General features: G+C 36.4%; 6 protein-coding genes and 1 non-coding gene across 10 annotated transcripts; 6 read left to right on the forward strand and 1 right to left on the reverse strand.

Moving 5' to 3' along the window:
* The first annotated feature begins 20,936 nt into the window (after window positions 1-20,936).
* On the forward strand, window positions 20,937-25,007 carry LOC101253529 (probable serine/threonine-protein kinase WNK9). Of its 2 annotated transcripts, XM_004247310.5 has the most exons (7): window positions 20,937-21,493; window positions 21,620-21,657; window positions 21,809-22,036; window positions 22,419-22,639; window positions 22,878-23,035; window positions 23,126-23,561; window positions 23,648-25,007. In XM_004247310.5, exons 1-7 carry the CDS (start codon window positions 21,419-21,421, stop codon window positions 24,685-24,687), a joined length of 2,196 nt encoding a protein of 731 aa, XP_004247358.1. In that variant the 5' UTR covers window positions 20,937-21,418; the 3' UTR covers window positions 24,688-25,007. The 2 variants fall into 2 exon arrangements, with proteins under 2 accessions (XP_004247358.1, XP_010326545.1); XM_010328243.4 differs by lacking the exon at window positions 21,620-21,657 and having other exon boundaries at window positions 21,211-21,493.
* Window positions 25,008-29,346: 4,339 nt separating this feature from the next.
* Window positions 29,347-42,466, forward strand: LOC101253531 (uncharacterized). Of its 2 annotated transcripts, none has more exons than XM_004247476.5 (9): window positions 29,347-29,690; window positions 29,813-32,069; window positions 33,571-33,700; window positions 33,782-33,870; window positions 35,616-35,854; window positions 37,894-37,980; window positions 38,463-38,562; window positions 39,343-39,535; window positions 39,654-42,466. In XM_004247476.5, the coding sequence occupies exons 2-9, from the start codon at window positions 29,922-29,924 to the stop codon at window positions 40,760-40,762; spliced, it is 4,095 nt and encodes a 1,364-aa protein (XP_004247524.2). In that variant the 5' UTR covers window positions 29,347-29,690; window positions 29,813-29,921; the 3' UTR covers window positions 40,763-42,466. The 2 variants fall into 2 exon arrangements, with proteins under 2 accessions (XP_004247524.2, XP_010326544.2); XM_010328242.4 differs by having other exon boundaries at window positions 29,533-29,649.
* On the forward strand, window positions 36,052-36,140 carry LOC112942245 (small nucleolar RNA R16). Its single transcript, XR_003248331.1, has one exon. It is a non-coding gene; the product is annotated as a small nucleolar RNA R16 (small nucleolar RNA).
* On the forward strand, window positions 42,011-48,648 carry LOC101253226 (imidazoleglycerol-phosphate dehydratase 1, chloroplastic). Of its 2 annotated transcripts, none has more exons than XM_004247309.5 (10): window positions 42,011-42,158; window positions 42,956-43,204; window positions 43,517-43,638; window positions 44,580-44,684; window positions 44,918-45,010; window positions 45,684-45,758; window positions 47,373-47,435; window positions 47,586-47,695; window positions 48,109-48,176; window positions 48,282-48,648. In XM_004247309.5, exons 1-9 carry the CDS (start codon window positions 42,011-42,013, stop codon window positions 48,134-48,136), a joined length of 993 nt encoding a protein of 330 aa, XP_004247357.3. In that variant the 3' UTR covers window positions 48,137-48,176; window positions 48,282-48,648. The 2 variants fall into 2 exon arrangements, with proteins under 2 accessions (XP_004247357.3, XP_010326543.3); XM_010328241.4 differs by having other exon boundaries at window positions 48,285-48,648.
* A 649-nt stretch (window positions 48,649-49,297) lies between these two features.
* LOC101252922 (photosystem II D1 precursor processing protein PSB27-H2, chloroplastic) lies at window positions 49,298-52,739 on the reverse strand. Its single transcript, XM_004247308.5, has 4 exons — window positions 52,524-52,739; window positions 52,120-52,236; window positions 50,657-51,063; window positions 49,298-49,667 (listed from the first exon to the last, which is right to left on the reverse strand). Exons 2-4 carry the CDS (start codon window positions 52,196-52,198, stop codon window positions 49,530-49,532), a joined length of 624 nt encoding a protein of 207 aa, XP_004247356.1. The 5' UTR covers window positions 52,199-52,236; window positions 52,524-52,739; the 3' UTR covers window positions 49,298-49,529.
* A 1,922-nt stretch (window positions 52,740-54,661) lies between these two features.
* On the forward strand, window positions 54,662-63,233 carry LOC101252627 (uncharacterized). Its single transcript, XM_004247307.5, has 3 exons — window positions 54,662-55,749; window positions 59,665-59,972; window positions 62,640-63,233. Exons 1-3 carry the CDS (start codon window positions 54,875-54,877, stop codon window positions 62,993-62,995), a joined length of 1,539 nt encoding a protein of 512 aa, XP_004247355.2. The 5' UTR covers window positions 54,662-54,874; the 3' UTR covers window positions 62,996-63,233.
* Window positions 63,234-73,654: 10,421 nt separating this feature from the next.
* On the forward strand, window positions 73,655-77,427 carry LOC101252327 (FRIGIDA-like protein 4a). The gene is made up of 3 exons (XM_004247306.5): window positions 73,655-74,798; window positions 76,032-76,207; window positions 76,724-77,427. Exons 1-3 carry the CDS (start codon window positions 73,895-73,897, stop codon window positions 77,186-77,188), a joined length of 1,545 nt encoding a protein of 514 aa, XP_004247354.2. The 5' UTR covers window positions 73,655-73,894; the 3' UTR covers window positions 77,189-77,427.
* The last annotated feature ends 24,537 nt before the right edge of the window (window positions 77,428-101,964 follow it).

A 101,964-nucleotide genomic window follows, 5' to 3' on the forward strand; every position in this document is an offset into this window, starting at 1 on the left:
TACTTTTATTGAATTTATAAATATAATCACTTTTAATAATTTTCATCTCTTTTTTTTATTTTTTTGACTTTTTTCGAGAAGCATGATAAAATTAGAATAAAATTTATCTCATAAAGTATTCTATTGATTTTTTACGGTTATACAATGTGAAGATATTCTACAAATCAATCATAGAAAATTTATATCAGTCATAGCAACAATTTTAACATTTTGAGATAGTTTACCAATACAGGCTATGTTTTAAACATCACCACTGAAAGTGGCTATCTGATGTCAATATACATGAAGAGACTACCTTTGTGAAGGCCCAATGAAGCAAAGATGGGGAAGGCCCAAAAGTGAAATTTGGTTTTTCTTTCTTTTCAATTTTAATTTGTTTCGACTTTTATACAACAACGTAGTTATTATAATTTCACGAATGATTTTAGAGAGGATGATGTTTCATGTTTCTTTGTCCCTACCTTGTTAGTTTTTAGGATAAAAAAAAATAATTTAACTGACTCAAGTAGAGGATATCCAAAATAGTTTTTTTTTTTTTTAAATAACGATATTAAGAAATTATCTAGGAAATAATGGGAAAAAATTAATAGTAACGACAAATACTACGATAAGATTACTAAGAAAAGAAAATATCATGAACTAATTTATTCACTTTAGCCGTTTTCAGTTAATTAGATGGAATATTTAATTTATTAATTTAATACTAATTTAACCTATATACTCTAATCGTAGTAATATTAGTAAAGTTAATGGTTGAAAATTAGTTAATTACAAAAAAGATTAAAACAAATTTTATCTTGATCTTGTAAACGCAAAAATAATTTGGGATAACCTTTACAATATGGTGGACAACAAATATGAAAATTGGGACGAAAATAATACTTGTTAATTTACAAATTAAAATAAATTTGTAAAGTTTCAAAAAAAAATAAATGATATATTAGTAAAATTATTATTTATTCACAATTTTTTGAAGATAAACAGAAAAGTAGACTATTAATATGAGACGGGAATATGGTCTTGCCATGTGATTAATCAAGTTTAAAGTCACCAATATTACAATAAACAATTAAACACATAATGATGTCGTACGGATGAACACTAAGTACGGATTTGACCTTAATTAGCATATATATACATAAATATAAAACACTTTGATAAGTTCTAGATAAACACACCATGTCATGATTAAGTATAACATATGTCACGGATCCATGTTTCTAAACACACTTTTATTGTTAATATTATAACATATATGAAAGTGTTTGATTTGAGATCATGATAATTTTTTTAAAATAATTCTTTTTAAAATTTTGTGTCAAGTTAAAATAAAACAAATAAATTAAATAAAAAAAAAAAAGTTTTAAACTTTATCTAAATAGCAATTATTTTGAGATTCTTTCGATTTGATTTGTTGTGTTAATTAAAATTAACATACATTACATAATTCATCAAAAGAACTCGTTTGCTTATAAAAATATCCTCCAGTCTTAATAGTTTAAGGAGGTATTTCAGGTATATTTTTGTCATTTTCATTAGTAGCTTCAAGTTCGAATATAAGACATATGTTAGTTCATAAAATGATTAATTAATGAACATATTATAATTTTTTTCACCTAGTTAATCACGTTCACAAGTCAAGATCATATGCTTCGAATAGACTCAATTGATGAGTCATAAAATTGATGGGATATATAGTACTATTTTATGGTATAGTTTTAGGTAGACATTATGTTGAAACTATTACAACTACCTTTTAACAACACTCATTTAAATGATATCGCATTCGGATAATATTATTAAAAAAGATTACCTAATGTAATTGATATGCTTCATAATTCTATTTTATTATAGGGAATACTTTTTAAATAAAAAAATTAGAGAGATAATAATAGAGCGGATGATGAGATGATAGGGATGCGGAGATAATTAACATCACTTATTTTTTTATCTTTCGTCATAAAAGTCATTTTTCGTTGAAATTTCTTTTTCAATAGTTTGATCGATCATCTTGACTATTTTTATGTAAAAACATGGGGCCATGTTCGTTACATTTGCTCCATATCTACATGCCAAACCCCATGTGTAATGCTTCTATAAATAAAATACATTTTTTTAGTCGAAAGGTAATAATTTTGTCTTCAAGTACTTATGAGTACCTAGTAGGCTAGTACTTATGCTTATGGTGGAAAATTAATAATTTATAGCGTACCTAAAATTAGGTATAATATTTATTGAAGGATTTTGTGAGGTTCGTTTTAATTATGATGAATTAGGGTTGCCCATTTAGTCTACTAATTTATAGGCATGATGATATTGGTGTTATGAAACCGACTATATTTTATAAAATATCTCAGTTGATACGATATTATTTTAATTTGACAAGTGAAACACAATTTTTATGGTTATCGAGGGGATACAAATTAAAAATCAATAAGTTTGAGGGGCAAAAAATAAAAATTAGTACTCCAAAATAAAGATATCAGTGTGAATGAGCCAATTAAAAAACGTTCAGGAATTGTTATAGGATTCACACAAAAAATAAATTAGAATGACTGATTTTAACTGAAACAAAAAACTCTTACCTTATGCATAGCTAAAGTCGTTATGTGATTTAGGGGTTTGGTCTATCTTAAGCATTAAAAACTATTTCTTTCCACGACTTTTAAATATATTTTAACACAATTAAAATCACAGAATTAACAATAATTTATATTTGCTAGATTAACCTATTTATCGATTAATAAAAAATTGTAATATCTAACCTAATAAATCTATTTATTGGTATCACCATGAATCATAATTGTATAAAATTTCACCCACCCCTAAAATTATGACAACATATACTTAAATATTATGTCACTTCACATCTTAAAAGGCAAAAAAATCACAAACTTCTTTTTTGGTTAAATAATTGTAAAAACAAACTTGGTGGTATATGGGGTTCAATGTATCCTACCTCCCAAACCACCACACAATATGAGATAGGAATTAAAATGAAAACATTTATAATCACTAACAAAAAGTATCACTTCCAATTTGTTTTCTAGTTTCTATTATTCATTTATTTTTATTTTTTTAATATATGTATGGTGATTTGTTTGATTAATAGTTATTTTTGTATCAACAATAAATTTGTTGTGTCCTTTGCAAAAAAGTACTTGTCCGTATTGAAATGCACTACTTTTTTTAAAAAAAAAAAATAATTTAAATAAGTACTTGAAATATGGTAGACCATTCTGTTGATTTTTTTAGACATTTGCAACCCCACATACTTTTCTTTGAATTTTACAGTCAAAGACAAGTACTTGAAACTGTTTTTCAGGAAAACAATTTGTAGTAAAACGTATGAAAATGTCAATGATTCATTTGTGCAAAATTCATGATATTTCTTTTCTAATTGAGAAAAAGAATACGTAAAAAAAATTTGAGTTGGAAATCTAAATAAGCCAAAAAAAATATTAAAAGTAACGAAAATAAGTCACTATTTAGAAAGTAACTAAAGTAGGCTTAGTGAAAGAAAAAATTACACTTTATCCAATATTCCAAACGTTTTCCGTTAGTCCATAATGAGTATATTTTAATATAGAACGGAACTATTTCTTACACTTTGTAAAATGTAAGTTTTTTCTTACACTTTATAAAGTGGAATTTTTTCTTACACTTTATAAAGTGGAAGAAAAACTTACATTTTACAAAGAGGAATATTTTCATGTTTTGCTCTCCTTATGATGCTTTTGTAGTGTTTGTCATACAATTATATTGATTTGACATATCATAAAAAATAAAAAAAATTATTACACTATGCATTTTTATTTTTTTTAATTTTGAAAGTCCATCCAAGCTCTATTTAAGGACATTCAACATGTTTAATCTTTTATTATTCTTCATTTCAATCACAAAATAATGTCTTCTTAATCAAAAGTTAGAGTTTCAATTTATTTGGATGACAAAATTATATATGATGAAAATACTGTTTATTATAATCGACCTTTCAAACACAATGCTAAATATTTAAGGGAAAATACCCAAGTACCCCCTCAACCTATGCCCGAAATCCCAGAGACACACTTATACTATATTAAGGTCCTATTACCCCCTGAACTTATTTTATATGTAATTTTCTACCCCTTTTTAGCCTACGTGGCACTAGTTCGAAAAAAATTCAACCATCGTTGGGCCCACAAGATAGTGCCACGTAAGCTAAAAAGGGGTAAAAAATTATTAATAAAATAAGTTCAGGGGGGGTAATAGTACCTTAGTATATGTCACGACCCAAATTTTGCAAGTCGTGATGGCACCTATGTTCCCAACCAATAGGTTAGCCAACCCAACATATTAACCCAACTAAACCAACAATGAGTAAAAAAGACCAACGCTTAGCAAGAATCTCCAACATTGAGTTCCTTATAAGTACGAAATGCGGAAGATAAAATATATCACCCCAAGAATTTGTGTCTTAAATACAAGAGCTTCTAAAATTCGAAGCAAGTCTGAAACTAAATGACAAATCTAACATGAGGGATATCCTGTTTGAATACTAATAACAGAATACATAAAAGATAGAGGGATGTGTGGGCCACGGAACAGCCAAGCAGCTCACCACAACTCCAAGAACTTCAAGCCGGACTCAATTTGCTCCACGAGATGTGCTCCTACTCGGAATCGAATCTGCACCACAAAGAGTGCAACAAGCGTAGTATGAGTACGAAACCACGTGTACCCAGTATGTCTCATTGACCGACAACGAGAAGTAGTGACGGGAGTTATAATAGGAAAATAAATTCTTAGATTGTACAAGTATATATATATATTACACTTACTATTTAAGTTTCATCACTAAAGGAAATCAACATTTAATATTTTTCAAACACCAAACGAAACATATAGTCATCAAGAATGAATGATGGGATGAAATGCAATGCAATATGGTGCCATGTAATGATATGTCTCAGAATACCCAGTACTCACTCAACCGTATATATATGATACTCCTCGGAAATACATCGAGAGTTCATGACCCATGGGGGACTCGCGAGGTCCATATACCGACACGGACGATCTCCACGTGTCTGTGCGGACGATCTCAACGCACTATCATAATATCAAATAATTTTCGCACGGACGGTCTCCACGTGCCCAAGTTACAATCTTAACATCTCACCATCCCCAGCACGGACGATCTCCACGTGCCCAACTTATACTCAGTCTCATGTCTATACATGTGCACAATAATATTTCAATAGAGGGGATGATGATGCGTCTCAATCAATCAATATGAACATAATACATAACCACCTCAATTATCACAACTATACGGGTGAAATAAATAAAACACAACCACACATGGAATTCAAGTCAATAATATATCAACTAATGCCCATATGCTTTGGCATTCTCAAATTTCAATCCACATTCTATAATAGAAATTTTCCCTTTATATAACACCGGTACTCGTACCAATGCCCGTCACACCATTGATACGAGACCACCATCTTTCCCCCTTACCCCTTTTGTCTATTTTCATTTTTAATCTTTAATTAGGAAAATGTCCTTCAACAAGTCTAAAAGTCTTAACATACCTCAAGTGCCGAACTCGTGCCACGAATCCTCAAAGTAGTTCCTTCCCTTTTTGCAAAATTTCTGAACGTTCACGATCTACCAATGATGCAATATTCGTAAGTAAGCGAGTTGTATCAAATCATTATATGTCTATCATAAACCCTAAAACTCACTCATATTTCCAATCTAGCTCCAAACCTTGATAAAATTTGTATCCCAAATTTATCATATTTGCTAAATTTCAAGTCAAGAATTTAACTTTAATCCCTCCAACAAGGTTGAATCATATAATATACACCTAATAATTAATTACCCATCTCAATCTATTAAAAACTAGTATCTTAATTTTGTAAATGGATACCATAAGAACCCATTCCCACCCATCGATAAATAAAATATTGGAATGTGACCATTCTTTCCTTAAACCATTCTGCAACCTGCCATTTTTTTTTTTAATATATTACCACCATTGCCAATCATTGGCATATGATTGCCTAATGATTGGCATCCAACCATAATCCCTCATTATCCTAATAACTATAGGAACAAAACGTCCCTCATCAGCCAATTTTTTTTTTCTTCATTAATGCCCCCCGTCAATATGACCCCCAAAAGTTTCCCAGATTTTCATAATTTTCGACAATTTTACTGTCAATTTTTACAAGGATCAATGGTCCAAATATCCAAAAAATTTTCATAATTCCCACTCGTCTATGTCGGCACTGTACCCATGAAACCATTAATTCAACATTCCCCACTAATAATATAATAGCAATACTCATATACGAAGCAATTTCATGTGTACCCACATGAATGAAAAATTTATTAAGATTTTCTTACCTCTAGGAGTCGACTTTCGCTATGACACCGCCACCAAACTTTGCACGCTGATTTCTTGTTTCTTTTTTTTTTTTTTCTAAAACAGAGTATATTAACCGTGAAACCCCACTAACCTATTATCTACATTACTTATTTTAAATTCTTCACTAAAATTTTTTTTTATCAACTAAATATTCTTAGTTTCAAATAGTTTAAAAATACCCCTTTAAATTTTCAAAAGGAGTCAAACTAGTCCTAGTTCTCAAAACGACCTAGCAGGTCGTTACATCACCTACCACTTAAACAAACGTTCGTCCTCGAACGGGAAAAGAAGAGAGCTAACCTGAACGCTAAAAAAGATGAGGATATTTACTCCTCATGTCTGACTCTGTCTCCCATGTAGCCTCCTCCACTGGACGATGCTTCCACTGAACCTTTACTGAAGAAATCTCCTTGGACCTTAGCTTTCGAATTTTCCTATCCAAAATGGTGATCGGCTCTTCCTCAAAAGTCAAATTCTGATCAAGTAACACTGAATCCCATTGAATCACATGATCACCACCCTGATGATACTTCTTAAGCATTGAAATATGAAATACAGGATGGACACCTGACAACCCAGGTGGCAAAGCCAACTGATATGCCACCTCACCAATACGCTCCACAACCTCGAAAGGACCAATGTACCTTGGACTCAACTTGCCCTTCTTTCCAAATCTCATTACACCCTTCATGGGTGAAACCTTAAGTAAAACCCTCTCTCCAACCATAAACTCCAAATCACGAACCTTCCTATCTGCGTAACTCTTTTGCCTGCTCTGAGCCATGAGAAGTCTATCTTGGATCAACTTGACCTTGTCCAAGGACTCACTCAACAAATCTGTACCCCATTGTCTAACCTCAAATGCATCAAACCAGCCAATTAGAGATCGACATCTCCTGCCATACAGAGCCTCAAATGGTGCCATCTCAATGCTCGAGTGATAACTATTATTGTAAGCAAACTCCGCTAGAGTCAAGAACTGGTCCCACTGACCACCAAAGTCAATCACACATGCCCGCAACATATCCTCAAGAACTTGAATAGTTCGCTCAGATTGACCATCAGTCTGAGGGTGAAAGGCTGTACTAAGGTCCACTCGAGTGCCCAACTCTTTCTGCATAGACCGCCAGAAATGAGATGTAAATTGGGTGCCACGATCTGAAATAATAGATATAGGAACCCCATGCAAACGAACTATCTCTCGAATATAGATCTTGGCTAACTTCTCTGAGTTATAGGTAGTCTGAACTGGTACAAAGTGTGCAGACTTAGTCAGTCGATCCACGATGACCCATATAGCATCAAACTTACCCAAGGTACGTGGCAACCCTACCACAAAGTCCATAGCAATGCGCTCCCACTTCCACTCAGGTATGGGCATCCTCTGAGTCATACCTCCAGGCTTTTGGTGTTCATACTTCACTTGCTGACAATTCAAACATCGAGATACAAAATCTACTATGTCCCTCTTCATACGACACCACCAATAGTGTTGCTTCAAGTCACGATACATCTTAGTAGCCCCAGGATGAATAGAGTACCTCGAACTATGAGCCTCCTCCATGATCAATCTAGTCAAATCACCTGTACGAGGAACACATGTACGACCCTTAATCCTCAAAACTCCCTCACTATCAAGAATTGCAGCCTTGGCTTCTCCTTTTAAAACCTTGTCCCTAATCTTACATAAATCACCATCATCAAACTGTTGAGCCCGAATCTGCTCCAACAAGGATGACCTAGTCTCCATATAAGCCAACACCTTACCAGATTCTGAAATATCAAGTCTCACAAAGCTATTGGCCAGGGATTGGACATCCCTAGCTAAAGGACACTCGCCAACCTGTAGCATGGCTAGACTACCCATACTTACTGCCTTCCGACTCAAGGCATCTGCTACAACATTTTCTTTGCCTGGGTGATAAAGAATAGTCATATCGTAGTCTTTGAGCAACTCTAACCATCTCCTCTGCCTCAAATTGAGATCCCTCTGATTGAATATATACTGGAGACTACGACGATCCGTGAACACCTCACAATGCACACCATAAAGATAATGCCTCCAAATCTTTAATGCAAACACAACAGACGCCAACTCTAAATCATGAATAGGGTAGTTCTTCTCATGAACCTTTAACTGCCTCGAAGCATAAGCTATCACCCTTCCCTTCTGCATCAACACACAACCAAGACCAATCCGAGAAGCATCACAATATACAACAAAACCCTCTCCCTCCACAGGTAGGGTCAAAATTGGAGCAGTAGTCAATAAAGTCTTGAGCTTTTGGAAACTAACCTCACATTCGTCAGACCACTGAAAAGTCACCTCCTTTTGTGTCAATCTAGTTAATGGAGATGCAATGGATGAGAAACCCTCAACAAACCGTCGATAATAACCTGCAAGGCCCAAGAAACTCCGAATCTCAGTAACTGAAGTAGGTCTGACCCAATCTCTAACCGCCTCGATCTTCTTAGGATCCACCATGATACCCTCCTTGGACACTACATGTCCCAAGAATGCTACCGAACTAAGCCAAAACTCACACTTTGAAAACTTTGCATAAAGTTTCTTCTCCTTTAGAATCCCAAGAACAATCCTCAAATGATGCTCGTGTTCCTCCTTAGTGCGTGAGTGTATCAATATATCATCTATGAAGACAATAACAAAGGAATCTAAATATGGTCTGAACACTCCATTCATCAAGTCCATAAAAGCTGCTGGGGCATTAGTCAATCCGAAAGACATCACCAAAAACTCGTAATGACCATAACGTGTTCGAAAAGCCGTCTTAGGTATATCCTCCGCCCTAACCTTCAGCTGATGATAGCCAGATCTCAAGTCAATTTTGGAGAAAACTGAAGCACCCTGCAACTGATCAAATAAATCATCAATACGAGGTATCGGATACTTGTTTCTGATGGTTACCTTGTTCAACTGCCGATAGTCAATACACATACGCATAGATCCATCCTTCTTCTTCACAAATAACACTGGAGCACCCCAAGGAGATACACTTGGTCTAATAAAACCTTTGCTCAACAAATCCTGCAACTGCTCCTTCAACTCTTTCAATTCAGCTGGTGCCATACGATAAAGAGGAATAGAAATAGGTCGAGTGCCTGGCTCCACATCGATACAAAAATCAATATCACGATCTGGTGGAAGACCTGGAAAATCGGTCGGGAATACCTCTGAAAATTCACTCACCACTGGAATAGACTCAAGCATAGGAGTCTCAATACTAGTATCTCGAATATGGGCCAAGTAAGCCAAACATCCTCTCTGTACCAACTGACGAGCCTTAAGGAATGATATCACACCCTTAGAAGGATGACTAAGAGTACCTCTCCATTCTACTATAGGAATTCCAGGCATAGCTAAAGTGATGGTCTTGGCATGACAATTTAAAATTGTGTGGTAAGAAGATAACCAATCAATACCAAGAATCACATCAAAATCTATCATTTCTAAGACCTTTAGATCTGCATGAGTGTCATACCCCATCAAAGTAACAGTACATAAACGATACACTTGATCTACAACTACAGAATCCCCGACAGGAGTAGAAACACGTATCGACAAATCAAGAGACTCACACAATATATCTAGACTAGGAGCAAAATATGTGGACACATAAGAATAAGTAGAGCCTGGATCAAATAATACAGTAGCTGGTCGATGACAAACCGGAATAATACCTGTGATAACAGCATCTGAGGCTTCAGCCTCTGGCCTACCTGGAAAAGCATAACAGTGAGAACGACTTCCATCAGTTTGTGGACCTCCACGACCACCACCTCGACCAGAAGGAGAACCACCTCTACCTGAATGAGAACCACCTCTACCATTCTGTGCACCACCCCTAGCTGGAGGTTGTGCAGCCTTGGAAGTCGAAACCTGAGAACCCTGATGTAAGCCACCACGTCTGGTCCTAGGGCAGTCTCTCACAAAGTGTCCCATATCACCACACTCAAAGCAACCCCTACGAGACGTCGGCTTATGAGAGGAACCGGAATGACCAAAATGCCCTCCACGAACTACAGGTCTAGAAGATGAACCCTGCGAAGTATGTACCGAGCTCGAAGAGTTATGCCCAGTGTAACCAGCCTCAGACGCTGGTATGGCAGCATGAATGGGTCTGCTGGACTGAGGGTGATAACCTCTGCCCAAGTAACCCCGACTCCTAGACGGAGCACCACCATAATCACCTGAATAACGAGTCCTCTTGCCCTCTCGCTGCTCAAATCCCTCACGTCGAATCATCTCCAACTCCTTAGCAGCATCTACCACTTTCTAGAATGGAACACCAGAAGCAGCAACCTGAGAAACTCCTAGACGAATTGGAATAATCAGCCCCTTAACAAACCTCCTCACTCTCTCAGCCTTTGTGGGAAGTATCATCGAAGCATGCCTAGCCAAGGCATGAAATTTACCCTCATACTCTGCAACTGACATACCATTTTGCTGCAAACCTTCAAACTCGGCCCTCTTGTGCTCCCTCTCACTGCGTGGAACAAATTTGGATAGAAATACCTGAGTAAACTCAGTCCAGGATAGTGGATGAGATCCAGCTGGACTACTACTAATATAATCCCTCCACCACTCTTAGCAGAGCCAGTCATCTGAAACGCTGTGTAGTCAACTCCATGAGACTCCACTAATCCAAGATTATGCAACCTCTCATGACAACTAACTATAAACTCATATGCATCCTCAGCTAAGTCACCAGTATAAGTAGGAGGATTCATTAGTCTGAACCTCCCAAACATCTTTTGCTCATCAATAGTCATAGAAGGCCTGTTCACCAAATGTGATGTCATATCTGGGAACTCCATACTATCCAAACGAGGAGCTACAACAGCAGCTGGCTGAGTCCTAGGAGTCTGAGAATCTGGAGCAACTATCGGATCTGGAGTTTGACCTCCAACACGGGTCTGTGAGCCATCAGAAGTGACAGGCAAAGCTCTTGCCTGGGCCATCCCCTCTAGGATTCCTAACATACGAGCCAGGGTATCTTGAAGCACTGGGGGAACAATAGTACTGGTTGGAGCCTGAGCTGGCCCATCCCCCTCGACACGATCTTGGACATCCCCATGAAGAACATCTACATCAGGAGGTACGGTCCTATCATGACCCTGGGTAGCTATTGGTACTTGACCACCCGCAGGTGCTGCAATACGGCCCCTACCCCGACCTCGAGCTCGTCCCCTACCTCTACCTCGGATAGGGTTCACAGAAGCAGGCGCAGGATTAGGATCCTGACCACCACTTGCCGACGTACGATTCCTCGCCATCTGAGAGAGAATGAGATATCAAGATTAGAATTTCTACAAGGTCAAGTGTGCACGATAAGGAATAAAAGAACAGAATATTTCCTAAATGTCCTATAGCCTCTCGAAGATAGGTATGGACGTCTTCATACCGATCCGCAAGACTCTACTAGACATTGCTCTTGTACTCTTGAGACTGATGAACCTAGAGCTCTGATACCAAATTTGTCACGACCCAAATTTTGCAAGTCGTGATGGCACCTATGTTCCCAACCAATAGGTAAGCCAACCCAACATATTAACCCAACTAAACCAACAATGAGTAAAAAAGACCAACGCTTAGCAAGAATCTCCAACATTGAGTTCCTTATAAGTACGAAATGCGGAAGATAAAATATATCACCCCAAGAATTTGTGTCTTAAATACAAGAGCTTCTAAAATTCGAAGCAAGTCTGAAACTAAATGACAAATCTAACATGAGGGATATCCTGTTTGAATACTAATAACAGAATACATAAAAGATAGAGGGATGTGTGGGCCACGGAACAGCCAAGCAGCTCACCACAACTCCAAGAACTTCAAGCCGGACTCAATTTGCTCCACGAGATGTGCTCCTACTCGGAATCGAATCTGCACCACAAAGAGTGCAACAAGCGTAGTATGAGTACGAAACCACGTGTACCCAGTATGTCTCATTGACCGACAACGAGAAGTAGTGACGGGAGTTATAATAGGAAAATAAATTCTTAGATTGTACAAGTATATATATATATTACACTTACTATTTAAGTTTCATCACTAAAGGAAATCAACATTTAATATTTTTCAAACACCAAACGAAACATATAGTCATCAAGAATGAATGATGGGATGAAATGCAATGCAATATGGTGCCATGTAATGATATGTCTCAGAATACCCAGTACTCACTCAACCGTATATATATGATACTCCTCGGAAATACATCGAGAGTTCATGACCCATGGGGGACTCGCGAGGTCCATATACCGACACGGACGATCTCCACGTGTCTGTGCGGACGATCTCAACGCACTATCATAATATCAAATAATTTTCGCACGGACGGTCTCCACGTGCCCAAGTTACAATCTTAACATCTCACCATCCCCAGCACGGACGATCTCCACGTGCCCAACTTATACTCAGTCTCATGTCTATACATGTGCACAATAATATTTCAATAGAGGGGATGATGATGCGTCTCAATCAATCAATATGAACATAATACATAACCACCTCAATTATCACAACTATACGGGTGAAATAAATAAAACACAACCACACATGGAATTCAAGTCAATAATATATCAACTAATGCCCATATGCTTTGGCATTCTCAAATTTCAATCCACATTCTATAATAGAAATTTTCCCTTTATATAACACCGGTACTCGTACCAATGCCCGTCACACCATTGATACGAGACCACCATCTTTCCCCCTTACCCCTTTTGTCTATTTTCATTTTTAATCTTTAATTAGGAAAATGTCCTTCAACAAGTCTAAAAGTCTTAACATACCTCAAGTGCCGAACTCGTGCCACGAATCCTCAAAGTAGTTCCTTCCCTTTTTGCAAAATTTCTGAACGTTCACGATCTACCAATGATGCAATATTCGTAAGTAAGCGAGTTGTATCAAATCATTATATGTCTATCATAAACCCTAAAACTCACTCATATTTTCAATCTAGCTCCAAACCTTGATAAAATTTGTATCCCAAATTTATCATATTTGCTAAATTTCAAGTCAAGAATTTAACTTTAATCCCTCCAACAAGGTTGAATCATATAATATACACCTAATAATTAATTACCCATCTCAATCTATTAAAAACTAGTATCTTAATTTTGTAAATGGATACCATAAGAACCCATTCCCATCCATCGATAAATAAAATATTGGAATGTGACCATTCTTTCCTTAAACCATTCTGCAACCTGCCATTTTTTTTTTTAATATATTACCACCATTGCCAATCATTGGCATATGATTGCCTAATGATTGGCATCCAACCATAATCCCTCATTATCCTAATAACTATAGGAACAAAACGTCCCTCATCAGCCAATTTTTTTTTTCTTCATTAATGCCCCCCGTCAATATGACCCCCAAAAGTTTCTCAGATTTTCATAATTTTCGACAATTTTACTGTCAATTTTTACAAGGATCAACGGTCCAAATCTCCAAAAAATTTTCATAATTCCCACTCGTCTATGTCGGCACTGTACCCATGAAACCATTAATTCAACATTCCCCACCTAATAATATAATAGCAATACTCATATACGAAGCAATTTCATGTGTACCCACATGAATGAAAAATTTATTAAGATTTTCTTACCTCTAGGAGTCGACTTTCGCTATGACACCGCCACCAAACTTTGCACGCTGATTTCTTGTTTCTTCTTTTTTTTTTCTAAACCAGAGTATATTAACCGTGAAACCCCACTAACCTATTATCTACATTACTTATTTTAAATTCTTCACTAAATTTTTTTTTATCAACTAAATATTCTTAGTTTCGAATAGTTTAAAAATACCCCTTTAAATTTTCAAAAGGAGTCAAACTAGTCCTAGTTCTCAAAACGACCTAGCAGGTCGTTACAGTATAGTATAAGTGTGTCTCTGAGATTTCGAGCATAGGTTGAGGGGGTACTTGGACATTATCCCAATATTTAATTAATATCCGATATTATATATTTCTTTCACCAATTTATAGAAGAATGGGGTATAAATAGTATTATTATGATTATAGTAGGAAAATACCTACTTTATTTTTATCACAAGAACAAGTAAATTTTGGAGAGTGAATTATCTATAATGATGAATCGTTGACCGACTTTCTAAGGGTTTCAGATGATTACATAGATCAAATCAAGTTAATAATACTTGAAATCTAAGTTAGAAAGGAGCCTAAAACTAGCCAACAATGTTCTCCTTTATCGGTCGATGTTCATCCCCAATTAGAAAATCATAATAGCATTGATGGATTTTCGATAACTCAATCTACTGATTTTTCTAACATAGCTCATTAACAAAATATTCTTACCGTTCGATATGATTTTGATTTAAACGAAACTATCAGTGAAAGTGACTGGTAATGCTCAATAATTATATTTCGATTGTTATTTGTTCATTTTGAATTATTTATTAATTATATAATTTTTTTAATTATTATTAATATTATTATTATTATTATTATTTTGTAATGGTTTATTTCAGCAAGGTAGGAATATTGTTGTAAGTTAAAGACAAGATAATCATTTTAATCAGTCCTCATAGTTTGAAATGACGAAAAATGTTGAGACATTCTCAAATTTTCATGTCTCGCCTATTTTTTATGCAAATGATTATCAGTATGTCCATACACTTGATTTTTTATTTAAGTAAGTTAATTGCATGTGATGAATATTTACATTTTTTTGCATATATAGAAAAAATATCTCAATTATATGACAAACACAACAAAAACTTCATAAAGAGAGCAAAATAAAATATTCTTTTTTGTAAAGTGTAAGTTTTTCTTTCACTTTATAAAGTGTAAGAAAAAGTTTCACTTTATAAAGTGTAAGAAAACATTCACTTTATAAAATATAAAAAATAGTTTCATTACATATGAAAATATAAACGTTACGAGACTAATGGAAAACGTTTGAAATATTGGATAAAATGGAATTTTTTCTTCCACTAAGCCTATTTTAGTTACTTTCTAAATTAGTGACTTATTTTGGTCACTTTTATTTTTTTGTGGCTTATTTAGGTTTCCAACTCATAAGAATTTAACTTCTATATATTGTTCGTTAAAAAAAAAAGCTGAGACCGTGTAGTTTATATGTATGACTTCAAAGTTTTCTTAAAAAAAAGTTGGAAGTTTTTGTGATAAAAAGGTGCTGTTCAAACTTAAAAGTTCTATATAGTGGTGATAATTAGATTGACATTATAGTACGCGATTTAGTGTTGATCGGTCAATAATTTTCATACACAGAAGATTCATGTTGCAGAGATGAGTATGTTGAGGTGGATGTGTGGTCATACTAGATTATAAATGAGGATATCAGGGGTAATATGGATTGTGGTGGATAAGATGAGGAAAGCAAGACTGAGATGGTTTGGACATGTGAAGAGGAGATGCATTGACGCACTACTTAGAAGGTGCGACGATAGATTAGTTATAGAAAATACGAGGAGAGACAGAGGTATAGGTCGAAGAAGTATAAATAGGGAAAGGTGATAAGATAGGATATGACACAACCGAGGATATGACCCTCGATAGGAGAATATGAAGGATACATATTAAAGTAGAAGGCTAGTAGAAAGTATAGTGTTGTCTTGCTCACCAAAATTTAAATGAACGAAAAGAAATCACTTCTTAAATTTCGTCACAATATATTAAATAAAAAAACTTACAACAGAAATTGTAATTATCTTGTTGCTGCCTAATGTTCACTTATATTTTCTAATTTAAGTGACACAACCCTTGGCCTAATTATCTGTTCATAAATACTTACTTTACCAATACGGAAATGATTATCCAACAAACTTTAACCACTAGCTAAATCATGAGCCTCTTAATATATAGAACACAAATTTGATTTTTATTTCTTTTGAAATATTTATAAAATTGAAAGCAACTAGAAGAAAAATCTATCACCACACACAAAAAAAAAAAAAATAGGTAGGGTGAGCTAGCCTACAAGTTGAGCTAACTAATGGTGCTTGAAACGTAATAAGATGTTATATTTGGTAATATTCCCATGGTTTTATTTATATGTACGCATTACAATACTTTAGCAAAGAATCACGACAACGCGTGTTTGATGGCGGGATGAGAAATAAGTTATTTATATATTAATTTTTATGTAATTTACATGAAGTTTGGTAGGTAAATAGAAAATAAATTATTCATGTAAAAGATTAATATATGTATAAGTGTTAAATTGGGTCTTAGACCTAACTCACACCCCAAAATTTAACTTAAAGGGTGGAGAATTATTCAAGTCCTTATAAGAATTTCACCCATCTCATTAACCATCAATATGAAACCTTTTTTTTGCTTTCACACTCCACCTCACGCCCAGTGCATCACATCGATACGTGAGCAATTTTGGGTAATTTTGAGTTTTGACCCACTTCACGACCAGTTCTTATATAACATCTGGTGCGAGGACAATTTCGGGCAATATTTGATTTTTTAGGCCCTAACATTGGGTAAGGTAGATCCTGATATCATGTTAAATTAGGACTTAGGACTAACTTAAACCCGAAAAGATAGCTCAAAGGGAGAAAGATTATCCAAACCCTTATTAGGAGTCTACGCATCTCATTACCACCAATATGAGACTATTTTTTATTCAGTAATAAGTTATAAGGGAATCTATATATTATATATACATGGAAGATAGAATGTAGAACAATTAATGCATATATAATTTGTTATTCATAACTAATACCTGCATAAAATAATACTATATATCGAGAGAGATTTTCTCATAACTAATTCCTACATTACCCATACAACTATACTTATATAACTATAAAGTACTTTTAATTTTTAAAAAAGTTTAAATAAACTGTCCCCAAAAATATTCCTCCCGAATATATTTGTTGTTAGGCCTTTGTCCATCATTGTTAACAAGGTCAACCTCCCGTCAACAAGCCGTCTAGGACAATTTATAAAAAGTATATATGACCAAGTCTGGTATTTTTCCAAATAACCAAAAAGAAAGAAAATAAATATAATACATAATAATAGGAAATAAAATTTAAAAAAATACTATACAAAATAAAAATTTACACCTCGTAACTTAATATATACAGTATTATATAACATTATAACGAATGTTAAAATCATTATAAAATATTACTTGTGTGAAGCTTATTTTATAAATCTTCATCTGAAAAATCATATTTTTCGATATATTAATCAATTAAATCTGGAAAAATTGAAAAATATTTTTCTCTATACCAAATACGTCCTTAGTTGTCCTTTTTTTTGCTCTTTACTTCTCCTTTGGGTTCCCCTTGTGGTAGGTAAAAGGAAATTTAGCAATCAAACAGTATGTGATCTGTGGGGTTACAAACTTATATTAAAGTCAGCTAGCATTATCACTATTTGAAAGAATTTATTACATGGTTGGTGTAGCTATATATTTTACATGATTTTTCTTATTATATAATAAAAAAACAAAAAAACTTTACCCTTTGACTACATTTTAGTTTGCTTTTCTCTTTGAACACACAACCACATATTAGAAGCTTCTAATTGATTTGGTATAATATAATATAAGCTATAAAATTTTACAAACGGTTCATAATATTAGTGGACACCCATTCCTATATAATAGACCTAAAGACTTTGAAGAGAAAATTAGATTATAATTAAGTAGAAATTTCTCCAGTCGTAATTATAGATTCTTTTATATTTAGTTTTTGGAAATAGAGAAAATCTAAATATAAGTATCGCTTTCAGAAATAAACTTTATTATATGCTAATTTAAATTTTGCGAGAAATAAAATTTACAAAAAATATCTGAATCGAATAGGAAAGCAATAAAATCTTTTCTAGTTGCAGCTAAAATTGATTCTTTTTATTGGTGTTATAGAGGTTTTAACCAAACTAAGACATTATATAAAGCAATTCACCAAAATAATATATTTTTCTAAAATTTTACAAAACTAGTATAAACGTATTCCATAGTAACGTTTTATGATATATTTTATTTTTTAAAAGTTGATGGTGTTAGATTGATATACGTTACTCACAGTATCGTTTTAGGAGTAAAACGTTACTGAAAATAACGTTTTAAAAGTAAAACGTTACTTACAATAACGTATATCAACCTAATGCTGTTAGTTTTTTAAAAATAAAATATACTCTAAAAGGTTTCCGTGAAATACGTTATACTAGTTTTGTAAAAAATTTTAAAAAAAGAATTACTTTGATATATTATTTTATATAATGACTTAGTTTAGTTAAAAATTCTATTTATAGTGTGCAAAAGGGACAATGACTAAATTTGTCCTCAGTTAATGTTACTCCGAAAAAAAAAACCTTTATATATCTACTAACGATAAAAGTTTTTCGTTGCATAAAACTTTTTTACAAGAAAAATAATTAAAATTTACTTTTGAATTATGTGATATTAAATAATATGCACGATAGAAGGTGAATCAATTGTCCTTGGAAACTTGTACCATAATGTAACTTTGAAATATTTTGTTGAAAATATATGAAACTCTTGGTTATAAATCATACTTTTAATATGATCATATTATAATATATTAAAATATTACAGTTCATATCTTTTAAATATTGGATAAAACAACTAGTTATCCAGTTGGAGAAAAAAAAAATACTTATGTGACTCACAAGTGACTGAGGAGTCAATACTCCAGAACTATGTTATCCAATCAAGAAATATCCATCACATATTATCTTAACTTTATTCTATATTTCTATAAAACTACATTTGTATTACTTCCAATATATATAAAATAAATATAAATAAATTACTAGCTACTAGTACTGAGCATATACATCTTTTTCGTCACGTTAAATATTCATATTGAAATTCGAGTATTACATATTTCATTTTTAAAGTGATATTTTCAACTTTTTTTTTTTCATTTTAATCGCTCGAGTTTTAATAATTCATCACAAAAATAGCACATATCACTTATTTTAAACAAATAATTTTTTTTTAAAAAAATCCTTCTTAAATCAAGTATCAAGACAAGAAAACTTATATAAAATGAAACGAAAATATATATAATAAAATATAAATAAACTACTAGCTACTAGTACACTGAGTATATACATCTTTTCCATCACATTGAATATTCATATTGAAATTCGAGTATTATATAATTCATTTTTAAAGTGATATTTTCAACTTTTTTTTATTTTAATCGCTCGAATTTTAATAATTCATCACAAAAATAGCACATATCACTTATTTTAAACAATTAATCATGTATCAAGACAAGAAAACTTATATAAAATGAAATGAAATTATATATATATATATATATATATATATATATATATATATATATATATATATATATATATATATATATATATAAAATATGTGTTTGGTCCCTGTACAAGGCTACAAGCTGTTGCAAAATTGTCAGTGGCTCAGTGCCTGTAGGTGCAAATGGGCCAATTGACATTGGCCATATCTACACAGATCCATTTCATTTTATGTGATTAGGGTTTATTTAAGTAGATTTTTTTTTTGATAAAGGTAAAATGTTGGCTCTTTAGCACAAGGTGCGAATTGATATTTTTATTTCAGTTATATAAAAATATTAATAATACTTGAATAAGTTATAAGGAAATATAATATTAATTTTATGTAGCAATAATTTATCTTCAAATCAGCTATCAAACGTGATATTATTTGTGCAAGATTTTATACCTGCATAACTAATATCATTTCCAGCTAATGAACGATCATGTGGTGATAAGCATCATCTTATAATAAAGGGTCGTTGGATAACTAGTTAAAATTACACAAATATTAGTTATATTGGTATTGACTTTATACTTCATTTTCGCATAAGATAATATATCAGTGTTCTCATAAACTTATACATATACTTTCTTGTTTCAAATTAATTGAATTGTTGAGGTGTTCGCATCCTTTAAGAAAAGACATAAATTAGAGATAATTTTTTATTTTTATACTTACTAATTACTATCAAATTTATCATTAAAATAACTAAACATTGGTTAATAATTAATTCCATTACTAACTAATGAGGGGTAAAATTGAAAGAAAATTCTAAAAGTAGTCTTGAAAACTGAAAACTAAGTTAATTAAAAAAATATCTCAACAATTCAATTAATCTGTACGTGAATTACTAAATTATAAATAAAAATTATATTAATTTTATACGTTAATAACTCACTTCATAACTAGCTAGCTAACATTATTTAATTTATGCATATCTAATATTATCGAAATAAATTATATGGTTTATTAACCGCGAAATGACTTCTTATAAGCATATACAATATTAAACTAAAAAATATTTTAATATATTTAACATATACTTAATTTAACTTTAATATAGAATCAAAACAAAAACAAATAAATTAAATACCATGTACGGAGAACAGCGTAGGGGACAACGTGGGGTGTGTTTTTTTCTGGAATTTACAGCTCGTGATGAGATAGAAATATAAAAGCAGGCCAAAAATAAAGGTATTTTGTCATGATATGTCTGTTTAATTTTCTTTTCGATCAATATGGTTGTGGTACATTAATGAGAGTGTTTCACCTTTAATTAATTAGAGATTTTGGATTTATGAAAAAAATAGCATCACCCCTGAATGAGCTCTATCATATATAATTCAAATTTAATCATTCTCTAATATAGACTTCGAACACACCAAGCGAGAAAAAAAAAATCTTTTGGTGGGGGAGTTTTGTTCATAGCCTTGAGAAATCTTTGCCATGTTGGCTGTCTATGAGTTGTTTAAACTAAATTAAATAATTTTTTAAAAACCCCTTTTTTCTATTCAATGGACTAACCAAGGCAAAAAAAAAGATAAAGTTTTTCACAAACAACATAGTCCCCAGATTTTCTTCTATTAATCTTCTTTGAGTACCAAATCATTTTGCTTTTGTTTTGATTGTGTTTTCTCATAGAAAAAAAGAAAAAAAGATAGATTTTTTTTAATTTAACAAGGAATGGATGGTGTTATTGACTTTGAATCAGATGATTCTGAGTTTGTTGAAGTTGATCCTACTGGAAGATATGGAAGGGTATGGTTGTTGTTTATATTCCAATTGTAATTTCTTGGGAATTGAGCCAATTTTTCTTGGTTTATTCCTAATTTTTTCCTCATCATTTTGAGTTATTTTATTTGTTTTTTGTTTTGTTGAGTTCAGTACAATGAAATTCTTGGTAAAGGGGCCTCAAAGACAGTGTATGTGCCTATCTTTCTTAGTTTGTTTATTGTAAAGATTGAATCTTTTTCCATTTTTGGCATATGGGTATTTGAAGAAACAGGCATTGCATTTACCTAATGTTTTAAGTTTCATTTTTTTTTATCATTTTTGGGTTGATTTTGGATGCAGATATAAGGCTTTTGATGAGTATGAAGGGATTGAAGTAGCATGGAATCAGGTGAAGCTTTATGACTTTATGCAAAGTCCTGAAGATCTTGAGAGGCTGTATTGTGAAATTCATCTGCTTAAGACATTGAAGCATAAAAATATCATGAAGTTTTATACTTCTTGGGTTGATGTTGCTAATAGGAACATCAACTTTGTTACTGAGATGTTCACTTCTGGAACTCTTAGACAGTAAGTACAAATGAAGATCCTTTATCTTGTTCTTCTGTTTAGTTTTTCTAGTGTAGCCAAGTAATGTGTTTCGTTCATAATTGATCATGGTGTATGTCTGTTTTGATGTCTTGTTGTTGTCCGTTCATATTAGTAGTCGTAGTATTGCTCTTTTAGTTTCATGTCCTTTGATTTTGTTATTACCTATTGTTTGCTTCTGTTATTTCTTTTTGGGACTGCTTTGGATTACTTTTCCTTGAGCCAAGGGTCTTATCGGAAACAGCCTCTCTACCTCTGAGGTAGGGGTAAGGTCTGCCTACACTCTACCCTTACTTGACCACATTTTGTGGGACTACACGGAGTATGTTGTTGTGATGTGGAACTATATGTGAATCTTGGACAGGTATAGGCTAAAACATAAGAAGGTTAATATTCGAGCTGTAAAGCGTTGGTGTAGACAGATCCTGAAAGGGCTACATTACCTGCATAGCCATGATCCTCCAGTTATACATAGAGACCTCAAGTGTGATAACATTTTCATCAACGGGAACCAGGGTGAAGTCAAAATTGGTGATCTTGGCCTTGCAGCTATCCTCCGCAAATCCCATGCTGCACGTTGTGTAGGTAATTCTAATGCTATCATTGTTGATGAAAATCTTGAATAACAATTGGAACTGATCATGTGATAGAAATTAGAAATCTGTTGATGCTTATTCATACTATGGTAATTCTGATACTATCATGTTACACGAAAAACTTGATGAATAATTGAAATTAATGATGTGATTCGAGATATCTTAGTAGTGCAAATTCCATACACTATCCAGCTTAAATTCTTCTGAAAAATTGTTTGCCCGACCAGGAACGCCAGAGTTCATGGCTCCAGAGGTGTATGCGGAGGAGTACAATGAATTAGTTGACATTTATTCATTTGGAATGTGTATTTTAGAAATGGTGACCTTTGAATATCCATATAGCGAGTGCACTCATCCTGCTCAGATCTACAAAAAAGTGACATCTGTAAGAACCAAACATCTTGAAACTTGCCTTAGATTTTGCTCTTTAATGCATATACGTCAAGGTATCAACATAATTTTTTTGGTTCTGTAGGGGAAAAAGCCAGATTCCCTTTACAAAGTCACAGATCCTGAGGTTCGTCGATTTGTTGAGAAATGCTTGGCAACAGTATCTCACAGACTATCTGCGAGGGAGCTTCTCGATGACCCTTTTCTCCAAGTTGATGATTACGTGTCAGACTCAGAGACACCAAATTATTTGCAAGACTCTAATGAATTTGACGTTACCTTAGGGCATCGACCCTCGAGCATATGTGATAACAACTCTCTAGTAAATGGTTGTCTTGGTTATCTTGGATATGAACCAGAGGATGATTCGTACTACCATCAACTTGAGTATGAGGCAAATGAAATTGATTTATTCACAGATAACGAAGAGGATGATATGGAAAATGCTGATATCAGCATCAAGGGAAGGAGGAGAGAAGACGATGGCATCTTTTTACGACTCAGGATAGCAGATAAAGAAGGTTTTGCTTTATTATTGCTTCATATATATCAAGTAGTGTTCAGTAGTCTTGCTGTTAACTAAATTGCTGTGCATTTACATTCACAGGCCGTATCCGCAACATTTATTTTCCTTTTGACATTGAGAATGACACAGCACTAACTGTCGCTACTGAAATGGTGGCCGAGTTGGATATTACAGAACAAGATGTTACCAAGATAGCAGACATGATAGATGGTGAGATTGCTTCCTTAGTGCCTGAGTGGAAGAAGGGGTTTGGGAGCGAGGAAAGTCGTGACTACATGAACCGTGGCTGCTGTCACAAATGTGCTTCTAGTGGTTCTCTTGTGAACTACGTATCATCCAATATTCCAGCACCGGCTAGGAACTTGCAAGTGCTACATTGTACCAAGCATGGATGTGGTGCTATGCATGGCCGTTTTGAGGAGATAACATACCATTTTGATGGCTCTGAACAATGTCTCACTGACCGTGCTCCTGACGGCTCATTGGAATCTGATGGTTTACACTTTACTGATATATGGGCACAAGTTGACAAAACAAAATCACGCCCACGAGGCTCTGGTGACAATCAATCTGATGCTAAAGACAAAACGGTAGATGAATCCACCTATGGTGGTGAGGAGGAAGCTACAAGTGTCGACAAGGATGATAAGTCTCATCCAAGACTACAAGACTCCCCCTCTTCAAATTCTTCAGGAGCTAGAACTCCAGTAGAAGATCATGAGAATGAGATACGACGAGAGTTAAGGTGGCTTAAGGCCAAGTACCAAATGCAACTAAGGGGGCTTAAAGATCAGCAATTAGGAGTTGTCCCAAAATATTCAACTCAAAGGTCCAGCAACAAAATCCCAAGAAATGATAAGGTATCGTCGGATTCAACACCATCAGTAGAACGGGATCAGCTTCTACTACAATCATTTACATCAGGCAAGCACTTTTCCTCAGACTTCCCCATAGAAATCGATAACGGAAGTTCTATTTCTAAGGTTAGAAGATATCCACTTGCATATGGTTCTTGCAGCCCAGAGCACATGGCGACTGCACAGAGTTTCTATACAGGGTCATTGCTTCCCCACTCACTTCACCGGGCTAGTTCTCTTCCTGTTGACGCCATAGATTTCTAAAACTCGCCCCTTTTACATCACTCACTCAATCAGACATTCATCCAGAACCTCAAAGCAACACTGATTGGCAGTTCATCTGCATGATTCATGTACTTTCCACACAGAGTTTTTTCGACTTGTAGACTCTTAGCTCCAAGAGTATATTACCTTCTTTTGGAACGATTGAATGTAAATAACCTTGGTAGAGAAATCCTGATCTCACCAAATCAACTTTTTTGCAGTAATCTCAAACAAAGATTATATGCAACAATCATGTATTGATAAGTAAATATACTATTAGATATTATAATAAAACATTTATTTGAGTGCTTCACCATGAATCATAAACTTGTTTGACATGAACAGTTTTCTCTTCCATCTGTTATATTGTTCCAAATTGGTTCAGGGGATGGTCAATCGTCTCCGTCTATGGTATTGTGCAATCTTTCATCTCGGGTTGAGTTAAGCTCAATGTCCATTTTTCTTCTCACATTATAAGACCTTGTTAAACCTCTACATATGCGAGTAAAGAGCTTTCTACCAAAGATGATTATATTTTCAGGGCTCGAATCTGAGACATCTAATTATGACTACAAGGGTGCTTACCGCCTTATATGTTCCTCAAAAAAACTACTCCTAAAGGTCAAGTTAAAAAGCAATCTTCTTTGTGTCATTTCTTGGAGTTTCAACTCATATACATAATGTGAAAAAAGTACATCTTTTTTTCTAAGATGCCACTTGAACTAGGTTATGTAAAAAGTGACATAAAATAGCATACGCGTACACATTCTTTTGCTATATGTTTCCTTTTTTCCCTACTCAAGTTCTTGATTTCGACCTTCCTATATTTTGGTTAAATCAAATTGTTACATGTGCCAACTAACACTTACCTGCCAGATTAAAAATATCAATGTGGTTTTCTTGAAAAGATAAAACATGTCAATGAAAATTGTCCAAGGGTGTGCTTGGTAATGTTTTCCGATTTTTCTATGTTATGTTGGTCAAAAATTTTGAAAACGTTTTCTCCAGAAAAATAAGCTCCTGAAAAATGAGGAATACAAATATATTCTACAAATGATACTCAACATTGGTTGTATGTGTTGTATCCACCTTCCACCACAACTCATCTTCACCCCACTTCCTAGTTCCTTGCCCGAACGTCAGAGGCGGAGTCAAAATTTTCAGTAAGGGGGTTCAAAATCTGTAGAAATAGACACATGAGGTAGCTGAAGGAGGTTCGACATCTATTATATATACATATAAAATTATTTTAACCATATATAAATAATATAATTTTTCACCGAAGGGGGTTTCATACAAGGTGACTCTGCCCCTGCCTACCGCTACCTTCACCTCTCATAGTGTCTTTCTAGAATATAAACAAATACTTTTAGGATAAATTTTTTTTGGAAAATAGTACATAGTTGGGTCATAAAACCTAAAATAATTACATGTTCATATCTAAATTCAGGGCAATTCAAGAAATATCATCCTCTCAAAGCCCCCAAAGCCCATATCAATTAAGCAAAATTAGTTAAGGTACATAATGTAATTATTTAATGGGATATGAATGTAAGAGGTATACGTTTGTAGTTATTTTGTTTTTGTAGGGGTCCCATATTTTTTTTTTGCTTAAATATCTAACACAAAAAATAAGTAAAAATATTCACTTATTTTCCTAAAAGTTATTTTTTAAGAAAATATTTTCCTTCCGTCCAACACACCTTAAGTCTTATATAAAATATTTGGAAAGTCTTCATTAACATGAATTTTAAAATATCAATTATTTTAATTTATAATATTTCTTATTTGAGTTTTTAATAGAATATGTTACTTAATGTGTTCAAGAGTTCAACCATTTTTTTAATGTGTCTCCTAAATATTTTAAATTGATATTTTTTGTGATTTTTAGTAATTTTCAGGTCATTTTCAAATAATATATATTACTTTTTTAATCTCATTTTACGAGGAACAATAGAATTTAGAGAGACAACTAAATTTTTGTTAGTAAATAAAGATTGACATTCACATTGGATGTACTAATTGAAGTCAGTAATTGTATCAATTACTACTCCGTCACAATATTCAAAATCTACACGAAAAATACTATGAATTGTAATTTTTTCATATCAATATAATTAAAAAAATACATCATAACATGTTAATTAAAGTTGAATTAAAAAAGAAAACCACAACAAATAAAAGTGAACGGAAGAAATATACGATAAAAGGATTGAATTAAAAATAAAAATTGAAAAGTGACATTGGCTGGGTTTGATCTTGGGACCTTTTTGCATGAAATGTCATGCTGCAACCAGCTGGGCAAAGCAAGCAAGACAACCTTAAGCTGCTGTTGTAGCCTCTTATTATATATAAGAATGTATAACTCAAACTAATCCTATTGGATTATATTGAAATAGTAAACATGAACTTGTATCAGTCGAATAAGATTCTTGAAAGTGAAAAAAATGTGAATGAGCTTTGTTAAAAGTCTAAAGAAATGAAGAGACATCTTATTCTTTTTCTTTTATTATTTATTACTCTCTCCGTTCACTTTTATTTGTCATATTGCGTTTTTCGAAAGTCAATTTGACTAATTCTTAAAGTTAAATTAGATCACCTAATCTGATATTTTAAACAAAAAAAATTAGATCTTCAAAAACTATATGAAAAGTACTATAAGTTGTAATTTTTTGCATATCACTATGATGAAAAAATACATCTTAAAATGTCAGTCAAAGTTCTTATAGTTTGACCTTGAAAATAGAAATCATGACAAACAATAGTGGACGGAGGAAATAGATGTATAAAAGTTAAACGACAGAATAGTCAGAAATCTTTGCATACAAAATATGTACAAAGTATATATATAGTATGTATATGTTGTGTATACTTTAATCATATTACAAGTTATTTGGTAGCTGTATAAGAAATAAGTTATTCATGAATTAATTCACGTCTAACTTATATAATATTTAGTAGGTAGACAAAAAATAAATTATTCATATATAAAATTATACGACGTTCAATTGATGATTTAATACTCCCTTTATAACTAATATTTGCATAAAATAACAGACTCGTACGCACAACTAAATTTTAAAAAATTATGCAACATTTCTTTTTTCTTTTTTGTCAGTTATCTGAAAATGTTGATGATAAAATTGAAGTGAAAAATTAATAATTGTATTAGTTAAGGCCTCATTTGGTTTGACATTGTTACAACTTACAAACTTACAAGTGTTTGATTAAAAATTTTTTCTTGTCCCTTTCTCATAGATGCTTAAAGAGATATTGGTTTTCTTAAGTTTAAATTAATAATACTCGTCTTTTTTATTAAATCAATAACAAAAAAAAGTTATAAAAATAATTTCTCCAACGAAATAAAGGTAAAATACCACCAGAGGATAGATATAGTGAATGTGTTGTTACTCTCATAATTAGAGTTTCGAGTTCAAATTTTGGATATAATAAAAAAAAATTGACACATCATTAATTTAAAATCACAAGATTCAAAATTTTCTTTTACTTTCTCAAATTTCATATCAAGTCACTTAATTCAAAACAAAATGAATTCTAACTTTATTAAAACTAGTTACGTGTAAAAATTGTGAACTGTTACTAAATATTGTGATTTATATTCCTTTATTTCTAATCAAAAGTTTCAAATTTAAATTTTTAATATAAAATCATATTTTAATAAAAGAAATACTTAAATACTAAAATAAACATAAATTCATATTAATCAAATTTAAAAATATGTATTTTATATATATAAAAAAAAGTCACAGCTAAAAAAAAAATTAAATTTGTGTGATAGTGAAATTCAGAAGAAAAAAGAGTTAACTGATAAACAACGGTATGCTCAACTGACACATCTAGAAACCTTTGGATTCTACTGCTCCTCTTTTTTACCCCTTTTTACTACCTGCAATTGCTGCCTCAAAAATTCTATTTAACTGAAAAATCAAATTAAATTTGGATTAAAAAAATTATATTTCTATATGAACTTAAACAAACAAATTCTAATTATACATAATTAAATAAATATTAAATAATAAATTCTAAATCACTTTACATTCTTATTCCAACGCTAACTAAAAACTTAATTTTCTTTTTGGTATTATTATTTCCGTCTATTTTTAATTGTTATATTTTTCTTAGAATTATAAAAATTTTGACTAACATTTTACGATATATTTTTTCTATCATATTGATATGCGAAAAATTACAATTTGTAATTATTTTATATGTTTTTGTTTAAAATATCAAGTTAATGTAATTTAACTTAATTTTAAAAATTAGTCAACATGACAAATAAAATTGAATGGAAAAAGTAAATTGTAGACAATCCGCTTTATGATAATTTGTGTTTTTTAAAAGATAAAAAAAATATAACACACTTTTTAATAAAGAAGATTTCTTATCAAGAATAATTTAAACTCGAAAAAACTTTACCACTCAACCACAATCTTGGGTGATGAGGAGAACTATTTTCTTCATCTCATATTAATTTTATTCTTTTTTACAAACTTCTTAAGAAATCATAAATAAAATAATTATTTTTCTGATGTACACTTAATCATAAATAAAATTACTTGTGGAAACCTAACAGGAGACTAAATAAATATTAGTGAATGAAAATAAGAATATTAACATATTAATTGAACTCTTTTATTTATTTGTTCAAGAAACAGAATGTATCAGTTCAGAACTACTTATGCATCAATATCAGAATTTTAAGATTCTAAAATTATTTTAATCTATATCTAAGTATAAAATAATTTTTTTTAAAAAACAAAATATTGTATATAGTAAAACAAATATTATTATTATTATTATTATTATTATGATAAAAAAATAAATGGGCTCTGTTCATATATATACAGAGTTATTGCCCAGAACCAATACAATTGCTCTCTATCCTTCTTCTGCGATTCGCTTGCTTCGCCGGAGAATTACGTCACTGATCGGATCAACAAGGTAATTCTGCCGTCGATTCAGTTCCCAAACTTCCCGGTTAGGTAAAGATCGCCGTCGCCCGTCGATTCTTTTCATGCAAATCAAATTTACTCACTGAACACCAACGAAATTTCCCTAATTTTTGTTTTTAATTGAAAGAGTTGTGTTTTTTTTTCTGTTTCAGATCTGTAAATGTTAGATAACTGAACGAAGAATTTGGATTTCTGTAAGTTTGTTTGAGAACTTTTGGGGTGAATTTTCAATATTTTTTCTTTATGAATTAAGGTTTGAGTATGGAGGGTAGTGTGAGATCAGGGGGTGTAGTGAAGAAGAAAAGTTCATCTGGGTGTTTGATAATTAAGAAGAAAGATGATAGAATAGGTATGGGTGGAGGAGGGGGTGTGGGTACTTCAAGGGGTTCACAGAAGGTGAAAAAGAGGCCTAGAATGGTTGAGAGTGCTTCGGAGTCGAGTGAAGAGTCATTGGAGCCAATTAGGAGAAAGGGTGGAGAGAAATTTCACAATGGGTCAGTTGGCAGTGCAAAAAGTGGCGTGGAAAGTAGAGATTTTGGTAGGAATGAGAATATTGAAAGTGAGAGTAAGAGAAGTAAGTTAGATTTGTTTGATTTCGACGAATACGATGAATTCAATGAGGCGATGAAGTGGAATGCTGCAAGAACTGGGAGTTCTAGTAGGAATATGATGATTGAGAAGAGTAAGCACTCTAATATTGATAGTTCTAAGGAAAGGAGTGATTCTGATGATGACGATGAAGCACATATGCCAATTTCATTGCTTAGGTTGAAGAGTAGGGAATTGTCTCAAGAACCTATAAGATTTCAAGGGAAAAATGGAGTCTTGAAGGTAATGGTGAATAAGAAGAAGAAGATAGACTTATCATCACACAAGGATTATGATGTCGAAAGTAGGAAAGGTTCCAGTTCTGACGATGTTGTCAAGAAGGATTTGCTACGTCGAGCTTCTTTGCACTCGGATTCTAAACGCCCTGAAAAACGACCATTGTCCATTAAAACAGAGCAGGCTGAGTTGAAATCACAAAAATCTTTCTTGGCAAAAGGCATTAAGTCTATAGACTCTGAAAACGATGGAACTGATACATCACTTAATTTGGCACCACCTAGCTCAAAGACGAGGAGGATTAAGGAAGAAAGCAGGTCTGTAGCAGTTGAAGATGTTACCCCTGCTAAGAACAAAGAAGGAAAATTGAAACGTCGTGGGAGTATGGAGAAGCAGCAGCTTCAGCCTGCTTGCTCAAAGGCTAGGGTGATTAAGGAAGAAAACAGGTCCATAGCAGCTGAAAATATTACCCCTGCCAAAAGCAAAGAAGGAAAATTGAAACGAGGTGCGAGTACTGAGAAGCAGCAACTGCGTGAGAGGATCAGAGGAATGCTTATTGAAGCTGGATGGACCATTGACTATAGACCAAGAAGGAACAGAGATTACTTGGATGCAGTGTATATTAATCCTAGTGGAACAGCATACTGGTCAATAATTAAGGCTTATGATGCACTGCAAAAACAGACAGAGGAAGATCCAGGAAAAAGAAAACTTGATGGTGGCTCAACTTCGTTTGCTCCATTAGCTGATGATTTAATCAATAAGCTAACCAGGAAAACACGGAAGAAGATCGAGAAAGAAATGAAAAAGAAAAGAAAAGATGATGCCAAGAACAGAGATTACATGAAGTCTACTATGCAAGAGTCTTCCGAGGACACAGATGATGATCAGCATGAGGAAAGGCTAAGTAGCTATGTAAAGAAGAAAGGTAAGTTTCTGAAATGCAAGTCGCATGCAACAGATCAGGAGACTGATGGTGATACAAGTGACGATTCTTCAAAGGGAGGAAGATCTAGGCAAGAGGTGTCCGGAAAATCATCTATTGGAGCTGCTTCCAGTGAAATACAGGGAAGAAAAAGTAGGATAATTGGGAGATGTACATTGTTGGTTCGCAGGTCTGATAAGGAGCAAGATTCTGAAAGCGATGGCTATGTTCCTTATACTGGAAAGAGAACCTTATTGGCCTGGATGATCGACTCTGGGACAGCGAAGTTAAGTCAGAAGGTTCAATATATGAATCGTAGGAGGACCAGAGTAAAGCTAGAAGGTTGGATAACACGAGATGGCATCCATTGTGGTTGCTGTAGTAAAATTCTTCCAGTTTCAAAATTTGAGCTGCATGCAGGAAGTACATTGCGTCAACCGTATCAAAACATAATCTTGGAGTCTGGTGTTTCTTTGCTGGAGTGCTTGGTAGATGCATGGAATCGGCAAGGAGAATCTGATCGGGAAGATTTCCACACTGTGAATGCAGACAGTGATGACCCTGATGATGATACTTGTGGTAGATGTGGTGATGGTGGGGACCTTATCTGTTGTGATGGTTGCCCTTCGACTTTTCATCAAAGCTGTCTGGGTGTACAAGTATGTAGAATATGTTTTTTTTTGTGTTTCCCCTCTTAATTAGTACTGTGCCTTCCTGCATTGTTTTTTTTTTTTTGTGGTGGTAAGTATGAACTTTATGTCATCTTTTCTTTTTGTCTATACTTGGTTATAGGGTAGTTTCCTCACATTTTAAATGTATGAATTTCTTGTTTTCCTTTGTGCAAGAATGTTAAAGTGTCCTTTGTCCTAGGAAATTCCTTAGACTTTTAAAACTACTGAGGATATGGAAGACAAACAATAAAGAACAGAGCTTGGTTGTGGGGAAAGGCCGAAATGATAGAGATTGATACTAACATTTCCATTTGAGAAACCACCATAGTCCTATGATAAAATAGAAATATAGAAAGAACCAGGTTACAGAAATGGAGGAAGCAATGTCTTTTCAGATCATCTTGCAAAGCTATATAACTGATCTACAAGATATGTAGTTCCAATGATTGGTTTCACTTTTATCACATCCATGTGATATTTACAATAACTGAACCAAACAAACTGGTTAAAAATGGAAGGAAAAAGTACAATCCTGTTGAGTTGCTAAAAGAAAAGAGAAGACGATGACTCTGCTCCAAGTTCAAAAAGAAAAAGACACTTGTAAGAACTTAAGTTATGATGAAATTCTTAAGCACCCAAGTGTATAGCATAGTGGTCAATGAAGCAGGCGGAGAACCATGAGGTCTCAGGCTAAAAGCACTAGGTGATTTCTTCCCTTCTAAGTCTTGATGGTTTGAGTTATTATCGGTACCTATGCTTGTGGGAGGCAACAGGTACTTGGTGGATCAGACAAGCTGCGTACAAGTTGGCCAGGACACTCCTGTAATTGAAAAAGTTCCTTTACTTATTAGCGAAAATGTTTATGGCTGTCTTGTAGCTCTTTGTGAGCAGATCAGTGTACTTTAGTACTTTATTTGCATCTGTTCCTTGTTTCTAGGAACAGTTATTCCCTTTTGAGCTCCATCTGCTGCTTGATTATCTGAAATTGTTGAGTGCACATGCCCCTAAATCTCGTGCATAAATGCAACCATTAAGGAGCCATGTGACAGAAGTCAATCAACCACAGTATGCAATCTAGCCCATTTTATGTCCTTGATCTTGCTTCAACATCTGTCAACAGACAACGTTATAGCATAACTGTTCAGTGAAACCGAGCTGTAAAACATTCCAAAATAACTTTGTCCTCTTCCCTTCCATCTGCAAGACTGTTTTACTTTGTTGTTTATATCGTTAATAGAATGGAAAGAAAGATAAGTCCATAAATATCACCAAAACTGATTTTGTAATATGGAAATGAACATTGATTAGGATATTTATTCCTTAGAACATCATACGCTACCTAGGCATCTCCAATAGATGCAACATATGCAGACTGGGATTTTGAAATTCTCTTACTTTATAATATTATTTATGTGCTTATTCGAATTCAGCCTAGAAGATGACATCTAGTCTCTCTAAGCATCAGGCTCACATGTTATTTTTTTTGCAGATGCTTCCTCCAGGTGATTGGCTCTGTCCAAATTGCACATGCAAATTTTGTAACACCGGCAGTACTATCACAGAGGAAGGTGGGGGAGCTGTAGATGAGCTTCTCTGGTGCAGCCTCTGTGAGAAAAAATGTAACGCTGTTTTGCTTTTAGGGGTTTAGTTGCTTTACATCTTCTATAATTGAGCTGAATTATTGACCTTCCATTTTGCAGATCATAAATCATGCAGTCTTGATATGAATGCTATATCCTCTAGTTCTAATAATCCATCTGTATCGTTTTGCGGGCAGAAATGCCAAGAGGTATTTCTATTGTTCTGTTTGTGAGTTCTCTGTCTGATATATAGCATATTAAGAATCACTAAAAAATTATCAACCTTCATTGTTCACTATTTTTCAATTGTTGTCCTGTTGCAAATTCTAATGGAGTTAACTGTCATTTACCTTCATAATAAACAAATAACATTTGTCATAAAGTCCATCCATGTGTTGAAAAATGCAGTGAAAGCTTTAGAACCTTCAGAATTGAGTTGTTCATTGTCATTAGCTCTGTGTATTAGCAATACTTTGTTTGGTACACTTCTTATGCGCATAATAATCAGAAGAAATGACTCAATTGGAAAGTTCCCTCACCCCTCTTTTTTTTTTTGGCATAATACATAAATGTGCCCTTTAATTTGGCTTCAAATCACATTTATGCCCTTCAACTTTGGATGTGCACAAATAGACACTTAAACTTGTATAAAGTTGAACAAATAGACACACATGTCCTACATGTCATCCTACATGTCTTTTTTTGTCGTGTCCTACGTGTATTGTACTATGTAGGACTTATGTGTTTATTTATTTAAAAGTTGGATAGTAAAAGTGTCTGTTTGTGCATTACGAAAGTTGGAGGTCAAAGTTAAAATTTGAAACCAAATTTAGGGTTCAATATATGTATTATGCCTTTTTTTTAAAGTAAAAGACTGGAGATGGATTCTTCTTTTTCTTTTTGTTCACCTGCATATATTTGAGCACCTTCTTGGTGCCTGCTATTTTAATACAGTTGCCTTTTTTTGGATTTGTATCACCAAGAAAGTGCAGAGATGCACAAAAATCAGAGAATAGTTGCTCTTTTTTTAACAATTAAGGAGTTAATGAAAGTCCATGAGAAGATCAACATCAGTTACATTGACCATTTTATGCCAAGAGTTGACTGTCTAGAATTTAAAAGATCTATGGTTGCATGCCATCCTAATGTTCCATAGAGTGCATGCAGGAACTATTCTATAAAGTATTTCAAGGACTTCTTTAACATTTTCCCTTGCCAGCTTTCCAATAAACCTTCCACTGTATTTCGTGTAGCCCGCCGCATCGATAGAAGGTTCAAGAACAAGCTCCAAATCTGCTAATGAGAACTGCAGTAAAAAACAGATGTAATGCCTCATACCAAGTATTACATGGTTAGCATCTGTTGCACAAACCACCATGAACATGGGGCTAAATCCTCTCTTTGTAGCTTGTAGTCTTGAACTTGGACCTGGAAGATAAATTTCTAAAAGTTATGGTAGCGATCTGTACAATCAACGTCGATCAGGAACCTGAATTTGCCATATGGAACTTAGAAATGGAGTAGAAAGGAAAATGCATTTGGTTTTAGAGGCTTGAATTGAGAAGGCCAAACAGTTTAATACTGTGGGGAGGCGTGAATGAGATGGACGAATTTAGACCCCCTTCTCCTTGTTTCCTATCCTTGATTGCTTACTGGTTGCTCAAGAGCCTTAACTGGAGTTTATTTTCTCTCAGAAAGTTACCATTATGCAAATGCATGATCTTCAAAATTACCAGTTTGGTAGCAAATTCAGTTGGATTTCTGTTATTTTATTGAGAAACATGCAGTAAACGGTGAATATTGTGTGTCCTTGAATAATTTTTTCTGAGAGTCTGATACTGTTTTCAAGCTCGAAAGTAGTGAAACTATTTATTGATCTGAGATAGTCTGTGTCACCATCACTCACAGGATATGTTAGAATAGTTTGACTCATATCTCTTCTCTATTTTTGCAGCTGTATGATCATCTGCAGAAGATTCTTGGTGTCAAACATGAGATTGAAGCTGGATTCTCATGGTCCCTAATTCAACGAACGGATTTAGACTCTGATCATTCTCATCATGCCTTTTCTCAACGGGTGGAGTGCAATTCTAAACTAGCTGTTGCACTGACTGTTATGGATGAATGTTTTTTGCCAATTGTGGATAGGAAAAGTGGCATCAATATTATTCATAATGTTCTTTATAACTGCGGGTAATAATCTCTTTACCTTCTATATGCCCTGTTTTACTTTTGTAAATGTTATGATAAATACTTGAAGACCCGTTATTTTGATTAACTTCATTAAGCTGGCTGAATAACTTAATATCAGCATTTACTAATAATGTAAAATGTCAGATCTACTGATTTAGTTCAGATCTACTGAATTTGAATTGTTTTTAAAGGTTTTGGGAGGCAAGTGATGTTTAAACAAAATCTTATACTACACACTGAAATTTGATGAAGAAAATTAACTCTCAATTAATTTTCTGATGCCTCCTAATTATTGAACAAATGATGTTCAAAAAAAAAAATGTAAAATGTCATAGAAATACAAATTTGAAGTTGGCTGTAGTGTCATATAGGATAAGAAATGATCACATCACATATAGGATGCAAGTAATGCATGGAAGATGAAGCACGAGGAGATCACTTGAGATAAAATAGATACATATATCCTCTAGATGCAGAGGTTCATAGGTGCGAAAAATTAAGGTAATGGAATGTGGCAAAAGGGAATGGATTCACTATCAAAGAAAAAATTTTCAGGATCAGTACAAATTTAGCTAACAAAAAACACACTGGGAAATACCAGCTAATTGAAAGTAAGGTTTAGTTGTTGATACACTTACTCAAGATACGTCTGGTGCTTGTGAGGAGGACTTCTATTCTTATCAAAGACTTGTATGTCCATTTAACAGTAAGTTTTTGATGTTAGAATGTATAGTTTTAGAAAATTACTTATTTTAAAAGACCAAATACTTAGTATTAGAATGAAGATCAAGTTTGAGCATGAAATAGAGGATTTGAATTATTTGTTATGAGTGTTTTATCAATTTTTTAAAATTTCATTGAATTAAAATCAGAATATACATAGGGAGTGGTCATAGATGTGCTGTGGAAAGTGCATTGTTGCCCATTGAGGATAGTTTGGTAAATATGAATTTTTAGTAAATAAATAATGTCCTGTAAAAGTTAAAAACAACTTGTACTTCTGCTTCTGAGAAGAAGCTACCTTCATCAAACTTCATCCTCACGTGAGTCACGACAAAAGAAATTTCTGCTACTACTCGAAAGCACTTTTTTTTCAAGAAGCTTGACCAAACATCATAATCTCCCAGATAAGCTTTTGAAAAAAAACACTTCTAATATACCAGAATACAAAAGGCTATTATTACTTAAACTGGTCTAATTTATTTCCAATGGTGAAGCAGAACATTAAGTTTGAGAGGGGAGGGAGTACAATGTTTATTATTTTACATCTTTTGTCCTCACGTCAAAAAACATTTCTGCAACTACTCAAAAGCACTTCTTTCCAGAAGCTTGAGCAAACATCATAAACCTCCCAGTTAAGCATTTAAGAAAGAAAAAGAAAACACTTTTCATATCCCAGAAGATAATAGGCTATTACACTGGTCTGACTGAGAGGGGAGGGAGTACAATGCTTCTTATTTTTCATCTTTTGTATTGGGCTGATGCTCATAATCTGTAAACATAGAAAATTACTGAATATGCTTTTTTCTGTTGCCACTTTATCTTCCTCGTAGACTCTGCCTTGAAATGCAGAGATTATCTAATCACAAGTAGATTATGCCCACGCCTTTTCTCTGTCATCAAAGAAATCCCAAATGGCACTGTGATGTTAAAAGCCATATTCATGGGAATGTGTCACTTCCTTCATTGTGATTCTTTATGATATAGTTGCCTGTTAGAACAAATGTTTTCTTTTAATTTTGCAGATTGGGTTTTTGAATCACCACTGAGGGCAATATATTGATTTTGTTGGGTCAACCCTTATCTCTTGTTTGGAAATCAAAAGCAGAATTGTCAATGTAGCCATGCGATTTTTATTTTGATGTCTAAGAACAATATTTCCCTATTTTTTCTTTATGGTTTTGCTGGATATGCTTGTGTGTCTTTAGATTCGTCTTTTACCCGGTTGTTGTGTTCTGAGTTCTTTCCATCTTCCCTTTTCTCTGAATTTGGTTGTATTTTTCAGCGGTTATCTGATGATGTTTTTCTTTCCTATGAAGCTCAAACTTTACTCGGTTGAATTTTCATGGCTTCTATACGGCAATCTTGGAAAGGGGTGATGAAATAATATCTGCTGCATCCATAAGGTATACTGGATTGCTCAAGTTGTTTCCATTTGAATATTCAAGTTTATTTTTCATATAATGATAGAGTTGGTGCATGAGTTTAGATATGTTGTACATTTGAACTGTCTTAGAACTGGCGATTCTGTTCCTTGCATTGGGATTTATGATCTTTAACGAAATGTAATCATGCTTATCAATTAGTGTTAGAATTTATTGCAATAGTGGATCATCCTTTTTGCCAGAATTTAGCTGAATGTATCTCAATGTCAGCTACTGCTTCAAATTACTCTCAGAAGCAATATTTTTTTTTTAATTTTCATGTAAAGGGACTTTATTTTTTTAGGAGAATCCATGTAAAGGAACCTCTCTACTCATCACTCTCTCAAATTAAATTTTTCTGTTAGATAATTTCTTGTTTAACTTTTTTCTTATTAGTTGTCTTTTGCTCATGTTTGTTCCGTCATGCCTTACCAATCAATAAACATGTTTTGGATGTAATTTAGGATCCATGGAACTCAACTAGCGGAAATGCCATACATTGGGACCAGGAATATATATAGGCGCCAAGGGATGTGCCGCCGCTTGCTGTCTGCTATTGAGACGGTATTAGAATAATTATTGCTTCCTCACTTTGTTCATCTAATTGTTTTGAAGATGGTTGTGTACATAAGAGATCATTAAGATATGTCACATACTTTCACTTGCATTTATTGCTATGCAATTATAAAATGAGCTGTTGAGAGTCATCATTTTGTTTACGCCAAAGGATTTATTGGAGCAAAGGACATGCTAATTTCTTTTCTGTTGCAGTTCTGGTCTTCAGAAGTAGCGAACAGATAATTTAATTTAGCACTTTATTAAAGTGACAGCTACAACTGCAGTCACTTGATGTGTATGTAAGAAACATGAAAAAGCAAATAGTTGTGTGGAAATTTATGATGCGTCAGGAAATGTTGTAATATCTGATGCTCTAGAAAAAAAAAGCAATACTATCTATTTGGTGAATTAATATTTGAATATATAAGAATGTCTTAAGTTCCCAAGAGGCTAAGTAGCATAGGACAGCTGTATTCTTACCGAAAGAAAATGGTGACTGTGAAAGAAAGGACGGGAACCTGGCTTCATCCATTTTGAAATTCTTTTCACTCCTGTTGCCTTTTCATCTCCCATTAACGGGGATATATATATACGTTCTAGTATGTAGGACATCTTAAAACTTGAATAGTATAAGTGATTTTCCGGGGTGGTTAATAAATGCATGTCATACCTTTTCCAGCTATCCCATGCATCTGCTTTCGTTGCATGTTGATTATGTTCTTCGTATTTTGGTCGTCAATATTGGACTGCAGACCAACAGTTAAATTTGTGGTCTCATCTTTTCAGGTCCTCTCCACACTAAAAGTTCAGAAGTTGATTATTCCTGCTATATCTGAGCATATGCATACTTGGACCGTAGTTTTTGGATTTAATTCACTTGAGGATTCATCAAGGCTAGAGATGAAGTCCATCAATATGTTGGTGTTTCCTGGGACAGATATGCTACAAAAGAGGTTACAAAATGGAGAGACCCTAGAGGGTAATATAATAATTAAATTTCTGCTTTTACTTTTTGCTTGCCTTTTTAGAAATTCTTTTGGTATCTTTTAATCTTTGCTGTCCATGTTTGTGATTTGAACTTCTGGATTTTTCTGTAGCTGGTACAAATGCTGGTGATTCGAAACATAGTGTTCCTTGGTTGCCTGCTTTGATTGAAAAAGTTGATAAGGACTCCGACTCCCCTACTAAGTGCGATGGGAACTTGCATGATCAGGCCTGCATAGAAAAAGTTGATGACGGTGTTGGTGCTTCTGATTCTCCATCTACACCTGTCGATTTAAGTGATAGTGCTTTGGTTAGAACAGAAAGTGCTGATTGTGGATCAGATATTCAAATCTCCACTAAGGAGGCTACATCTGTCCAATGCAATGTGGAGAAGAAGCTGCCTGAATCGAGCACAAAATCAATGCCCTCCTCTCCTTCCGGTGCAAGTTTAGGAAACGCTGATTCAGGAGATGTTTCATCGGGTCCTTCCACAGAAGTTGATGACCAATCATCTGAGCCAGTCCATCAAAAATTGTGCATTTCATTGGATGAAGCTTCTGCCAGAAACATTGAGGTAGAGAAACAGAATGAGGAGCTTTTAGATAATATCTCCATTGATGCCAATGGGAAAGGTTTATCGGCAGATACCAAAGCTAGTTGTTTTAAAGAACCTGCTGCACCAAGTGCAGAAGAAGAAGACGAGACAAAAATTTCAGTATGTGACTCTGCAACTTGTGAGAGTACAAAGCCTTCCATAGATGTCCTCTCAGACTCTACTCAACCAAGTACACCTGGCATGCAGAATGGGCGAAATGTGGCTTTAAAGCAAACTTCTGATATTAAACGTCTTGATGACGGAGATGTTTCCTTGGAGGAGGGTAATTTGGATTCCTCTTCAATTGGTGATGGAGTTAATGACAATAATGGTGCTGAAGTTTCTTCTTCTAAACCTGCAATTGATTCCTCGGTTGAAACTTTTTTGAATGCTGCCCCAGAAAATAACACTGACTGTCAACTTTCTCTCTGTCCTGGATCTCAAGCATGTGGCTTGAACCCTTCTGATGGCTGTTCTGGAGCAAAAGTTTCTGTTGATGAGAGGATAGTTCACTCTGATCCTGGTCAGGCAGAAACTCATGAAGTAACTGTAGCGGGCAGTTGCAGTGGAACTGTTGATTCTTCTGCTGATGTTTCTGCAGAACTTGCTGATGAAGAAAAGAGTTAGACTCTGGTCTAGGCCTATTGATGCTAATCACACTGACTATGCTACTTAAACATCACGGTAATTAACGTAAGCTCGATGTAGAATTTTACACCAAGTCCTCTATGAAGTTGTTTCCTCACTGGAACTAGTTTTGGGTAATCAAGGTCATCTGACGTTCCTGAAGCTGTTTGTGTTTTGTCAATCAAACCAATTTTGATTCTTCAGTGGGTTATGTTGTGAAGGGAAAGAGGAAACAGTTATTCAGGAAGGCAATTATAAAAGAATTGGTCTAGAAGTTGTGCAATTTCTCTGCTGTCATCTAGGTGGAGGGTTTCAGAAATATATAGCAGCTTTTGATTGGATACTCTGAAACCAATGTCCTAAACCATCTGTGGAAATTGAGACACTCGGAGCCCTTCAGGAGCTGATGTTTCCATTGTCTCTATCGACCTATCAGCATAGTGGAGTGTCTGTCTTATAGTAGTTTGGTGGTACAATCACTAGCCTATTAGTAGTATCATTATCAAAAGGGTATGTGAATTGTACCTCATGGATAAGACAGCAAATTTTGTGAACCTAATGGACTCCATTGGTGAGAGACACTCACGAAGATTTTGAATGTACATATGTAGTTTTGTGTAGATCTAATATTCTATTTTACCAAGGTCCTCAGGGATCCTTGTAATTCATCAATTGAAATGATAATATCACCAAATATCCAAGTTTCTGGTTAAACTTCTTCATGATGAGATTGAGATCCCTCGTAGTTGCTTCTTATTAAGACTCTGCCTGATCTTGCTAGCAACACAGATTCTTGTTAGGTACATATTTTTTTTACATATTGGATGGTTTTTAAGATCCTGTTGTTACTTACACTATTTGCAGTGTTGAATTCAGCAGATTTATCCAGATTTTGTATTTCGTTCGTTTGTTATCTATCTATTATCGATATATCAGACTTATGGTAGATATCTAGATTCTTTGAATCTGGAAAATGGAAATTTATATATGTTGTCACAACAACTGACCTAATAATTGTTAGATGGAATCTGTCCCAAATTCTTGTCTGGTAAGGTTGGATGTGGATGAAGTTTGACATCTTCTATGCACACGGATACATGCACTTTTGACTTCCTTGCTATATTCTTTACTGGTTACTCAGAAATTAGTCACAAACACAGGACGTGCAAAGCATGTCTACTTTGTTCTCATGCTTATAAATGGCCATATCTATCTTAGTAGAGTTATAAACTGCAAATTGATCATATCATGGCATACAAGAGATGTGGGATGGATTCATACACAGGTTTAATACCTTATATCCATGGTGTAGTTAAGAGAAGGAAGTATCTCCAAGGATTTCAAAGGCTCAAGACAGGGAAAATCCTCTCTACTTCTGACGAAGAACGGAGACATAGTAAGTTGATTCTTTCGAAGAACAGGAAAAAACCAAGTGTTATGCCAGGTTGTGGATTGTGGAAATGGTAGTAGATCTTGAAAACAAGAAGTACAACCAGTGATGTATGTTTTTTAGTCAGAATTTGTATAGTATTATTTCTTTTTCTGAATCTACTTTGGATCTCTAAAATGTGTCTACACAACTTGTCAACTTAGTAACAAAAGTTGTTTGTTGCTAGTTTCATCATAATTGAAGGAAATCTCTCTTGTATATTCTTCGTGGGTCATATAAATGAACACCTGAATAATCGAAATTTAACTTTTTAATTCCGTGTAATATTTTAACGAAATTGATTTAACCAACATCTCAAAAGACTTCAAATCATGACTCTGAACAGTAGAACTCAATTTTATTATCAATGAAGATATTTAGAAATGGTCAAAATAATTAAATAGGAGGATCGCTATAATTATAACCTTCGAAAAAATTTATTAAAATAAGTGTCATTATATATTTATATATATATAGCATCAAATTTTTTGCTCTTGTAATGAATGATCTTGAGAGCTAATGTATGAAGTTGATAAAAAACAAAATTAGATGATTTTTTTTTTTGTCTAAAACTTTGCTGAATGAGTGGAATGTGTAATCGATTTAAAAAAAAAAAGTAGTGAATCAAAGTAAAAATCATATAAAAGATTATTAGTTTATCAAAATTATTTGTAAATACTTTATTTTTTAAAAATAAATATAGTAATTTACTTTTAATAAGTGACATAATTATGAGCTAACGATGTTCTTTGGTCAAAACGGAGCTCACAATCCTCTCTCACATATGGAGCTATCACTTTCTCATCGTCTCTTCAACTCTTCTTCATCACTACCTTCGCTATTCAATTCAAGAATTAAGCTTTCACAAACCCATCTCTTCTCCTTAAACAATCATCACCAAAAGTTGCAATTTTTCACTGGTTTACACCACAAACTAGCTGCTTCAATGGAACCTCAAACAACGATTCCTCATGCTTTCGATAATGGGTCTTCCATAACTTCCTCTGAAACAGGTAAATCCATTTTCTCAACTCAATAATGGGTATTCTAAAATTGGGTGGCTTTTTACACTTTTTTTTAATCAAATGGGTTTCTTTATAATGAATTCATACATCCGATACAGGGTAGTTGGGATTGAGGTACGGTTATTGATGTATTTTATTGGGTTTCTTTATTTTGGAATTGGGTTTATGTTATTTTTAAAAACTTGAAATGGGTTTTGATAGAATTGTAAAGAAATGTGTTGAAAAGAGTTTATGTAGCTGATTTTAACTAGTTAGGGATTGAGATAAAGTTGGTTTATGTATTTTTTGGGTTTTGGATAGGTCGAATTGGGGAAGTGAAGAGGACTACGAAAGAGACGAATGTGCATGTGAGGATAAACTTGGATGGAACTGGTGTTGCGGAGAATAATTCTGGGATTCCATTTCTTGATCACATGTTGGATGTAAGTGATTTTTTTCTGATGAAAAGAGACTTTATTTTCACTTTTCAGTTGATTGATATATAACTCGTAAATAGCCTCTCTACCTCCACATGGTAAGGGTAATGTGTGCGTACACACACCATCCTCCCCCAAGACCTCAGTTGTGGGATTACACTGGTATGTTGTTGCCGTTGTCGACAAATGAAAACAGAAATGCTTCATGGTGGGATACGTCATTTAACTTGGTGTTAGGCTCAAGTGTCTCCATCCTTCTGCAGAATAAAATATACGAACTTGACTTGGGGGAAAGAATCAAGTTCAGACTTGAGGGTGTGATGCAGATTTTGAATATAATGTCCCATATCTAACCGTCTAAGCTTTTAGAGGGTAAAACATGCTAAATTTCTTGATCCTGTATCCTGGTGTGTTGTACTCAAACATATCTGGGATAAAGGTTAAATAACCTGTGAAATAAAGAATTGTTGGACTGCTACTGTTTTTCCTTTTCTTTTTGGTAAAAATATGAACTTTGTTGAAATCTTGTTCCCCTGTTCTAGAGGCAATAGAAATAGTAATCATAGAGATTTACCTCAAAGGAAAAAAAAGGTTCATTTATCCCTTTTGTTTCAAGAGTGCTTATTCAGGAATACCATTAAGAAATAAGAGAACTACAGAATAATAGGAGAAGGATTGCATATGTATGTGTGATCTTATCCTTCTTTTTCTGGAAGAAAAAAGCTGACATAATTCCATAGTTAAAGATTCTATCTTTGTTCTCTCTTTCAGTTACATGTTAATTTTCTACTTTCTTATGTATATATTTTATGAAGGTTACAACCTATTTTACATTGCTGGATGTTGAGGAGTAGCTATTTGATTTGTACTTCTCAACTCAGTTGCTGACTACATCTGAATTACTTCTGGTATTGTGCTAGTACTGAAACTTGTTTATGCTTTGTTAGCAACTCGCTTCACATGGGTTGTTCGACGTGCATGTAAAAGCTACTGGCGACATTCACATCGATGATCACCACACAAATGAAGATGTCGCACTTGCCATTGGAACTGTGAGTTCTTAGGAGCTTAAAACCAGTAATTCAGAATCCTTGTGGTCTTTCAGTGTGTTGGTCGCTTTACTCATTTTATATGTACAAGTGGGTGCAACATCAATTTTGACGGAGATGCTCTTCTACTTACTTGAGTCACTCTGCATTATGTGCTGCATTCCTTATTTCTATCTCTTGAGACCCTTGACTTCTATATTTTGGTGACTTCTACTTTTATTTTTTTGGCTATCCAGGCATTGTTGCAAGCACTTGGAGATAGAAAGGGAATCAATCGCTTTGGTGACTTCTCAGCTCCATTGGATGAAGCTCTGGTTCATGTATCACTGGTAAGGATAACTTTTTGGGAACGTGAAATTGTTTCAGCTCAGTCACTTATTTTTTCAGATATTCTATGTCTAAAGGGTATTGCCTTGTCAGCCTTCTGCAAAGTTACAACTTTAAATAAGATTATATCTCAAGTCACCACTATGGCAGAATTTCTACATACCTCCATAAAGGAAGATCTCTAAATTCTTCTTCCTTTCACTTTGAACATAGCCTCATAAAATCTTCTGCATTCAATGATTAGACAAGATGAATATTTTCTCTGGTATGAGAACAAATATTTCTTTGGTTTTAGATATTCATCTTTTTATGCGAACTGCTGGATGCTAAAAAAAAAGTTTGAAACAGTCCCATGGTGTTATGGTTCTTCAGTCCCATGGTGTTATGGTTCTTGTAGAGGGAAAAAAATTACAGGACTTTGAATTTAGACAAAAGTTGAATACTCTGTGGTGTTTTAGCTGTCTTATGGTGTAAAGAGGAAATTCTTGTTTGTGTAAATTGTTGGATACAATTTTGGGGATACAAAGGCATAGCTTATTGTTTTATTTTGTTGCAGTCACACCAACCTAGTGAGATATTAGAAAAATGTCATGATTTATCAAATACAATCATATTGACCTATCTATGATCATAATCTGCACTTATAATGACTATTTGGTAATCTTATTGTGGTAGGATTTATCAGGAAGGCCACATTTGAACTTTGATGTACAAATACCTACTCAGAGAGTTGGAACATATGACACTCAGGTTTGTCTAATATTCTCATTCGACTACGAACACACTCAGTATCTCTAAGTTCCTTCTTCATTTGACTTCTATTCAGAATTAGCATCTGTCTCTTATAAGGTAGATGGAAGATTTTCAATATCCCCAGTATTATATAGGTTGTCTCCATGGCTATCATCTGTTTGAATTTGGTTAATCCAATTTTAGTTGTTGAAGATAAAAGAAGTTTCTGATTGTCTAATTTAACAATGTATAATTTGATAGGTAATCAATCCCTGTAATTTTTTTGAATTTTTTTTCTTGAAATTGATAACTTGGATTCCTCAGCATTAAGGGTATGTTGATCACCTCAAGAAAATGATTTTAGAGGGAGAAACTAATTACAAAACTCCTAAAAAGTCCACTATCTGTACATCCTCTTCTACACATTGTTCTTTACACCAAAAACACAAAGAAGTAATTCAGTTACAATTATTCTTTTGCGTGGAACTGGATCTGTCTCATAGATCCTATCATTTCTCTCCTTCCATATGTTTCACCAAACACAAGCTGGTACTGTTTTGACTCTTGCTTCCACCTCGTCTGATCCAGCAGCTCAGTATATCTGCAGTATGTTCTGGCATTGTCCATTCCTCCCTCGCCAAACAGATGAAAAGAGCCTGCTTCTGGTGGTACCTTATAATGTAGGAACAGATGGCTATTAGTTTCTTCTGCCTCGATACAAAGAGGGCATCTGGATGTTATCTGAATTTTCCTCCTCTTAACAGCTTCAAGAGTAAGACGCTTTCTTTACCACCAGCCGTGAAAAGCATTTCACCTTTGATGGTGCCATGCTTTTCCAAATAGTTTTCCAAGAACCCTTAAAACTTCCTGCCAGTTCATATAGTCTTGTACACTGTTAACTGAAAATTGCCTATCTTAATTTTGCCTCAATCTAATGGTATCAGGATCAGTAGTTATCCCAGTAAAAGTTCCCACCCTTTCCACTTCCTAATCATACAGTAATCCCCTGAAAACTATATTCCATCTTTAATTGTAGTATACTAGTATCTGATTGGTGCATGCATATAAAGAACAGATCAGGGAAGGTTTCCTTCAAAGTTCGTTTCCAAGTCCAATTTTCCTTCCAGAAGAGTGTCTTTCTACCATTGGGCATGGCCCATATAGTAACTTATAACTCTCCTCAGGTATGTCCAAAAGGACTTGATAGTATCCAGACCCCTACTCCAAAGATGTTTGTGACCTCATTAGTACACCATTATCCATTCTGTCCATACTTCTGTTGGATCAAATTCTTCCAAAGAATATGATTCTCCATAATCACTTCATAAGTGAACTGTTATTATGTAGTTTCAAGTTTCTAATCCCCATTCCTCCTTGCTCTCTACTCTATTGTAATCTGTCCCATTTCACCAGGTTAAAGCCTTTGGTCTCTTTAAAACGTGTGCCAACATCAGGTGTACATGCTAAATACTTTTACACCTAATTGTTATTACAGTTGAGAAAAGAAAGAAACTTTGTGATCTCCTGGTGACAAAATATTTATTGTTTAATTTTAAGTTACGTCTTAGTTTTCACTCATGTCTATAGCTACTCTTTGGGTCCTGCTGATTTGAATCACATTCTTATGTTTAGCTGGTGGAACACTTCTTTCAGTCCTTGGTCAACACGTCTGGAATGACGCTCCATATTCGACAGGTAAATGCTTGTATGACTTTTTTAGGGAGTTGTTGAGACAGTGGAAAGGGTGGGGTTTCATTTTTTTTCAGTCAGTTACCTATTTTTCCCCTTCTTTACTCTGGCTTTATGTGCTTACATACTGAGATGTTTAAGTTTGTCTGGTTACAGCTCGCTGGAAAAAATTCTCATCACATCATTGAAGCAACTTTCAAGGCGTTTGCTAGAGCTCTTCGGCAAGCAACTGAATATGACTTGCGTCGTGGTGGAAGTGTCCCCAGGTTTGGTTATTTTTCCTCCCCTTCATGTTTTTAACACAGCTTATAATGTGTCTGAATTATGGAGGTTATTGTTTAGGGGTGCCCAAGTTTGGTCTTCCCTGTAAGTTTGTAGAACTACTTGTCTAACAAAACCATCGGGCTTGAATCGTGTAAATGTCTTCTTCTCTTCTTCATGTTACCATTCTTTATCGCATACATAGACTTGTCAGAAAATCCTTTTGTTACAACAACACACCAGCAGTTTCTCCATCACCCCTAACAGGGTTTTATATTCAAACATGAACCCAGTAAACATACATGTCAGAACAGATGCACAATTTGACAGGAACTAACGTGTGTGTGCAAGAACGGAAATTTTTTTTCCTTTTTTTTTTCTTCCTGAAACTCTATTTTCCTCCTTTTTGTTGGTGCAGCTCAAAAGGGGTTTTGTCTCGATCTTGAAATACCTATTACCGCAAAGATTCAGATTCTTTGAGCAAAGGTCAGTACTTTAGTTTGAGATATATAAATGAATTTCTTTATGGCTAATCCTTCCGAAACTATCAGTGGGGAATGATATCTGCTTATTGCTATTTGTCCCTTGCAGTAGTTAACCACACTGCTGTTCTACAAGGTATATCATAATTATTGGAAGCTCTGTAGTAGAAGAAGGTGGATTGAAATGCATCAAACGCTTCTCTGGCTCTTTCAAGAAATTATTTTGATATCAACGAATGCTACTAGATGAATGGAATTGCGGGCAGCTACTTATAGTATTTTAGCTTTTATATTTGAGATATTGGAGGCTTTACTGGTGAAGAAGGGCATTTGGTTTTTGATTTGGTTGTAAACCTTTTTAAAAAAGCAATGGTCATTTCCATGTTTTATGACCTATGTTCTTTAAGTTGCCTATTACAAGGATGGTATTTAAGGAGGATATATGAAATAAAATGAAGTTTCTCTCTCTCCCTAAATGAAGCCTTTGCAATTCCTCTGGGCTCTAGCAATCTGTTTCAGCAAAAAATGAGATGCAACTTGAAGCTATGCTAAGTCCAATCGATTTTTTATGTAGAACTTCATATGTTCTGTATTTTCATAATTTCAATTTTTGGTTTTCATACTGAGTTTTTCTTAGTGGATGCTGTTAATGGGGTGTGGATTGTGTTGTCTTGACTCTTGGATGCTTTAGTGTGATTCTGACTTAGTAGAACAGGGACTTCAAGGAGTACAATAACATAACATTGTGAAATCCCAAGGGTCACTTCATGGTGGAGTACCTATGCGGCTAGGTGTAACAGTAAGGGTTGTCAACCGTGTAATCAAGAAGTCAAGGTTTAAGTAGCGCAAGATAAGACTGTATATAATATCGCACTTAAATGACAGCTCTACGTTGGGGTGACCGATTTGATTACTTCAGCTATCACTGGCTGGAAACTTAGCGGTCGTTCAGTTGCACAACTAGAAGGCAAGCTGATCTCGCCACCAACAAACCTTTAACTTTGACAGTGAAAAGCTCTGTCTGCCTATCTCACACATCCAGTCCCAGAGCAATTTGAATTTCTTTCTTCATTTTCCTTTCATGCATCTTCACACAAATAGGTCTTGTGACAGGGGCTAATGAACTAAACAATGCAACAAAAGATAGTTTGACAAAATGTTACGTTTATCAATTAGACTATACCTAATTGAGCATACTGTAACAGAAGATAATATACTGCAATGGCGTCTTTTGTTATCTGTATCAAGAACCATAATACAATTTTTTTTTTTGGCTCTTTTTTACTACTGTTGCGTCCGAGCCAACTTGTGTGTACCTCGACTATTCCACCATGTACCACTGACCTTCCACCCCATGTTACAATGCTTCTTCTGCTTTATTCAGATCATCTAAGATCTCTGACTTTACCTCTTCTGGAAGTGCAGCAGATGGGCCTGCCTTTGAATAAAAACTGGCCAGAGATCTAATAGCTTTCTCTAGCAGAACATATGACTCCTGCAAGTTGAGCATGATGTCAAAACAATGACCAGATGAAACAAACTCAGGAAGACATGGATGTGCTTAACTGTCAAATATTTCTGCTTCCACTACAGGAGAACAAAAAACTAAACTATAAGTCTTGTTTTGCATGCTAGTGTAGATTGATGCATAAATGCATGTCAATAATTATATATTGGCCAGGTACAAGCACAATCATGACAGGATTCGACGGAGCCCCTTCTAACTGTTTGCCGGCAACCTTGCTAGAAGGGGGCAAGTGTTCTTCAGTTTGACTGGAAGGGATTTATACTATTGATCAGGTTATATCACAAGACCTCTAAAATCTCTTTCTGACAGTTGATTTGCACAAACTATAATGCCATTACAAGCAATGAGTTAGTGATGAAAGAAAGCAGTAATTGCTGCAGAGGTGCATCAGCAAGCTTACTTCTTCTGTCTTCTTTTCTGCAATCTGTGCTCTAGAAGTGCAAAACTCAAATGCATAATTGAACTGGCAGAGTCTACTTATTGTACAACTTGAATTTTTTATGGTTTCTAAAACATATGACTCTAAAATGAGGAAACGGCACAGCTATTCTATCCCTCCTATCCAAATAAGTCCGAGAACCATTTAATAAACAACAAAATTCAAAAATTGTATCGGTGGATGTTTGAGAAGAAATAACTTCATTTATACTGACAGTAGGCAACTAGGCAAGGTAACTGCATATAGGGCCTGAGCAGCTAAGAGGCGCTCGAGAAAGCTGAAATGATCTTTAATACGTCATCTAGTTATAACAACCACCTGAGAAGTGAGAAGTCGAGGTTCTATCAAATTGAAATTTGAAGTCAGTATGCATGGCAGTGTCCTTCTTAGCCAATTATGTTTCTAATTTTCTACACATATTTTAAAACAATGAATCCACCGCATTGTGCAAGTACTGAACTTTTCAATGAGCTACAGTGCAATAACATCCACTTTTTGTTTGTTAGAATAGGATTACCTCATTGACTACTGATTTTTGTCCTCTCCATCCACCCAAGTATTCCCTGATGGATTCCTTTGCTGCATCAGCTGTTCGTCTAAACTTAGACATGTCGTTTGGGTCTTCCTTTAGTGATTCACGCAATGTCTTCACCACCTCTCTTACAGAGTTCAAATAAGCCTTTGGTAAGACTTTTCCTGACTTTGTTGTCTCATTTGGATCAAACAAGGACTTAATAGCCCCAACCACACTTTCATCCTTGTCTTGAATCTCTTGATCCTCTGCCCAAGCTGGTAGCACCTTTAAGCTGCAGCTGTATGTTAAAAGTGAAACCAAAGGACTGGCAAAACCTACTGCAAGAAGCTGGCGACGAGTTCCTTCTTCTTTAGATGATAATATACCAGAACTCCGTGATTGTAGTTTATCTGTCATGTTAAAAAGAATCAAAATCAGGAAAAGAGAAATCTCCGGAATCAGGAACAATTCAATCACTACACTGTGTGGATAATGCAGTACTCATGAGAGGTCTATATATGTCAAACACAAGAAAAAGAAAGAAAATATATCAGACTGGACACTGAAACAGCCTTGTGACAAGTAAACCTAAAAATGAAGCCGCGACACGCTTATCTTTTCCATTGGATACATTAGAATAAGGAAGGAGGACAGATCCCCTGGTTAGCTCTTCCTTTTAACTTTCAAGCTGTAGGCAATAACACACTTAATATTTTTGAACAGTCTGGTCACTTCATAAAGCATTTTCTCACAACATTTGTATCATGATGATCTATATAAAGCTTCTCAGCATGTTCACATAACAGAAATCCTGGTAATCGCATCATAGTTATCTTCCTTGATCCTTCATTTTCCTATTATATATCTCTCCAAGTCAAGATGTTTCTCCAGTGCCTCACTCGCAAAACATAGTAATTTGTCCGTCCAGGTAAGAAACCTATGTCCAGCCAGTGCCTCACTCGCAAACAATCATAGTAATTTGTCCGTCGAGGTAAGAAACCTATGTCCAGCCAATTGTAGGTTAACAACAACTGAACTGTTGCAGTCCACGAAAATATGTGTCTACAACAACACAACTATTTCTATGGCTATATGAATCTTCACTATCCATGTAGCGTGATGTAAGTCCATCTCTATTCGTATTATAAATACTTAGTCTCTTTAGCACAAGAAGAAGAAAATGTTGTGCATCTTGATGCTAAATTATAATCCCTCCTATTCAATTTGTTTGTCTGGTTTTAACTTAGCTTTGAGTTTAAGAAAGTAAAGAACGACTTTTAAATCCTGTAGTCATAAACTAAAGAGATATATAATGTATCAAAATGTCATTTGATCCTGTGATCTTAAGCATGTCTACGTGTAAAAATTGGAATTAAAGAGTTGTAAAAAGGAAAATACATTCTTTTCGAAACAGACTAAAAAGAGAGAACTGGAACTTAAATACATCAAACATGAAAAAATCTTACATTCATCAGTCCCTTGAATCTTCTGACTAGAGCAAGAAATGGCAAATGGAGATACATTCATTGGAATGAAGAAAGGCATCCTAACTCAAAAGCTACCCCATACACATCAGAAGAAACCTTCACCAAAATAAGAATCATTAACTAAATTATCTCATCAATAAGAAAAAACATAACTAATTAATCCAAACTGATTTTAACCACACTGCCCCTTTCAGTTCATGTGCTCAAACATAATCCACATATATGAATTAGACAACCAAAAATCAAGAATGTATAAATGACACTTTCAAAGTATAATTCTTTGGGTAAACATAGAAAAGAGGAATTGGGGTAGACCCAAAAGTCATAAAGGAGCTTTCTTTGGGTAAATTAGTTCCAAGAAAGCAAAAATATAGAATACCCACCAAAGAATAGACACACAGAACACTCAAGAAGCTGAAAGACTTCAACTTTGGTGGAGATAATTAAAGCTGGAGATGAAAATTGACAGAGAACAAGAGTGGCAGAAGCAATAGCTCTTAGCTAAATGTATGAGATAGCTTTCTGTTTGGTTCACACTTCACAGCTTACTATATGCAATGCACCTTCCTATTACTTTTCAGTTGCACTTTGGTACCTTCAATAGTTTCTGTTACATATTTTGAGGAAAAAAGATAAATATATTCCAAAGATCGTAAATGTTATGCATATATTATCTGTCATATTTTTGAGATATTTGTATTTTTGTCGTTCAAAATTTAAAGTATATATGTCCTTCATTTTAACGGAATATTAAATAGGGATACGTAGCACAATTTTATTCGTTGATTCGATATTTAATAAATGTTTTGTGGTGGATATAATTATGACATATGTATATCTGTTAGTATAAAAAATATTTATGTTCTAATTTTTGGACGGCAGGGGCATCAATGTCCCAAAAATATAACGGAGGATATCTGCATAACATTTATGATAGTTTAGGAATATATTTGTCCTTTTTCCCTTTTTTTTCGTTTGATGTTCGGTATATGAATAACAACTTGATTAGTTTTAATTTGAGCATTACAAGACTCACTTTTGAATAGTACTTCCAATAGAATATTCTTTCACACTTTGAATTCGAATCTGAAAATACTAATTAAGGGTGAAAGAATCCCAATCATTTTACAATGATTGATATTACATATTTTCTTTCGTTATTTTTCCATGTAAAGGTATAATTTCATAAGAATTTGAGTCGTGGATTGTCGTCTTGTCCCACACAAGTTATGTATAAATAAGTTTGTGAATTTTAATTCGAAATTAAACTTATATTTTTATCGACATTAATTTTTGTAGAAAATAAGACATATTTGTGAGTTTTAAATTAAACTTTTGACTCTAACAACATAATCTGTGTAGAAACTAGGAAGTATTACTGTTCTGATAAGGCTTAATTTATGTTATATTATGATATAAAGATATATATAATCTTTATTGTTTTTCATCTTATGGTATTTTTTTACCATTTTCCTGTTACTTATTGTATTTAACGAAATAAGCTTAGGAAGCATAATTAGTTATGACAAGGCATAACTTATATTATATTGTGATACAAAAATATATATATACATACGTATACATTGCAATCTTTATTATTTTTTGTTTTGATGGTATTTTTCACTATTTTCTTGTAACTTATTAAATATGCAAAAAATAAAAACAATGAATTAAGGAGTAAAAATTAACCACCAACCCGAAATAAAAATATTTGTATGAATGACCTAGGAAATTATGTAAGTGTTTGATCCTAGTATTTTTGAAATTCAAGTTAAAAGTTTTGATTTTAATTTTTCTTTTTAAATGTTATTTGACTCATAAATTTATATATGGTAAAAATAAATTCATCATCTAATTTTTTTTTTTAAAAAAAGAAGAAGAAATATGAATAGATTGTTTGTATAATGTGAAAGCCTTATTAAAGAATGACTAATTGCTATTGTTTTTTTAGTTTTTTGGATCAATGAGTTAATTGTGAAATTACTTGTATTTCAATGTTTATAATAGCATAAATATTTATTTATAAAACAACATGAAATATGTGATTTATTGATGTGAAGTCTTAAAATATTTTGATGTCAAATTTAGGTTACTTGTATTTCAAAGTGAAATCTGAATTTGACAGGTGAATGAGTCAAAAGTTGACACGAATCAGATATGAATAGCGAAATCAACAATGGAGAGATTGGTGAAAAGCGATTTTCATTTAGGAAAAGTTCAATGTGCTATCATGAATAATCGAGTGTCGTGACTAGAGCCCATCTAGCTCCTAGGACGCGGTGCCATGTGCAAGTCACAAATCAAACTACAGTTAATTTGAACAATCACTGTTACACAAGATTCTAAAATAATCACCGACTGTTTTCAGCAATAGCTACAAATAAAGAATACATGAATTTCATTTAATTTTATATACAAGTTCAAACAATTGAAAGTTCTACAATAATGATCAAACTCATCGAAGCTCGAGATAAATCTTCTTTGTATCTAAGTTTAACTCACTCAAACATATTTTTTTATCGAACTTTTACGAGTCATCTCATTATAATTTCATTATCTAATCAATTTAATTCACAAATATAAATTTGACACTATTGGACAAATACTCTTCATATATATTACCTTCTTCCGCTTTACTGGAATCCTCTTTTCTCCTTCTACATATAACTGATAATCTCTCTCAACTCTTCCAAATACTAAGCACTCAGTCGCCGCATCAGAAAACTCAAAGAGGATGGCAGGAGGTAACCCTCCAAAACCCTCCTCCAACAAGCCAGCTCCCTCTGCTTCACACCGGAAATCCCGATGGGAATCCACCACCGGAAAAAAACCTTCTTCCGATCCCAAAACCTCAGTAGCCGGTGCCGGCGCTGCATCCGGATCCGGTGACCCCAAATCGAAGCCCTCTCCAAAACCCACAAACCCAATTCAGCCTACGACTCCAAATCCGAAACCCATTAGCAAACCGTCACCAAAACCCGACCCGAATGCTCACTTTGGCTTGCCCCCTTTCCCTTTTCGTGACCCACCTCCACCCCCTTTATATGGGTTTCACATGCTTGAACGTAGGACCATAGTTCTAGCTGATGGTTCAGTAAGGTCTTACTTTGCATTACCCCATGATTATCAGGATTTTCCAGCTTTTCCCCGGCCGGACTTTCGTGGTCCGCCGGGGTTAGGATTTGAGAGGCAGTTTCCGGATGATGGGTTTATGAGGAATAGGAATCCGGATCATTGGAATCCGTTAGGGGTAGAAGGGGGACGTGTTGGTGATGGTGCAATAAAGAGGAAGTTTGGTGACGAGGGAAAGGATGGGCTTGATAGGTTAAGGCAACAAGTGTTGGAACATGGAAATGCTGGTCCGGTTCCGCCCGGGTCAAGTAGTTCGTATATGGGTAGAGGAGAAGAAATGAATAGGCCACCAAAATATATGAGAAGTGGAGGTTTTGAAGGGAGGGCGAGTAGGACTAAGCACAATGAGGTGGATCAAAGTGCATTAAAGAAGTCTTTTTTGCCTATGGTGAAGTTAATTTTTGACACTGCTAATGTCAAAAGGAGTTATTTGGCTGATGGAAAGCAGGGGCGTTTGCAGTGTCTTGCTTGCAACAGGTGTGGGATTATACTAGGATTATTTGTGTTTCTAATGTTTTAGATTGTTGATGTGCTGATTGAATGCTTGTTTTGGTTCAGTTTTGATTTAGATCGTCTTTGGATAAGTAGTAAAATGACCTTTTACTTTTCTTCAGTAGATGCTACTTTCATGCACATACTAAAAGTATCGACTAGAAAAGTTAAATTCTATGCTTTTGGGGTGCTTCATGTGTATTTCAGGATTGGGTTTTGAGACCATTTCTGTTAAACTTGAACTATTGTAGCAGAAGATATCGTAGGTAGGGATTATAAGGGCCTTTGGCAGCTAGATAAGGAACTAGCTAGCTCCAAGTTAATTGGAGAAAGTGTTTGATTCTTAGAGAACTGATATAATTAACTTTTAGTTGTTAGAGATGCTGACTTAAGCTGCTGCCATGATCATGTTTTATTTGAAACATGTGGCAAATAATGGTTGAGCTTATGTCTTGATTTGTCAGCAAATAGCTAGGTAGCTTCAATTTAGAAAATGAGAGACTGCTTTGCGTAGTAAATTTATCTTTGTTATGTAACTCGTTACCCACAGCACTTTGAGGTCTGCATGAAGTTTCCCTCGGGCAGAGGTTGGATTGCTTGTTTTCTGGTCTGCTCTTATTTTAGATTATTTTTTATAAGCTGTTCAAGTTTAGTTGTCTTTGCCCTTGAATGTTGGAAAATGTGCTGAACTCTCTCTCTTCTTACTCGCTCACACTTTCTCTCTTCAGTCTTCATCTCCTTGAAGGCGTAATTGCAATATCACTGAAAATAGATGTGTGGTCGTATGCTATTCTTAAAAGGTCATTTGTTTTAACTCTAGTAATGTTGTTTTACAATTAAATTTGGATTGAGATGTTGTTGGTCCGTGATTCATATGTGTTGGTATCATTGTCTCTTGTTTTTGAGATGGCATTCTTAAAGCCATGTCATTTGCTAGATAAGCTACCTTTATTACTAATCGTATCTAATTCTCGAGCTAACAATAGTGTATCTCGTTCCATTGTAAGTTTTCCCCATGACAACCTATGTTACTAACTCCCATATTTATTTTCTTGATCTAATTTTATTGGTGTGCTGTGAGTAGACTATATACTTTATATTTCATGTAAGATTTGTCCTTGTTCTATTTGCACTTCTAATGCTGTATTTCTTCAAAATGTTCTATGCTTGGTATGCAAATTAAGTGTTGGAATTAATCAGATCAAATGTGGGACTAGGTTGACTTGGAACTTTGTAGGGGTTGTTTTTAGTAAAGAATTCTGTAGGTTTTAGTATAGAGTATTCTGCTGCTACATTTATTTTGCTGCTAATGACTGCTTCAATTCTCATTTAAGATTGTAACTGATATCAATATAGCATTGTATCAGGGAGCAATCCGAATATAGGGTATAGGGATGTTATACTACACATAATGCAACAAGTAGTCTCTATATCTCATGTTTAGTTCATAGGATCCAAGTGCATGGGTCGAAGTGGGAATCTGTTCTAATGCATAAGAACAATAGTTATTAAGTGAAAAAAAGAAACCCAAAAGAAGACTCATATAACAAGTAGAGGTGGGGGTAGTTGGTGGTGCAGGTGACATAGCTCAGAAGAAGTTAAAGGATGTTTGAGTGTACATGAAATGTTGGTTGTATATCTTATTTTATTTCTGACTTGACAGAGATGAACAATAATATCAGTAACAACAACAATGTTTTCTCAACACTCAACTTATGTTCTGAAAATGTAAGTAAAATGAAGCATTGTAAGGAGACCCACCCCATTGGTTATGAGCATCTGTTGAGGCCTCATTTATGTATTGTTTTTATCTTCTACCATTGTCCCAGTTTTCGTATTTTACTTAATCCTATCATTGCTTTTAAAAAGTATAATACTAGTGTTCTAGACCAGTCACGGATATACAGAGCAAGGGAGCCATTATCCATATATGCGTTTGGGGGAGAGAGAGAGAAGGGAAGGGAGAGCCTTTTCTATATGCTTTTATTTACTTGCATATTTGATAGACAGTTATAGCTTAGTTGCTGTCTGTGTAATGTAATTCATTAGCTTCTCGTGATTAACTTCTAGCCATACAGAGTTTATTGTGTTGATTCTTTGTTCTTCTTGGTGAGGCATTTGAACCTCGGAAGCTACTCCTCCTTCATTGATTGGTTACTTGAGCTATTGCTCTTCCCTGCTCATCCTTTGTGATGATCACCATGAAACTTTTATAGAATTTTTCAGATGAGCTATATTTCTGTCCATGAATTAGATGCTTGATAACATTAGTTTGTGATGAGTTGAGTGGGCCTTTTCATTTCCCAACGGTAGAACATGAAGCAAAGATTCGAGCAGCTGCATGCTTAAATGCTCGACTAGTGGTACTCTATACACAACAATACAACTGTATCTGACTTAAAGTTTTTCTTTCTTGTGTTTTAGATGTATGTAGATTGATGAACATGATTTGAATATTTAACGTATGGGGATTTAGTCATATGTGATGCAATTATCGACTAAATGATTTGAAGGCAGTCAACCTTGGTAGAATCCCACCAATGGGTTCATATTATCTAGGCATAACTCTTTCGGAGTTTTCTGCCCTTTGAGTAGTTCTCTTTTATAGATCACTAGGCCATAGGAAGCTTTTATCTGTACCTTGTTCTGAACTTTGTCAAGAATTCGAATCTTATCTCATTTTGTACTAAAAAGGGTCCTGTTGGTGGAGGAGTAGCTTCTACTTTCACAATGCTGTATTATCAATATGTGGCTGAACTGGTGGAACAGCATTGTTTTTTTTTTCTTGGATAAAGCTGGTTGAACCAGGTTGTTGCATTCCATGGGAGATGAAAATGGTATGTGATGTGTGGATAATCAGAGCAGTTTTTAGTACATTTACCACTTTTTAGTGTGGCCTCGCTTCTGAGTTTTAACAGGTCAATGCGTGCTAAATCAGGGATCTCTTGTTTATGAATTCTTGTTGTGTGATTGCTGAACATTCCCATTATCTTGGTTGTGGTTGTTGGCTTGTTGCAGCACGAGAATGGCCCCGCTTTTTCCATATGGTGGTCCACCTCGAAGGGAAGTAACACTAGATATTTGAGAGCAAAAAAAGAATCTGTTGGGTAGTCAAATAGAAATGTATTTCTACACTTCCATTTTAGTGCAGTTTGGCCTTATTTGGTGATGTTGAAGCCATGATTGAATCTCTGAGCACTTTACACAACTTGTACTGATTCTAATTGCACATTCTCCGGTGTTTACTGGTGATCAATACATCCAGCCTTTTACTTTAAAAAAATATAGTATGACAAAAAGGCTGCTTGTAGGAAACTAGCGAAGGAGGAAAATTAAGTATGTCCTGTTTAATTTCTTCAGCTGTAGTTTTCTCCCATTCTTGTTATGGCACAGCAAAAGTAGTTATGTGCACGGTCTGTATGCTGTTCTATGCTTTACTTTGTACTTGTTACTCATTTGATTGTAATGTTGTTCATAGTAAGTTTGCAATAGGTGTTAAGTTTATGATGGTAGTTTGTACGACATGTTCTTTTATCCTACTGCTCTGTGGAGAAAATCTCAATGCTTACATTCAATTGAGACTTGTTTGACTTCCCTTTGCAACCTCTAAAGAGATTTCTTTCCCTTCAGAGTAGGTGTAAAGACAATTTGTTGGCTGATGGCAATTTACATCTCATTTTTGGGTGAATTTTAGCTGTGATGTGCTGCATCTGCAAACAATCGAAAACACAAAAGTAGTATCATTGCACCTCGTGGAGTTCCACACCTTGAAATAATACTACCCGAATTTCCTTTTATTGCTCAATGCTTTTGCTTTTGTTTAGACTTAAGTTTATCTTAACTTGGAATTTGAGGAATAACTCTGAAGTACTTCGTAACTTTGACATGAAAACCACACAGGACTTCAAAAGATTTTCCTGATATGCACTCTCTCATTATGCACGCCTACAACCCGGATAGTGCTGATTCACTTGTGGACCATTTGGCCTTCCACAAAGCATTATGTGTTCTGATGGGATGGAACTATTTGACACCTCCTGATCACTCAAAGTCATATCAGATGTTATCTGCTGATGAAGCAACTGCAAACCGAGATGATCTAGTTTTGTGGCCGCCTTTGGTTATAATCCATAACACTATCACAGGAAAACGCGATGATGGGCGCATGGAGGGTTTGGGAAACAAGGCAATGGATAGTTACCTTAAAGGTAAGACATCCATCTCTGTTTCTTTTCATTTCCATCGTTTCATCAAGGGGAGTTTCCACTGCGCTATCCTTTTGCAGACGTATAACAGCCATAGCTACTTTCCACATCTAAAATCTCCACCCAATATCTGTGTTCCTTTTTTTAGGACGAGTACTTGCGTAATTTGTCTGTCCATTTGATGGATTTACAATGCCGTTTTTGCTGATGGTCTGTGTTTCGGCATTGTCAGTGGTCTCACTTAATCACCGCCGTCTTGCACACTAGCAGTTTCTGATTATTTTTTTAGTCTACTTGCAAGTGTGCTCTTCGATAGTGTTCTGTGAGAGTTGCCTCTTAGGCCACGAATCATTGGATCTGAGGCAGTTTAGAATCTTAAATATGTTGATCACATCTTGCAGTGGACTCTGAAAGCAAACTTGGTGGTTTGTAGAATTATGTTAATAGATTTTAGACTTGAATTTGTATATTTTTTATTAATTAGATGATTTGTCAAGGAAATTGACATGAAAGGCCTCACAGAGGGAGGGAGGGAACATCCTATCATGTTTAGGGTGTTAAGTCACATCCGAATTGATATTAGGGATAATACTTTTAATGGCATTGCAGTTTTATTTTATGAAAAAGCGCTCTTCAGGTTGTCTTTCTGCGGTAAAAGTTCAAATGTAAATGGAATAGACTCCCTTGTACGTTTCCTTAGTTCTGTACATTTACGGAGGGAGACTGAGTTTTTGCATTGTAAATATTCCAGCACCTTCGTGGTACGCTTCAGACGAAATGAATCATCTTACTTCTCAAAACATTCTTTAGTTGCTACTGTCTGGAAGGATAACACAAATCGACTTCTTTCAGAAAAGCCCCTTGGCTCTTCTTAAAATTTTCTCAATATTAGTTCTGTTACCTTTGAGAAAAAATGAATTTGGCGGATTGCATGCCAATTGTAATGCTAACAAGAATCAGAAGCAGCGAAAAGCATTGTTTATAGGCTTATATGCTCTTGCATTCTCATGCCTAAGAATATATTTCTTCAGTCATGTCACCACTATACATTTCGGAGAATAATATGGATTGCATGGGATTCAGTGTAACCTGCCATTTGTGTTGCTAACTTGTATTTAGAGCATTAATTGCACTCTCTTGGACTAATTCTATTTTTCATGCATTTTGCGTAACCAGTATACTCTTTTCTTCATGTTTCACAATGTCCAAAAGCTAAATCTTTGCTGATAGTCGGTGTAATGTGACTTCAGGCATGGTTCTACTTTCATTGAGATGTTTGACAATTACTATAATTGACATCTTCCCAGAAATAGAAGCTGTGCAATTCTTTGTGAGGAACTCAGTGATATGATTGTATTTTTAGTTGTCTGTTTGTACATGGTCAACATGTATGAGATTGCAACTTGAGTTTGTCCTCTCTTCTAGAGCTTGGACCTCAGCTTTCTTCCAACATCTCTACTGTTGAAATGCGTTTGGTTTGGTTTCAATAAACCTTTTTCCAGTAGGGGTAGTTTCCTTTCCTGGTCCATGCTTAACTTTGTTGTGGATACAGGGAGAGGTAGTCTTCTATAATCTGTACATCTCTACTGTTGAAATACATTTGGTTTGGTTTCAATAAACCTTTTTCCAGCAGGGTAGTTTCCTTTCCTGGTCCATGCTTAACTTTGTTGTGGATACAGGGAGAGATAGTTTGGTGTTCCTTTTCTAGTCTGCTTAAACCGGGTTTCACTGATGTTTTCTTTTGAGGTTTTTAAAGAGTCTTGGTGGTTTTGCCTTCAAATTCATCAAGAACAATTAGGTATTGAGGATCTGTGTATCTTGTTTCTATTGAGGAATCTTTGTTCATAGAACTGGTGCAGTGCCTATTTCTTTGACTTCCATATAAAATGATCAACTTGAGTTTGAATCCATTTTCTGAAGATGCTTTGACACATCAGTTTGTTCTTTTGGTGTTTACCATTTCTCTGCTAGCTTAAGAATTTTGGTGTTCTAGGAGTTGCATTATTATTGTTGTTGTTGTTACACTGTAATTTTCCGACAAAGGGGTGTTGGTCTACACCCCTCAAGTATTTGTGGCTCCGCCACTGATTGTTGCTATTATTATTATTACCACCACCATACTGGTCACTATGCGTTGCCAACCATGGGTTATTCTATGGGAGGATTAATGCCATGAATGCCTTTGCCAGTGGTTTCATTATCAGTCCTCCTTCCTTGTCCTATCATTTTTCACCTTTTCTGAAACAAAAAGCTGAGAGGACAACGTCAGATTAAAACTTCCTATTAATATTTGTAATCATTGGTGTCTTGTGTGTGGAACTTGATCGTTAGCTAGTGTTTGTTCTTTTTTTGGTAATAGGAATATCTTTTATATAAACAAGGGGTAGACTATTTGAGCGGTGGTATGGCCGCTTAAGCAGCTATTATGCATAGGAGTTTTCCTTAAACACCTTGAGTTAGTGCTTGTTCTATAATGGTTGTTGATTTTAGGACTATATCTTTCTTGAGACCTCCTATGCTTCAATTTCCTATTTTACTTTAGATAGTGTATTGCCCAATTTATTTATGTGGAACTGGTTACAAGGCACCAGTGTCATCCTTTCTTCAGGCTTGTTTTTTAGCTCTATGTTCTTGACGTTTCTTTACTGCAATTGCCAATTTTTCTTTCAGGTATTGGATTTCACGGTGGCAAGGCAAAGGCCTTGTATAGCAGAGACGGTCATCTAGGTGTTACCCTGGTTAAGTTTGCAAGTGACCAATCAGGTTTGACGGAAGCCATGCGGTTAGCTGAATATTTTGAGAAAGATAATCATGGGAGAAATGGTTGGGCTCGACTGCAGCCCTTGACTCTAGGCAAGGATGATGAGAACAATCCTGACCTTTGCAAGTATGATCATCGGACTGGAGAGAAGAAGAGGGTCTTCTATGGTTACCTGGGCACTGTTAACGACTTAGAGAAGGTTGATTTCGACTTCCGAAAGAAGATAACCATCGCTAGCCGATCGGATTACAAGCCATCTGGTTAGAACCAGGTCAATAGATTTGTGTTTGAGATATGCTTAAGTTGAGAGTATTACTCAATTCTCTATTCTAGATATTGTCGTTTCGTGTTACTTGTGTTGCCCTTAGGAATCCGAGAGTTGGGGCTCTCTGGTACAACGGTAGGACTAAGATATTAATGCCATGCATGTCTCTTCCCTTCTCTTGTAGTGAAACATCTCTGGCACAAGATTAGTGGTTTTGAAGTCCAATGGACTTGCTGTTTGTTCTCGTCCTTCCTCTATTTGAGGCTGGGTGTACCAATGATCATGGTTCATAAATTTGTCTCAAGGTTTAATTTAGGGTTCCCCTGCAGGTATTAGTACAAAACTATGCCTCAAAACTTTGACCTGAAAACGAGGAATTCGTTATTGCAGGTTAATATCTTAAGCACTACTAGTCTCACTAGATTGCAATCAGAAGCATAAAGTTCTGGTGCAAGTTTAGCTAAAGCAGTATTATCTTGCTCTGCTTTAAGATTGTTTTATTTTACTGGTAAATTTGAGATAAAATCATTTTCTTTAAAGGATCGCCCATCGATACAACACCAACATTATTCGATGCAAGTTCTATAATTCAAGCAATAGCTCTTGTTCATGATACATGTGGTCATGAATTATTAGTTTCTTGAATTAAATTTAAGACCTTTTTAATTGTTGTAGTTTGTGCTGATTGAAATTTTTGTAAAATATAATGTTACTAAGATTTGATGTCACTTTGAAGTTGTTATTTTTGTCCTTGGATTTTGTCTCTCGAGAGAGGAATATTTTTCAGTCAAAAGTAGGACTCAAGTGCCTTATCTCTCTCCAAACTTTTAGTGGTCAAGAAGGAATCAATTCTCTGTTGGTGTTTTTTGGCAGTGTTATTTTTATTTTATTTTTAGAAAAGCTTTTTTTATTTTTACAAAATCCCGTTTAGTGTTTCTCAATCAATAGTAGCACATACATTGATAGTAGTATATGTTAAGTTTGATTGAATTTCATATTAGAATTGATCTTTAATTTTGTTTTCTTTTGGATTATACTTATTAGCTAAAAGATACCTTAAAAAAAAAAAAAAAAAAAACAACGAAAGATACCTCATCTATGTTGCTACGCAAGACTCACTCTTTTGGGAAAGGAGAAACAAACTACCTAATCATACAAACATTATTTGTTCATTTTTCATATGGTTTGAAATAATGATATCTTATCTCTTTAATTAATAATTTGTATTAGATTTCAAGTTACATATATTTAGATATCAATTTTTTGATATTAGATAGATTAAAATAGGGAGAGAGGCGAGTTAGGTCAAGGAATTGAGCAAGATTTGTTTATGCATTCATGATACATGTGAATCAAATTAGACACGTGATTTGAGATATTAAATACACGAGCGAGATGGAAAAAAAGCAAGTGAGATTTGTGTATGTATTTTGGACACATGAGAATTTATTTGAATATTGTGTATTTTGAATAAATTACGTCTAATTTTGATTTTATGTATACATGTACCTAGACGTACTTAGACGTAATAAAATATAATAAAATTTATAATATTGCACTCTAAATAATTAGATTCTTAATTTAATTACTCTTTATGTAACACCGCGAACTTATAAGCTATACATAAAATGTCAATACCACATAACCCCCTAATAGGAAAAAGGCATGTTGATTTGAGTTTAAATATAACGGAGGCAAAATTTTAGATAATTTCTTCTTTTTTATTTGAGTGGATAGGAGATAAGTTAATATGATCAAATTATATTATACCATAAAATAGTTGAAAAGCATACTTTTTGAAATTTGATGAATAGGTTAGGCAACTAAATGTAGATGAGCAGTGGATATAATTATTGTCTATGAGAATTATCAAATAACAACAAAGAGCATAATTAGTTAAGCCTAATCACATGCACTCATAATAATAATACCCACATATTGAAATCAAAATATTAGTAATATATTATAGTCTCATTTCATCCTAAGATTCCATCAACTTTTTACTATTTACTGAGTCATTCTAAAAGTAAAAATAGACCGAGAGGACGATATCGACTAGATTGTGACGTAATAGTTAAAATTTCTTCATTTTTGATCAGAAATTTTAAATTTATGTCCTTAAAAATGAAAAGAAGTTTAGCAGAAAAATGTCTCTCTAAGAAAAAGAAGTTTAAAATTTTATAATACATAAATTTAAATATAATTAAATTAAATGTTAATATAAATATGAAACATCTAGCGGAAACGAACAAAGTGAAAAAGACAAGAGGACAGCAGGCAGTGCGCATGCCTGTTCCATTCTGTTATCTTCTGGTTATTTCATATCATTCCACTCCACGTTGATACTCTATAAAATTGAATTAAAGTACACAAGAGTGTGATGGGATATTGAATTAAATTCTTCTTTAAAATTCACCATATTAAATATGGAGCTCAATTATTTAGTTTATAATTTGGAAATGCATAAGTATCTTTCTATATTATGATAAAAATTTCACATACACGTCTTAAGATTTTATTATCCTCTTGAATCTTTAATTTTTTTATAATTTTGTACACCTATTTGGCTTATATGGCATCTAAATATTTCTCACGTGTATCAATTGCATTGGGTTATGGAGTGTGCCACGTAAGACAAAAAATATATTTTTACAAAAAAAGATAAGTTCAGAAAGTAATTGAATCTTAATTTAGTTAAAGTATGTCTCTAAAATTTTGGTCATAGTAGGTATTTTGCATTTTCCCTTATGATTTCACATAAATAGTAGTTATTTGATGTAAGTTAGAATATGAAGTGAGTATACATAAATAGTTATATCCTACATTATTAATTTACGAATTATTATATGATTGTCATCGTAATTTTAACCAGCAAACAGACTTATTAGGATATGAATCAAAGAATTAATAACCTCTCACTAAGAAGCATTTTATATCTTTTTAGATTTATATTTGATGCGAATTAAATTGAAATTTTCTTTTTTAAATAATAATGTCTCATATCTCACATTTAAAAAAAAAAAAGAATTTGCTAGTTTTACGGTGATCCTAAAGCCTATAGCTCTCATGTAATTTATCGAGATTTGAGATCACTAATTTGACCAAGCTCACACAAACAAATGTCAAATGTCTTACGAAAAAACTATCCTAGTAAAATTATCTTGGTTGATACATTAAATTCATTGGTTATAGAAACAGTGAGTTTAATGTAGTAAAGATAAATTATTTCATTACAACCTCTAATTACTAACATAAACCTCTAATATATATCATTGATCGTCATTATCATTTATTCATTATCATTGTCAACTATTATTATCGTTCACCATAATTAGTAATTGCTATCACTAACTATTACGATCAAGAATCACCATTTATTATTATTGTCAATCACTATGCATTACGATTAACTACGATCCAGACTTGCTATCATCGCCTACCACAATGTTGGATTGCACCTAGAGCCGTCATCACAACATCGTTTCTTCGATTGTCATATTTTATTGATATTATATTAAATTAAATTTATATTTTGCTTAAATAATATACATATTAATTTTTATAAACACAAGTTTTATCAAATTTATATATTGAGAAAACAAAGTCTTACGTAATTATAATGCAAAAATCAAACCATAAACATTGTTATCCCTTTTTAATTTTCTTATATAAAAATAAAAAATGGGAATAGTAGCACTCATTTATGCGTGAACTGATTGTTTATATTTTTAAAAATACGTTATCTTTACGTTTTGCAATAAATTGGTAGGCAAACAATTAGTTGGGCAGAAGTTAGAATCAGAGTGGAATGAACTGTACATATACTACCACCAAAGGTACAACTATAAACAACCTTTATATCTAAACTCGGACCGAGTTATTAATTTTATCAATTAAATTATTGTCAATCTTAAAAATATTTATTAATTTGATTTAATTGAACTTAAATACACTTTTTATTTTACAAGATGAGTGAACAATGAAAATACATACATTCCTAAATTCTCGTTAAGTGTTTGAGTGTTTTTAATATTTTTCTCGAGATTTTTTATTATGAGTCATATACAAGAATTTAAAATCACTTGCTATATCATGTAACAAATTTCGAGCGTATTTAAGTTTAGTTAGTCAAATATAATAGCGTGTAATGAAACTAATAATCTATGTCAAATTCAATGTTATATTCAAAATACTTAGATCTAAAAATAAAGATATAACTGTTGTTGTCAAAATAATGTGGTCATTATAAATTTTAGAATTGAAGAAAAAAAATAATGGATTTTCATAATCACTTCTTTACCATTGAGTCAATAATCAATTATTTATTTAATTTTCTAATATAAATATTAACATAAAAATTACTGAATTTATCTATACCTACAAATCTCCACTTACCTCTGCCCTGGTGTCTAATTGACTATTAAAAGAAGCGATAGACCATCAATCGATATGATATAATAGATAAGACTATTTTTTCTTAGGGTTTATTTGGTTATGCGATTAGTATCATGATATGAAATCACAATATGGTATTATGATATGGAATCATAATATGAAATTAAAGTTTTTTTTGAACATGCGATACAAAATTCTGATGTTGTATATTTTCAAATAAGCATGAAAAATTCATAAGTTTTAAAATTATTAAAATAGTCCCAATTGTTTATTCAATCTTATCAAATAAACAAAATAAAATTGCATAATAAGTTATTTGTTATCCTTTTAAGTAATTGTTTTAATCTAACTTTCGATTTAACTTTCACTTCTCATTAATATAATTGAGTAAAAATAGAACACCTTTCATGGGTTCTTCAAAATTTTATCGGAAAAAGGCCTAAAATACCCTTAAAGTATTGAAAATGGTACAAAATTACCCTCCATCCACCTATTGGCTCCAAAATACCCTTTTCACCCACCTATTGGGTCAAAAATACCCTTGTCATCCACCTTTTTGTTCAAAATTGACCACTTATTTAACGGTTTTATATTTAAACTATTTAAATATTTTTTTAAAATACGTGGGGCTCAACTATTTCTTATAATTTAACTTATTAGTATAATTTATGTATCAATCCATTACCCACCCATTACTAATCAAATTCCTCTTAATAAACCGTCACATTATTAATGCAAGCTACTGCCAATTGATTGTTTTTAAAAATTATAAAAGTAAATTATCATACATTCAAGTGGCTAAATAAAAATCACCGATAAACTTAAAAGTCTGATTATGTTCATCTTAATTATTCTTACGTCTCAATTATGCGATGTTACTTCATACGTAACTTTTTTTCAAATATATTAAAGGTTTTAAAACAAATCATAAATATTTAAAAATTAGATTTAAAAAAAAAGTGCATGAATTAATTCGGGATGTATTACTTGTTTACCTTTAATCATAAATTTCTAATTCAATTTTGAAAGAAAGTGTCCTCCTAAAAAAGCAGCTCAACCTAAATTTAATTGGGGTTTCGATTCGGACTCGAATAATTTTGTATGTCATTTTAAGGAATCTATAATTTCGTCGTGTTTTAGTAGTGTTTATGACGATTTTGATATTATAATTGAATCATTAATTGAGTACGGTTTAGTTAGTAATGAGTGGGTAGTGGATTGAATATAAATTATATTAATAAATTAAAATTATAATCAATAGTTGAACGCCAAGTATTTTAAAAAATATTTAAAGAGTTAAAAAATTTTAAAACAATTAAAAAAGTGGTCAATTTTGAACCCAAAGGTGGATGACAAGGGTATTTTGGAGCCAATAGGTGGATGAAAAGGGCATTTTGGAGCCAATAGGTGGATGGAGGGTAATTTTGTACCATTTTCAATACTTTAAGGGTATTTTAGGCCCTTTTCCGAAATTTTATTACTCAACAATTGTGAAGTGTGAGTTAAAGTGATTATATATTGATGAAAATAATAATTTTTATGTCGGTGAGAATAATAAATTTTAAAAAGTGATAATGTGATTATAAATTTTATTTACATGTAAAAAAATAATTAGTCAATATAAATGTGAAATTGTTTTAACATAATATAAACTCGTAGGTCAGTTTTTGCATCAAAGTATCTCAAGGCATGATATGGTATTCCCATATGACTCCATATCATGTTTTTTTAAGAATATAAAAATCACATTTTATGATATGAAATCATGAGATGGAATCAGCGTATAATCGAATATTCAAACATTAATTTCATCTCACGATATTATATCGTGATATGATATTATATGATCAAATACCTACTTAATTGAAGATTTTTATGATTATATCTTCGATATAAAAGAACTTCAGATACTATTTTATTAGATCAAATACAAATTTTCAAAACAATCAAACTTTAATATAAATATCAAGTGAAATATGGGAAGATAGCTAACCTAAGTGAAAGAGGATAAGAGTAGAGTAGTGTCCTAGTGTTTGTAGTGCTTTGAAGGCCGGCAAATAACTTTACTTTTTCTGACTTAACCCATGTGAGACCTTCACATTTAATTGGACCCCACTTTCCCACTTTCTCAGCTTTTTTCTTTTTTTTTTCTCTCTTTTGCTTTTCTTTTTTCCCTCATTCTTCGATTTTTGGGAAAATTCTTTATCCAAACAGCTCTCTCCTCACGTCATTCTCATTCCTCACATGCTCACATTAATTACTAATATTTTCTTCTTCTTAATTTATAGTTTCTTTGGTTTATTATTATTTATCATATTTTTTATTTTTAAAATTAAATTATAAAAATATTGATTATGTATTTTTTGTTATATTGATATATAAAAAAATGTAATTCATAGTTTTGTATTTAAATTTTTAAAAAATTAAATTTATGTAATTTTGAAAATTAGTAAAATTAATTTTTGAAAACAGAGACTGAGTCATGATTTTCAATCAGGAGGTTCAAAATTGGTATAAATAAAAATGTGAAGTAGCTCAAGGGAGTTCAACATCTACCATATATATATATATAAAAATATTTTAATCATGTATAAATAATATAATTTTTCGCTGAAAAGAGTTCGAATAAAGTGGAAGGAAAGAGTATAAGTTAGTATGGCTCAACCTAAAATTGAAAAGATTTACTTTTTCCGTCTCATTTTATGTGGCAATATTTAATCCAGAATGGAGCTTAAGAAATAATGAAGACTTTGAAATGTTTACCAAATTGCCTTTAAAAAAGTAAACTCACATTGCTCTCTCCTCATAAATGTATTAGAGTACATAAGTAGAACCAATAAGGATAAAAGAAAAATTGTACCTTTAAATATTTACCATATAAGAAAATATGACATTCTTTTTGGGATTGACCAAAAAGAAAATAGTGTCACATAAATGAAACGGAAAGAGTAATTTTTTATTTATTCTTATCTTATACTCCTCCTCCGGAAATGTTTGTCATGTTGCATATATCATAAATCAATTTGACTAATTTTCAAAGATAAATTGGATCACAGTAATTCGATATTTTAAACAAAAAAATTAGATATTTTAAAATTATATGAAAAGTACTATAAATTACAATTTTTTGCATATTAATATGATGAAAAAATACATCTTAAAATGTTAGTTGAAGTTTTTATAATTTAATTCTAAAAATAGAAATTATGATAAATAATATCGATCGGAGAAAATAAAAGTAAAATAAATTACAGATATTTATGTGATTTCGAGGTCTAGGAAAATTCCTTCTTTTTCCTTCCTCCACTATGGCACTATCCAAACAAGTCTCTTTAATTTTCGTCACCATACAATATCATACTCTCTCTTATCCTATCTAGCTACCTGTTACTACTAGTTATAAAAAATTTGATCATGCTAGCCACGGGTATTTATTTTTTAAATGGTGCTAATTAAATAATATAAAATTGATCTCAATAAATTATAGAAATATATTTTTTCGTGGTAGTAAAATACGTCATTCTTTTTCTCATAAATTTAATATAAAGAGTCTCCTTATGACGTTTAGAGTTGGAGTATTTTTCTTTATTGATTGTTAATTTTTATTCAAAATAATTATAAATTTTACACAAATATTAATTATTCTTAAAAGTAATAAAGCTACAATTTAAGATTATTAAATAAAATCCACACAAAAGTATGTGTGATTTTTCAAAAATATCGTCACTAAAGGAGTCATATTGATGAAGACATACCTGCTTCAACCTCGAAGCTCATAATATAAGAGAACGTCAATATTATCCACTGATAAAATTAAAAATTTCAAATATAAAAGAAGTTTGAAAAAGAAATTTAATACTATCTTATTATAACTCTATAAATAATATTATTTTCTATTAAAAGAATTCAAATTAATTCTCGATCCGATATTACTTAGGCTTCCTATAACACTTTTTGCATTTTTGTGTATGGTATTATGTGATTGGTCTCTCTCATTTCATTTCATTTCCTTCTTCTTTTAGTAGTACTATTTCTCAAGAGAGTGGGGAACATATTTGAACTATTTCGTTAATTATTCTAGATTTATAATTTGAAAAGTGAGTTAATGTTAATATAAAATCTTTTTCTTTTAAAGAAGATATTATTTTATGTAATTTTAAATAAATTGGGGATTTAAATGGAATCAAGTTATCATATTTAAGCATGCATTTAGACATAAATTTGATTGAACATTCGGAAAAAAAGTTTGTAAATTTAAAGCTAAAAATATGATATATTGAAAAGTTATATTTAAACATGCATTTCACCTGATCAAAAATTAAAGTTTCATAATTGTAAAGGAAATTTTACTTGAAAAAACAAGTTAATGTTATAATATCAAAATGTTTTCAATTATATTTTTTTGATTAAAAAATGTATATATCCCAAAAGTTCTTAGTAATAAGAGAGATTTATTGATAACTTATAATATCATACAAAGTTTAATACAGAAGTAGAATAAAATTCATAGCATTAATTATAAGAATTTTAACTAACTTTCGTTTATCTTTTCGAAATGTAAAATGTTAAGATTCTTAAAATAAATTTGTATAAATCATTCATCGAAAATATAATTGATTTGGAAAAAATAAATATCTTTTTAATTTGTTATAACAACACTTTTTTTGAATTAAATTTACGTAGCTAAATATGATAGAGAAAAAGTAAAACTAGTATCAATTTATCAATCTTGAATTAAATGTTTATGTCAATATTTTTTTCATCATTTTTTCATGTTTGATATCTATTAATGTGGGAGTTTATAAATTATAATGAAGTTTTTTTCTTTTGAAAAAAAATTAATTTTTTGAGTATTTATTACAATGTTATCGAACTCCATTAATTTTTTATTTTTCATCTCGTAATAAATAAAGTTTTAGATTTTTTTTGATAAATAAACGTTGAAATTAGGATTCATAATTTTGACAATTTGACTTATAGTTGACATGTAACTATACACATTTGTCTTAATCGTTGATTGGGATAAAGAAAAAACATAATATAAACAAAAAATTATATAATATATAATCAATTATTAAATCTTAATGAAACAGACAAATTAACCAAATAAAATAACAAAACAAAGCAAAACCACATGAATTGTAATCCTTAACTTAAGCAACACTCCACCTACATTCCTCAAGAGCATGTGAGTATTTTTTTAAAAATAATATTATATATATAATGTGAGTGATTTCAATAAAAAATATTTGTTGATATCTTTTCAATAATTTAAAATCATAGTTTTAAGTGTTTATCTTTTTAATCGGACTTTTAATCTAGTTATAAAAATATATATTTTTACCTAAGTTAATCTAGAGTGTAGTGATAAATTCATCAAAATCAAATCGATAAAAAAAACATTATGTATAAAATATATTTCAACTTTTTAAATATAAATATACATATTTTAAACCTCTTGAATATAATGTTAAAATCTGACTTTGTAATTGAAAGATTAAATTCCCTTTAGAATTTCAAATTTAAATCTCAAACATTATATTGTTATTATTCAAACCCTTCCATAAAAATTTTATATTTGTAGATGCTTTTATCACCATTAGAAAGTAGATAAAAATTATCTTTATCTAATTTTATAATTAAAAAGTTAAATTCACCTTAAAATTTCTAACTTTAAATCTCAAACACATATTGTTATTATTCAAACCCTTCCATTAAAATTTTAAATCAGTAAATATTTTTATCATCATCAGAGAGTAGGAAAAAATTATCTTTATTTAAGAAATAAAACAAAGGAACAATTCATATCCACCAAAATTTGAATAATGCATTAACTAACCTTCCTTATAAATTATTTTTCAATGTTAAATTAATTACTATTCCCTTCATCTCATTTTACATTTTACGTGGCACTATTTCCTTTTTGGTCAGTTCCAAAAAAAATATTATAATTCCTTATATGATAAGTATTTAAAGGTGTAATTTCTCTTTTATCTTTGTTGGTTCCATTCAATTTTAAATAATACGCTAATACATTTATGAGAAGAGATAAAGGTAAGTGTAATTTTAAAAGACAATTTAATAAATAATTTAAAGTCTTCAATAAATTTTTTAAATTCCATGCCAAATTAAATAAGGCCACATAAAATAAAAAAAATAAAAAAATATTATTTTTTAAAATATAATATTAAAAAAATATCTTAAATATTGCCTCTCTAATAATAAAAAATTACTTATCAATCCATTTGGATCAAATAATTGTTTGTCCTAATGTAAGGATTAGTATTTTTCCATCTAGTTGAAATATAGAAACTTCCTAAATTCTCTTCGACATACAGAAACACACGTGGCTACAATCAGTTCGTCCACGTCATCATCTTCTACTATTCCCCTCTTTACCTTAAGTTTATCATCACCACCAAACCCCTCAAAATCACTTTGTCCCCTTCCCCAATTCCCCCCTTTTCAATTTTTCTAGGGTTTCCGATTCCCAATAATTTAACTATGGGTTCACTCGCCGATCCCGGCGAACTCGACTCGGTGGAGCCGCCGCCACAGCAGCCGAGTTTCGATGAGTTCCAGCGACAAACTTCTCTAATGACAAGTTGTACTCTTCTCTGGAAGGAACTTTCTGATCATTTCACTTCACTTGAACAAGATATCCTCAAAAAGTCGGAAGCTTTGAAAGCTAAAATCCAAACTTTGGATTCCGAAACTAAAGCATCTCTTGAAGTTCTGGAACAGCGTGAGACTTCAATGAATGTTTCACTTTCAATTGCTTTGCAGAAAGTTGTTGAGAACAAAAGAGCTGCTATTTTGGCTTTGGATGAAGGTGTGGAGCAGCCAGAAGTTGATGATTCTACTGGATTGTTGTTAAAATTGAAGAGTTTTTGTGTCAAGATGGATTCTAGAAGTTTCTGGAACTTTCTGACGGCGAAGAAGAAGGATTTGGATTCGCTTAGGCTGGAAATCCCGAAAGCGTTGGAGGAATGTGTGGATCCGCCGAGGTTTGTGTTGGAATCGATATCGGAGGTGTTTCCGGAGGATAAGAGGGAAGAGAGGAATGAAAGGAACAATGATTTGGGGTGGGCTTGTGTTTTGATGTTGGAATCGTTGATTCCGGTGATGATGGATCCTGTTTTGGGTAATGAGAGGAAATTGGTGACTCCAAGTGTGAAGGATAAGGCTAATGAGATTGCGGAGATTTGGAAGAAGAGTTTGGATGAAAGAGGTGGGATTGAGAATGTGAAGACACCAGATGTGCATACTTTCTTGCAGCATTTGGTGACTTTTGGAGTTGTGAAGGATGAGGACTTTGATTTGTATAGGAAACTTGTTGTTGGGTCTGCTTGGAGGAAACAGATGCCTAAACTTGCTATCTCTCTTGGCCTTGGTGATAAAATGCCTGGTAACCTTTTGTGTTTATGTTAGTCCATGTTGTTTATGTTGTTGCTTTGGCTTGAAAAAATAGGAGTAGTTTGAACTCCATGGTGAAATGGGTCTAAATTCAGCAAAGTGGCTTGGGATTTAGTGGTAGTTTTTGTTGTCATCGGTCTTCTTGTTCTGAGTACTTGTTAATTAGGAAATTTAGCTTAGTAGCTTTGATTGAGTGACCATGTGTTGCAATATTGTCATTTTGCCCTTGTTTTTCCATTTCTTGAGCTGGGATTCCTTATGGGATGTTTTCTCAAAGCCAAATTAGGCTATTAACTGAGATCTACTGTTGGTATTAGGAAATCTTACTTAATAAGGGCTATTATCAGACCAGAGAAGTGGGTCTTTGCAAGGGGACTTCCATAGTTGTTTGAATGGGGGAGCTGCTTCTGAGGTGTCTCCTAGCTAGTCTCGGGAATGGTCTTTTGATTTATGCAGTATTTTTTTCAGTCTGCCATTTTATGTTATGATGTTCAGCTAAACTGTTGTAATCTGAGGGCATTCTTACTTGTGTAGTCGAGTAGATTAGGAGTTGTATGAGATAGATCTTATCTTCACTACTGATGAGAGTCCCATGTGGTGTTTAGTTGTTTAGTCCTAGTTGGCTGTCTCCTTGTCGTGGAAAATTTGCCTGGCGACATCAAATGCTTTGTTTGTGGTTGAGTTTGAATTCTGTATTTTCAAAATAAACATCTAAAGCATGTTCATCGAGGTCCAGCTTTTTCTCCTCCTATCTTGATTGGTTATAACAACATGCATTCCCTTTGCTTCTTCTGTGGAAGTGCTATGTCTATAAAGCGATGAAAATGAATGCCTAGACTAGTCACATGCCTTAAATTCTTTCTGTAGTTCTATTTGTAAAGTATGGTGTATCAAATATTATTCTTCAGTCCTCCATTTTTGTATTGAACTGTTGGAAGAAACACAATGAGAACTTTCCGAAAGCAGGATCTAAGGTAGTGTTTGAGGGCAAGTAATTTGTGCTTATGCACATGAAACCTGCTATTTTGGGATCTCCAGAGCATCCCTCTTTTTTCCGATCTAGATGCTTTTATATTTATATACCATCTTAATGGGGTTTGTTTGGCTGTAGGTATGTGGTGAGGTAATAGATTTAAGGATTGTCACTCACTTGCAATTTCATTTTTTATCTGTTACTTAAGAAATGATTCTTGGTATGTAATTATGCTGTTATTTTTGTCTGCAGAGATGATTGAAGAACTGATCAGCCGGGGACAGCAAGTTGATGCTGTACATTTCACTTATGAAGTTGGACTTGCAGATAAGTTCCCTCCTGTTCCTCTTCTGAAAGCTTTTCTAAAAGATGCGAAAAAAGCTGCTGCTGCAATCCTGGAAGATCCTAATAATTTTGGTCGAGCTGCGGTATTGTCCTATTCTTTTTCTCCTGCTATGTATCTCATCTAGCTATCCTGTATCTGTTTTCCAGATTGTCCCAGTTATCTTGTTCGACAGTAGTGGTAGTTGGCTATGATTGTCTCTGTCTCTCTCTTTCTGCTATTCTCTCTCTGCCAATAACGCCATTAGGTTCAGTCATTGTAACTATACTTCTTTTTTTGGAAAGAAAATTTTAGGTGTTCAGCGTTGCCAAGTTCTGCATACTTCTGTTTGTGCTTCTGTAGAAACTAGAGGGTGTAGACATAGTCAGTGAAGTGTTGCCTAACTTCTTGATGTAATAATGGAAGAAATCTTGGCTCCCCTCACAGCATGTCTGTCCTAGATATGCTATGATGCCATTGAGCTCTAAGCTCAAAGGTTCATGTGAAAGTTTAACGATTTGTGGTTGCATTCAAGATTACGACGACAACAGAGACATGGGGGTTATTTATGGATGTTTGTTTATTTGAATTTACTCATTTGTTGCTTATTCATGTTTTACAGCATTTTGCTTCTAAGAAAGAGCAATCAGCAATTCGTTCTGTTCTCAAGTGCATTGAAGAATACAAGCTTGAAGCTGAATTTCCACCCGAGAACCTTAAGAAGCAGCTTGAGCAATTGGAGAAGCCGAAGAATGAGAAGAAGAGGCCAGCTGCTGTACCAGCAAACAAAAGAACGAGAGCCAATAATGGTGGTCCTATGCCTCCTGCTAAGGCAGGCCGTTCAACAAATGCCTACGTTTCATCTTTCCCTGTAGCTCCAGCATTTGTTAGGTCTCCACCACACACCCAATACCCTCAAGCAGTTCCAGCATATGCCTCACCACCAACCATCTACGGTAACAGGAGCCCACCTTACCCTTACTCCCCAGAAGCTGCCCCCTATCCAGGCACCCCAGTGAACTACTCTCCATACGGAGGCTACTGCAATGGAATGGCCCCAGCTTACCAGCAAGCTTACTACCGATAGACATAACATGAATCTAAACTGGTGACAACTGATATGATGACCCAATCTAAATTTCTTTCTTTATATGGCTTGTAATCAGTAATCACTAACCTTTAATGGTAGCTTTATGTGTGTGTTAATTCTAATTCTGACTTTTATCCTGCTGTCTTGCTCTGCAATACTGCAGGTTGTATTTCTGATGTTAATTGAATGTGTAGTACTAGGTGGTTGTGAAAAGTAATCAATATGCTTAACAATGACTATTTGGTGCTTGGCTCACAGGAATGACTGGTGAATTTGTTCATTTCTGTCCAACGATAATATCTGAGAACAAAATGTGTTTAGAGGTGTTGTCATAGTTTCTCTGTAGGACAGATTGGTTTTTTATTGCCTCCTGCTGAATCTTCTTTTTGAATCTTCAAAATCTTAAACCTTGAAAAACAGTTCAACTCCTCAAATGACTCGAACAACAATGATCAGTTCATGGCTTGATCCTATCTTTCGACTCTCATATCACGCACGTCGTCTAGCTCACAATGCATCTAACTTCCACGTAACGTGTTGTGCTCTTACTGTCCACGCACAGAGTTTATACATGAAATTTATAAGTTCTCATAATATGCATTGTCAATCTTTAAACAATGTCTAAAGGAAGATGTGATAATTTTCAACCAACATTGTCTACGTTTTAAGTGTTTCTTCTTCTGGTTCTTTCCTTTAAATCTAACCATTTATTATATAGGGTAGAATATCATTTTAATGTTTAATATTAAAAAAAAAGTAATTTTCTAGTATATAGAATATAAGAATTCATTAAATCTACTTTCTATGTTATCATGTTTTTATTTGGGCAACTTTCACATATAGCAAACATAAAATTCATAATTGTATGCTATAGCAAGTTTGCATAATTACACTCCATAGCAAACGTATAAATGTATAATTCGACATACATATACAATTGAAGCGAATTGTATAAAACGAACTGTATAAAACGAGAAAGAGAAAGAGACTTGGGCAGGGAATTGTTAAAAACGAAGTGCATAAAACGAATTGTATAATTATAAGTGTATAGAACGATTATATACAATTTGATTTTGGATAAAATGAGAAAGAGAGAAAGGCAAAAGAGACATGACAGGGAATACATCGAAGCCTCTTGTATCGTTCATTGTATTATAAACATTCTAAAATGAGTAAGAATTTAAGACTTTCACAATTGAATTGAATTGTATAAAACGAGAAAGAGAGAAATTATATACGATTTGAATTTGTATAAAACGAGAAAAAGAGAAGTCAAAAGAAACTGGGCAGGGAAGTATTTTTATTGTATAATTATAAGTGTATATTACGAAAATATATGTATCTATACAAACAGAAACACAATTTATACATTTCGCTTTTGTAAGCGAGAGAGGCTAGGGTGGCAAGCGAGATTAGGAGGAGTGGTGAGTGAGATCTGGAAGAGGGGAGAGAGGGGTACAAAAATATATGTATTTATACAACTTCCTTTGCTTTATACAAATAGATACATATTTTATACACTTGTGTTTGTATAAAAGTGAGAGGAAGCGAGCGAGAGAGGGAGCAAGAGAGGAGAGTGGCGAGCGACAGTTTGAGGGAGAGAGGTGACTGACAAACAGTTTGCTACGGGACACAATTAAATCAAAGGGTGATTATAAATTTGATTTATTAGTTTGTCATTATATACATTTTTTCCTTTTTATTTCAATATTTCAAGTAACCGTTTATTTTTTCCAATTTTATTTCTTTAATCACAGTCTCTTATAATTACAAGAAAAATATTATTCCTCTCTCAATGTATTACAGTCAAATATTTTCTTATACAATCGTCATCATCAAAATTGTAATTAAAAGAAATATTCAATTTATGTTATGAGTTAAAATTTTGAGAACCAAAACTAATGTATTGTATTGCAACAAATGTATACATTTATCATCTTCAACGTATCTTTCCCAAGTTATATAATAAGATATTAACTCACTGCACACATATATTACATGAAAATCGTCGAAATAGGGGGTATGCGCGCTTCAGGGCTCGTTTGACCTTTAAAATGGGTCGGACTGGCCGTGAGGGCCATTTGGATGCACAGCCAATGTCCTGACGGACGTCCACAAATTTTTTTGATATTTTTAACGTCGGAATCTGTATCATCCAAAAAATGATTTGCTATAGCACACGAAAATCGTCGAAATAAAGGGTATGCGTGCTTCGGGACTCGTTTGACCTTGAAAATGGGTCAGACTTCTCGAGAGGGCAAGCCGGATGCATAGCCAAGGTCTTGGTGGACGTCCACAACAACTTTTGGCATTTTTGACATTGGAATCCGGATCACCCAAAAAATGGTTTGCTATAGCACACGAAAATCGTTGAAATGGGGGGTATGCGCGCATCGGGAATCGTTTGACCTTGAAAATGGGTCGGAATGGCTATTAGGGGTAACCGGATGCATTTCCAAGGTCTTGACAAACGTCCAAAAAAACTTTTGGAATTTTTGACGACGGAATCCAGATCACCCAAAAATTGGTTTGCTATAGTACACGAAAATCGTCGAAATGGGGAGTTTGCGCGCTTCGAGGCTTGTTTGACCATGAACATGGGTCGGGCTAGCCGTGAGGGCCAACTAGATGCATAGACGAGGTCTTGATGGACGTACACAAAAACTTTTGGGATTTTTGACGTCGGAATCTGTATCACCTAAAAACTGGTTTGCTATAGCACACGAAAATCATCGAAATGGGGGGTATACGCGCTGGTTTGCTATAGCACACAGAAATCGTCGTAATAAGGGGTATGCTCGCTTCGGGGCTCGTTTGACCTTCAAAATGGGTCGGACGGGCCGTGAGGGCCAACCGGATGCATAGACAAGGTCTTGACGGACATCCACAAAAAAATTTGGCATTTTTGACGTCGGAATCCGGATCACCCAAAAATGGTTTGCTAAAGCAAACGAAAATCATCGAAATGAGGGGTATGCTTGCTTCGGGGCTCGTTTGACCTTCAAAATGGGTCAGACGGGCCGTGAGGGCCAATCGGATGCATAGACAAGGTCTTGACGGACGTCCACAAAAAAATTTGGCATTTTTGACGTCGAAATACGGATCACCCAAAAAAGGTTTGCTATAGCACACGAAAATCGTTGAAATGAGGGGTATGCTCGCTTCGGGGCACGTTTGACCTTCAAGATGGGTCAGACGGGCCGTGAGGGTCAACCGGATACGTAGACAAGGTCTTGACGGACGTCTGCAAAAAAATTTGGCATTTTTGACATTGGAATCCTGATCACCCAAAAAATGGTTTGCTATAACATACGAAAATCGTCAAAATGAGGGGTATGCTCGTTTCGGGGCTCGTTTGACTTTCAAAATGGATCGGACGGGTCGTGAGGGCCAACCGGATGCATAGACAAGGTCTTGACGGATGTCCACAAAAAAATTTGGCATTTTTGACGACGAAATCCGGATCACCCAAAAAATGGTTTGCTACACCACACGAAAATCGTCGAAATGAGGGGTATGCTCGCTTCGGGGCTCGTTTGACCTTCAAAATGGGTCGCACGGTCCGTGAGGGCCAACCGGATGCATAGAAAAGGTCTTGACATACGTCCACAAAAAAATTTGGCATTTTCGACGTCGGAATCTGGATCACCCAAAAAATGGTTTGTTATAGCACACGAAAATCGTCGAAGAGAGGGGTATGCATACTTCGGGGCTCGTTTAACCTTTAAATGGGTCGAACGGGCTGTGAGGTCCAACCGGATGCATAGACAAGGTCTTGATGGATGTCCATAAGAAAATTTGGCATTTTTGACGTCGAAATTCGGATCACCCAAAAAATGGTTTGCTATAGCACACGAAAATCATCGAAATGAGGGGTATGCTCGCTTCGGGGCTCGTTTGACCTTCAAAATGGGCCGGACAGGCCGTGAGGGCCAACCGGATGCATAGACAAGGTCTTGAAGGACGTCCACAAAAAAATTTGGCATTTTTGACGTCGGAATCCGGATCACCCAAAAAATGATTTGCTATAGCACACGAAAATCATCTAAATTAGGGGTATGCTCGCTTCGAGGCTCGTTTGACCTTCAAAATTGGTCGGACAGGCCGTGAGGGCCAACCGGATGCATAGACAAGGTCTTGACGGACGTCCACAAAAAAATTTGGCATTTTTGACGCCGGAATCCGGATCACCCAAAAAATGATTTGCTACAGCACACGAAAATCGTCAAAATGAGGGGTATGCTCGCTTCGGGGCTTGTTAGACCTTCAAAATGGGTCGGACTGGCCGTGAGGGCCAACCGGATGCATAGACAAGGTCTTGACGGACGTCCACAAAATTTTTTTGCATTTTTGACATCGAAATCCGGATCACCCAAAAAATGGTTTGCTATAGCACAAGAAAATCGTCGAAATGAGAGGTATGCTCGCTTTGGGGCTCGTTTGACCTTCAAAATGGGTCGGACGGGCTGTGAGAGCCAACCGAAGTCATAGACAAGGTCTTGAAGGACGTCCACAAAAAAATTTGGCATTTTTGACGTCTGAATCCGGATCACCCAAAAAATATTTTGCTATAGCACATGAAAATCGTCGAAATAAGGGGTATGCTCGCTTTGGGGCGCGTTTGACCTTCAAAATGGGTCGGACGGGCTGTGAGGGCCAACCGGATGCATAGACAAGGTCTTGACGGGCGTCCACAAAAATTTTTGGCATTTTTGACGCCCGAATCCAGATCACCCAAAAATGGTTTGCTATAGAACACGAAAATTGTCGAAATAAGGGGTATGCTCGTTTCGGGGCTTGTTTGACCTTCAAAATGGGTCGGACGGGCCGTGAGGGTCAACCGGATGCATATACAAGGTCTTGACGGACGTTTGGATCACCCAAAAAATGGTTGCTAGAGCACACGAAAATTGTCGAAATGAGGGGTATGCTCGCTTCGGGGCTCGTTTGACCTTTAAATTGGTCGGGCGGGCCGTGAGGTCCAACCGGATGCATAGACAAGGTCTTGAAGGACGTCCACAAAAAAATTTGGCATTTTTGACGTCTGAATCCGGATCACCCAAAAAATATTTTGCTATAGCACATGAAAATCGTCGAAATAAGGGGTATGCTCGCTTTGGGGCGCGTTTGACCTTCAAAATGGGTCGGACGGGCTGTGAGGGCCAACCGGATGCATAGACAAGGTCTTGACGGGCGTCCACAAAAATTTTTGGCATTTTTGACGCCCGAATCCGGATCACCCAAAAATGGTTTGCTATAGAACACGAAAATTGTCGAAATAAGGGGTATGCTCGTTTCGGGGCTTGTTTGACCTTCAAAATGGGTCGGACGGGCCGTGAGGGTCAACCGGATGCATATACAAGGTCTTGACGGACGTTTGGATCACCCAAAAATGGTTGCTAGAGCACACGAAAATTGTCGAAATGAGGGGTATGCTCGCTTCGGGGCTCGTTTGACCTTTAAATTGGTCGGGCGGGCCGTGAGGTCCAACCGGATGCATAGACAAGGTCTTGATGGACGTCCATAAAAAATTTGGCATTTTTGACGTCTGAATCCGGATCACCCAAAAAATATTTTGCTATAGCACATGAAAATCGTCGAAATAAGGGGTATGCTCGCTTTGGGGCGCGTTTGACCTTCAAAATGGGTCGGAAGGGCTGTGAGGGCCAACCGGATGCATAGACAAGGTCTTGACGGGCGTCCACAAACAAATTTGGCATTTTTGACGACAAAATACGGATCACCCAAAAAATGGTTTTCTATAGCACACGAAAATCGTCGAAATGAAAGGTATGCTCGCTTCGGGGCTCGTTTGACGTTCAAAATTGGTCGGACGGGCCGTGAGGGCCAACCGGATGCACAGACGAGGTCTTGAAGGATGTCCACCAAAAAATTTGGCATTTTTGACGTTGAAATCTGGATCACCAAAAAAATGATTTGCTGTAGCACATGAAAATCGTCGAAATGAGGGGTATGCTCGCTTCAGGGCTTGTTTGACATTCAAAATGGGTCTGAAGGGCCTTGAGGGCACACCGGATGCATAGAAAAGGTCTTGACGGACGTCCACAAAAAATTTTGGTATTTTTAACGTCGGAATCCGGATCACCCAAAAATGGTTTTCTATAGCACACGAAAATCGTCGAAATGAAAGATATGCTCGCTTCGGGGCTCGTTTGACGTTCAAAATTGGTCGGACGGGCCGTGAGGGCCAACCGGATGCATAAACAAGGTCTTGAAGGATGTCCACAAAAAAATTTGGCATTTTTGACGTCGGAATCCGGATCACCCAAAAAATATTTTGCTGTAGCACATGAAAATCGTCGAAATGAGGGGTATGCTCGCTTCAGGGCTAGTTTGACATTCAAAATGGGTCTGAAGGGCCTTGAGGGCCAACCGGATGCATAGAAAAGGTCTTGACGGACATCCACAAAAAAATTTGGCATTTTTGACGTAGGAATCCGGATCACCCAAATAATGGTTTGCTGCACACGAAAATCGTTGAAATGAGGGGTATGCTCGCTTTGGGGCTCGTTTGACCTTCAAAATGGGTCGGACGGTCCGTGATTGAAAACCGGATGCCTATACAATGTCTTGAAGGACGTCCACAAAAAAATTTGGCATTATTGACGTGGGAATCTGGATTACAAAAAAATGATTTGCTATAGCACATGAAAATCAACAAAATGAGGGGTATGCTCGCTTCGGGGCTCGTTTGAACTTCAAAATGGGTTGGACGGTCCGTGATGGCCAACCGGATGCATAGACAAGGTCTTGACGGACGTCCACAAAAAAATTTGGCATTTTTGACGTAGGAATCCGGATCATCCAAATAATGGTTTGTTATAGCACACAAAAATCATCGAAATGAGGGGTATGCTCACTTCGGGGCTCGTTTGACCTTCAAAATGTGTCGGAAGGGCCGTGAGGGCCAACCGGATGCATAGACAAGGTCTTGCAGGACGTCCACAAAATTTTTTGGCATTTTTGACGTCAGAATCCGGATCACCCAAAAAATAGTTTGCTATAGCACACGAAAATCGTTGAAATGAGGGGTATGCTCACTTCGGGGCTCGTTTGACGTTCAAAATGGGTCGGAAGAGCCGTGAGGGCCAACCGGATGCATAAACCATGTCTTGAAGGACGTCCACAAAAAAATTTGGCATTTTTAACGTCGGAATCCGGATCACCCAAAATATGGTTTGCTATAACACACGAAAATCGTCGAAATGAGAGGTATGCTCGCTTCAGCGCTCGTTTGACGTTCAAAATGGGTCGGACGGGCTGTGAGGTCAAACCGGATGCATAGACGAGGTCTTGAAGGATGTCCACAAAAAAACATTTTTGACGCCGGAATCCGGATCACCCAAAAAATATTTTGTTGTAGCACATGAAAATCGTCGAAATGAGGGGTATGCTCGCTTCAGGGCTAGTTTGACATTCAAAATGGGTCTGAAGGGCCGTGAGGGCCAACCGGATGCATAGAAAAGGTCTTGACGGACGTCCACAAAAAAATTTGGCATTTTTGACGTAGGAATCCAGATTATCCAAATAATGGTTTGCTATAGCACATGAAAATCAACGAAATGAGGGGTATGCACGCTTTGAGGCTTGTTGGACCTTCAAAATGGGTCGGACGGGCCGTGACGGCCAAACGAATGCATAGAAAAGGTCTTGACGGACGTCCACAATTTTTTTTAGCATTTTTGATGTTGGAATCCGGATCAACCAAAAAGTGGTTTTCTATAGCACACGAAAATCGTCTAAATGAGGGTATGCTCGCTTCGGGGCTCGTTTGACCTTCAAAATGGGTTGGACGGGACGTGAGGGACAATCGGATGCATAGAAAAGGTATTGACGCACGTCCACAAAAAAAATTGGCATTTTTGACTTCGGAATTTGGATCACCCAAAAATGGTTTGCTATAGCACACGAAAATCGTCGAAATGAGTAGTATGCTCACTTCGGGGCTCGTTTGACATTCAAAATGGGTCGGACGGGCTGTAAAGGCCAACCGGATGCATAGATAAGGTCTTGACGGACGTCCACATAAAAATTTGGCATTTTTGACGTCGGAATCCTTATCACCCAAAAAATGGTTTGCTATAGCACACAAAAATCGTCGAAATGAGGGGTAGCTCGCTTCAGGGCTCGTTTGACCTTCAAATGGTTCGGATGGGACATGAGGTCCAACCGGAAGCATAGACAAGGTCTTGACAGACGTCCACAAAAAAAATTTAGCATTTTTGACGTCGAAATCTATATCACCAAAAAAATGGGTTGCTACGAAAATCATCGAAATGAGGGGTATGCTCACTTCAGGGCTCGTTTGACCTTCAAAATGGGTCGGACAGGCCGTGAGGCCTAATCGGATGCATAGACAAGGTCTTGACGGACGTACACAAAAGTTTTGGCATTGTTGACCTCGAAGCCGGATCACCCAAAAATGGTTTGCTATAGCACACGAAAATCGTCAAAATGAGGGGAATGCTCGCTTCTGGGATCGTTTGGCCTTCAAAATGGGTCGGACGGGCCATGAGGGCCAACCGGATGCATAGACAAGGTCTAGAAGAATGTCCACAAAAAAATTTGGCATTTTTGGCGTCGGAATCTGGATCACCCAAAAAATGGTTTGCTATAGCACACGAAAATCGTCGAAATGAGGGGAATGCTCGCTTCGGGGATCGTTTGACCTTCAAAATGGGTCAGACGGGCCGTGAGGGCCAATCAGATGCATAGAAAAGTCTTGAAGGACGTCCACAAAAAAATTTGGCATTTTTTATGTCGAAATCCGGATCACCCAAAAAATGGTTTGTTATAGCACACGAAAATCGTCGAAATGAGGGGTATGCTCGCTTCGGGGCTTGTTTGACCTTAAAAATGGGTCGGAAGGGCCGTGAGGGCAAACCGGATGCATAGAAAAGGTCTTGACGGACGTCCACAAAAAAACTTTAGCATTTTGACGTTAGAATCCGGATCAGCCAAAAAATGGTTTGCTATAGCACACGAAAATCGTCGAAATGAGGGGTATGCTCGCTTCAGGGATCGTTTGACCTTCAAAATGGGTCGGAAGGGCCGTGAGGGCCAACCGGATGCATAAACAAGGAATTGACGGACGTCCACAAAAAAATTGGCATTTTTGACGTCGGAATCCGGATCACCCAAAAAATGGTTTGTTGTAGCACACAAAAATAATCGAAATGAGGGGTATGCTCGCTTCGGGGCTCGTTTTACCTTCAAAATGTGTCGGAAGGGCCGTGAGGGCCAACCGGATGCATCGACAAGGTCTTGACGGACGTCCACAAAATTTTTTGGCATTTTTGACGTCAGAATCCGGATCACCCAAAAAATGTTTTGCTATAGCACACAAAAATCGTCGAAATGAGGGGTATGCACACTCCGGGGCTCGTTTGTTCTTCAAAATGGGTTGGAAGGGCCGTGAGGGCCAACCGGATGCATAAACAAGGTCTTGAAGGACGTCCACAAAAAAATTTGGCATTTTTGACGTAGGAATCCGGATCATCCAAATAATGGTTTGCTATAGCACACGAAAATCGTCGAAATGAGGGATATTCTCGCTTCAGGGCTAGTTTAACAGTCAAAATGGGTCTGAAGGACCGTGAGGGCAAACCGGATGCATAGAAAAGGTCTTGACGGACGTCCACAAAAAAATTTGGCATTTTTGACGTAGGAATCCGGATCATCCAAATAATGGTTTGCTATAGCACACGAAAATCGTCGAAATGAGGGGTATGCTCGCTTTGGGGCTCGTTTGACCTATTTAAATGGTTGAAAGGGCCCTGAGGGCCAACAGGATGCATAGACAAGGTCTTGACGGACGTCGACAAAATAATTTGGCATTTTTGACGTCGGAATCCGGATCACCCAAAAAATAATTTGCTATAGCACACGAAAATCATCGAAATGAGGGGTATGCTCGCCTCAGGGCTCGTTTGACCTTGAAAATGGGTCGGAAGGGCCATGAGGGCCAACCAGATGCATAAACAAGGTCTTGAAGGACGTCCACAAAAACATTTGACATTTTTAACGTCGGAATCCGGATCACCCAAAATATGGTTTGCTATAGCACACAAAAATCGTCGAAATGAGGGGTATGCTCGCTTCGGGGCTCGTTTGACATTCAAAATGGGTCGGAAGGGCTATGAGGGCCAACAGGATGCATAGACAAGGTCTTGACGGACGTCCACAAAAAAAATTTGGCATTTTTGACATTGGAATCCGGATCACAAAAAAAATGGATTGCTATAGCACACGAAAATCGTCGAAATGAGGGGTATGCTCGCTTCGGTGCTCGTTTGACCTTCAAAATGGGTCAGAAGGGCTTTAGGGCCAACCGGATGCAGAGAAAAGGTCTTGGCAGATGTCCACAAAAAAATTTGGCATTTTTGAAGTCGGAATCCGGATCACCCAAAAAATGGTTTGCTATAGCACACGAAAATAGTCGAAATGAGGGGTATGCTCGCTCCGGGGCTCGTTTGACCTTCAAAATGGGTCGGACGGGCCGTGATGGCAAACCGGATGCATAGACAAGGTCTTTACAGACGTCTACAAAAATTTTTGGAATTTTTGACGTCGGAATTCGGATCACCCAAAAAATGGTTTGCTATAGCACACGAAAATCGTCGAAATGAGGGGTATGCTCGCTTCGGGGCTCGTTTGACCTTCCAAATGGGTCGGACGGGTCGTGATGGCAAACCGTATGCATAGACAAGGTCTTGATGGATGTCCATAAGAAAATTTGGCATTTTTGACGTCGGAATTCGGATCACCCAAAAAAAGGTTTGCTATAGCACACGAAAATCATCGAAATGAGGGGTATGCTCGCTTCGGGGCTCGTTTAACCTTCAAAATGGACCGGACAGGCCGTGAGGGCCAACTGAATGCATAGACAAGGTCTTGAAGGACGTCCACAAAAAAATTTGGCATTTTTGACGTCGGAATCCGGATCACCCAAAAAATGATTTGCTATAGCACATGAAAATCGTCTAAATTAGGGGTATGCTCGCTTCGAGGCTCGTTTGACCTTCAAAATTGGTCGGACAGGCCGTGAGGGCCAACCGGATGCATAGACAAGGTCTTGACGGATGTCCACAAAAAAATTTGGCATTTTTGAAGTCGGAATCCGGATCACCCAAAAAAAGGTTTGCTATAGCACACGAAAATAGTCGAAATGAGGGGTATGCTCGCTCCGGGGCTCGTTTGACCTTCCAAATGGGTCGGACGGGCCGTGATGGCCAACCGGATGCATAGACAAGGTCTTGACGGACGTCCACAAAAAAATTTGGCATTTTTGAAGTTGGAATCCGGGTCACCCAAAAAATGGTTTGCTATAACACACGAAAATCGTCAAAATGAGGGGTATACTCGCTTCGGGACTCGTTTGACCTTTCAAATGGGTTGGACGGGCCGTGATGGCCAACCGGATGCGGAGAAAGGTCTTGACGGACTTCCACAAAAAAATTTGGCATTTTTGACATCGGAATCCGGATCACCCAAAAAATAGTTTGCTATTGCACATGAAAATCATCAAAATGAGGGGTATGCTCGCTTCGAGGCTCGTTTGACCTTCCATATGGGTCGGACGGGCCGTGATGGCCAACCGGATTCATAGACAACGTCTTGACGGATGTCCATAAAAAAATTTGGCATTTTTGACGTTAAAATCCGGATCACCCAAAAATGGTTTGATATAGCACACGAAAATCGTCAAAATGAGGGGTATGCTCGCTTCGGGACTCGTTTGACCTTCCAAATGGGTCGGACAGGCCGTGAGGGCCAACCGGATGCATTGACAAGGTCTTGACGGACGTCCACAAAAAGATTTGGCATTTTTGACGTCTGAATCCGGATCACCCAAAAAATGGTTTTCTATAGCACACGAAAATCGTCTAAATGAGGGGTATGCTCGCTTCGTGGCTCGTTTGACCTTCCAAATGGGTCGGACTGGCCGTGATGGCCAACCGGATGCATAGACAAAGTCTTGAAGGACGTCCATAAATAAATTTGGCATTTTTGACGTCGGAATCCGGATCACCCAAAAAATGATTTGCTATAGCACACGAAAATAGTCGAAATGAGGGGTATGCTCGCTTCGGGACTCGATTGACCTTCCAAATGGCTCGGACGGGCCGTGATGGCAAACCGTATGCATAGACAAGGTCTTGACGGACTTCCACAAAAAAATTTGGCATTTTTGACGTCGGAATTTGGATCACCCAAAAAATGGTTTGCTATAACACACGAAAATCGTCAAAATGAGGGGTATACTCGCTTCGGGACTCGTTTGACCTTTCAAATGGGTTGGACGGGCCGTGATGGCCAACCGGATGCGGAGAAAGGTCTTGACGGACTTCCACAAAAAAATTTGGCATTTTTGACATCGGAATCCGGATCACCTAAAAAATAGTTTGCTATTGCACATGAAAATCATCAAAATGAGGGGTATGCTCGCTTCGAGGCTCGTTTGACCTTCCATATGGGTCGGACGGGCCGTGATGGCCAACCGGATTCATAGACAACGTCTTGACGGATGTCCATAAAAAAATTTGGCATTTTTGACGTTAAAATCCGGATAACCCAAAAATGGTTTGATATAGCACACGAAAATCGTCAAAATGAGGGGTATGCTCGCTTCGGGACTCGTTTGACCTTCCAAATGGGTCGGACAGGCCGTGAGGGCCAACCGGATGCATTGACAAGGTCTTGACGGACGTCCACAAAAAGATTTGGCATTTTTGACGTCTGAATCCGGATCACCCAAAAAATGGTTTTCTATAGCACACGAAAATCGTCTAAATGAGGGGTATGCTCGCTTCGGGGCTCGTTTGACCTTCCAAATGGGTCGGACTGGCCGTGATGGCCAACCGGATGCATAGACAAAGTCTTGAAGGACGTCCATAAATAAATTTGGCATTTTTGACGTCGGAATCCGGATCACCCAAAAAATGATTTGCTATAGCACACGAAAATCGTTAAAATGAGGGGTATGCTCGCTTCGGGACTCGATTGACCTTCCAAATGGCTCGGACGGGCCGTGATGGCAAACCGTATGCATAGACAAGGTCTTGACGGACTTCCACAAAAAAATTTGGCATTTTTGACGTCGGAATTTGGATCACCCAAAAAATGGTTTGCTATAGCACAGGAAAATCGTCGAAATGAGGGGTATGCTCGCTTCGGGGCTCGGTTGACCTTCCAAATGGGTCGGACGGGCCGTGATGGCCAACCGGATGCGTATACAAGGTCTTGACGGGCGTCCACAAAAATTTTTGGCATTTTTGACGTCGAAATCCGGATCACCTAAAAAATGGTTTTTTATAGCACACGAAAATCGTCGAAATGAGGGGTATGCTCGCTTAAGGGCTTGTTTGACCTTCCAAATGGGTCGGACGGGCCGTGATGGACAACCAGATGCATAAAAAAGGTCTTGACGGACGTCCACAAAAAAATTTGGCATTTTTGACGTCGGAATCCGGATCACCCAAAAAATGGTTTTCTATAGCACACAAAAATCATCGAAATGAGGGGTATGCTCGCTTCGGGGCTTGTTCGACCTTCCAAATGGGTCGGACGGGCCGTGATGGACAACAAGATGCACAGACAAGGTCTTGACGAACGTCTGCAATTTTTTTTTTGCATTTTTGACGTCGGAATCTGGATCACCCAAAAAATGGTTTGCTATAGCACACGATAATCGTCGAAATGAGGGGTATGCTCACTTCGGGGCTCGTTTGACCTTCCAAATGGGTTGGACGGGCCATGATGGCCAACCGTATGCATAGAAAAGGTCTTGACGAACGTCCACAAAAACATTTGGCATTTTTGACGTCGTAATCCGGATCACCCAAAAAATGGTTTGCTATAGCACACGAAAATCGTCGAAATCAGAGGTATGCTCGCTTCGAGGCTTGTTTGACCATCCAAATAGGTCGGACGGGCCGTGATGGCCAACCGTATGCATAGAAAAGGTCTTGATGAACGTCCACAAAAACATTTGGCATTTTTGAAATCGGAATCCGAATCACCCAAAAAATGGTTTGCTATAGCACACAAAAATCATCGAAATGAGGGGTATGCTCGCTTCGGGGCTCGTTTGACCTTCCAAATGGGTCGGATGAGCCGTGATGGCCAACCGGATGCATAGACAAGGTCTTGACAGACGTCCACAAAAAATTTTGGAATTTTTGACGTCAGAATTCGGATCACCCAAAAAATGGTTTGCTATAGCACACGAAAATCGTCGAAATGAGGGGTATGCTCGCTTCAGGGCTCGTTTGACCTTCCAAATGGGTCGGACGGGCCGTGATGGCCGACCGGATGCATAGACAAGGTCTTGACAAACGCCCTCAAATTTTTTTTACATTTTTGACGTCGGAATTTGGATCACCCACAAAATTGTTTGCTATAGCACACGAAAATCATCGAACTGAGGGGTATGCTCGCTTCGGGGCTCGTTTGACATTCCAAATGGGTCAGATGGGCCGTGATGGCCAACCGAATGCATAGACAAGGTCTTGACGGACATTTACAAATAAATTTGGCATTTTTGAAGTCGGAATCCACATCACACAAAAAAAGGTTTGGTATAGCACACAAAAACGTCGAAACGAGGGGTATGCTCGCTTTGGGGCTCGTTTGACCTTCCAAATGGGCCGGATTGACCGTGATGGCCAACCGGATGCATAGACAAGGTCTTGAAGGACATCAACAAATAAATTTGGCATTTTTTACATCGGAATCTGGATCACCCAAAAAATGGTTTGCTATAGCATACGAAAATCATCGAAACGAGGGGTATGCTGGTTTCGGGGCTCGTTTGACCTTCCAAATGGGTCGGACAGGCCGTGATGGCAAACCGGATGCATAGACAAGTTCTTGACGGACGTCCACAAAAAAATTTGGCATTTTTGACATCGGAATCCGCATCACCCAAAAAAAGGTTTGCTATAGCACACGAAAATCGTCAAAATCAGAAGTATGCTCGCTTCGAGGCTCGTTTGACCATCCAAATAGATCGGACGGGCCGTGATGGCCAACCGTATGCATAGAAAAGGTCTTGACGAACGTCCACAAAAACATTTGGCATTTTTGACGTTGGAATCCGAATCACCCAAAAAATGGTTTGCTATAGCACACAAAAATCATTGAAATGAGGGGTATGCTCGCTTCGGGGCTCGTTTGACCTTTCAAATGGGTCGGACGGGCCGTGATGGCCAACCGGATGCATAGACAAGGTCTTGACAGACGTCCACAAAAAATTTTGGAATTTTTGACGTCAGAATTCGGATCACCCAAAAAATAGTTTGCTATAGCACACGAAAATCGTCGAAATGAGGGGTATGCTCGCTTCGGGGCTCGTTTGACCTTCCAAATGGGTCGGACGGGCCGTGATGGCCGACCGGATGCATAGACAAGGTCTTGACAAACGCCCTCAAATTTTTTTACATTTTTGACGTCGGAATCTGGATCACCCACAAAATTGTTTGCTATAGCACACGAAAATCATCGAACTGAGGGGTATGCTCGCTTCGGGGCTCGTTTGACATTCCAAATGGGTCAGACGGGCCGTGATGGCCAACCGGATGCATAGACAAGGTCTTGACGGACATCCACAAATAAATTTGGCATTTTTGACGTTGGAATCCACATCACACAAAAAAAGGTTTGGTATAGCACACAAAAAACGTCAAAACGAGGGGTATGCTCGCTTTGGGGCTCGTTTGACCTTCCAAATGGGCCGGATGGACCGTGATGGCCAACCGGATGCATAGACAAGTTCTTGACGGACATCAACAAATAAATTTGGCATTTTTGACATCAGAATCTGGATCACCCAAAAAATGGTTTGCTATAGCACAAGAAAATCATCGAAACGAGGGGTATGCTCGCTTCGGGGCTCGTTTGACCTTCAAAATGGGTCGAACGGGCCGTGATGGCCAACCGGATGCATAGACAAGGTCTTGACGGACGTCCATAAAAACATTTGGCATTTTTGACGTCGGAATCTGGATCACCCAAAAAATGGGTTGCCATAGCGAATGAAAATCGTCGAAACGAGGGGTATGCTTGCTTCGGGGCTCGTTTGACCTTCCAAATGGATCGTAGGGGCCGTGATGGCCAATCGGATGCATAGACAAGGTCTTGACGGATGTCCACAAAAAAAATTAGCATTTTTGACGTCGGAATCTACATCACCCAAAAAATGGTTTGTTATAGCAAACGAAAATCGTCGAAACGAGGGGTATGCTCGCTTCGAGGCTCGTTTGACCTTCCAAATAGGTCGGACGGGCCGTGATGGCCAACCGTATGCATAGAAAAGGTCTTGATGAACGTCCACAAAAACATTTGGCATTTTTGAAATCGGAATCCGAATCACCCAAAAAATGGTTTGCATAGACAAGGTCTTGAAGGACGTCCACAAAAAAATTTGGCATTTTTGACGCGGAATACGGATCACCCAAAAAATGGTTTGCTATAGCACACGAAAATCGTCAAAATGAGAGGTATGCTCGCTTCGGGACTCGTTTGACCTTCCAAATGGGTTGGACGGGCCGTGATGGGCAACCGGATGCATATACAAGGTCTTGACAGACTTCCACAAAAACATTTGGCATTTTTGACGCGGAATACGGATCACCCAAAAAATGGTTTGCTATAGCACACGAAAATTGTCGAACTGAGGGGTATGCTCGCTTCCGGGCTCGTTTGACCTTCCAAATGGGTCGGACGGGCCGTGATGGCCAACCGGATTCATAGACAAGGTCTTTACGGATGTCCACAAAAAAAATTGGCATTTTTGACGTCGGAATTCGGATCACCCAAAAAATGGTTTGCTATACACACGAAAATCATCGAAATGACAGATATGCTCGCTTCGGCACACGTTTGACCTTGCAAATGGGTCGGATGGCCCGTGATGGCCAACCGGATGCATAAACAATGTCTTGACGGACGTCCACAAAAAAAATTGGCATTTTTGAAGTCGGAATCCGGATCACCCAAAAAGATGGTTTGCTATAGCACACGAAAATTGTCGAAATGAGGGGTATGCTCGCTTCGGGGCTCGTTTGATCTTCCAAATGAGTCGGACGGGCCGTGATGGCCAACCGGATGCATAGACAAGGTCTTGACGGACGTCCACAAAAAAAATCAGCATTTTTGACGTTGGAATCCCGATCACCCCAAAAATGATGTGCTATAGCACAAGAAAATCGTCGAAATGAGGGGTATGCTCGCTTCGGGGCTCGTTTGACCTTCCAAATGGGTCGGACAATCCGTGATGTCAAACCGTATGCATAGACAAGGTCTTGAAGGACGTCCACGAAAAAATTTGGAATTTGTGACATCGAAATCCGGATCACCCAAAAAATGGTTTATAGCACACGAAAATCGTCGAAATGAGAAGTATGCTCGTTGGAGCTCGTTTGACCTTCAAAATGGGTCGGACAAGCCGTGATGGCCAACCGTATGCATAGACAAGGTCTTGACGGACGTTCACGAAAACATTTGGCATTTTTGACGTCGGAATCCGGATCACCCAAAAAATGGTGTGCTATAGAACTAGAAAATCGCCGAAATGAGGGGTATGCTCTCTTCGGGGCTCGTTTGACATTCCATATTGGTTAGACAAGCCGTGATGGCCAACCGTATGCATAGACAAGGTCTTGACGGACGTCCACAATAAAATTTGGCATTTTTGACGTCGGAATCAGGATCAACCAAAAAATGGTGTGCTTAGCACAAGAAAATCGTCGAAATGAGGGGTATGCTCGCTTCGGGGCTCGTTTACCCTTCCAAATGGGTCGGAAAAGCCGTGATGGCCAACTGTATGCATAGACAAGGTCTTGACGGACGTCCAGGAAAAAATTTGGCATTTTTGACGTTGGAATCTGGATCACCCAAAAAATGGTGTGCTATAGCACACGAAAATTATCGAAATGAGGGGTGTGCTCGCTTCGGGGCGCGTTTGACCAATCAAATGGGCCGGACAAGCCGTGACGCCAAACCATATGCATAGACAAGGTCTTGACAGACGTCCACGAAAAAATTTGACATTTTTGACATCGAAATCCGGATCATCCAAAAAATGGTGTATAGCACACGAAAATCGTCGAAATGAGTGGTATGCTCGCTTCGGGGCTCGTTTGACATTCCAAATGGGTCTGACAAGCCGTGATGGCCAACCATATGCATAGACAAGGTCTTGACGGACGTCCACGAAAAAAATTGGCATTTTTGACGTCGGAATCCGGATCACCCAAAAAATTGTGTGCTATAGCACAAGAAAATCGTCGAAATGAGGGGTATGCTCGCTTCGGGGCTTGTTTGACCTTCCAAATGGGTCAGACAAGCCGTGATGACCAACCGTATGTATAGAAAAGGTCTTGACGGACGTCCACGATAAAATTATGCATTTTTGACGTCGGAATCTTGATCAGCCAAAAAATGGTGTGCTATAGCACACGAAAATCGTTGATATGAGGGGTATGCTCGCTTCGGGGCTCGTTTGACCTTTCAAATGGGTCGGACAAGCTGTGATGGCCAACCGTATGCATAGACAAGGTCTTGACAAACGCCCACGAAAAAATTTGGCATTTTTGACGTCGGAATCCGAATCACCCAAAAAATAGTGTGCTACAACACACGAAAAATCGTCGAAATGAAGGGTATGCTCGCTTCGGGGATCGTTTGACCTTTCAAATGGGTCGTACAAGCCGTGATGGCCAACCGTATGCATAGACAAGGTCTTGACGGACGTCCACGAAAAAATTTGGCATTTTTGACGTCGGAATCTGGATCACCCAAAAAATGGTGTGCTATAGCACACAAAAATCGTCGAAATGAGGGGTATGCTCGCTTCGGGGCTCGTTTGACCTTCCAAATTGGTCGAAAAAGCCGTGATGGCCAACCGTATGCATAGACAAGGTCTTGACGGATGTCCACGAAAAAATTTGGCATTTTTGACGTCGGAATCCGGATTACCAAATAAATGGTGTGCTATAGCACACAAAAATCGTTGAAATGAGGGGTATGCTCGCTTCGGGGCTCGTTTGACCTTCCAAATGGGTCGGACAAGCCGTGATGGCCAATCGTATGCATAGACAAGGTCTTGACGGATGTTCACAAAAAAATTTGGCATTTTTGATGTCACAATCTGGATCACCCAAAAAATGGTGTGCGATAGCACACGAAAATCGTCGAAATGAGGGGTATGCTCGCTTCGGGGCTCGTTTGACCTTCCAAATGGGTTGGACAAGCCGTGATGGCAAACAGTATGCACAGACAAGGTCTTGACGGACGTCCACGAAAAAATTTGGCATTTGTGACATCGGAATCTGGATCACCCAAAAAATGGTGTATAGCACACGAAAATCATCGAAATGAGGGGTATGCTCGCTTCGAGGCTCGTTTGACTTTCCAAATGGGTCGGACAAGCTGTGATGGCCAACCGTATGCATAGACAAGGTCTTGACGGATGTCCACGAAAAAAATTGGCATTTTTGACGTCGAAATCCGAATCACCCAAAAAATGGTGTGCTATAGCACAAGAAAATCGTCGAAATGAGGGGTATGCTCGCTTCGGGGCTCATTTGACCTTCCAAATGGGTCGGACAAGCCGTGATGGCCAACCGTATGCATAGAGAAGGTCTTGAGGGACGTCCACGAAAAAATTTGGCATTTTTGACATCGAAATCTGGATCACCCAAAAAATGGTGTGCTATAGCACAAGAAAATCGTCGAAATGAGGGGTATGCTCGCTTCGGGGCTCTTTTGACCTTCCAAATGGGTCGGACAAGCCGTGATGGCCAACCGAATGCATAGACAAGGTCTTGACGGACTTCCACGAAAACATTTGGCATTTTTGACGTCGGAATACGGATCACCCAAAAAATGGTGTGCTGTAGCACACGAAAATCGTCAAAATGAGGAATATGCTCGCTTCGGGGCTCGTTTGACCTTCCAAATGGGTCGGATAAGCCGTGTTGGCCAACCATATGCATAGACAAGGTCTTGACGGACGTCTATGAAAAATTTGGCATTTTTGACGTCGGAATCTGGATCACCCAAAAAATTGTGTGCTATAGCACACGAAAATCGTCGAAATGAGGGGTATGCTCGCTTCGGCGCCCGTTTGACCTTCCAAATGGGTCGGACAAGCCGTGATGGAAAACCGTATGCATAGACAAGGTCTTGATGGACGTCCACGAAAACATTTGGCATTTTTGACGTCGGTATCCGGATCACCCAAAAAATGGGGTGCTATTGCACACGAAAATCGTCAAAATGAGGGGTATGCTCGCTTCGGGGCTCGTTTGACCTTCAAAATGGGTCAGACAAGCCGTGATGGACAACCGTATGCATAGACAAGGTCTTGACGGACGTCTACGAAAAAATTTGGCATTTTTGACGTCGGAATCCAGATCACCCTAAAAATGGTGTGCTATAGCACACAAAAATCGTCAAAATAAGGGGTATGCTCGCTTCGGTGCTCGTTTGACCTTTCAAATGGATCGGACAAGCCGTGATGGCAAACCATATGCATAGACAAGGTCTTGAAAGACGTCCACGAAAAAATTTAGCATTTTTGACGTCGGAATCCGGATCACTCAAAAAATGGTGCTATAGCACATGAAAATCATCGAAATGAGGGGTAAGCTCACCTAGGGGCTCGTTTGACCTTCCAAATGGGTCGGACAAGCCGTGATGGCAAACCGTATGCATAGACAAGGTCTTGACGGACGTCCACGAAAAAATTTGGCATTTTTGACGTCGGAATCCGGATCACACAAAAAATGGTTTGCTATAGCACACGAAAATCGTCGAAATGAGGGGTATGCTCACTTCGGGGCTCGTTTGACCTTCCAAATGGGTCGGACAAGCCGTGATGGAAAACCGTATGCAAAGACAAGGTCTTGATGGACGTCTACGAAAAAATTTGGCATTTTTGACGTAGGAATCCAGATAACCCAAAAAATGGTGATCTATAGCACACGAAAATCGTCAAAATGTGGGGTATGCTCGCTTCGGGGCTCGTTTGACCTTCCAAATGGGTCGGACAAGCCGTGATGGACAACCGTATGCATAGACAAGGTCTTGAAGGATGTCCACGAAAAAATTTGGCATTTTTGACGTCGGAATCCGGATCACCCAAAAAATGGTGTGCTATAGCACACGAAAACCGTTGAAATGAGGGGTATGCTCGCTTCGGGGCTCGTTTGACCTTCCAAATGGGTCGGACAAGCCGTGATGGCCAACCATATGCATAGACAAGGTCTTGACGGACGTCCATGGAAAAATTTGGTATTTTTGACGTCGGAATCCGGATCACCCAAAAAATAGTGTGCTATAGCACACGAAAATCGTCGAAATGAGGGGTATGCTCGCTTCGAGGCTCGTTTGACCTCCCAAATGGGTCGGACAAGCCGTGATGGCCAACGGTATGAACAGACAAGGTCTTGACGGACGTCCACGAAAAAATTTGGCATTTTTGACGTCGGAATCCGGATCACCCAAAAAATCGTGTGCTATAGCACACGAAAATTGTCGAAATGAAGGGTATGCTCGCTTCGGGGCTCGTTTGACCTTCCAAATGGGTCGGACAAGCCGTTATGAAATACCGTATGCAGAGACAAGGTCTTGATGGACGTCTACGAAAAAATTTGGCATTTTTGACGTCGGAATCTGGATCACCCAAAAAATGGTTTGCTATAGCACACGAAAATCGTCAAAATGAGGGGTATGCTCGCTTCGGGGCTCGTTTGACCTTCCAAATGGGTCGGACTAGCCGTGATGGCCAATCGTATGCATAGAAAAGGTCTTGACAGACGTCCACGAAAAAATTTGGCATTTTTGACGTCGGAATCCGGATCACCTAAAAAATGGTGTGTTATAGCACACGAAAATCGTCGAAATGAGGGGTATGATCGCTTCGGGGATCGTTTGACCTTCCAAAAGGGTCGGACAAGCCGTGATGGTCAACCGTATGCATAGACAAGGTCTTGATGGACGTCCACAAAAAAATTTGGCATTTTTGACGTCGGAATCCGGATCACCCAAAATATGGTATGCTATAGCACACGAAAATCGTCGAAATGAGGGGTATGCTCGCTTCGGGGCTCTTTTGACCTTCCAAATGGGTCGGACAAGCCGTGATGGCCAACCCTCTGCATAGACAAGGTCTTGACGGACGTCCACGAAAAAAATTGGCATTTTTGACGTCGGAATCCGGACCACCCAAAAAATGGTGTGCTATATAGCAAACAAAAATTGTTGAAATGAGGGGTATGCTCGCTTCGGGGCTCGTTTGACCTTCCAAATGGGTCGGACAATCCGCGATGGCCAACCGTATGCATAGACAAGGTCTTGCGGACGTCCACGAAAAAATTTGGCATTTTTGACGTCGGAATCCGGATCACCCAAAAAATGGTGCGCTATAACATACGAAAATCATCGAAATGAGGGGTATGCTCGCTTCGGGGCTCGTTTAACCTTCCAAATGTGTCGGAAAAGCCGTGATGGCCAACCGTATGCATAGACAAGGTCTTGACGGACGTCCACGAAAAAATTTGGCATTTTTGACGCTGGAATCCGGATCACCCAAAAAATGGTGTGCTATAGCACACGAAAATCGTCGAAATGAGCGGTATGCTCACTTCGGGGCTCGTTTGACCTTTCAAATGGGTCGGAGAAGCCGTGATGGCCAACCGTATGCATAGGCAAGGTCTTGAAAAACGCCCACGAAAAAATTTGGCATTTTTGACGTCGGAATCCGAATCACCCAAAAAATAGTGTGCTACAACACACGAAAAATCGTCGAAATGAAGGGTATGCTCGCTTCGGGGATCGTTTGACCTTCCAAATGGGTCGTACAAGCCGTGATGGCCAAGCGTATGCATAGACAAGGTCTTGACGGACGTCTACGAAAAAATTTTGCATTTTTGACGTCGGAATCCGGATCACCGAAAAAATCGTGTGCTATAGCACACGAAAATCGTCGAAATGAGGGGTGTGCTCGCTTCGGGGTCGTTTGACCTTCCAAATGGGTCGGAAAAGTCGTGATGGCAAACCGTATGCATAGACAAGGTCTTCACGGACGTCCCCGAAAACATTTGGCATTTTTGACGTCGGAATCCGGATCACCCAAAAAATGGTGTGCTATAGCACACGAAAATCGTCGAAATGAGGGGTATGCCCGCTTCGGGGCTCGTTTGACCTTACAAATGGGTCGGACTAGCCGTGATGGCCAATCGTATTCACAGACAAGGTCTTGACGGACGTCCACGAAAAAATTTGGCATTTTTGACGTCGGAATCTGGATCACCCAAAAAATGGTGTGCTATTGCACACGAAAAATCATCGAAATGAGGGGTATGCTCGCTTCGGGGCTCGTTTGACCTTCCTAATGGGTTGGACAAGTCGTGATGGCCAATCGTATTCATAGACAAGGTCTTGACGGACGTCCACGAAAAAATTTGGCATTTTTGACGTCGGAATCTGAATCACCCAAAAAATTGTGTGCTATAGCACACGAAAATCGTCGAAATGAGGGGTGTGCTCGCCTCGGGGCTCGTTTGACCTTCTAAATGGGTCGTACAAGCCGTGATGGACAACCGTATGCATAGACAAGGTCTTGACGGACGTCCACGAAAAAATTTGGCATTTTTGACATCGGAATCCGGATCACCAAAAAAATCGTGTGCTATAGCACACGAAAATCGTCAAAATGAGGGGTATGCTGGCTTCGGGGCTCGTTTGACCTTCCAAATGGGTCGGACAAGCCATCATATGCAAGTTCTTGACGGATGTCCACGAATTGTTTTTGCATTTTTGACGTCGAAATCCGGATTACCCAAAAAATATTGTGCTATAGCACAAGAAAATCGTCGAAATGAGGGGTATGCTCTTTTCGGGACTCGTTTGACCTTTCGAATGGGTCAGACAACCCGTGATGGCCAACCGTATGCATAGACAAGGTCTTGATGGACGTCCACGAAAAAATTTGGCATTTTCGACGTCGGAATCCGGATCACCCAAAAAATCATGTGCTATAGCACACATAAATCGTCGAAATGAGGGGTATGCTCGCTTCAGGGCTCGTTTGACCTTCCAAATGGGTCGGACAAGCCGTGATGGCAAACCGTATGCATAGAGAAGGTCTTGACGGACATCCACGAAAACATTTGGCATTTTTGACGTCGGAATCCGGATCACCCAAAAAATCGTGTGTTATAGCACATGAAAATCGTCGAAATGATGGGTATGTTCGCTTCGGGGTTCGTTTGACCTTCCAAATGGGTCGGACAAGCCGTGATAGCCAACCATATGCATAGACAAGGTCTTTACGGATGTCCACAAAAAACATTTTGCATTTTTGACATAGTAATTTGGATCACCCATAATTTCGTGTGCTATTGCAAACGAAAATCGTCGAAATGAGGGGTATGCTCGCTTTGGGGCTCGTTTGACCTTCCAAAAGGGTCGGACAAGCCGTGATGGCCAACCGTATGCATAAACAAGGTCTTGACGGACGTCCACGAAAAAATTTGGCATTTTTGACGTCGGAATCCGGATCACCCAAAAAATTGTGTGCGATAGCACACGAAAATCGTCGAAATGAGGGGTATGCTCGCTTCGGGGTTTGTTTGACCTTCCAAATGGGTCGGACAAGCCGTGATGACCAACCCTATGCATAGACAAGGTCTTGACGGACGTCCACGAAAAAATTTGGCATTTTTGACGTCGGAATCTGGATCACC

Source organism: Solanum lycopersicum, chromosome 9, assembly GCF_036512215.1.
Source record: "Solanum lycopersicum chromosome 9, SLM_r2.1".
In the NCBI taxonomy this organism is placed as follows: domain Eukaryota; kingdom Viridiplantae; phylum Streptophyta; class Magnoliopsida; order Solanales; family Solanaceae; genus Solanum; species Solanum lycopersicum.

Coding starts and splice junctions, on each gene's coding strand:
- LOC101253531 (XM_004247476.5), top strand. CDS start 29,922: ATGGAGGGTAGTGTGAGATCAGGGGGTGTAGTGAAGAAGAAAAGTTCA. Junction 33,701..33,781: donor CAGCCTCTGTGAGAAAAAAT/GTAACGCTGTTT, acceptor TCCATTTTGCAG/ATCATAAATCATGCAGTCTT. Junction 35,855..37,893: donor AATGTTCTTTATAACTGCGG/GTAATAATCTCT, acceptor TTTCCTATGAAG/CTCAAACTTTACTCGGTTGA.
- LOC101253529 (XM_004247310.5), top strand. CDS start 21,419: ATGGATGGTGTTATTGACTTTGAATCAGATGATTCTGAGTTTGTTGAA. Junction 22,037..22,418: donor ACTTCTGGAACTCTTAGACA/GTAAGTACAAAT, acceptor AATCTTGGACAG/GTATAGGCTAAAACATAAGA. Junction 23,036..23,125: donor TCTACAAAAAAGTGACATCT/GTAAGAACCAAA, acceptor TTGGTTCTGTAG/GGGAAAAAGCCAGATTCCCT.
- LOC101253226 (XM_004247309.5), top strand. CDS start 42,011: ATGGCATACAAGAGATGTGGGATGGATTCATACACAGGTTTAATACCT. Junction 43,205..43,516: donor CATAACTTCCTCTGAAACAG/GTAAATCCATTT, acceptor GGTTTTGGATAG/GTCGAATTGGGGAAGTGAAG. Junction 45,011..45,683: donor CTCTGGTTCATGTATCACTG/GTAAGGATAACT, acceptor TTATTGTGGTAG/GATTTATCAGGAAGGCCACA.
- LOC101252627 (XM_004247307.5), top strand. CDS start 54,875: ATGGCAGGAGGTAACCCTCCAAAACCCTCCTCCAACAAGCCAGCTCCC. Junction 55,750..59,664: donor CAGTGTCTTGCTTGCAACAG/GTGTGGGATTAT, acceptor AAAACCACACAG/GACTTCAAAAGATTTTCCTG. Junction 59,973..62,639: donor AATGGATAGTTACCTTAAAG/GTAAGACATCCA, acceptor TTTTTCTTTCAG/GTATTGGATTTCACGGTGGC.
- LOC101252922 (XM_004247308.5), bottom strand. CDS start 52,198: ATGCCTTTCTTCATTCCAATGAATGTATCTCCATTTGCCATTTCTTGC. Junction 51,064..52,119: donor GATTCAAGGGACTGATGAAT/GTAAGATTTTTT, acceptor TTAACATGACAG/ATAAACTACAATCACGGAGT. Junction 49,668..50,656: donor AAAAATCAGTAGTCAATGAG/GTAATCCTATTC, acceptor CTCAACTTGCAG/GAGTCATATGTTCTGCTAGA.
- LOC101252327 (XM_004247306.5), top strand. CDS start 73,895: ATGGGTTCACTCGCCGATCCCGGCGAACTCGACTCGGTGGAGCCGCCG. Junction 74,799..76,031: donor CCTTGGTGATAAAATGCCTG/GTAACCTTTTGT, acceptor TTTTGTCTGCAG/AGATGATTGAAGAACTGATC. Junction 76,208..76,723: donor ATAATTTTGGTCGAGCTGCG/GTATTGTCCTAT, acceptor CATGTTTTACAG/CATTTTGCTTCTAAGAAAGA.